The 144,179-nt window shown below is 41.0% G+C and overlaps 1 protein-coding gene across 10 annotated transcripts; it reads right to left on the reverse strand.

Moving 5' to 3' along the window:
• Positions 1–2,647: 2,647 nt before the first annotated feature.
• FAM110B (family with sequence similarity 110 member B) lies at positions 2,648–103,271 on the reverse strand. Of its 10 annotated transcripts, none has more exons than XM_044424213.1 (3): positions 103,063–103,271; positions 75,132–75,283; positions 2,648–5,557 (listed from the first exon to the last, which is right to left on the reverse strand). In XM_044424213.1, exon 3 carries the CDS (start codon positions 5,223–5,225, stop codon positions 4,113–4,115), a length of 1,113 nt encoding a protein of 370 aa, XP_044280148.1. In that variant the 5' UTR covers positions 5,226–5,557; positions 75,132–75,283; positions 103,063–103,271; the 3' UTR covers positions 2,648–4,112. The 10 variants fall into 10 exon arrangements, 7 of the variants coding, with proteins under 7 accessions (XP_044280148.1, XP_044280144.1, XP_044280147.1 ...); XM_044424209.1 differs by lacking the exon at positions 103,063–103,271 and adding an exon at positions 84,630–84,828; XM_044424212.1 differs by lacking the exon at positions 103,063–103,271 and adding an exon at positions 83,531–83,583.
• Between the last annotated feature and the right edge of the window lie 40,908 nt (positions 103,272–144,179).

Consider the following 144,179-nt stretch of genomic DNA (forward strand, 5'->3'; position numbering starts at 1 on the left):
CTACAGATACAATGGGCATTCTGGCTCAGGTGCATTTCCTTCATGAATACAGGATATGTTGCCCAGGACCTAGCACAGGATGCAAATGTTGTTGAGCCAATGGGGAACAGTGACCACAGTGCTATTGGCTATATTTTAGTGTAAAATTACCAAGGAAATCCAGTACAGTCACACCTGACTTCAAAGGAGAAACTTTTCTAAAATATTGGAAATGGTAAAAAGGAAGTTGGGAAGGAGAAAGTATGCAGAGAATAAATCCCTTCAAAATGCTTGGAGGTTACTCAAAACCACCAAAATAAAAGCTCTACTAGAATGTATGCACAGATTAGCCATGGTAGCACCAATTCCAAGAGGTCACCACCCTGGTTAACAAGCAGTGTCAAGGAAACTATTAGACAAAAGAAAATTTCCTCCAGAAAATGGAAATCTTGCCTAAATGAAGAAAATGAAAGGGAGTGCAAGCTTGTGTAAAGGAGGGATGAGCAAACAATAAGAGATCCAAAAAGGGGAAAATCATTTTGAGGAGCATATTGCTAACAAAATCAAGGGCAATAATCAATAATTGTTTATATCTGAAGAAAGAAACCAGTTAGGCAGGCAGTGGGATCATTGGACAAAAATGGAACTAAGGTACATTAAAAGAGGATGGCATTTATTTATTTATTTTCTATGCCAAAGCTCTATGTGAGGTTCATAAAATATAAAAGAATAAAATAAAATGAAATAACATGACATGACCCGAAGATCTCAAAGAGATGAATGAAACATTTTCATCTGCCTTCACTGCAGAAAATATAGGACAGATACCTATGCCTGAACTAAAGTCTTCAGAAAGGGAGTCTGAGAAACGGAAGCAAAGTAGTGGTGTCAAAAGAAAGTTCTTGCCCTTACTGACAAATTGAAAGTTAATAAATCACTGGGCCCAGGTGTATTCCAGAGTGCTAAAAGAACTCAAAAATGAAATAGCTGACCTTCTTATACAAAACATCAACCTCGCTACCAGACAATAGGAGAATGATCAATGTAAAACCATTTAAAACAAAGAACTCTAGAAAATTACAGGCCAGTTAGCTTAAAGTGTGTTCTGAGTGAAATGTTGGAAAACATTATTATAGTCATTTAGAATTCAGAAATTCAATATATACATTGGCAGGGGTACTTGAGTAGACTTTATTTACTTGGATTTCCAAAAGGCTTTTAGCAAAAATCCTCACCAAAGACTTCTTGGAAAACTTAGCACTCAGGGACAAAAAAGAAAGATTCTCACAAGGCTCAGTAACTGGTTAATGATCAGAAAGCAGAGGGTAGGAATAGATGATAAATAGCCCAGTGGAGGAGTGTGAAAACTGTATTGGGATGCTTTTCAACTTACCTATAAATGATCTGGAATTAGAACTGAACAGCAAAGTGGCCAAGTCTATTACTGAGAACAAATTACTTAAAATGGATTGTGGGTAGCTCCAAAAGGATCTCTCCATACTGAGACAACAGATACCAAAACATAAACAATTGTAAAGTGATGCACTTTGGGTCACAGCATACCTAGTACAGTATAAGGTAACAGGATCTGTGCTAGCAGTGCTGACAGAAAGAGAGAGACAGTAATCTTGGGATTGTGGTAGAAAGCCTGATGAAAATGGCTACCCAATGTGTCTACAGTGAAAGAGGGAACTCAGTGATAAGCATAATTAGGAAAGGAATTGCAAATCAAACTGCCAATATCATACTAGCCTTATACAAATCTATGGTGGAACCAAACTTGCAATATTGTGTAAAGTAGTGGTTACTGCACCTAAAAGAGATAATGTAGAGTTGCCAAAAAGGACTGAAAAGGCAAAGTAAAATGATTAAGCTGCTGCAGTATCTCTCCTTTGAAAATAGGTTACAACACCTGGGATTGTTTTGCTTAGAAAAACAGTAAGGAGAGATATACACAAAATTATGCATAGAGTAGAAGAAGTGCATTGGAAAAAAAATTATCTCTTCCCATAAGACTAGAACCCAGAGTCATTTGATGAAAATGATTTGTGGAGATTCGGGGCAGATATAAGGAAGAACTTCTTTACCCAGAACATAGTTACACTAAGGAATTTGCTTTCTGGAGAAGTAGTGATGGCCATCAATTTAGCTGGCTTTAAAAGAGCACTGAACAAATACATGAAGGAGAAAGCTATCAATGCATCCTAGTTCTGTCCATACTGCCTCCATTATCAGAGGTATTATACTTATGTCCTCCTTGCTGGGGAATGTGGGCAGCAGGATGATGTTCACTCAGGTCCTGCTTGTGGTTTCCCACAGCAACTTGTTGGCCACTGTGTGAAAGAATGATGGATTAGATGGACTTGGTTCTGATGCAGCTGGACTCTTCGTACATTGTGGAGCTTAGGGAGGGGGCATTTTTCTTGGAAGTGCAGCAGTCAAAAGGGTTTGTTCCCTTCACTCTGTGCCACTCTTTTGCTGTGCAGCTACTATTTAATTCCCCTTTCCTCAAACTGGCATCTTCCTAGTGTTGAACTACAATTTCCACATGTTGGCAGTTTAGTACAACATGAGTTTGCCAGGTTGGGAAATTCTGTTGGTGTTTCCATTAAAAAATGGTCTCTTAGTCATTAGATAGAATTTTTCTCCTATGTCCATTTTAGTGCAACAAATTAAGAATACAAATATATAAACACATAAGCAGTAGCTGCACCAAGAGCTATTTATTAGCATAACACTTTTTTTAAAGATCTCATAAGAACTGAAATATGTACAAAGTCTTACAGCATTTATACAATAAAAAGTTTCATATTAGCTGATGAAGTGTAAGATAGTGCTGCAAAGTACTTCAAAGCATGAATAATAATAATTGTAATAATGAAGCAGACCACTGCACTTTTGACTTCTTTGCTACGCACCACAACTGTCACTTTGGCATGACAGTTAAACCATTGGGAAGACACAAGATTATTTAAAAAAAAGTGTAACAGATTGACGTGCAGCACTAAACGTTGTAGGGCAAGGGGGAGAAGAGGGGAAGGGGAAAAAAAGCTACATACTGTCATGTTTCTACAGTTTTCTAGAGCTGTAACAAGCTTCCACAGCCTTTAAATATAACATATTTAAGACAACATAATCACAATTCCTCAGATATAGTTCAGCTATATTGGGTGCGTTTGACTTATGAGTAAGAGGCTCTTATACTGATATGGCTGTGTACCTCCATTTTCTGTTCATGAACTGCTCAAACAGATCTACAAAAAATGTAGTTAGCAGCAGGCGCTTGTAATCATGATGTGCTTTGTCTAGTTAAAGGCATTCAAGATCAGCACACAGGATCTAACAATTCCTGTCAAAAGTTTAAGACAAGGAATCTTCCTTTAAAATGCTACTCTTCATTTTCATTTGTCACCTTGTCAGCCTCTTTCAAAAATACTTCTCGGTTAGTAAAAACTAAGCCATGACACTTACCAAACACCCGTAAAGGTAGTTTATAAAATTTGAGAGGGCTTTGTAGACTACTTTCACAGTTTGTAAAAAAGCCATGTAGAGAATGCAGGGGTAGGGGCCTTCAGTGAGAACACTGAAACGGAAAACAATTTCCAATACCCAGCTTCATTACACATGGTAGTTTATAGATAGTTCATTTGTCGTCAGACTACTACACTGCTCTAGGTAAGGTTTTATTTTGGCATTTTCTCCTCTTCTTAAAACTTAAGTTGAAAAGATACCTGTGTCTTAACTATAATTGTGCATAGCACACAAAAAACTTAGAAGGTGTATATATAAAAAAACCTCAACCACAATGAAAGGGGCTACAGTACTATTAAAAATAAGCCATGTAACCATTTAATGTAAACAATTTATTCAAAAACAAAGCCCTATTTAGATTCTGGTCTTAAACTTTTGGCAGATAAAGTGTGTATGCTTAGCCAGGCTCTGTAGATAGTTATTGTTCAAGTGGAAGCCAGGTCAGTTCACATGTTGACAGGCATGCAACTTGAAAACATTGCACAACAAGCAACACAAAAAGAGATCTGAGAAGTGTATTAAGACTTCAAGTAGACTTCACAACCCTTCACAACTGAATATTCACAAAGATACAGTCTCTCATTGTCCCCCTGAAGATTCACTCACACATGGGACACTTTCTGTGACTCTCTGGCTTGCTTGATGCTGTATAACCACTTGATGATTCTGGCATTTCTTTCAATGGCAGAAATACCATATGGCACGCGGTCATTGGCACTGTCATCATTTCTAAGGTCACTGTTGCTGTCCTGAGACTGTTCACAGTCTGAACTTATCATACTTGCACTGCGAAAGTTGAGAGAGATAATGTCTGAGTTAGCCCTTGCAAAATTTTCCATCCCAAGGTTTTCAAGCTCTTCAGGATCCAGTCCACAATAGTTAAAGAACCTTTCAACATCAGCATCAACTCGAAAGTATCTGTCACTTAAGTCTGACTTTGATCGTTGTAAGGAAGGTCGCCTGCTGACTCCACAACTGGATTCTACTGTGTCCATCTCTGGAGATTTCAGTGTGGTGATGGCAGCAATTTTGGGTTTGGGAGGCAGAGGGGGAGCTGAACTACTGCATGGTATTGCTTTTAAAGGTTTGCCACTAGATACTTTTCTAATGTCTGAGGAGCTATGAGAAACATGTAAGAATGACTCTGGTGACTGTTCCAGTAGCCTTCTACTCACGCTGGAGTTGCTTTCTTGAGGACTGCTACGGCCTTGGGTGGAGTAAACCTTTAAGGATTCTGCAAACGAATGTCGGTGTAGGTCTCCAGAATCAGATTTGTGGGGAGGCCAATTTCGTGAACTGTGTTTGTGCCCTGAGCCTGAACTGGAGCCCTCTGAACTATTGATTATATTTTTTAAAATCTCGAGCTTTAGGGTCTCCCTTTGGACACCACTTTCAGTCTTTACATTGTTGCTGAACACTTTCAAGGTAGGGCTGCCCAAAGCCCGCTTAGCTGCAGGGCACACTGGAGGCTTGGGGAGCACAGCTGGCTTCACTGGTTCTTGTTTGGCATTGATGACCTCTTGGCTCTTTACATATTTTGCCTTATCGGCCTCCAGCCTCTCCACAGCACTGAGTCTTTTTGGATTAGGCTCCGCCTGCCTGCGAAAATAGTCAGGTCCTTTGTTCAAAATGCGGAGGGGTACAGCTGAGGTGAAAGTGATGGCAGGACTGACAGGTTTGACCATGCTACCTGTCTGTAGTGTTTCTGTAGGCATGTTTGGTGGCCTTTCCCCGGCAGCCGTTTTGAATTCCTTTCTGGGATCTAAATGCACGGTGCAGAAACATGTATATTAAGCACAGTGAATAGCAGCTGAATCTTCGAATCTGAGGGTTAGCAGGAGGAGCAGCACCAGCAGCAATGCTTCATTTCACGGCTCATTAAATATCACGGTGTTTCTTTCTTTCCTGCCCCTCTTCGAAGGCAGCCTTTGTGCAAAAAGGCCACCAGAAACAAGTCTGTATTAATCCTGCTCTGCTGGGTTCTTTCTTCTCTCTGAAGGATGTGGAAATCTCTGCGGTTTCTTTGTGCTCAACTACAAGCAGTGATCTGAAACGCAAAATAACCAACCACATGTTAGTTATAGTGTATGATATCACAGCTATAGCAACAGAGAGCTCTCCTTCCACACCCTTTCATCTGTTGGCTGAGCTACAGTTGTGGGCTGTACATTCCACAATACCTTGGTGTGTGCCTTATTAAGAAAGTAAGCAGCATGGGAAGAATCTCTCCTCATCTATACATTTTATATTAATGCTTTTTTAATTAAGAAGTTTGTTATTCCTGGCCTAAGTCTGGGTTAAAATGATGTAAAAACCACAGTGACGAAGCCTCAGTGGGTTCTAAGCTAATTCTTGCTTATGCATCTTCTGTGGCCTATTGCTTCCTCATGGCTGTGGCTGCATTTCAGGTAATTACTGAAATACACTAAGCAGGCGGAATGAAAAGTACATTTTTGTTGGGGGGAAAAAATCCCACGCTGTAACAATAGCATAAAAGAAAACCAAACTGTAGCTAAGGGTGTTTTGGCTTGGTGCTCTCTATTTATTAGGTTTTATTTGGAATCCAGTTTCTATGAAATTGCAAACAGCTATGTGTTCTTTTCATGTGTCTTTGTATTACATATATTGAAGATGACCATAAAACCAGAACTAGATGTCTATTACATGGGTCTCTTTGCCCTCAAAGCAATTATGAGAATACATTAAGGGCCATTTTGTGGGGGGGAGGGGCTGGGGATGTTTCTGCCTGGACATGCATAGGACTGCACTGCAAAAAACTTTATGCTCCGTCCCCTTTACTTGTTCTCCTGCTGCCTAGACCCAGTCTCCTGTGATGTCTTGAAGTGGAAGTACTTTCAACAAAAGGGTAAAGAAAGTAGATGTTGTGGTAGCTTTGGTGGCCAGAGAGGAGTTAATGCAGCCTGTCACTGAAGCTGCTTCTACTTACCCAAGGTTAAATGATAAATTGTATGGCTGAATAAACAACCCAAGAAATTATGAAACAATGCTGGGGAAGAAACATAACAAATTGCCTGATCTGAAAGTAGAGCAGTCTGTATCTACAGGGTACCTAGTAAAGATTAGCTATTCCTACACTCAGGTACCATGCACCTGCAATTATCTGATGCAGGAGGAAAACAGGACAAACCTATGGGAATTGCACCTAGGGAGAGAGTTTACTTGAGGTAAATGGGTGGCAGTGGTCAGCAGCCAGAACACGGATTTCACTCAGTGTAGCAATTCCTGTATTACTGTATAATTGCTTTGATGCAGCTAATACATAAACCACAAGTTCTCATCTGCTTTTACTATGTAGCTATTTTGTCATTTAAACAGGACAAAGGTAAATAGTGAAGATAAATTGCATCATGCTGCAAATCTGTCACTTAAGTTTGTCAACAGTAATCTGGATTGCTAATTTCAGAGATGGAGTTTAAGACATGGTATTTAAGAGAATATTACAAGAGATTCCTGAGGGAAATTTAAGAATCTCATTTCAAAACAAATGGATCTCATTTATCATATTTTTATCTCATTACATGGGAGTCTACTTTCAAAATATCCAATTTCAGTTATGAATTAAATAAGAGCACTGACAATGTCATGATCACCCAGGAAAATGGGCAACTAGTTCATTACTATTAACATATCTTCACATGTTACGCACTTGACAAGTCACACAAAGTCAAACAGCAGCCTTTTTACATGTGTAATCATCTTTTCCCTGCTTTATTTCTGACCAGTTCAAAAAGGCCACTTTTAGTGAAAAGCTGCATAAATGCCATTCAGCCTTTTCCTTATGACTTAGTATCTGACTTTCTGCAAAGTTCAGCTGCACATGGATTCTGTGAAGACCCACTCTGAAGTAAAATTAAATCAAGTGAACAGAAGGAATACAGATGCCCAAGTGCTGTAAGCTAAGAGGTGCCCTTGGAGTGGAAGGTCAAGATATTCAGGACTCTGTTGCTCAGTATATATAGCATGGATCAGTCATCTCCAGCCTGTAAACATGAACTGCCTTCTCCCTTCCCATGGGTCAGTCAAAGTTGGCAAAGCTTCTTTAAAAGACCACAAGTGCAAACAGAAAAAGAACTTAGACACCATAATTATTTGCAGAAGTGAGAATGGCCCTCTTAGAAGGCACTGAAGCTTATTGGTGGAGCAAGTACTTTGCATGCAGAAGGTCTCATGTGTGGCCTCTAAATTTTCTCCTCTTAAAAGAAACAGGCAGCAATTGAAATGAGGAAGCATCATGACCAAATTCAAAGAATGATGTAAGATGGACAAAGGGTTTCATCTGTTATAAGGCAACTTTTTATATTCCTTCCTTGGAAGAAAAACTTCCCTTTTAGTAAGCTAAAAAATTTACCAGCATGGGTATTTAAAGGTATAATTTTATAAGTTTATAAAATGCTTCTGGCAAATGCTGCATACTGAATTGCAAGTTATTATTTGCTTTCTTTTAAGGGGCATTATATGTGTGTAAAGTATTAAAATAGTTATTTCTTCCTACAAAATTAAAAAGACAGTAATTCATATCTATTATAAATTCTTAAGACTTCCTTGATATAATCTAATTAACATTGAACACAAAAATGGTCATTATATAACACTTCTTATGCAAAGACATATTTTTGGCACTTTATAAGTAACTGCTGAAATGAATACTGGGATTAAACCAGGATTAAACATCATTTGCTGATGTTAAGAATATCGAACTCTTTAATGGTTAATATTAGGCAGATAATGAAGCAGTAACGTTGCAAAATTTTATGCAACAAAAATGTACTAAATAAAAACTGGAAAATGATCATACAGCTGCAGAATTTGTTTGCAAAATGTAGTATATGAGTTTCCCAGCTGCAGAAATATTGTGTGTAACTTTTATATTATTTCTTTTTGAGAATCCAGGTTTTGTAAGTACAAAGCTGTTATAATACGGTACTGCCATTGTATTGATGTTGTATAGTACTGTAATACTGTAATAGAGCTGCTATAATACATAATTACCTACTACTAACCTGCCATTTATATCAGAGGAAGATTACATTCTCTTTGTACACATGCTAGCTCTTATGGGCCATCTGTAGGTACTTACTGCAATCTGACGGTTCCTACATGTGGATGTGTGCTTTTTACACATGTGCCTTAGGCCAGTCAAACGTGATCTGATGACTGGAAACAGATTTCCTCAATGAGAGCATAAAAGAGTGCTGCAGGAGACCCTGTACCCAGAAGTCTACAAGCACTGAAAACCATGCAAACACCTCCCTGCCCTAGCTCAGGTACCCATTTCCCCCTCTCACCACCACATCCTGATCAAACAAGTACTGATCATTAATGTTTACCGAGGAAAGGAAAGGTATCCATGCAGCAAAGTCACAAAGATCTGTTGGTCAGAGAGAGTGTTGTTAAGTCACCATAGCACAAACAAGTTTTCCATCAGGTATGTTTTCCCCACCTTCTAGTTCCCCTTGCAGTCTTTGGTAGCACCTCCAAAATCTCCAGTGTCCCTAACACAGGGCACAGGGGCAGAGGAGGGGGAGATGGGAAATTCTTTCAGCCAGTGGTTTCTGTTGCACTGGTACAAGGGGATGGTTAGAGTAAAACCATTATCAATAAATACATGTATAAAAGATACTTCAGATGATATATTCCTATCATCCTAAAAACTGGTGAGGCATAGTAGTGAAAAAGATAGCTCAGAACAATGCTAAATGGTTGTTCCATTTATTTATAACACAAAATATACAGGGCAATTTATAGATTAAATCTCATGGTCTGCTACTACAAGCTATGCTTGTTAATTTCATTTTTTACATTAGTTATTTCCAGCCTTGGCTAAAGAGACAGATGTTGTTGTTTAAAAAATAATTTAAAAACTTTTCACATAAACAACAGATACCAGTAAATTTAAAAAACAAACACAATTCTCTTTACGATACATTTCTTTTCTTTTATAGCTTTTGGTAGCTGTGTATCTAAGTTTATTAGGTGCTAAAGAACAGGCAATTAAAGATAGCAAGTGGGCAAGTGCCATATTTAAAATGTGCAATACATGGGTTTCCTTTGAACTGAATTAGCCCATTGGTCCATGACCTAGCTCAGTACAGGGCGCCTTTACTAGCCACAGCTCTGTGGGCTCTGAGTTGCCTTTTCTTAAAACTGCAGGTTCCAGAGACTGATCCCAGGACCTTCTGTATATTAGACACCTGCATTATCACTGAGATCACTGGGCCCTTGCTAAAGGGAAGGGAGCCAAAGGAGTGCTCTATGTTTTAAAGCAACACTCAAACTGAATTTCTTTGGCTGTCTCTTGTTTGTACTTATGATTTTTAAAAAATCAAACAAATTAGAACTGGGCCAAGCAAATGTGTGTTCAACTGAAGTATGACACCCTTATCCATTTTGTAAAAAAGATCTCTTTGAAGCAATTGATAGTTCTTCCAAGGGCCAGAAGACATCAGTATATCGTGTCAAGTCTATAGTAATACAAGTAATGCATGTCTCAAGTCCACAGAGCTAAACTGTGTACTTCCAAATTTGAGTTTGCATAGTTTCTAATGTTGTCCAAGAGTTCAGAACACCCTGTTGAAAGTATCATTAAGTTTTCTGAATAGTTATCTATAAAAAGTTTATAGGACAGAACCTTCAACCTTCTGATTGTTTCTTGGATAACAGCCTTCTTTACACTTAAAAAATGCCATTTCTTAACTTCTTCCTTCCTTCCCTCTTGTACTTTATAACTAATTTAAACTCTTAGGAACTTTCCTCTAAGGGTACCTACTAAGTTTTTCATTAGGGTTACCATTATAGAATTCTGAAACTGTCATGAAAGAACAGGAATACTTTTAATACAATCTTATACTATATTACCAACAAATGTAAACAGAGCAAATAAGAACTTATTTCATATGATGATTCTTTCCAGTTAGATCCCTACTTTCAAACTGTGCATGTTACTAAATATTGAAGAGGTAAAATTCTGGCCAGATTGAACTTTTTTCCATCCCAAATTCTTTGGGGAGACTTTGCAGGCAACTCTCTTTCTTCAAGGGTATAAGCTTGTAATTATCAGGAGACAGAACATGTCCTTCTGTTCTGTAATTTCTATGCTAGAGCAAGGCAGCAAATGATTGGCTCTATATTGACCAAACTTCCAGGAAGGTCAATCCCTGATAGGAGAAAAAATCCCAACAGTGTCAATGCAGTGTCAATTTCTACCTGTAGCAATGAAAAACAGGAGAAGAATTCATAATATCTGAAACTGGAAGGATCATATTTAAGGAGCAAGTTGTGCTTCCTGGAATATTATATAACTGTGTTTATATGTTGATTCTGCATGCTTTAAGATTCTGGTGTACTGTTTTATTTATTTGTAGTTCTATGGATTTGATCAACTGATTACAAATTTGATAAATTTGATCAACTGATTACAAATTTTTACAACTATTACAACATATGCATATGATATGAGCACTTAAAACCTAGCTTAATGCTCTGTGAGTATAGAAACATAGAAACAGAGTGAGTAAGAAGGGGTCTCCCAGGCCATCTACTCTGACCCCGGCTCCAGCTGGCTCTGCTCACGACATGCCCACTATGTGCATGTCTAGCCTATCTTTATGGTATCTTCTTCCATAGTCTTTTGCTCAGTCTGGACAAGAAAAAGTTATTTGAGATAACATATAAAGTGAGCAGCAATAGCAATGGTTTTGCAAGAGTTACAGATAATTTAGGATGAAGGAAATCCTACTAGGATGTAATGACCTATGTTGAACATTGAATATCTTATAGGTGGAATAGAGAACCATTTCTTAAGATAACACTAAGTTATCTATGAACAAGGCAACGGAAGGCTTCTTGGATCCTCTTGAGACTGCAAATTCATGAGAATTTAGAGGAAAATTTAGAACAACCCAAATAGGCTGGGAGTTTCTGAAGCTATAAAGTACTAGCCACAGTCGACTAGGAGGACTGATGCAGTCCAATGTCTTTTTCTAAAGAATATAATAAAATATATCACAAATCGTTGTAAAACACATCAAAAGTAAAAATTTGACCATTTCATAAATCTATATATAATATAGAAAATCAAGTATGTTAAAGAATACAGATATTGGTAGTTTCTGTTCAAAGTAATTATAACTACTTGGCCTGCAGCACATTAACATCCAACTAGGGTCAGCTGAGGGCCTGCAGGTGAAAATCCATTTATTTTAATTTCTTATTTTCTCTTCCTTTAGTACTTATATCTTTTTTTCTCAAATCAAAAAGCATACATGAAGTGGCACACCATATTTAATTAGCATATAGTTTAGCACATTTAAAATACAAATTCAATTATAACCAATAAAATAAAAATTAAAATTAAAATAGGGTCATGTGAAACAAGACAGTTGAAAGACTTCTTAAACAGGAGGCTTCATGAAAATCATGAAGGAGGAAGAAGAGGCTTTGGCAGTGAATTCCACTGTCAAGAGTCACCAGTGGAAATTGAGAAATTTCCAACTAGATTTCAGGTAATGGCATTTATAATACTATTTCTTGGGCATCATAGGGTTTATTCTGTAGAGAAAAATGGTGTGGTGGCTGAATGCTGGACTGGGACTTGGAAGATACGGGTTCTAATCTCTGCTTTGCTATGAGGCTCAGTGGGTGATCTTAGGCCAGTCAATGTCCTGGTCCCTATGACCATAGCTTACCTAATTAACTGCTTGGATGCAGCTTATTGTTGTACAAACCCAGGCAGCAAGGTTATTTCAGGAAGAAAACAACCAAAGATAGCCCAACAAAAGGCCACATTGTTTAGGCAATTAGAAAAAAGGTGTATGGCATATACTACAGTTTTAAAAAGTCACTATGGCTTGTTTTAGCCACGGAAATACTCAAACAAGGCCAATGACTCCACGTAAGCTGCCTTGGGTTCCTTGCAATAGGAGTAACATAGAAACATAGAAACAGAGCGAATCAGAAGGGGTCTGCCAGGCCATCTAGTCTGACCTCCGGCACCAGCTGGCTCCGCTCACGACATGCCCATCATGTGGACTTCCAGCCTATCCTTGAACATCCACACCGATGGGGCCTCAACGACCTCTCATGGAAGCCCATTCCACACCCTTGGGGCCCTAACTGTCAGGAAATGCTTCCTGGCATCCAAATGGAACCTTGGCTCCCTGAGCTTTGCTCCATTGGAGTGCGTTCTGCCTTCCTCTGCAGGGGAGAACAGGTCTCTACCCATCTCCGTGTGACATCCCCTTACATACATGTATGTCGCCAACATATCCCCTCTGAGTCTCCTCTTCTCCAGGCTGAAGAGACCCAGTTCCCTCAGTCTCGCCTCATACGGCATCCCCTGCAAGCCGGCCACCAAACTTGTGGCCCTACGCTGCACTGACTCCAACCTGGCTATATCCTTTCTGTAATGAGGGGCCCAAAACTGAACACAATACTCCAGTTGCAGGCACACCAGAGTCATATAGAGTGGTAGTAATACCTCTCTTGATCTAGAAACCACACTTCTGGCTATGCAGCCAAGGGTGGCGTTCGCCCTCTTGACCACTGCATCACACTGCTGATTCATGTTTAGCCTGCAGTCAACCCCGAGGTCCCTTTCACAAGTGCTGCTTTCCAGCCACTTGCCACCTAACCTGTACTTATGACACCTATTCCAATGCCCCAAGCGCGAGACCTTGCACTTATCCACATTGAACACCATCCTGTTGTCTCCTGCCCACTTCCATAGTCTGTCCAGATCCTTTTGGATCTGAATTACCTGCTCCTCAGTTGTGGCCACTGCTCCAGTTTTAGTGTCATCTGCGAATTTGATCAGCAGACTGTTCACCCCTTCTTCCATGTCATTAATGAAAAGATTAAACAGGATTGGCCCCAGGACAGAGCCCTGGGGGACTCTGCTTGTCACTGGCCACCATCGCGATGATTCCCCACTAATGGTTACCTTCTGCTTTCGGTCAGTCAACCATGCCCTAATCCACCGGACAGTGCTTTGAGTAAGAGCAGGATATAATTTAGCCACTTAGCTCTTGAGGAGAAAACACAGAGTATCTTCCCCAACAGACAGTGTGCCTTATGGTGGGTTGGGGGAGAGAGTTTAAAAAGGTTAAAAGCAGATTCTGGGCAGTATGCCAGCTTCCAACTGTGTTTTGCCCTGCTAATCTGTACCTAGATTTTTGCAAGCCAAATATATCGCAGCTGCATAAGGGTTCTTAGAGTACCAGAAACAATTCATTGTCTGCATATAGTCTGGAATCAGCTAAGAGTGTTGAGTGAAAGGACAGCCTCACTGTGGAATAATCAGCAGAGACATTTAGATCATTTGGATGCCAGATCTATCATCATACTGCTACATGGAAGCAGGCGATGATTCAGACACCTTAGATAAGCCAGGAGCATCCCCCACAGATATTAAGTACTGAAAGATAGCAGGTACAGATGAAAGACAAAATCAAGGCAAACAGAAGGAAGGGATAAGATGGATGTCTGCAGTTTGAGGCCAATGCTCAAGAAATGTACTGTCCCTCCCAGAGCTGGCCACATTAATTATTTGAGAATGCTGAAGAATTATGGGGATTTTAGAAGGAAGCAAGAGCTCTGTTTCAGAGAAAAAGCTAAATTATGAAAGAACATTTTAATGCTAATCTATTTTAGTATCACACACATACACAGAGTACACAAGCATACATACATGTGTGCATGCATTCACATACACTTATACATACACAATACATAAACTAATGCCAAATTTAGATACTAAGCTATGAATGCTTTGCAGCTGAAATGGGACTACTGAAAAACAAAAGGAAGATACCAGCATGACAGGTGAATCTCAATATTTGCAGAAGCAGAAAAAGTCATTCAGAACAGAAAAAAAGAAAACAAAAACCAAAACAAAACAAAACAAAAACACAACCTTGCCAACCTTTTTAAGGGTCACCTTGATGGCACATCACCACCACCACCAGCACCACCTTTCTGAACCTCTAGGCATGTTTGGGAATTTCAGAAAAGGCTGTAAAAGCCACCAAAAAAATGAATCCCACAGAGGATGTGACTGAGATGTGATGAGATCCTGTGTGGTGTAGTGGCTAAGAGTGCAAGACTGGGTCTCAGGCAATCTGGGTTCTACTCTCCACTCGGCCACGGTGCCAGCTGGATGACTTTGGGCCAGTCACAGATGTTCAGTCCAACCTTGCTTCACAGAGGGGTTTTTGTTTTCGGTTTTTTTTTGTTTTTTTTTTGTGGGGATAGGACTGAGAGCAGGGGGAGAAGAGTGATGCAGGCTGCTTTGAGTTTGATATAAGAAAAAGTGCAACAAAAATCTAATACATAAATAGTAATATAGTGGCTTGCATGGAAGTTTGATGAACCAAGAAAGGGTAGGGAAAAACAGTGACACTGTGGGGCAGGGAAATAGAACCAATTCCTAGACCACCCAATCTTCTTCCAGTCACACAGACCCTTTCCCTTTCCCTTATCCTTTGGTCTCTCCTTCTCCTTACTCACAGATGCCAACTTGGCAATTTCTTTCCCTCAGTCTATTTGTCTCCTCAGACCTCTTCATTATTTCCCCTCACCTCCTAGCCTCTAGCTTCTGTTTTTCTCTTCCCTTTACACTCTTGATTGGCTTTCCCTTCCTGTCCACTGATCAGATGAAGTCTCAAGAACAGGATGAACTGGTGTTACTCTTCCAACTGCACATCTTCATCAGGAGTTGTAGCATAACACATGTGTGTCAAACAACATTCTATCATAATAGGCAAAACCTGAATTAGCTTCAATTAGACAGACAAATTGGGAGGCTGGTGAAATCCCAGTTAGTTTTTGGCCTATTAGCACCAGCTCTGCCCACTTCTGGCATGTAGCCCCTGGAAGTTTGCCTTGATCTCAACAACAGTGTAAACAACAACAGAATAATTATTCCAGCAAAATGTTGTAGCAAATCTCAAAGGTGTGGTGAACAAGTGCACTAAACTTCAAATGATTGGACTGAGGAATATCTAACTGTTAACTCCCTTAGTTAACTTGACATGGCAATACTTGTCTGAATGTAAAGGAAATGTCCTGAATGTCAGGAAAAAAGAAATGGAAGTGTCTCAAGCAACAATACAAAACAGATGCACTAACTTGTTGCTCCAGATTTCAAGTCCCACATTTCAAGTGGAGTATAATAGGCACTGTACAGTTGGAAGAACTTACCTATTCAATCAGCTTCTGTGACCAAATGGTATTCAGCAGAGAATGAGAACAGTGATGGGAGGGAGTTGGGGATTCAATTTCATTTACAAAATGTTTGGAATAACCAAACTTCATCGGCAGTAGCATAAGCAGGTCACCTTTGTTTTTTAATTTGGCTTCCATAAACTTTCTGGGTCAAATTGCTTCTTCACTATGGAAACTTGGCATCGCAAGCTTGGCATGACTTTCAGATCAAGGCACTCTACAAGAAAATTCCTTTCATAAAGCAAGGCAGTGTTTACAAATTACAGGGAGAGATTCTGCATACAAGGTTGACCTAGTGCAAGCTAATGTGTTGCTGTTAGCCATTTATCAAATGCAGATAAAATGCAAATTCTTTATGCTGATGGTAAAAAATAAAGGAAGACAGACTTCTGTACTCCCTTAACAATACCAAATTTGTTAGTACGGGATGCATCCATCCAGTTTATTTCTTTTATCAACATTGATGATTCAGGGATTAAAAATACACATGAGCACATATCACAAATATGGTAATAGTTATCTCCAAAAAAGAGACTAGAGGCTCATCCATTGATTTCATTTCCTTGTAATTGCTTTGTCAGTGAATTTAAGGGAAAATGCACTCAATCATGTGCAGTTAATTTTCTTCTCATTTAAAAATTGGAGAACAATCCCAAGTCTCAGAAGCCCTACTGAAAGAGGGCTCTGATCTCAGAAGTCTGGGCTGGCCTGGCTCTTGCCACCAGGGAGAGAGGGATGGTAAAAGCATTTTTCCGTCTGTGATGGGGTATAAAGGTAAAGGTTTCCCCTTGACATTATGTCCAGTCATTCCTGACTCTAGGGGGCGGCGCTCATCTCCATTTCCTAGCTGAGGGAGCCAGCATTTGTCTGCAGACAGTCTCCGTGGTCATGTGGCTGGCATGACTAAACACCGAAGTGCACGGAATGCTGTTACCTGCACACCAAAGTGGTACCTTTTTATCTACTTGCATTTGTATGCTTTTGAACTACAAGGTTGGCAGGAGCTGGGATGGAGCAACAGGAACTCACCCCGTTGTGCAGATTTGAACTGGTGACCTTTCAGTCACCCAGCCCAGCAGCACAGCAGTTTAAACCACTGTGCCACCTGCATCCACTTGATGGGGTATACTTGGGAGCTATGAGGGTGTGGGATGACTTGATTCCTTGGCCACTCCTCCACTGGCACACTCCTGACACTCCCAATTTCTTTCCCCATAGGAGCTGGAGTTCTAACTTCACAAAGGAAGCCATTGTGGAAACCTCTGCAGTGGCTATGAGGAGCCATGGAGGAAGGTTCTGCCTTTGGGAAAACATCCTTTAATGTCAGAGCTCTGTCTAAAACCTTGGAGAAGTGCTTAAGACAATTACATAGCTCCAAGATGTTGCCTAAGGATTACAGGATTGCTTTGTCAGTTGATCAAGACATCATGTTAAACATTTTATGACATCTATAATAAAACACATTTATAAGGTTATCTTTATGTTCCAATATTGGAATTTTAATGTAAAATGATTGTAGAGAATCAAGTGTGCAAACATTTAACCATACTTTTAAAACAGCTTTCATTTTTCATTTTGGATATCCCAAGACACTTGGACTGAAATCATCTGATTTCAGCCAGTGTGGTTAAAGTGTTGCGGACTGGGTACCTGAAGGATCTGGGTTCTAATCCCCACTTAGCCATGAGTCTCACTGTCTGACCTTGAGGCAGCCACTGTCTCTCAGCCTACCTTCCTCACAACTGTTGTTGTGAAGATAAAATTGAGCTATGTAAGCAGCCTTGGTTTCCTCACAACAGGAAAAAAGGGGAGATATACATGCAATAAAACAATATTAAGTCTTAAGTAAGTAAAATTGTTCATTAACTAGTGAAACCTTGGGAAGGGTAAACTGTGCCATATTCAGCTGCTCCATGGTGCCATATGGAGAACAATAATCACAATAACTTCTCAAAATCCAGTAAGTTTGGCACAGCCCATCTAGTTACACTAAATGCCTTGGTTTCTTCTCAAGTGCTGTTCAAACTGCTTTTCCTTCTTTGTGACTGAATGCTTGGGCAAAATTCAGGATGAATTATGGTCTCTTTCATTCTGCCTTGTCTTTCCACTAGTACAGTATTTAAAATATTACAGGAAAGCCTGGTTATAATAAATGCAAAAAATTAACCCTTTCTGAGTACAGATGTCCTCATGTAATGCAAAACCTAATTTCATTCAAGGTTCTTCCTCATTCACATAAAGGTGCGAGTTAGGTTAGGCTGAGAAATAGTGAAGGGTGCAAAGTAAGATAGTGAAAGTGTGCTATGTACAAGAGAACAAGGAGGAACTGTCACAATGAAAACAAGAAATCTGATGAAAACAAGTACTCAGGTAAAAATGGTTAAGAGTACGGGACTGGGACTCAGACGATCTGGGTTCTAGTTCCTGCTCAGCCATGGAGCCAACTGGATGACTTTGGGTCAGTCATAGACTCTCAGCCCAACCTACCTCACAAGGTTGTTGTTGTGGGGATGAGACTGAGAACAGGAGAATGATGTAAGCCACTATGAGTTTTTCAAAAGAGAGAAAAATCAAAAAAAGTAAGGGTCCTGCAGCTCTATTTCCTGTGGAGTTGCCTTTTAAGAAGAAAGCTTGTCTTCCAAAGGGGAAAAGTGCTCCCCTGCCCCGCCACCAAAAAATAGAGGGAGGAGGGAATCCATCTAATAATAGAGAAACCTTATTGATATCATAGAGTAAGCTTGTTAGGGAGCTTTCAAATTCCCATATAGTTTTTAAATATTAGTTAAGAAACACAAATGAAAATAAAGACAATACTGCTTACAAAATATGTATCATTTTTGATAATATAATTCTACCATCATAGAACACCTAATGTTTATGTTTCCATTTTCAGGTTTTGCAGAGCAATTCCAGTTATCTCTTTTGTTCCATTTCAATAGAAGCTGAGCCACCGGCTTTAATGCAACAAATTAAGCATAGACTAAATACTTCAAATGCTATAGTGTAATCTCCTCCAAAAGAATTTGCTATTTTATATAGCACATTAACATTAGATATATTGTTGAAAAATCTGTTTTCAACAAAAAGTTAGTTGGATAAATAAGTGAGTAGCTGACTTTGTACTGAAATTACACTGTATTAATTTTGACACTCATTATTTTTGTTTTTCAGAAGCTTAAGTAGTGCTCTTAGTTGACACAGATGTGCTAGGAAACAGTGAAAATTACAAGTTAGTGTTCCAGTAATTTTAGTCCTTCAAGGAATAACTGTAGGCAGAAATAAATCAACACATTTCCCTCACTAACTAAATAGCTGTCATTTTAGAGGCCAGCTATATTTTGTGACTATTTTTACAGTCTAGCATCAGGAACTTTCCATAGGCCAAATTTAGATTCTATACACAAAATTAAAACTCATTTTATGAAGAGACCTAACCTAACTCTATTAATACCATAACAAATATTGACCCTTAAAACAAAACAAGGAAGATAATTCTGACTTTAGAAGGATTTGGTTCCTAATGAAATGGCTAAGGCACATCATCTGTACTGCAGGATGATGTCTTTTGGCCATTTTTTCCAGGTGGTCGCTTCTGGAAAAAGCCCAATCTGTCCTTAATTTGAGGGGTTTTTTTCACAGTAATGACTTATGATGTGACAAGTTTGCAGGTTGTGTATTTTTGGGAAACTACACAGAATTGAACCTTACAAAGGAAGATGCTGCAGTTAGCAGTGAGGATCCCTCCAAGGGGGAGTGGTCGGGAGCCCAGACCTGAGCTCTGGAGGAAATGAGACAAGCTCAGATGTAGAAACAGGTTTTGCTGGATTAGACCTGCGAGCAAGAGGTTACACACCCTTGCTTTATGAAATTGACTTTTATAAAGTGGAGAAGAGGGAAACTGAATTAAAATGCTAGCTGCCTATAAACATGAAGTGTTCAAAATGTTGAATTTCATAATATGATGCTGGCTTACAGATGAAATATATTACAATCAAGGCATTCAAACTTGTACACTAGAGGTGTTCTAAGAGTAATCAGAACTACACCACACAGTTATATCAACAATTCACACCAACAGTCCTGGAAGGTAAAAACACTTTCTGTACAAGAAGGATCAACATGTACCTACAAACCCACCTGTTCTTCCAGGGCTGTCAACAGTTCAAAAAACAAAAAAAAACAAAACAAAACACCAGCTGCTTTCATACCATTCACTGAACAAATAAGCAGTAAATATATATTTTTCCTCCAAATACATAATCTTAGCCAATCAGATATTTTAATAAGCACAATGATGGCACTAAAAATATAACCCCCTTTGTCTATGTGAAGAAACAATCAAATCCATTCAAAGAGAGAATAATGTTCCATGCTGTCTTTGAATGGACAAATATTTTCACACCGGTTCACAGCTTCCACAACTGTAATTTGTTGCAAACACATGAAAGATTTTGTGAAAAGCTCTGAGTTGTTTGACTGAGCATTAATTCTCACACATGGGATATAAAGTCATTGCCAAAGAGACCGTCAAATACAATCCCCTCATTTCTAGCCTTCCTTACCTCTTTTTGACCATGCAATCCACAAGCTCTGAACACGGGGCTATAAAGGTCCAGGACCCATGTGTGTGATGTATAGAGCCCACACAAAAGAAATCACAGTGCATAGAAAGATGGGCAGTTTTTCACCTGAGCTTCAAGACCAAAATGAAAAACTAACAATGCAGAGCACAAACTACATCCAGATGTTCACCAAAATATAATGTGTGACTCTCTCGGTTTGAATTTTCCTGTCATCAAACATCATGTTCCCTGGAGTCCTGTACCTAATACTGCTGGGCTTTAAAAATGTAGGCAAAAATATGAAACTGCATTTAAGAAAGCAGACAAATTGCATGGAGTGCTGCTCATGAGAGGTGTGGAGGGTTCATATCTGGGTCAACCAGCTCAAGATACATCCATGAGCCAGTAGGATAGTTAGAAGAGCTACTGCAGACTTCCAGCTAAGAAGTCCTGATCAACAAGGCATCTACAGAGTGATCTAAGGTATTATCTAAGATAATATCACAACATTTTAAGAAGGGAGAAACAGAAAGAAGGGGTAAAGGTGAAATAATAAATTTATTTTGGTGCTAGAACAGTTTAAGTGACGTTTCCCATCTAAGTTAAACTAGTATGTATGTAATGTGCATATGCTCTCAGGAAGACAGGAGAAAAAGGACACCAAATGGAGAAGTGGGGATGGGAATACAATGGAAGCAGAAGATTACAAATTAAAATGGAACCCTATGTTACAGATTAGAGTTACAAAATTCCAGTTCTGAATTTTGATTCTCAAAGAACAGTGTAGGCAAAAGGGTATCTGGAGCAGCTCAGATGTTAAAGAGGAGAAGAAGAAGGGCTGAAGAAAGTTTGACAAGCAATAGCAGAAGCCTACACCAGAGACCTGAAGCTAAGGCCTGAGAAGAGGACAAGAGGCACAGCCTAGAACAATGAGGGAACACAGCGCCAGCAAGCAGAAGATGAAAAAGGAGAGAGAAAATGAGCAAAGTGTTAGATACCCAAAACTGAGCAAAGCAGAGTGGAATATACATATTAATTAGTGCAAGCAGAAAAAATATTTGCTTGTTCTTCCCAGTTAATCACATAAAACATGGGCATCTATGGGATGAACATAACATGTTTTGCACTGGATTCTCACAGTCAAACCACGTATTTTAGATAGTTGTGTAGTGTGCTGCTGAGCTTGATAGGTTTTTTACTTTAGTGTTGTGTGCACAACATGCACCAGGATGGGAGAATTAAACTTTCCTCCACCAACCTCAAATCCTCTAGAGTTTCATCTTGCTGCTGGTGCAGAGGGAGAGGTGGAAGCAAGGAAGGAAGGACGGATGGACGGACGGACAGAAGGAAACCTCTTCTTGTGTTAATGGATTTTTTTCCCTTTTAAAATTATCCTGGGATTTGTGGAATTTTGGGGAAAGGTGAGTGTGTGTGTGGGGTGGCAGTGGTTGAACATTTCTTCTTGCTATGCCCTGCTAATCCTGATATGATCTGCTATCTACTATACAAACAACACAGAGTTTGGGCCTCATGGAACAGGAGGAAGGAAGCTACGTATGTTGGATTCTGATCAGGTACCATTTTTTTTTTTTTTGCTCCAGTCATTGAACTTGTGCCGCTAGAGTTGCCAGCATTGATGATGTATTACAGCTTTCCTCAGCCTGGTGTTCTCTACATGATTTGGACTTCTATTCTCTCATCAGGCCAGCATGGCCAATGATCAGGAATTCTGCAAGCTGTAATCCAAAACTTGTAGAGAACACTAGGCTGAGGAACAGTGACATGCACAATACAGCATCAAAACAGTTTTTTATTGTGGTGTGTGTATAAGCCAAGTAGCCTTAATATACAAATAAGTGTGAGCAGTTTTATTATTCAGGAACTGTAAAAAGATTGACAATAATAACTGCAAGGACTACAACTGAGTCAATAATAACTGTGTAATAATAACTACAACTGTGTCAATAACTGCAAGGACTACAATTGTGTCAATAATCGACAATAATAACTGCAAGGACTACAACATGTGCTTATCTGAACACTGTGTGAAGACCCAGTAATGTGACTGGGAAAGTGCATGGTTACATGGATCAAGTCTATCACATAAATACATGCATACATAAACTTGCTCTTGCTGTTCTCCAAACTCCCCTCCCCCCCTTATCCCTTTAGCTGTATTTTAGTTACCCCCACCCCTGCATGTTATCCTTTTAATAAAGCTATTTTCCTCCGATGCTTGGGTCTGTTGTGTGCTGAACAGACCCAAGATCCAGTATCTGGTCCAAGGCTCTGGAACCAGGGAGATTCTGGGTCAGAGTTCAGCCCAGGTAGCTGCAGGAGTGGGAATCCTGGTCAACCTTCTGCTACAGTACTTAGCACCTATGGATACTGATTATCTGACCAGGCCCACAGCTTCAATATGAACTATTCACAGGTCAGAAGTAGACTGAACTGCATCTCCTCCTCTACTTGACTATCTGAAGTCCATCACTTGTCATTGTGTAACCATCTGCTTTCTTCCAGTACTGGGTATTGCTAGGTAACTACAATGATGAAGGGCAGAGATCATTTTTTTCCTGTTATCGCTAAACTAAAATCACTTTTCATTTAGTGTCCAGAGACCTTAAATTTCTACTTTTAGTGGACACTTTCCTTAAAACAACTCATTAGCTGAAAATCTAGCCACACCTTTAATGGAATCCATGTGTACTGCAAGAAATGCTGGGCACTTTCTGTTCATGAGGGACATTGGCCAAATTTGTTTAGGTCACTGTGTACTAAGAATGCATTCTGGAGCATATCCCTGAACATACTGCTTGTTTGGTTCCACCTTCTCCATCTTTCATGGTAATTTGCGCACTGCAATTGATCTTCTCATGGAAATATTAGAGTACCTTGGAACATAATTTGAAAGCTAATGAATTAAATTATCTTCACAGGATATCTGATTCACTTGATTAAATAGTTCTCTGTGGCAAACAAAACTTTCATTCACTTTATTTCAACTGTCTCTCTTCAGAAGCATTGTGCACAACTGCAATTAGAAAGGTAAAAAATGCAAGAAACATAGCATCCATCAGACAAATGTGAATTCAGTAAGAACAAATGAGACTGCATTTTCAGTGTGGATTTCTCCTATTCTCCAGCCAGCTACATACTTTTCCAGAATACTTCATTCCATTGTCCTTCTATCTAAGTTTTGAAATCCAAATAGGATTGTCACACAGCTTTAACAATAAGCAAACATCAGATCATCCAAGCTTTAACTATTTTAAAACTTTCCCTTAACATATAGTTGCCCATAAATCTTCCATAACTGTATCTAAAGTACTAAAATAGACAGTTAGTAGTAAATGGCAAGTAGCAGATGAAGAATGTACTGGAAATGTTTTGGAACTTTCATGTATAGTTCCAAATATTAGGACTAGAGAAATGAATGCGGCTCATGGTAGACTTCAAGAAATATCTGGAACTGGTGAAATAAACACAGCAATATAAATAATAATGTTAGTAGCTATAGGATTTTCATCTGTTCATATAAGAGAATAAGTAAAATTAGCAAAGTACAAACTAATTCTGCATTTGATGAATGTGCAGAAGTGACAAAGCCTACCTTCCTTTATGCTTCCTAACATTCCACTTTAGTCAAGCATCTCTAGCTAAGATGCTGCACAATTAAGGATATTCTATACAACCAAATGCTAAGCAAAACTAATGTCTGAAATAAGGAGGGTAGGTTGCTATGTATTTATGCAACAAATCAAACAGCTTCCAACCAACTGCTTCCAGTCATGGCCTCTAAAACCAAAATTATATGCACATAACAAAACAAGATGTTCCTGCAGATTAGCATCATGTTGGCATATTGCTGGATATGTTCAATCAGTGTATAATATGAAAAGATAAATTGCTTTGTACACGAATGTCACAATCTATAAACCCTCACTGAGTTGACCATCTCCTGCTTTTATGATGAATCCAGTGATGGAAATCAAAACTGTACACTGCACATATGGACCCCAAACATCACCTTTGAGTGCTACCAACCAAAACACATTGTATAGATGTTATGCTGTATTTTTCCTCTTTGGAAGTGTTGCATGACTTTAAAAAAAGGTAGCAGAAGTAGTAGGAAAACATGGAAGAGTGAAACATGACAATGTCTGGACAAACCACCATGGTAAAATTCTATAAATGAGGCAGGCCAAGTGAATAATAACCTCATTAAAAACACTTCCATGTCTAATAAACTTATGATCGGCAAATACTTCAATGATTAGTAAAAGAAAACAAGTGGGAAATTCACAAAAGCACTTAGTCATGGTATGTTTGGCTTGCCCAGTATTTCAGAGAAACTTCTTCATGGGTTACCTGAACTACTTGAATCTGCTTGAACAACTCAACTTAAATCTGCCCCTGAAAATTGAGAACCTTTTCCAAAACATTGGATGGGCCAAGCCTATAATAGGCACCACTGGTGCTCTCTCCTTGTTTTTCTTTTCCTGATTGGAATACCTCCCTGCTGTTTTCTAGTCTTACATTTGGAAATGAGAAATGGAAGTTAAAGAAACCTTTCCATAAAACTCTTTGTTTGCTTCAACCAATGGAATCTAGGAAAATAAATATCAACATTCACCCTGCTTCACAAACTCTAAATTGAACCTTGATAAATTAACACATGCAGGCAAGAAGAATAGAAAGGCAAGAAAAAAATTTTTTAGGGTTAATTAAAGGAATAATATTTAAGGACATAAATATGACAAATGCTGATATGTATTGCCAAGTACTAAAATAATTATGAAGATTATAGGAACCATTTGTATTCATTGATATTAAGATCAAGTATACTTTACAGTAAATCTGAGACTATGCATTAAGTGATCAATAAGCAGTAAAGGTAGTTCAGCAAGGACAGAACTGAGCAGGAAACACTATCTTTCCTCTGAAGACAGCAGAATCAACATGCCCACATGAATTCCAATGGGTAATGGATTTTATTGATTCTTTTGAAAGGCTAAATTGATTAAAACTCTTTTAATATCTCAGAGTAATGCATAATTGGGGTATTTTAAAAATACATGTGGTGTAGGGCTGTTCATTTACCATAACAGATCTTGAAAAAGCAGGTTGCTTACCTGTAACTGATGTTCTTCAAGTGGCCATCTGTGCAGTCACACATATGGGTACTGTGCCTGCACAGTGCCTTTGGCCGGAAGATTGATAGCTAACGATTTGGCAGGAAAACTCCGCTCCCCTCCCCCCTAACAGTATATATGGAGCAGAGTGTCCGCCATTTTCCAGTCTTTGACAGACCGGACGTTCGCTCTCTAAAGAATAAATTGTAACTAGGTAAAGGGGAAAAAAAAAGTTTCTTCGATATTGATGGCAAGAAGAAAAAATATTGTGTAGGTACCGAGGACAAAAATAGCACGGTACCGAAACAATACCACACAATGACACTAAGCAGGGCTGGCGAGTGGGTTGTGTGACTGCACAGATGGCCACTGGAAGAACATTAGTTACAGGTAAGCAACCTGCTTTTCTTCGTCGTGGCCTCTGTGCATCACACACATGGGTAGATTAGCAAGCTTACCCTGACTGGAGGAGGGAGGTGTCATCAACGAAGAATAGTTGAAAGAACAGCTCTGCCAAAGGAACAGTCCTGTCTAGCACGGACATCCAGTCTATAATGCCTAGCGAATGTACATGGAGTGACCCAGGTGGCAACTCTGCAGACAACATCAATTGGGGCTCCTGACGCAAAGGCTGAAGAAGCAGCTACAGCTCTAGTGGAATGACCCCTTGGAATTGTAGGTAAGTCTATCTTAGCCAACTGATAGGAGAGAATAACAGTGTGGACTATCCACTTGGAAAGTCTCTGAGGGGTAACTGGAAAACCTTGATTTTGCTCAGAGTACTTAACAAAGAGCTTACTGGAATGTTGAATAGACTCAGTCCTTGATCTATAGAAGGCTAGGCAATGCCGTACGTCGAGAATGTGTAAGGATCTCTCAATCGAATTTGAAGGAGATGGAAAAAAGGCAGGTAAGACAATCTCCTGGCCCATGTGAAAGGAGGTAGCCACTTTTGGAAGAAAGGGCGGATCCATTCATAGAACTACTTTCTCCCTATGGAAGTTCAAATATGGAGGGTCTACCCTGAGGGCACAGAGCTCACTAGCTCTCCGGGCTGATGTAACTGCTACAAGGAATGCAGTTTTCCAAGAAACAAGGCGTAAATCGATTGTTGCCAAGGGTTCGAAAGGAGGTCTTGTTAACGCTTGTAGCACCACTGAAAGACTCCACGTAGGCATAAGCGGTCTGACCGTCGGATGGAGGGTATGGAGTCCTTTAAGAAATCTCTTTATCAGAGGCTGAGAAAAAATGGAGGAACCTTGAACTGTACCGCGATAATAGGAAATTGCTGCCGTGTACACTCTTATGGAGGATGGCTTAAGTCCGGAACGGTGGAGTTCTAAGAGGAACTGGAGAATATGATCTACGGATGCAGTGTGGTGGAAAGGAGCAAGATTCAGCGAAGACAGAGAATCGATACCACTTAGCCATGTATGATTTTCGAGTGGACGGTCTTACAGCAGAATCGAGAATGCGTTGGATGTCCAGGTGAAAAACTGGCGGATCCGACGGAACATTTGTCGGATCCGAAGACGTAGAGAAGGTAGGTGGATTCGAAGCATGGAATAGTGTGCAGGATCCGGGGACAGGATCTGTAGAAAATGCAGGTGACATCGGTACCGCGTCAACGCTGACTGCTATCGAATTCGCCAGGCTGTCAATTTCAGTGATGCTAGATCCGGGTGGCGAAATGTGCCTTCGTGCTGGGTTATGAAATAAGGAATGGATGGAAGTTGAAAGTATTCCTCTTGAGAAATGTGAAGAAGTATCGAAAACCATGCTTGACGTGACCACCATGGAGTTATCAGCAGTCGTCATGGATTATCTTCAATATTACTCTCATAATGAGGGGAATCGGGGGGAAAGCGTAGAAGATCATATTGTTCCAAGGGATCATAAAGGCATTCCCGGATGACCCCTGTCCAATTCCCGCTCTCGAGCAAAAAGTCTCGCATACCCTGTTTTGCTGGGTGGCGAATAAGTCTATATTGGGAGACCCCATCACTGGAATAGCTGGTCACATGTCCGGTGATCCAGTTCCCATTCGTCAGATGTGAACATGTGTCTGCTTAAGAGATAGGCTTCCACATTGTCCGTTCCGGCTAGGTGTACTGCTATCAAGGTAATGTCTCTCGGGATGCACCACTCCCAGATCTGCATCGATAGCCGGGCTAACATTGGTGACTTCGTCCCTCCTTGTTTGTTCAGGTAAAAGACTTTAGCAATGTTGTCCGAGGTTATCTGAACGACTTGATGGCGAAGAATGTCCTCGAATGATTGTAGAGCTTTGGATACTGCTAGAAGTTCCAGGAAATTGATATGATTCCTGGACTCCTGTCGATTGCAAACACCTTGAGTGCATAGGCCAGAGCACAGTGCTCCCCATCTGAGCAGAGAGGCACCGGTACCGAGAGTCACGGTAGGGCACCGAGGTCGGAACGGGACTCCGATGTTTAAGTTGTCTGATACCGTCCACCATAGCAGGGATTGTAGAACGGAGGACAGTAGTCGAATCAACTTCGTTGGCAAATCCGTTTGTGGCCAGAACATCTTGTTGAAGAACAGCTGAAGGGGGCGAAGCCGAAGCTTGGCATGTGGAACTACGGCAATGGATACTGCCATGTGCCCCAAGAGTCTTTGAACAGATCGGGCAGAAACAGTTCTGTCTCGTTGAATTCGATGGATGTGTCGAGTAAGAGTGCATTGTCTGTCTTGAGGGAGAAATGCCTTCACCACTATTGAATCCAGACGGGAATCCAGAAGTTGATCATCTGCGCAGGAACAAGAGAGGATTTCTCGCGGTTAAAGCAAAGTCCAAGATCCTGCAATAAGGAGCAGGCCATGTTCACAGAGGAACAAAGTCCTTCTCTGGTCTGGGAAACCAACAACCAGTCATCGAGGTAGGGGTATATTTGAACTCTGCATAGTCAGAGGTATGCGCAGACAGGAGCCATGCACTTTGTGAAGACCCTCGGGGCAGTGGCCAGTCCAAACGGGAGCACCATGAATTCGTAGATTTCAGAAGCAACAGCAAAACGGAGGAAATGCCTATGACACAGATGGATCGAGATATGAAAATAGGCATCCCTCAAGTCCAATAAGGTGAACCAGTCCTCTCTCCTCAGCAACGGCAGGATATTTTGAAGGGTGGTCATCTGAAACTTCTTCAGTGTTATAAATTTATTAAGAGCTCTTAGGTCCAATATTGGCCGAAGACCTCCATCCCCTTTCAGGACCGTAAAGTATCTAGGATAGAATCCGTGGAGTCCTTCCGATAGAGATAAGCGATGAATGGCTCCTTTAGAAAGGAGCTGATGAACCACTTCTAACAACACCGGCGAGCATGGAGTAAACTGGATGGGACTCGATGATGGAACGATGTCCAATTCTATTCGATATCCGTGCTGAATGATGGATAACACCCACCAATCAGATGTAATGGACTCCCAAATGGGGAGTCGGCCTTTCAGCCAGTCCCCAAATGAGAGGGGGAAGGGTGGGGTTGGGAGGAGAGGAAAGGTTCACCCGTCCCATCAGTGCTGGCATTTGTCCCCGTCAAAGCGGTGGCGGCCTTGCTGGAATCGTTGGGGCGGTTGCTATCTGCGGCGTTGTTGGCAGTGCTGTGGCTGTTGTCGGGGTGGATATTGCTGCCAATATTGTGGATGGGTCCACGACCACTTAGTCAGGGCTGAGGTTGTAACTCCATACGCCGGGCCGTCATCCTCGACTCGTGGATTTTCTTCAACTTGTGGTCGGTCTTTGCGTTGAAGAGGCCGGATCCATCAAAGGGCATCTCCTCGATCCTCCTCTTCATCTCCTCCGGAAAGTTGCAATTACACAACCAAGCGTGCCTCCGGAGGGAGATGGCGCCAAAGAGAGCCCTTGAGTCCGTGTCCACATGATGTCTGGCTGTGGATAGCTGTTGCACCGCGACCTGCATGGCCTCTTTTATGAACACCCGTGCCAGGTCGCCTTGGTTATCTGGGAGAGCAGCAATGATGTTGTCCAGGCGCTGCATTATAAAATATTGATAGCACGGCAACGTTGCCTCATAGTTTGATATTCGCAAGCCAAGTCCAGAGGCCGCATAGATTCAGCATGCAAGGGAGTCGATCTTCCTCCCCTCCTTGTTGCGGGGCGCAGTGTGACCTCGTGCCTCCCGGCCCTGGGAAGACTCCACCACCACCGAGTTCAGTTTGGGGTGACGAAGGAGGAATGGAATGTCCCCCTCCCAAATCCAGTACCTGGCTTCATATCTTCTTGAAGTCTGTTGTGGGTGAGCCGGGAGGTCCCATGGCTGAATCATCGCTTGTCGCAGAGATGTGATGAATGGCAAAGCTATGGAGGTCGATTGTTCACCCCGTACATCATAGAAGTGATTGGTGCTGGGACCAGGCTGTTGGTTGGCCTCGATTTCCAGCAACCTCACTAGCCTGGACATCAGTTCAGCGAAAGAGATGTGCAGCTCTTCTGGTGATGCGGGGCCTTGCGAGGTGACTGCAGCATCAGGCGAAGTCGAGTCGACCTCGGACTCATCCGAGTCCACTCAATAGGGAGCTGGGATGCTGGAGGAGGAATCTCCTGGAGAGGCTGATTTACCGCTCTCCCTAGACGGTGCCCGCAGGGCATCTCTCGGGGCTGTAGGATGGAAATGATCCCGAGGAGCTGGTGGAGAAGATCAATCTCTAGCAGCCGGGTAGTAGCCGATGGATTGGTAGTCACCCCATCTTGGAGTGGAAGAATACCGGGAGTGGTACCAGTCATTGGATCGGGCGTCGGAAGACCGACTTCTACGACTTCTCGGAGGAGACATTCCAGTCTCGGTATAGGGCTGAACAGGAGGCATAGGCATTGGGGACCAAGCCCTCAGAGGAGAATCTTGTATTTCGCCATCGGAAATTGAACCGCGAGGTAGATCCTGGTGAAGTTCAGATCCTGTACAGCTGCGCCCGGAGGAGTAACCCTCATTGCCGCCTGAATGGTCGGACCCGAGGGTGTTGGTACCGTGACTGCAGTCGAGACCAAGGAAGTCGCCAAACCTGAGTGTCGATGATTAGAGTGCTCAGGTTTCTTCAGTTTCTTAACCGGCTTTTCGGCCTCATCTCTTTTGGCCTTCTTATGCACAGATGGCTTTTCAGGGCTGCTGTGTTTCCTCTTTTCCTGCTGTTTCTTTGGTGGGGAAACAGGCTGATCACCCATGGTGGGAGCACCTTTGTCCGAAGGGCATGAGGGCGGAGCAGTAGAGGAAGAGGCCAGACGCTGCAGGGGATCGGTTGAAGTCAGACGGCGGTCAGGTGCAGCCGAAGTTGTAGCAGGCTTAGCCACCAGCCGGTCCAATTGTAGGAGAGCCTGGTCCCACAGGAGTTTACGCAGGCAGTTCTCCCTATTCTTCCTCGCCTGCTCAGAGAAGGCCAGGCAATGGCCACATTTGTCCTTCCTGTGGCCTTCCCCTAAACAGAGGAGGCACAGGTCATGTGGGCCCCCAGCGGGCATCTTAGAGTCACACTCTCTGCACTTGCGGAACGCCGCTCATTGTGCCATCGCAGAAAATAGGAAAAAAGAAGATAGTATAGAGGGAGCAGATAATATATATTTTTTTATAGGAACAAGAAAAAGAGGAAAAACGAAGAGACTAACTGGAACACTAAAGAGCAGTATGAAAGAGGGAATACTAACTTGGAAGAGAGAAAGAGAACTCGACAAAGCGAAGGGAAAAACGAATAATGATCTAAGCGAAGCAGCACGAGGCACAACGAACGGTGGTCGCAAAGACTGGAAAATGGTGGACACTCCACACCATATATACTGTTAGGGGGGAGGGGAGTGGAGTTTTCCCACCAAACCGTTAGCTATCAATCTTCCGGCCAAAGGCACTGCGCAGGCGCAGTACCCATATTTGTGATGCACAGAGGCCACGATGAAGAATACGAGTTTTAAAAACTGGGATGTAGGAAACTTATGAAAACATTTGGACAAACCCTGTTTTTTTATCATTGATCAAACACCTACTCTATGAAAAAGGCATCATATGTGCATGCGTAAATACTTATAAACATTAACATATAGTAGGTCTAGAAAGGATAGCTATGCTATGAATGATATACTAAACTCTTATGAGGTCAGCACCAAAAATACAAGTTTTCAAAGTAAGAGAAGAACAACAAAAATTGAAAGAATAGTTTTATAGCAGGTGAATGGTAGAATACATGAGTCCAATCCTATCCCCGCCTGTCATTGTCTGGAGACGACACAGGCTTATTTAGAGTTGTAGTTCTGAGGTCCTGTGAACTCAGACCTTAGACCCTGAACACAAGCCCTTGCCTTGTGCCCCAAATAGCTAGTGCAAAAAGAACCACAGCAGTTGCCTCTTTGAGTTTGGAACTGGCCTTGGAGAAGACTAAAGGAGTGTCAGATGCCCCAACTTCCTTTCCTTCCTCCTCTTCTACAGTCTATCATCTAGATGGCTGAAGATGCCCATCTAGATTAAAAGTCAGAATGGAAATTTGTGAAATTCACTGTTGTCGCGCTTAATGTACATAAGTCTATATCTCTGGATGCTTACATGTATGGAGGTCAGAAGCCATGGAACTGTACCCCAACTTGAATTAACAGACATTTTATATGTGTTTTTATAGGTAGACTTGTCTCGACTAAGGATGCATAGACATGGAAAAATGCAGCCCATTTGAGTGCAACAAATTTTCAGTGTCTTTCTGACCTAATGATCCTAAGAGTAGGGCCAAAGAAGTGGCACAATGGGAACTGCGCCCATATATGCCCTCCCGCCCCTTGAGATCAGCAACGAATGCCCTTCTCTGGGAACCCTCTGTGAATGATATTAGGAGGGTGAGTACCCGGAGGAGGGCTTTCTCTGCGGTGGTGCCCCATCTATGGAATGCGTTCCCCAGAGAGGTCCGCCTGGCACCATTGTTATTTGTTTTTCGGCGCCAGGCTAAGACCTTTTTATTTAAAACTTATTTTAATGGCTAAATTATTGTATTAATTAGGATTTTAAAATTTTTAGCTGAGAATGCACTGGGGGTTTTTAAAATGTTATTTTTCTTCTTTTAATTGTTATATTATTATTATTTTCGTATGTTTTATGTATTCTTTGTGAGCCGCCCCAAGGCTTTGTTGCGATGGGGGCGGCATAGAAATGTTTTAAATAAATAAATAAATAAATAAATAAATAAAATAACTGAGAATTTCTTTGCATCTAATGAGCCATTAGGGAACCTCTGCTAAAGTTATGTTAATCCACCACATCAAACTGAGGGAAATCATTCCTCTGGATTTTTACTATTATCCCAAAGAAAGCTCCTTTTGCTATTTCTGCCACTATATATAGGAGGTATTTAGACCAATTGTAACATTACATGTCTATATGATGCATTTCAGAGTCTGTGTGGGTGAGTTGACAGAATGGTTGATGGATGGGAGCCATATTTTGCATGGGAGTTGCTTTGAGGTAAGTAACTCAATCCTGTGCAAGGGAGAATCATTCCTTGGCATTTGTCTGTGTAGCATCTCAACTCTCTCTTCAGAGCAGGATTTGTCCTTTGATACGCTCAAGTGAAGGGCATAGCACTGGGGACAAGTCAGCCAGAAAGAGATGAACCAGTGCAGAGGGAGAGGAGAGGGAAGTGAGATGAAGAGGGAGAGTGCACTGGCGCGCGTGTGTGTGTGTGTGTGTGTAGGAGGGCTTGCCTCTTGTTGGATGCCTCCTCTGATGTAAACCTCGGTTCTCTCTACAAGTACTATTCCCATGTAGGGATGTGCAAGGCTGAAAAACTAATTTCCTTTGAGCTCCAAGAACGTTCACTGCCTTTCCCACTTCCCCTCCACACTTGTTTTAGCTGAGTTCACTGCCCCTTCCTCCCACTTTCTGGGCTTTGCAATGTTTGCATAATCTGATATAATCAGTTTTGCCATGCTTATCTTAGAGATAAAGGAATACGAAATAGACCAAAAATATTTGTTATCTGTTTGGCATTTCTGAGTGGGCTCTTGGTGATAAACACCTGACTTAATTTGATCAGTCAGAAAAATAAACAAGCACATATCGAGAACCTCATTTTAGATTTCATTTCAAATTCTTCACATATTGGATTGTTTCCTATCACCCATTACTACATTGTGAGCCAAGGTAAATAACATACACATCCTGGGATAAGATTTTGAGTGAAGCTGTGTAGACTCCAAACCAAGCCCACAATAATAAATCTCTGAAACTTTTTTTAAATTCTGGGAATGGGGTTGCCAACTAACCAGGGAAAATAACTGTCCTGTTATTTAACAGCAGCTTGACATAAAGAAATCAGCAAGTGATTTTTCCCCCTCCAAGTAGAGGGATAAGTATCACACACACACATATATCTACCACTGATGTATTGGATGGGAGGTATTAACTTCTAAGGTTTCACCAGAGCCAGTGTGGTGTAGTGGTTAAGAGCATGGGACTGGAACTCAGACGCTCTGGCTTCTAGTCCCTGCTCAGCCATGGAGCCAGCTGGGTGACTTTGGGCCAGTCGCAGAAGTCACAACAACTCACAGGGTTGTTGTTGTGAGGATAAGATGGAGGAGGAGATGTAAGCTGCCTTGAACCCTTTGTAGGAAAAAGGCAAGATATAAATCAATCAATCCATCAATCAGGTTTGCAACAGCAGAAAAACACATTATAGCAACTGTCTACCCTAAACAACCACATAAAGGCTGGGCCTGCTTTATTGACACAGAACTCTCAAGGGCACAATCCTATGTACTCTTAGACAGGAACCCCCCTCCAACTCACAGCATAACCAGTGAGCCCTAGAGGGGAACATGGAGTGGAATCACTTGGTAAAGGGCATGGCTGGCTAGAACTCTGAATGTGGCGTCCCACACTGCAACAGTTTGCTAAAGAGCCTCAGTTGTCACTTGTTTATATATCTACACAAAGCTGTTGTTGAAGGTACAGATGCAATAATCAGTACAGAAGCTGGCAACACCATGTAGTTAATGAAAAAGAAAGTGGGGGACAGGAGAACAAGAGTGATTCATCCCTAGAGGCTTTTTTCTTTTCTGCCCATACACCTTGCTTATTTCCAGTAACAAACCAACTACTGTGAGCAGAGTTCAGTAAATATGAAAGACAGTGGGTTGCTGAGAATCCCCTTGAAGTAAGAAACCATGTACTACATGGAAAGTTGCTGTATATGACCAGCTTGGACTACAGGAACTATTTGACCGAGTCTTGTCTTCCATTCCAGACTGAGCAGCTTTTTTTGTTTGTTTTTGAACCCAGGATTTTTTTTTTTTTGTATGCATGCCAGAAAATGCTCTGTGCCTGAGCCAAATTCTTCAGCCTTTTTTTGTTGCTGCTAAATATTAACATTTTGTTCCCCAAGGTGAAAGGGAAGGTGAAACTGAATCTTTCAGAAACCTGGCAACCTGTCCAGCACTAGCCTGAATTTTAATATACACTCTTGAGCTTCTTTGCTCCCTAATTCCTGATATTCATCAATGGGAGGGTACAATAGAGTTTGGGTGATAAAGGACCTGAGGCAACTCAGGAATTTCACTCTCCCTTACATGTCTCTTATCTGTGTAACATGTAGATCTGACAAACCATTTTTGGGAAAGCAAAAAAATGGAAGAAGGAAAGCGCATGGAATGCATAGAAAAACCATTGAATCAATCAGCATTACACAGTCCAAATGCACAGTATAGTCAGGTAAACCCATTCCTTTGGCTCCCTCTGTACACACAAACATGATGTATGAGTGTAGAAAGGATTCAGATCTGTATAGATGGTTAACACAGTTTGATTAACACCGAGTATGAAGCAGTTTGACTCTGTGCATTTGATATATGATTGCAGGAGTATATGAGGTGTCCAAGCACTGATGCATTTTGCACTCATGCTCTATCAAAACCACCCAGATACACTTCCTGCAGTTTTTCTGAAACACACTCCCCAGTGAAAATGAGCATTCTTTATTCCTCGGAGAGCTGGGAAATGGGGCGAAGAATGGTCCATTTCCTTTCCCCTCTTGGGGCTTTCTGAATGAATAAAACAAAATCCTAAAAGAATTTTCTGTCCACTAGAAAAAGGGAGAGAGAAAGCATGTTTCCCTTTTCCTTTGGCTTTTGCAGGAGGCAAAAGCACTAAACTGCTCTCAGCTTCTGCAATGACTTACTCAAGTGCAACTCTTGCTTCCTCTTCTCTGTAAATGTCATGGGGTTATGTGAGAGGGGTCCATGGTTTGGCTAATAAACCATTTCAAAACTAGTTGACAACTGAGAAAAACCTGTCATGCATTTTAAATGGGGAACAGGTCTCTTACCCAATTGTGCTTGTTTGGGAGCTTATACAAAGAAATGACCCACTATCTGATATGGATGTGCAGCTTCAGTGAACTCAGAGGTAACGGAGTGTTTTTGAATAAGCACCTTTTCCAGTATTGGTGTTTGGCAACAGTAAGTTCAAGGCAGAAGCATTTTCCCCAAAGCTGGTGTTGATCAGCAGCCATTTTGGGTGCAGTTGTCACAATGGGCCCTGCATAACCATCTCTTTCAGATGACTGTAAGGCAACAGCTGCCCTGTGAAAGACAAAACTGAATATATTATAAAAGGCACAGCTGACCACTCAGTCCTAAGCCTGGAGTAAGTGGCTCTGGATGAAGCAGACCATTTGCTAGGATAAACAATACTTCTCTTACATATTGTCATTTTAGTCATATTAATGATAATCACCACCATGCTAGGAATTGTATGGTTGTGTATGTGATATTAAGGTCTGAGTGCATTCCTATACTTCAAAAGTTAGATATAGCATAATGGATGATTAGTACATACTTAAGGGCATATATGTTAATTTAAACTATTAAACTATCAGCATTCCTTTGTGGTTTCCATTCTCTGACTCTGAACCCACATATACTAAAACTCAGCTTATGAGCATGTTAGCTGACCTCTAGTTTCTTTGGAGCAGGAATATGAGAAGAGTTTCAGCTCACTGCCAGTTGTGAATGGCTGGGTTCCTTAATTCTAAACCAGACTGGAGTTCCCCCAGGGGAAAAGGAACCATAAGAAACTTAAAAGTGCTGGCCAAGCAGGCTCTGGAGGAAGATGATGAAACATGAAGAAAAAAAAAACACATGCAGTTACTTGCCATTACTTAAAAAGAATGTATGCTCTTGGGCTCAAGGGTTTTCCACACAGAGCTCTGTTTGGCAGTTGACACTATGTGTACTGGATTCTGTTGCTTGCAGTTTTGTAGCCTATGATCCACACCTAGGTTAGGCGTGCTTTGCATCCACCCAAGGAGAGGAGGTCCTTGACAATGCGCTCAGGTGCTCTTTCCTTGTCTCTCTCTCCCTTTGCTTTGAACCCTTCCTCCAGTGCTTCTTGTTCATTGCAGGCATGTAACTGACCTGCACACAACAGTTTTCTTCTTTTTCCTCTTCTTCTTTAAAATAAAAAGGGTGGCATTTCAGAATTCCTTAATTTGGAAGCAGTCCTTTGTCTGGTAACTTCCCGCTCAGTTTGCCAACATGCATGGCTGCTAGAAAGGAAGCCTGCTCACAGGAAAGTAAAAGGGCACTGAGCAGATTCCCTTTCCTTGCCTTGTAGAAAGACAGGCTCTGAGTTGGGCTCCTCCACCCACACAAAAAGATTTCACATATTTATTTATTTAGATTCCTTGCTCTTTTGGAACACACTAATATACATTAATGTTTATTTAAACACACAAGAACCAAGTTCAGGAGGTGACTTCAGTGCTGCATTCTAAGACTAATTCAGCAAAGCAAACAAATTAGTGACTCCTAATGTCACTTTGAAAAACTGAAAGGACACTGCACCAGTTTCATGTTTTAAGGACTAAGCAATTTCCCACCCACCCCAGCAGTACATAGCCACTATGGAAAAAGAAATGCAAGATTTCTCCTACCCCCATCACAACCATGGCAAAGCCATTTCACAAATTTTTAAAACTTTTATTTATAGTCCTTCAGCATGTCCATTCTTTTAGAATATCATAGCACAACAAAACAACCTATAAAGTTAAGTAGGCGATTTCAGTTTTGATGCTAAACATACTGCATTCTGTGAGAAAAGAAGCAGAAGAAACAATTTATTAAGTGGTTGCTAATGCCTTTTTGAAAAGCTGGAAGGAGCTGAAGGATGTGGCCCTAGAAAAGCAGGTTGATTACCTGTAACTGATGTTCTTCGAGTGGTCATCTGTGCATTCCCACATATGGGTGCTGCGCCTGCACAGTGCCTAGGCCGGAAGATTAGAAAGCTAACCGTTTTTGGCGGGAAAACTCCGCTCCCCTCCCCCTTCGTGGTATAAATAGAGCGGATTGTCCGCCATTTTACTCAGTCTTGAAGACGAACGTTCTCCCTCTAGAGGTTAAGAATAAAGTTAATGACAAGCACAATTTTATCCCAACAGTACCGATGCAAATTATAGTATGGTACCGAGAAGCAATATCCACTCAGAAGCAATATCCACTCACCAGCATATCCCAACGGTACCGATGCAAATTATAGTATGGTACTGAGAAACGATATCCACTCATCGACACCGAGTGGGGCTGGCGGGTGGGTTGTGTGAATGCACAGATGGCCACTCAAAGAACATCAGTTACAGGTAAGCAACCTGCTTTTCTTCGTCGTGGCCTCTGTGCATCACACATATGGGTGATTCGCAAGCTTACCAGATTCGGAGGAGGGAGGTGTTGTCAGCGAAGAACGGATGAAAGAACAGCTCTACCGAAAGAGTAGTCTTGCCTAGCACGAACATCAAGCCGGTAATGCTTGGCGAATGTACATGGACCAGCCCATGTCGCAGCTTTGCAGATATCCTGTAGCGGAACCCCTGCGGCAAATGCAGACGAAGTTGCTACTGCTCGTGTGGCGTGACCTCTTGGAAAGACAGGTAAGTCTATTTTCAATAGCTGATAAGCCAGGACAATAGTCTGGACGATCCAATTAGAAAGTCTCTGAGTTGATATCGGTGATCCCTTGTCACGCTCGGAGTACTTAACGAAAAGTCTATTAGTAGTACGGAAAGATTCAGTGCGGGATCTGTAAAAGGCCAAACAACGGCGAACATCAAGCGTGTGTAGAGCACGTTCTATCGGAGTCGAAGGCGATGGAAAGAATGCCAGCAGAACAATGTCCTGACTCAGGTGGAACGGTGTAGCCACTTTAGGTAGAAAGGAGATATCCACCCGAAGAACAACTTTTTCCTTATGGAAATTCAGGAATGGTGGGTCTATGAGAAGAGCAAAATTTCACTGGCTCTCCATGCTGATGTTACTGCTACGAGAAAAGCTGTTTTCCATGACACTAGGCGTAAGTCTACAGTTGCCAAAGGCTCGAAAGGTGGTTTGGTAAGCACTTGGAGCACTACGGAAAGGCTCCACGTTGGCATAGCAGGGCGGATAGATGGATGTAGATTCTGCAATCCCCTAATGAAACGTCGAACCAGCGGTTGAGAGAAGACGGATAAGCCGTGGACCATGCCATGATAATGGGATATGGCGGTGCATAAACTTTGATGGATGATGGTTTGAGTCCTTCATGATGCAATTGCAAGAGAAATTGTACAATATTGTCGATTGAAGCCATTCCGGGAAGAAAAGAATGGCACTCTGCAAAAGAGGAGAATCTTTTCCATTTAGCCACATAGGAACGACGAGTGGATGGTCTTAATGCAGATTTGAGAATCGCCTGAATTTCTTGGTCTGTGGATATCGGTACCGCAGCGAATGCTGTCGAATCCGAGGTAGGGGCCGCATGTACCGCCTGTTGAATAAGGTCCTCCGCAGAGTGAGATGTCGTCGGTACCGATTCAGTGGCGTGTATCAAGTGATCTGCCATGCCGTCAGCTTCAGAGAGGTTATATCCGGATGCCGGATTGCTCCGTCCTGTTGCGTTAACACATGCGGAAGAGTTGGTAGGCGAAGAAACGTTCCTCTGGATAGCAGCAACAGAGTGGCAAACCATGGTTGTCTTGGCCACCACGGAGTTACTAATATCCCTGTGGCATTGTCTTGGGCTATTTTTGCCACCACTCTTGTCAGAAGTGGGATCAGAGGAAACGCATAAAAAGTCATGCTGCTCCACGGGATCGTAAGAGCGTCCCCCATCAATCCCGATCTGATGCCTGCTCTGGAGCAGTATGTTCACAGACTGTTGTCCTGGGTCTGGAGCAGTATGGAGCAGTATGTTCACAGACTGTTGTTCACAGACTGTTGTCCCGGGTGGCGAACAGGTCCACGTCTGGGTAACCCCACAAGCGGAAGAGTTTCTCGCAAATTTGTCTGTCCAACTCCCATTCGTGGGTTGTTGACATCTGTCTGCTTAACATATCTGCTTCGATGTTGTCAGTTCCAGCCAGGTGAACTGCCAGGAGCACAATGTTCCTCAGTATGCACCAGTCCCAAATGTCCATCGATAGGCGTGCTAAGGCTGGAGATTTTGTGCCCCCTTGCTTGTTGATATAGAAAACTGCCGATATGTTGTCTGATGCAATCTGGACAACTTGACGGCATAGCACAGTCTCGAAAGCCTTGAGGGCGTTGAAAATTGCCAGAAGTTCGAGGAAGTTGATGTGTTTCCTTGCTTCTCATCGGTTCCAAGTACCTTGGACCCGAAGTCCTGAACATGCCGCACCCCATCCCAGGAGGGATGCGTCGGTGTACAAAGTTGTCGTTGGCTGAGGTGGTTGAAACGGAGCACCGATAGACAGGTTGCCTGGGATGGTTCACCACGTTAGAGTGCGAAGGATTGCAGGCGGGATCCGAATTGGCTTGGTGGCAGGATCTTGTTGCGGGTGGAACGTGGTGTTGAAAAACAGTTGTATGGGTCGCATATGTAGCCTGGCATACGGGACAATGGCAACTGCAGCAGCCATGTGCCCCAGTAGTCTCTGAATGGATAAGGCTGGGACTGTCCCATGTAGCCGGATCTGTTGAATGTGGCTGCATAAGGCATCCTGACATTCTGGTGGAAGAAAGGCTCTTTCCCATGTCAAGTCGAGTTGTGCCCCAATGAAATCGATGACCTGCGTGGGAATAAGGGACGATTTGTCGCAGTTAATGCACAGACTGAGAGCATCGAGTAGAGCGCAGGTCACTTGTATATCAGACAGAAGACCTTGTTCGGATTGCGAGACGATTAGCCAATCGTCTAAGTAGGGGTATATTTGTACTCCCCGTGTCCTTAAGTGTGCGCACACTTGCGCCATACACATCATGAAAACTCGAGGGGCGGTAGCCAGGCCAAAAGGTAGAACATTGAACTCAAACAGGTCGGACCTGACAGTAAAAAGTATGAAGCGTCTGTGTGAAGGATGGATAGAAACATGAAAATAGGCATCTTTCAAGTCCAGTGAGGCGAACCAATCCTCTCTTTTCAATAATGGAAGGATATTCTGTAACATGGTCATCCAGAACTTCCTTGGTTTGATGTACTTATTAAGAGTTCTTAAGTCCAGAATCGGATGAAGACCACCGTCCCTTTTCGGGACTGTAAAATATCTGGAATAGAATCCATGCAATCCTTCCGAGAAGGACAATTGTCGAATCGCTCCTCTGAGGAGTAACTGGGAGACCTTGTCGCGTAGCACTGATGAAGAAGGTGTAAAGCGGATCGGGCTCGAAGGAGGGATAACATCGAATTCTATCCTGTATCCAAACTGAATGATAGATAACACCCACCTATCAGATGTAGTGGACTCCCAAATCGGGAGTTGGCCCTGGAGCTGGTCCCCAAAAGGGAGAAGGGAAGGTGGTGTTGGAAAAGAGAGAATGGTTAGCCCGGGCCGTCAACACGGGCGCTTATCGGTGTCGAAGCATCGACGGCCTTGGGAAAAACGTTGTTGCGGTTGCTGCCTCCGACGCTGCCGTTGCTGATATTGCTGGCGAGGGTAGTATTGCTGGCAAGGATAGTACTGTTGGTTCCGATAGGAAGACCGAGGCCACTGCCACTTATGCTTCTGCGGGAGCTCCATGCGGCGCGCAGTCAGGCGTGATTCATGAATCACCTTTAACTTGCAGTTGGTCTTCTGATGGAACAGACCGGTACCATCAAATGGCATTTCCTCGATTCTGCGCTTCATCTCTTCAGGGAAATTACAGTTGCACAGCCACGCATGTCGGTGCAACGAGATGGCATTGACGAGGGCCCTCGAGTCGGTGTATATATGCTGTCGAGCAGTAGACAACTGTTGCACCGCCACCTGCATCGCCTCTTTTATGAAAACCCTGGCGAGGTCCGCTTGGTGGTCTGGAAGGGAGGAAGCGACGTTATCCAGCTTCTGCATGATAAAGTACTGGTAACGTGTCAGTATTGCTTCGTAGTTTGATATGCGCACGCCGAGCCCAGAGGCCGCATAAACTCGGCACACAAGCATATCGATTTTCCTCCCTTCCTTGTCCCGAAGGGCAGTATGTCCCCTGAACTTCCTGCCCTGGGAGGATTCAACCACAAGAGAGTTCGGTTTTGGGTGACGGAGCAAGAAGGGAATGTTGTCGTCACGAACTCTATACATGGCCTCATACTGGTGGGAGGTAGCTTGTGGTTGAGCCGGTTGGTCCCAGGGCTGGACCATAGCCTGGCGAAGTGTGGTTATAAGCGGCAGGGCTATGGATGAGGACTGCTCCCCCCGAATGACATCATAAAATCGATCTGTGGAAAGGCCTGGCTGCTGATGAGCTTCAATTTCAAGAGATTGAATGAGGCGGGACATGAGCTCTGTGAAAGAGACATGCGGTTTGTCAGGTGAAGCGGGCCCTTGGTATGCAACAGCCACATCGGGGGATGTCGAGTCGACCTCCGACTCCTCGGATTCTTCAACGTAGCGAGGACGGTTGCTTGAGGAGGAGGTTTCAGGAGAAGTTGAGCGCCCCATCTCCATACGTCTCGAGGTGGATGGTGTGTCCCTCAGGACCGATGGTGATCTACGATCCTGAGGAAAGTAGGGATATGGTTGATAACCACCCCAGCTGGGGGGAGCACTATATCCAAGCATCAACCAATCCTCATCCCGATGTTCGGATGAAAGGCTGCGACACCTGGGAGGTAACGGCAAAGCCACATGAGGTTCAGTTGTGGGCATAGGTGTAGGCGAGTGGTCCCTCAGTGGGGAGTCTCTGATCTCGCTGTCAGAGATGGACTCCCGAAGCGGCTCCTCCTGTTGTTGAGGCGGCACACTCTCAGGCCAAGTAATTGCAGGGCCGGTCGGTACCGAGAAGCTTGATGAGCCTGAGTTCCGGTGTTTTGGGCGGTCAGGTTCTTGCTCTTGCGAGCGGGCTTGTCTGCCTTCTCCTTCCTCAACTTCTTATGGGTGGAAGGTTTATCCAGACCAGTATGCTTGTGTTTCTCCCGTTTCTTAGCCAGGGGAGAAGGCAGCAACTGAGCCTCCATGGGAGCGGCGCCTTCATCCGAAGGACGCTACGGAGGGTCGGCGGAAGTCGAAGTGGGACGCTTCGCCAGAGCGCTCATGGTGGAGGAGGAGCGCTGAGGAGGCGTGGTTGAGGAGGAACCAGGCAGCAAGAGCAGTTGGTCAGACTGCATTAATGCCTGGTCCCATAGGAGTTTCCTAATACGATTCTCCCTGTTTTTCCTTGCTTGCTTGGTAAACGCCAAGCAATGACCGCATTTGTCAGTTCTATGCCCCTCGCCGAGGAAGAGGAGACATAGATCATGTGGATCGGCCGGCGACATTTTGGATCCACATTCAATGCATTTGCGGAATGCTGCTCGCTGCGCCATCGCGGAAAAAAAAGAAAAGAGGACAGTGTAGAGGGTAGGATAATATTTTTTTTAATAGAAATAGGAGGATTTATAGAAGGAACTAGGAAGAAGAACAAACAAGAGAAGAAAGATTTAGGAGATAATTTAGCAAAAACAAAAAAAACGGAGAAGGAGGACAGATTTATACGAGAGACGAACAGGCATGAGGCACAGTGAACGGCGGTCGCAAAAACTGAGTAAAATGGCGGACACTCTGCTCTATTTATACCGCGAAGGGGAAGGGGAGCGGAGCTTTCCCGCCAAAAACCGTTAGCTTTCTAATCTTCCGGCCTAGGCACTGCGCAGGCACAGCACCCATATCTGTGATGCACAGAGCCACGACGAAGAACAAGAAGGAAACAATCAGGAAAGGAAGGACATCTCTAACACATCAGGGAACTACCCAGGGAAAACTCCCACCCTGCCTCCATTCCACATTTTCCTGTCCACACCATCAAAGAAAATATGAGGCTCTCTTGCTCCTTCACTCTTTAACCGTTTCTCTGCATTAATCAATTATCAGGAGAATTGATGGGAAAACACAGGAGCATTACAGAAGGCTGCACTGTCTGGATCATCTTTGAAATGCAAGTGAGGAAGACATGGTGATTCCTCCATAAATCCTCAGTCAGAAATGTCCTCAGAGTGCAGGACTTGAAGTATTGTAACAGCAGTGCAGGAATGAAGGCAGGGAAGGGCAACCTCTGACCTGCAGAGCAGTCTCAATGCGCCCCAGGCATAGACTAGAATTCTTACCAGAGTGTGAAAACTACCCTCCTCTGCACCACTTGCATTTCTGCACCCTAAACTCCAAGGAGTCCCCACAAAATGATCTTGCTATGATAAATGAAGCTGGTCTTCATCTAGAATCCTAGCTTTGAGCATTCTTTTTCTATTCTCTAGCACAGACCTGGGCATTGTACGGCCCGTGGGCCACTTCCGGCCTGATGGCTGACCCTGACTGGCCCGCATGAGGTCACTGGCAAATTAAAAGTCAATGCAAATATATATCGTCGTAATATAGATGCAAGCAATACAACTGTACTGCTTTCATTTTGAAGGATCTGCTAAATTGAATTGAATTTATTGCTTTTCATGTAATGTTAATGTTTTTGTGAATATTCATTAAATAGTGTTGTTCTGTGCTCCACATTTTCATTGTATCATTGTAATGTTTCATTTACTGTTTTTATAGAGATATATATTGAGCAAAGCTGTAAGTTTATTGGTCTGGCCCTTAACAACTGTCAAAGATTCTCATGTGGCCCCATAGGAAAATTAATTGCCCACCCTGCTCTAGCAGTTACTGCCTGGTGCTTCTGAAGAAAGTCTACTTACTTTTTCCTTGAGATTTAACCTGACTCTAAAGTTCCTAGTGCCTCCTTGCAGTGTTAGGAGTTAGTGACCCTCCTAAGCATGTTCTCCAGCACCTGGTGTACACAGACACACTGTCTCTGATACTAGAAATGCCATATAGCGAGCAGGACTAGCAGTCACTGATAGTGTTCTCCATGGGTTTGCAAAGCTGTCCAAATTGGTGGTCTTCACCCATTAGAAGGGTGTTCCATAATTTAATTATGCCTTTCATGAACAAGCACTTTGTTTTATCTGTCCTGAATTTTTCACCATTGAGTCAATGGGATGACCTCACTGTGCTCTAGAATTATGAGAGGGGAGAAAAAAGTCTCCCTGTCCACTTTCTTTACACAATGCATTACTTTGTTCACCTGTATCATTTCTTCCTTCTTTTCCAGACAAGTTTTGACAAAATAATTCTAAATTACACATTCTGAAGTTTTTTGGTATTCCAGTAAAGGACTACCTTCTGGGCTAGCTCTGTTAGATAGAAAGCAGCTCATACTCCAACAGAATAGAGCCATGTTGATAGTGGGAAATGGTTCCCTAGCATATCTGAGCAAAAATGCTCTCAAATCATTCATGTTCTGGGAATTCTTATTCCCTGAACATGAACTAGTGGTCTATTTTGAGAGAGAGAGCAAGCACATTAACACAGGGTAAGATCTTGTAAATATTACATGCCAAGATGGCAATGCTTGCTTGCTTGCTACAAGAAGGCTAGTTTCAGTAGCTTCTGCTGGCAAGTATAACATCTGCATCAGACCTACAGTTGTGAGATTAGAAACAGAATCAAGATGCTTAATTTAAACATTATTGTGCTCCTTTGAAACTGATCAGTCATAGGCCAACATAGAGTCCCTTTTTCTTTGCCCCTCAAGAATTATAAAATAATCTCATCTATGTCAGTGATATGGCTTTCTCAGATACTGCTGAACTGGAATATTTTTCTGGCAAATACACTTTTTATAAACTCTTATTCATCCTAATACAGGTATTAGACTAATATGGATTTTGGGCTGAATCTACTAGGAACTGAATTAGCATATTTGAGACTGCAAAAAGAAAGCTAAAATAAAGTAAGCCAAATGAGTCTTACTTGCCATATAAATAATCTTCCCTAAGAGCCTAGTTGAACTGAAAGGTGATGGGGGGATGAAAAACAAACTTAGATTGCAATCCAATATCCATAAGCCTGGGGTAATGCCCTGCAGAATTCATAGGACTGACTTCTGAATAAACATGTATAAGTTTAAATTATTACTGTAGTTTAAATATATGTAAACACAAAGTCAAAGTTTACTTGATTATTGGAAAAACTTGTAAACAAGACATGACATATCTTTCCTTCCATTGTTTACATTTTCAATGGAAAAAACAAAGGCCCTGAAAGTATTAATATACTAATTCTAGAATGCTATATGTGCTGTGTGTATGCACATGCATAGACATCCTAGTGAAATACACCTGAAAACTGGAATTACAACTTTGATTAATTAGGCTTATACCATATGAATTAATTCTAGCATATGGTGCATTTCTAGAAATACTTTTTTTTCTGGCAGAAGCATTAGAAGAATCGGTGTGGTACAGTGCTGCAGTGTTGAACCAAAATTCAGGAGAACCCACATCTAGTCCCTATTCACCCAAGAGGTTCACTGATCCCATGCCTAAACAGTCTCACAGGGTTGTTGTGAGGATAAAATGGAGCAAAGGATCATATATGTCACCTGCAGAGAATGTAAACTGATAAAAATAGTAGTGGGGAAAATTCTGCTTTACATCACTGGTCAAAATAATGATATTTGTAAAAATTGTAGAGTAGTGCTAAATTTTGAAGTGCAGGCACTCATCATGACAGCCCCCACAGCCATAACCCCAAATATTCAGGCAGCTGTGTTTAATCTACATCAGCGAACCAGTTCTGATGGTTTTCATCTCCAGGTCTTTTGTAAAACTAACGGGTTTCAATTGCCCATTCATAGACAAAACAGAACATACCTTCCATTGCAGCAGGAAGTAATACCCTGCTGGAAAACTCAGCTCAGCTTAGAGGAAACATGGTATTCTAATGGGGATAGATAATAATATCAACATCCCTAGTTATCAAAAAGCTGTGGAGCTGTATCTTTATGAGCCCTGCCTCTACTGTACCATTCTTTTCATCTCTTGTGGTTACATTCCTTCTAAGTTTTTTTTTTTTTTGCTGTAACAAGTAGTTTTTTTAAAAAAGAAACACCGAAACTTTCAGAATTATGAAAGACCCTTTGCAAAGGAGTGTCACTAATTGGTTAGCTTATATGATTATCTTGTATTCTACACTGCTACATTTAAAATAATATGATGCTGTATGGCCTTCATGCCTTGAACAAATAAATTTGCTTGAATAAATGTATGAGGGACTCATCACCTCAGTGGCTGTGGACATTTCACCCTGTAAATTCAGGGTACATTCTGCTTATTACAGATCCATCAGTTGGTAGCACAGTTAACTAGAGATACTAAGGTTTTGGAAGAGCTTTGAAATGATAACATCAGTTCCGGTCAGAGGTCCAAGGCTTGCTTGGTCTGCTCTGCCATTTTTGTTAGCAATGATGGAGAATCCTGAGATTATCTCCCAGTTCCCTGTCTGAACAAAATCCCATGCCAAAGGAATAAGCAAGAAAGACTTTCTCAGGATTGAAATGGTTCTATCAGCATTCTTCCCCCCCCCCCCCCGCACCACCTTTTTTATCTTTTAAAGCTGCTCCTAGTAGAGATGTGGCCTTCCACCCCACTTCGTCTTTCAGCTACTTTCTCTTCTGCCTCCACAGTCCCTTCTCCATGCCAGAAGTAGTGGGCATGCACTTAGAAAGCAGACTGGGGCTGAGGAGGCAGTGGCAGTAAGCAGGGCGGAAGACAGAAAAAGCAATGAAGAAAATGTGGACTAAGTGTGTGGGCAATCAAACCCTTATGAAAGCGTGGATAACTTCATGATGTAGAAGATACACAAGTGCATGCAGTTTTGTTTTCATAGAGAATGCATTAGAACTATTTTAAATGCAAATTATTGGCTCTGAAAGATAATATGCACTAGCATTTTTTGAAAATTAATGCTGTCAGCAAGTGATTTTAATACTGTAAGATAATACAGGCACCATTTCATGCAAGTTTGCATTTTCTCTCAGAAGTGTAGGATTCATAGCTTCCTAGGAGGCTTGCCAGTGGGTGAGCTGCTGTACCAATTGAGCTTATTCAACACACGGGCACGTAACTTTTTGGGCAGATCAAAATATTGAGAGTGCCATGAAAACTCCAAAATGGCTGTCAGGATGGGGTGAGGGTCCATTCATAAAACGGCCATCACAAAAGGCAACTGATGAGACTAAAAGCAGCTTGCTCAAGAATCAAAGTACAGGACACAGTTAGGGTCTGTGCTCCAAAAGGCAAAGCCATGCTTTTTAAAAATCCAAATAAGGACACTGGAGATCTACACTTCACTTTATAGCATGCCAAATGCATAGTTACTTTTTAAAATAATAAATTAAAAAGTTAATACTTTTCAACCCAGGAAAGCACAGTCAGGGATGCTTGTCCTCCCTGAGTGAACACATTATTTAATATACTGTACATTGCCCTAAACTCAATTTATTATGATTAAAACTATCCATGAAGGATTTTTCCTCTTTTTTTCTTTAGCATCTTTGTTGCCAGTTTGATTGCCTGCCTGCCTTAAAACGTTAAAATTTTACAGCACATTTTAAGTGCCTGTCAGAAGACATTCTCTTTTCAAAGGCAATATTTATATATCCAAGAAAAATCAGATTTCTCTGGCAAAAGTAGGCATTATGGATTTTTTACAAGAAGGTATTATGAAGTACATTTCTTTCAATGAGAAGGGGGAAGAAACATACTCTATAGCTTTTGGCCAAAAGATCACTTCACTGCCATAACACTCAACTCCATATCTGCTTCTCATTTAGCACCAAGATTAAAAGGGGGAGAGGGAGAGACAGACTCTGAGACTCCATCTTGGATTATCTTGTTGCATTTATAACCCATTTTCTTCCCTCCTCCAAAGGAGCTCAGAGACGTATGTTGTTCTCCCCTCTCTCATTTTATCTTCAGAACGACACAGTGAGGTGGGCTTGACAATGTAATTTAGACTTCCATATAGCGTTAATGGCATTTCCAAGCAGAGGTATCTTTAAGCCACACAGCTTTTTGCACTCCTGATTATGTCCTAAAGTAAGAACTGGGAACAAAGAGAGCTTGCCATCCAAAGGAACCCCCCCCCCCCCACACACACACACACAAACTCACAGAAGGAATCTTGAGCTGGCAAGTAATTTTCAAAATGAAGATAAGGCTTACTCAGTGGCTCCAATTTAACTTCCTGCTCTCCAAAGTTGCCTAAGTGGGAGAAAACCTTGGAGAGGAGAGTGTTGGCAGGGTTTTTTTTTAAAGCCTGAATTCTATTCCATGACTGGTTTGAGAGAACTCTGCCAGGACTTCTAGTGGTTGTCCTTAATGCACCTCAGCTTAAAACCATTTGACCAGGCCCTGAAAGCAGAAAATGAAGTCTACAATGTCACAATACTCCTGGGGCAAGCAACAGCAAAGCCTCACCGCACTCCTGCATTCCCCCTTGTAAATACAGCTTCAAGCATCCTCTCTGCAACACACATACCATGCATGACTAATATGAATATGCATGAAAAAGAAGCTGTTACTCGGATCTAAAAAGGGGTACCCAAACATGTTTCATTGTGTCCAGTAACCTCTCCTTACAAGCGAGGCATGAAGTCTGAAGTGTTCAAAGGCCATGCTAAACCATAGACTTGGTGAAGAAAAAAAAAAAAACAACAACAAAGCTCAATCTCCCAGTGTAAGTAAGTGGTTGTTTGGATTTTGTAGCAAAACTGCCATTACCTGAAGTTTTTCCAAGCAATAGTTTTGTTTGCTTATATTGTAACATTATTTCTGAAATTAATAGTAAGTACTTAGCTTCCAATCTAATGGAGAAGGACCGGAAGGAAATTGTTAAGAATCTTAGCACAAGTCCAGTCTTAAAAAAAAAAAAAACACACAACACACACACACAACCTCACTGCTGCTCCTGCTGCTACTTCGAGGTTGTGCACAACATTATTCATTGTTCTGACATGAACACATAGATATCAAAAACAATTATTTTGCTTTATACTTAACCATGAATCACTTGTCTTGAACACCTGTTTCTAAGGAACCTAGTCAAACTGGAAATATGTAGCCCATAAATACTGGTTCCAAACATTTGGGAAACCATATCTGTAGTGGCATAATCCATTAGGGATGAATGGAAGCTGCAGAAGAAATAATAATTCTTCTCCACAATTTCCACAGTTATTCAATAGAGCATTGTAGGAGAAATTCTAGTAGACTATACTGATATATAAGTAGAACCCACTAGCCCTAAAGAACTTCATAGCAATTTAGGTATACTTCAGTGCAAAAAAAGAAATAAATTACTTAAACTCTATAAAATTAACAATCTGCCTCTAGCTATCCTGGATAAGTCTGCCGAGAAGCATGGATCATGGGGACCCTGCATGGGTACCTCTCTACTTCCTGAAGCACTCTCTCTCCCTCTTGCCTGAACTTCTTGTTTTATTTGTGGACTTGACTCATGTGGACTTGACTCATGTCCTCATTACTTGACCCTTGTCTCACCTGGAACTATGGCTGAGAAATGAAGCAAGGGCTGGCAGGTTTGTACTGTGCACTGTCATCTTAAATGCCCCCTTGCTTGGGCTTACTGTGACCCTTGGTCTTTGCTCTGCCTTGACAATTCTAACAGAGAAACTATTGCTGGACTGATCTCTGCTTGTGTCTATAAATTCTAGTTCTAGAACTTTTTCTTGCAAGAAGTTTCCTTGACTAATATTCTGAATCACAGAGATTCCTACTTAGAAACTTTTGTTGGACTAATTTCCACCATGGTTATAGTTATTAGACTTGAACTAAGCCATGTGTCAATAGTTTTTGCTTTAGCTAGATGATCTGTAAGGAATTGTACTGTTAAGTTTTTGCTGTGAAATTGGCTACAGTAAGAAGTTCCATTAATTTAGATGTTGTGTGCCAGACAATGGGCCATGACATTGATGTACATACAAATGGTTGAAGTAGTGTGTATAAAAAGAATGAGGTCAGGGAAATGAAATCAACAAAATACAGTATTTCTTTAGTTAATGAAAGTAGGTCATGACTGTTCTAGTCATTTTTATTGGAAGTAGTTTCTATTTCACATATGCAATTGACTTTGTATTCTATTTTAAGTTGTCCTAAAAGTATGATGAAGGGTGGGATATAAACTGTTACATAATAAAATAAAATCCCATCATTACAAAGCCTAAATGTTCTACTCTATTACAGCAGAAAATGCTTTGCCATTATCCAAAAATTGTCTCAAAGTGTCTATATGGCATGTCTTGGCCAAATGTTATACAGATACAAGGAGAAATGGCCTGGATAAAACAGTTCTTGATGTACATGGATGGACCTCTGACTGGATTTTGTGCAAAAGCAGTGGAGATTTATTTCTGTTTCCCATACCTAAGGCACAGTTTCTTAAATTACAAGTATCTTGTATATGAATATATCTTTAAACATCAACTCTAGTTTTAAGTGAAAGGTCTTCTTAAAGCTAATGCACCATAATATATATTAAAGCACTTTTTCATTTTTCCCTGTGTGTGTGTGTGTGTGTGTGTGCATGAGAGAGAGAGAGGGAGGGAGGGAGGGAGAGAGGGAGGGAGGAAGAGAAAAAAAATCCCAAGTATATTCTTTAGTCCATTTACATACATCCCCTGTTCCCATCAAAAGGAGTAAAAAAGAGATAATGATTGTTGCAGATGTGCAGTAAATACATCTTGGATGGGAGGGAAGTCATATTCTATTTAAATGTCATCTTTTCTTGGATATTGCAAAATCTAAAATTTCTGATGTCCATTAAAATCAGATTACTATTGAAAATAGATAAGTATTGGTTTAGTTAAACTTTTTATTTTATTTCTTTTTAAAAAGTAAAAAACACAGTACATTACAAGGGCTTCCAGGACGATATACTTAACATTTTAAAAAAGTCAATAATAAACTATAAAACTGGATAATAAAAGGCACGACTGTTCAACCAGAAACTGAAGAACAGTACACTTTTTAAAAATACATTAACTTTATTCATTTTTTAATTCTGAAAGGTTAAAATGCCTGGACAAACAGGAATGTGGAAATGGAAACAAAATTGGTGCTAACTGTATCTCCTCTGGGAGGTAATTCCTAAGTGGGCATCACCACAGAGAAGCTTCTCTCCTCTCTAAAAGAACAGTATATTTCTTCTACTGATTGATTTTTTGCAGTAGGGCCTCATGTGAGGGTCTTAATGAACAGGAAACAATACTACGAGAGAAGACAATCCTTCAGGTGTTTAGGTACTGAACTTCAGGGCTTTAACAGCAAAATCCTTTATTCTTCTAGTTAGAATATAGTTCCATTGAATTCAGTTGGGCCTATTTGCAGAAGAACTTGCACAGTGCTTCAGCCTAAAGAATCTCACATAATTCACCTTGAATTATGCTTGGTAGCAAATACAAAGCCAATATAAGAAACAATGGGTGCAATACATTTTCATCAAGATTCTGGCCAGAGTTTTGTACAAGTTGAAGCTTCCAAAAAGCCCCACATATATTACATGTTCGACTGGTTTCAAAACCACGGGAAGTTCCAACCAGTTTCAAACAAAAGTTATGTATATGACAACTGTATGTTAAGATAACTGTTTCAAAGTATTTATTATGCTCAGTTTTAGAAAGAGCATTGCTACAGATGCTCCTGCAAGATTATTATGATTTATGGATAAAAACATAAATGTAAACAATTACAATTTTATATTTGTACAACCCTTTTGCAGTAAGGAGGGAGAGTCAGCAATTTGTGATCCTAAATTGTTTTGCCCTATAATTCCTGTGTTTCCTTGTCCCAGGCTAGGATGGATGGGAGTTGTAAGTTAAGCCTGTAAGGCAAGCTCTCAAGCCCTACACAGTCAACGTAGGCTGGCATGATGCAAATCTCACTTCCCTTTTTCCCTTTCCACTTGTAGACCTTGCAGCAGGTAACCCTGCTGCCCTTGCTTCCACTTCTTGAGCCGGACCTTGGATGACGACGAACTCTTCCATATCTCGTCTAGTTTCCTGTTGCTGTTTATCCAGCCCTGAGAATATTAATGTACTTTGAGCTCTCTCTACAAAATCTAAAAAGCATATGCACACATGCACGAAAGCACAAAGATACAGTATGAAGCTTTCCAATACATATGGCAGTATGTTCTGGTTCAATATTCAGTTTAATAAAATGTACAGCAATTTTCACTTTGCACTCAAAACCAATGACCATGGATAAGTTTCTGTGTAAATTAGTAACATTAGGGAAATCTACACTTTGCAAGAGGAGGAGGAGGAGGAATAGATAAAAGTCCAGCTTCTTTGATAGCAATATCAAAATCCAGGTGGTTTATGTTAGTTATATGGCCACACTCACACTTATGCTTAGAAGGTATCCTAACAGGAAAGAGGGGCATGTGAGGATAACTTTCCACCAGTTACTGTATACATCACCAGGCTGATTTTGACATTATTTCCTACTTGCTTCCATACATGCTTTTTGAATTAGAGGAAGGAAAAGCAAACATGTATCTTTGCAATGTTGCCAGGTAAAGAATCAAAAATAAGCACCCTGGCAATATTCCTGGGGCCTATTGAGAGAAATTATCTATCAGATTTATGGTACCTATATTGCCATGGTAAATAAATGAATCCTACCACTAACTCTTAAATTCCTGTCTCTTTCTAGTGTAAGCATGCTTGCAAGGTACAGGTGAGCAGTTACAGCAACAGAAAACAGATCTTAGTACAAAAGAGTACTACACACAAGACTCTTAAAAAGGATGGGCTTACATCATGCCATAAGGTAGGGATCGAGAAATCTAGAAAGGATCGCATGCAGCTTTGTTATCTAAAAGACAGGTAATTCCCACTGTGAATTAAAACGGTCTAAAGCTCTCACATGAGCCACCATCAACACCTGCTTGGCACTGGCAGTGTCAAGTATCACACATACACAGGCTGCAGCATTTATTATTTTCTGCCCACATGAATTATTACAGGAGGCAGTAGGTAGGCCTATTCTGAAAAAGAAAGCGTAAGGCAACTATCACTTGCTAGTGGATGGTAGCATGTAAAATGACCTTTTTTAATCTATGCTGGGTGGGGTTATAGGAGCTGTAATAGTGCACATCTGGAGGGCCCAGCTTGGCAAAAGCTCTACATGACTGTGACTATGCAGCAAGATTCATGGTTATAATCTCAGGCACACTTATATGTGCCAGTGCTGTAATGCACAGGGTAATGGCTCTTAAAGGAAAAAGAAGGGCAGGAGAAAGAAAGTATGGACATATGTGGTTCATGTGATGCAGCTGGGGTAGAAATCTGTGGCCCTGCAGATGTTGCTGGCTCCAAGTTCCATCAGGCCTAACTAGCACGGCCAATAATCAGGGCAATGTGACCTGGAGTCTAACAACATACAGAAGGCCACAGGTTGCCCCTCCCTTCCTTAAGACAATAAACACAGAGATACACTATGTCTACAGTGTTCAAAGCACTTTGCACACGTTTCAGTAGATGTTCCAACAATTTTATAAGAAGACTCCATATTATTAAAGCTGAAGGTAAGAGGCTAAGGCTGGCAAAAGCTGACTTCACAGCTGGGAAGTGACTCGAGTGTGAATGTCAGATTTTAATCTTTATACCACACTACTCTTGTTGTGCAAGCAAAGCACAGTATTACACGATCAAACAATAATCCAGACTGAGGGTAGGAATTGGTAAACAAATGGATGAGCAGCTGCTCTTGCTACTTTCTGTTTTCTATATAGTTGTACTGAAAATGTACAAAGTTGACAAACAAATAAGCAAAGCATTTTTACGGATTAAAAGCCAGTCACTATGATACAACTGATTTTGCTCTGGTACAATATAAAACACCACCAAAGGGGAGAGTGAACAGCAGTGATTGGAAGTAAAGATAAGAAGTGAAAGCAAAGCAGCTAAAATTCATAGCCTGTGCTATTTCTCAATTTCCTGTTACCCAGACGCATGGTGGCTAAGCGCCAGCTGGACAATTGGTGACCTAATGCACAGTTATGTGGCCATCCGCACTGAAAACATTCCAAGGGAGCAACCTGAAGGAACCCCTCCTGCAAAAAGGAAACTGGAACAAACATCAGCATGTGCTAGTTTCCCTGCATGTCAATGCAATTACCATAGAACAAGTTAGGAGGGCATTGTTAACAGAGGTACTCTTTGTAAGAAGTGGGACTACAGATCTCTTTTGCAGAGCTACTTCTGCTCTTTTAGCAATCAAACAAGAAGTACCTTCTCAATTAGCACAATTCTGAATAAGTTTGGTTTGGACACTGGGGAAAACCCCTCAACAATCTCCAATGTAAGAAAAGCTACATGCAAGGATCTAATTTTGTAAATGTATTTTGGTTCTAGAACAGTACCCTGCCCCCTGCCAAGCTTGTCAAAGATATCACTGCACCATACAGACAGTCCTTGCTCCTTTCACTATAATGCAGGGCAAGGTCTTTAAAAATGCAAGCACAAAAAGAAGCTAGAACCTAGTATTTGGCCTTTAGGAACAATGAGTGATAACAGATTTACTATACTATAAGATGAGGGGTTTGTGACTGCTTTTAAAAGGCTACTAATTTAAAAAATCAAACAAAGACTCCATCCAAATGCTAGACAGACAATGGAACATATTAATCAATTTTCTCTCTTTCTCTTTGCATAAGAAGCCATACAGTTATTGTCCCAATCAAATTAAAGAATATCTCCCAGAATTATCTCCTGCTAACTATTCATTATGTAGAAATATTTCTGTGAGAAGGAAAGTCATATGTGCTCTCATTCAATTGTTCAGCAAAGATAAAACAAACCCAAACAAATGACAACACTGCTTGATACACAACCGAAAAGGTACATGAGACGCTCCAGATTTTATATAAGAGCAATCTTTTCATGCAAGACACATTTCCTTGCTAAATCTAATGATCTGTTTTGTAATGTGATGACCATCCCACTGGAGTACACATGATAATAATGAAAGCAAGTGCAAATTATACAGATGACATGATTAACTGTATTCATTTCATGCATGGATGTGTTTTATGGGAGGAAATAAAGACCTGAAAGTAATTACCATGAACTGAGACTCCTTCACTGACCTCTGCTTGAAGCTAGCAGTTGTTAAATGCTGAAGGGTTTATAACAAAGAGCAATGCCTCCCTCCTCTGTAGGCTTTTCTTTTATGCTACACAAGAAGAGGCAGAGTTCCATCCACCGTTGCATGAACATTGTACCTCTGTATCTATGTCTCTAATGCAGCATAAAGATTACTGTGGAAACCTATCAAATTGGCAAGCAGCAAACGTCAACAGCCAATAGGAGAAAGGCACATGCAGAATCTAGCACATGCTCTCTGAGGCTTGGATACTGTCACTGCTGTTTAGCAGGCTGCTAATCTAATTATAGCAGTTTGCTAGCACAGTAGTATGAAAGCAGGGCATATGACCAAAAAAATCAACCTCCCCCAGCCCCCCAAAGATAAGTATACTAGGAAAGATGAGAACAAGCACGAGAGTGAGAGTGCAGTCACACACAATGTCTTCATGTGGAAGAATTTCAGTTCACACAATTTCAACATTGCTTCATGGTTTCTGAAGCCATGGTCAGCATTTACCTTGTCATAAGTTATACTTGCCAGAATATAACATTTCATTCTTTATGCATTTATACAAAGCAAGATCATTTTTATTTTGCACATCATAGATAACATTATAGAGGACTAGATCATTTCAATCTGAGTCCAGTGCTCTTACACAATATATATACATATGCTTGTACTGAAGCACTAGCCTGGTAGCAACAGGTGACCAGGAACTGCATGCAGGCAAGTGATCTAGACAGTGGAGGAGAGAAGTATTCATCTTGCCTCTATACCAGCATTCAAATCAAACTGGCGGCTGCACATGGCGGTCAATTTTCTCCACTCTCCCAGCACAGATGTGCAGCTTTCTATCTTTCCTTTGACAGTCCCCAGCAACCTAGATGCTGGTGGTGATTGTTTCTGGCAAGCTAGTAGCTTCTGGAGGTTTATTTACAGAACTGCTACGGCTACTCCAAGTGAAGTTATAATGGAGCTCCTGAGGCTTGCACAGTTTAAAAGGGGCTAAATATATACATATCAGAAACTTCAAACCCAGTTTTTGTTAACGTCAAAGTTCTACAGGTCAGAAACAAGTATTCCTCCAGTGAACAGTTCTGCATAATGATCTCCTTCCACAAGTTCTCTGCACAAGGCAGGAAACAATGAAAGGCACCCGCTGTTGAGTGGAAAAGGCTAAACCGATTCCCTTCCAAATCCTCTGTTGTATACAAAGATGCAAGGGAAGATACAACATTGGCCTCTCTTCCTTTGTGTGGTCTTGGGGAACAGAAGGAGAATATACAACAGTTTGGAACTACTGGGTAGCTTTAGAAATAGGAGAGTTGACACTGAATCTCGGTTGCTGCTAATATTCTTCTCTAGTTGGCTCCTTCAACTGTCTTGGCTTGATCTATCTTCCTGAATGCCAAACTTCCACAACCTGGTGACTTCCAGATGCTCTGGACTTTCACTTCCATCAGTCTCAGACAGCATAGCCAATGAGTAGGATTGTTGCCGTCTAAACTCTCATTTGATCGTTACTTTTCCAGGTATTAACACATTAACCTGGATATTAAGAAAGTCTAACTCTTTGCTCTCTTTTGCAGGGTTTATATTGACCCTCTCTTCTAAGAATGCTCCCATGTAAAGGAAACAAAATCAAACTCCTCCCCATCAATCCTTTATTCCATATAACAGTATCCCATGTGCAAAGAACCAATGTAAATTAGAAATAATGGTCAATCAGTGAGAAAAGTTAAATTTCATAAGCTTTTGCATTTACTTCATGGAGTATCTGGCAACAAATTGAGGTCAAATGATAAATAATTGACTTGTCAATCAACAACACTGGAAAGTTAGCTGGCCAATAGTATAACCCTGATATGGACCCCAGGTTATCATGTTGTCTGAATCCACTCAAGGTAGCAAACCATGGTGAACAACTCATAATTCACAACCCAACAACAAACCATGGGTTTTTCTTCTTTGGTTGTTCATGATTAACAAGCCACAGCTTGTTAGTGAAGCTGGGTTCAGACAGCATAATAATCCATGTTTTACCAGCAACTCAGACTTAACCCATTCCCAACCCCTGACACATTGATATGTACATTGTCTTATCAAATTACTGTTCCTAGATGTTTCTCCCAATGCATCCATTAATCAATGGCCTTCGTCATTAAACACAAAAGAGTTAAGTTTTAGCATGGTGACCTGAATGTTTAATATGCTAACATGAATTTAAGACCCGGCCATTGTGTGCCTAATTACAATTCTATACACATTTACCTGGGAGTACAACCCACTTCTAAGTAGGGGCGTACATCTATATAGACATATATAGGGCCTCTCTCTGTGCCCCTTTTCTGCATGCACCACCACCCCACTGGCAGTAGTGAGCAGGGGAAAAGCTGGTCAGCAGGAATGGAGCTGGTGCGCCACCTCACAGTTCCTTTTACTCAAAGAGCTGCTCCTGACTGAGAATGTTGCTGCTTGCGCAACCAGGTGTCTGTGAGAATTCATGGGCTTCCTAAGTTGGCTTTACAGGAGTGGGCTGAGCATGAGAGAGGATTGATTCCAAAAGCACTTGACCTAAACCTAGTGTTAGTGACTTATTTGTTAGATAAAAAGTAAAATGCTGAAGATGCAGGACTGACATGTTACTAAAGTAATATAATTCAGTGAAGATATTCTCAAACTGGACATGTGACTAGACATTTATTTGGAAAGTTAAAAAATGGGATGTCTCTTTGCCCAAATCCACACTTTGCAAAATGCACTTAAAATTTAATATGAAAGTAAAGCAAAGCCATGTATGTTCATGGATATGAGAAAGTCAAGTAATAAAAAGTACAGCCAGTGTGATTAGTTTCAATTCATAATTTAATTCACCAACATTTTTAAATCCTTTTTTTTCTGGATTAGAACTACAGCTGAAAGTCTAAGCAACAAGCTTTGAGCTTTCTGTTGCCACAGACCATACACACCATGTTGGTACAAGTTATAGTTAGCCCAGGAAACACATTCCACTGAAGCCAACAGCAAGCTTCACCCAAGCTTAATATCTGTGTGCTTACTAATTTGGGAGGATGGGCCATAGTTGGAGCAGGTCAATCCTCCCATTTAAATAAATAAATAAATAAATAAATAAATAAATAAGTAAGTAAGTAAGTCTCCAGTTGAGACTTCTTCCCATTCCACAGTAAAGCAACTGAGCTTGGGGGAAAATGCAGTGCTGTTTCCCAATGCTAATCACAATGAGGGGGGCATTTTTGAAGGAGAGTCATGATGGAGAGTGAAGGCTTGCTTTTCCTTTTCCAGCACACCATGTACATGCCGATTAGCCTTGTAAAAAAGTTTCCACTGGCACTAAAGTGAAAGAGAGGGAAGCGAAAGGTGCCACTAGATTTCCCCTTTGCAGCTAATGTCGTATTCTGTACAGCCTTCTAAGATTCCTAAATATATACCTCAAGAACATTTTAGAATCTCATTCAGTCTCTGTTCAGATACTTTTCCAATTCTGTCTCAGATAAATCTTAGAGCACACTGCAGACTGCTTTCTCCCAAGGAGTCAAGCTACTATAGTATACCAGTCCCAAAAGGAGCTTTTGGTCCTGACATACCTATATTGCAATGATTAGAAGAAAGAACTGCCAGGAAGTAGAAGGAAGAGCAATACTCCCACAAGTATGTCACTGAGAGCAAGGCTACAGTGTACTGCTTCAAAAAGCATGCACACTAATCTTCCTCTCTATCACAAACTTATATATACTGAGACAAAGACACACTCTTACTTGCTAGGAGCCCATGAATACTGACAGTTCTAAAATACTTGCAGAAATATACACAGATGTAATGGTTGGGAAGTGAATGCCTGAGGAGTGCGGTGAAATGCTGTGTTGTATGGAGGGGAAAGTTGGGCACCTTTGCTAACAGAACAGTTAATGAACACATTTCCCTCCAGTTATTTCCCAGCCATTACATTTATGCAAAATCTCCCACCATTTACTTCCTAGTCACTAAAATTCACAAATATTCCTGAGAGTTTAAAACAGAAGCAAACAAAACCCCTTAGAGGGGGCAGAATGGCACAGAACAGATAAAGCTCCAACTCTAGCAGTACTGACTGCTCACGTCCAATGGGGTCCCTTTTATTCTGTCCCATTCAGCCTCCTTCTCAGGACTTTTTTTTTTGTGGGGGGGATTACTAGATGCTGTAAGTGCTCCAAATAGGATGCCCAAAAAGGGTCCATGTGGAAACTACTATCTCACCAATCTTGGGGTAGCAGGGAACTTGGGAAAGTGCTGAAAAGGAGGAAGACATGGAGAAGTATCATTCAACATTTAAACTGACAGGATCACTCTAACAAGGGAAAGATCTTGTTCCACTTCACTTTGAGTGCAGATCTTTTTTTCGCTTTCTCCCTTCACTCATGTTTTGCAACTAACTGCCAAGGAATTGCTCCCTGACAACTATGCATAAATATTCCTATATGTAGTCTCGCCTTGTCAATCTGTTTCCTACTCCACTTAGCACTGCCTTTGTTAGCTGAAGCATATAAGAATTCACATACCAGACAGGTTTGCTCCCTGTAATTGCAAAAAAATCAACAAACTATAAATAATTAAATCATGCAATTTCTTGGTCCAAATCTATACGTATTTTTTAAAGAGTGGTGAATTAGTGCTTCAACATGCTGCTTAGGCACTGGGGAGAAACTGTCACCAGTAGTGGCATGGGCAGCAGCATGGAGAGTGGTATGGGCTTGTGCTGATCTTCTCATGTGGCCAGTCCCCACAAACTATGATAAAATTGATCTCCTGGGTTAGAACAGTGAGAGCCAGTGTGATGTACTGGTTAAAAGTACAAGACTAGCCTCTACTCAGCTATTGAGCTAACTGGGTGACTTTGGGTCAGTTACAGACTCTCAGCAACAGCAACAACCCTGTGAGGAAAAATTGAGAAGAGAAGGAGACTTATGTAAACTGCCTTAAATTCCTTCAATGGAACAAAAAGGTAGCATATCAGTCAATCAATTAATCAGATGATAACTCGTCATGGGTTAAGCAACAATATGGGTTGTCAGAACAGCCTCTTGCCCCAAATAAACCACCCTATGGGAAGCACTCTGGGTTCACACAACATGACAACCCATTTGGGCGAGTTACACATGACTGAATTATCACGTTGTATGAATCAGGTCACTGTAGTATCAGCCAAGCAAGTTTTAACTGATGATGCTCCATTTACTTAATTTTACTGAACACAGTGGGAGCCGTTAAAGGAAGTAATTACTTTACAGGCATTGGCATAGTCTTGCTAGGTCACATTCAAGCTTACCTCATGTCTGCCTACCCCAATATGTTGTTAGCCAAATGTTTTAGACCACAACCACAAGTATTTCTGACAACTTAACATGCTGAGTGGGGGTGATGGCAGCTGAAGTCCCAAACACCTGGAAAGAGCCAGGTTGGGGAACACTGCTTTATGCATTCGCTGTACAAAAGACCAGTGTACACAACTATTTCCTGCAACTGTAATTACGACACAGTCCTCAAGTGCCTCAAGAAGCAATACCAATATTTATTTATTTAAAACATTTCTATGCCACCCCCATCGCAACAAAGCCTCGGGGCGGCTCACAACATAATTGAAATATATAAATAACAATTAGTACAATTAATTAAAAGCTTGGTAACATCTCGGCATAAAATTTAAAATCCTAAAAATACATAATAAATTAACAATTAAGCTTTAAATAAAATGGTCTTAGCCTGGCGCCGAAAAACAAATAACGACGGCGCCAGGCAGACCTCTCAGGGGAGCGCATTCCATAGGTGGGGCACCACAGCAGAGAAGGCCCTCCTCTGGGTACTCACCCTCCTAATATCATTCAGATCAACTAATTAGATTTTTACTGAAAAGTTTCAGAGAATTGTAGCACTTTTCCTACCAAACTAAAAATTTATTCTGGCCTCAGCTGAAAATTCTAGGGTAGCGATTGTAAGCACTATGCAATATCATAATTAGGAAAGGAACCCCAAAAGCAATGCTTTAATTTTAAAGCAAGATATTTATAAACAAATGAAGGATAACAGACTTCATAAAAAGCATCATAAAAAGCAAAAAGAAAAAAAATAAAATTAATGGTCACAGCACATAGAGCATTAAAAAAATAATCCAAGATGACATTGTGTGTTTTTATATACAAAGTGTGCTGACTTAAAGAAAAAACAAGCTTTTTATTTCACAAGTGACCTGAAGATCCTGGAAATTAATATGGAAATATGACTGTGTAAATGCTTATATACCAGGTCAAATTTTTAATATTGCCACATATTGTTTATGTATTTAATTAATTAAAATATTTTACATTGCCTGGAATGTAAAATATTTTACATTGCCTGGAAATTTACAGGAACACTATAAAAATACAAAAGTTGAAATTACAGTAAAATTACATAGTAAATTACAGTTTGTCAAAACAGCGTATTTAGAAACCTGGAAAATACAAATGTATCCTCCTCAAATGTGCTGAAAACATAGAAATATGGGCAGCTGGCAAATCTCTGTTGAGCAGAAATTCCATAAATGCAGGTGGGGTCATGACCAAGAACATAATCTTTTAGGTCATAGCATTTCATCTGGAACAGCATCTATCCAGTCATTCTGCAGAATGTAATGAAGGTAACAGGGTAACTTCAATTTCCTAGTAAAGGTTTTAAGCAATGGAGGCTGATGGCTCCAGTGTGCCCTCTCCAGGCTGTTGTTGAAACTTTTAAGGAGCTATCCATGGTACTAAACCCATTTTTTAAGATAGGGGCTTCAGTACCATGGACAGTCCCTTCAAAGAACAGACTAAAAGGTTGGGCTCAGAGTGTAACCACTCTGTCATCTCAGCCACCAGTCACCAATGAGTATAAGGAATTCAATTTGTTTATACCTTTATTAATGAAGTTTAAGGTATAATAAGGTTTAAGATATCCTGAATTTTAGGTATAAACAAATTAAATGTGAGCACCTTAACTCAAAATCACATCTACACAAGCTACACATAACACAACCTGCCTCCTTCCAAAGTTCTATCCCATTACAATTGCCTGCTCTAAACCCAGACCTCTCCCAAAGGTTCTTAAAACCACAGGAGAGAATTCTGGGGGCTAAGCATGTATATGGAGTTGCAATGCGAGGTTTAAGATATGGAATCCATTGTTATGTGCCCTGAACTCACAATGCACTGGATTCAATCACTTTCCCCCCACCTTTGCAAAACAAGGGGCCACAACACCTCAATTTTCTATCATAATGTGGCTATACAGTTGGGAAGATGTGAATGCAACAAGAAAATAGATGTGTCATCCATCAGACACAAGCTTCAGAAAGAAACTCATGTGTCTTTAAAAAGGAGTGACGCATAAGAATAAGATGTGATCCTAGCGAAAAAAACAAATAATGTTAATGTTATAATGTGCACAGTACTACAATCTTTTAGTACTTGATATTAAGGAACAATGATAAATTTTCGATAAATGCTTCATTTTGATCTCAAGGTTAACTTGGAGGTGTTAGTGCCTTCAGAAGTTTATATGGCTACATTTATTACCCTTCCTGTAAGATAATTTTTGAACTGATGGTTCCTTCTGCACCCTCACTGAAGCTATATTACTCTTAGATCTAGCTAGCTAGAAGCACTGATTCTAGTGTTAATCGGTTTAAGTTTTAAAAGGAAGTTCTGACCAGATACAATGAGCAGCTTTAAGTAAATCTGATATATCTCTTTATTAGTAATATTTCTTAATAAAATTAGAGTAAAGGCACATTTGCAAACATGCGTATAGAAAAGTAAAACAGGAGATCTCTGTTAGAATACAAATGGCAAAAACTGTGTAAATGGAATTATTTTAAGCCTTAAAGTGATGTAACATGTCTTCAGTTGTATACAGTCTACAGCAATTATTTTTCCTTCTTATATTTCAAAATGTGCTATTCTACTAGTATACAGAAACATATCCATCTGCTTAAAACTTTCAAGTATATTGATTCAATATGGGTTTTGAAAATTAATTACAGGCTGGCATTCCCTTTAGAACACAATTGTCTGGAAACACGCCCCCTCCACTACAACTGTAATATATAACAATTAACCCTGAGAAGCTGAGTTATATATAAAGCTTAATGTATTAGCTTCTTCTGAAAAACAGAACAAACTTTCATCAAGTGTTGAACACTTGCAACCCATGCATTGTGCAGAAGCATCAGCTACCTCAAAGCCAAGGCCAGGCTGCTTTACTTCACTGACGTCATCACCTCTTGCTTCATTCTAATATCTGAGTGAGAGGAATTCTAGTACTTGATGGTTAATTTGCCAATTAGAAAGAAGCAACTGGAATCTGACCTGCTCAGCATAACCTGTAGAATTCAGTCTTGTTTCGTCTGGATCAAAGCAAGCAGTATGATAAATTACTCTGGAATGTGGTGGCGGGAATCCCTGGAATTGTGAGAAGTCAGTCAAACTACAGGTTACAAATTACGAAGTTCTGTTAGGATCAGGGATAAGTAATCAAATAATTAAATGCAACTGTTCACTTTCAATGAGTGAAACCCTATCCATATTTAGTTAAAAAACCTACAATGCCCAGCATTCTGCACACTGTATGATTTTATCCCTTATCTAATCAGCTTGGTTTGTGCTTTAAACAGCTGAAACTAGAAAGTGAAATTTGACGGGTAATTGCAAGGATGGTGTTCAGCAAATAACAAGTTTCTTTGAACTAAGGATCTGGAAGAGACCCCTGGAATATAGCTATTAATTACCAATTAACATGTGAAATTAAAGTGAGAAAAGGGCATGTGAAGAAAACTAAGTTTAATGATACTTGGGATGTATTTACTGAGTAGGATTCTAGCCTTCGAAAGAATCATTGGAAGGGTGAATGTCCTGAAATGTTTGAATGTAACATGGTCCTGGTGGTGGGGGGCAGTGTATTGTAAAAGTTATTTTAATTGTCTGTTTAATTTTATTTGTTTCTAACCTGGATGTAAAGGTGTTTTTTGTCTTTGTTTTTTTGCGGGGGAGGTTGTAGTTAAGATTTAAAAATTAACAAATTATTTTTTAAAAGATCTAGAAGAGGTCTCAAAAGTCTTCCCACCAAGGCCAGTGCACAAATTCCATGTAATAACTATTCTGTAAGGAAGAAACCCCATTTTATTTTACCAGAATCAGGGGAGTAAATTGACCCAGGAAATATAAGGGTCAATAAGTTTTTTTGAAAAGCATTTTGGTGATTGCATGTTTACAACATACACATACACATAGACCATTAATATTTTTCAAAAACCCAACAAGGCGGAAGTGTGAACTGTGATAGATCTACTTTTTACACCTTGGAGACAGTAGTAAATTGAGAGGGGTTGTAGTGTGTATATCCTGAAGATGCTTGAGATGTGACGTTTGGCCCATCCTTTTCATCCTTAGAGAAATATGAATGATAGTACTCTGGGGAAAAAATTGCACTGGAATTTTTTTCTGGAAAAAGGTTTTAAGAGCTTATCCACTTCATTTTTCTGAAATCAGATAAGCCAAGTGATATCTGTGATATCAGGTTGGCTACCACAGCAAAAATGGAGCTCCAAATTGACGCAGAAGTTCAATCAAATCATAAAAGAGACCTCATACTACCACAATGAACAGTGAGTGACAACCTAACAAAGTAGAGGGCAAATAACATCAGGAGGCCCTTATATAATCAATCTTACCTTGAAAAAACAAAGAATTCAAAGAGCCAACATAATGGGCCAGCTTTTTCATTGGCTATTACATCATCTACAGTATATCTTTCTCAAGTTACATGGCTTTGCCAGAACTTTCTACTCTTTTTCATTTGAGCAAATTTGTACTTCATAAATGAAGTTTTGTTTACTTTTATGGGCTTGACTGTGCTTGTTAATCACATGAGAATTCTCTTGGAACTTGTTTACATCTTTCCAAATTGTGGCATATGTGCTTAGGTTTTATTAACTTTCTTTTGAATAACGTACACAAGTATCCTGAAGAGCTTCCATCTTTACTCTTTTATTTAGTTAAAACCTTTTTATCCCATCCTTTACAACAAACCTCAGGACAGCTTACAAAAGGTTAAAATAGTAATATAAAATACAATTAAAACATTTGATAGTAACAACAGTTCAAAACTAAAAGAAAGGGAGGAAAGAAAGAAAAGGAAAGAAGAGAAAGAAAATGTGACTGTGTAATTTTATATTATTATGTTTGTATCTCAATGTATTTTTTGTATTTATTGGTAATTTATTATGTTCTATTGTATTTCAATGTATTTTATTGTGTTGTAAGCCGCCCCGAGGCTTTGGCAAGGGGCGGCATAGAAATGTTATAATAATAATAATAATAATAATAATAATAATAACAACAACAACAACAACAATAATAATCAATTATTATTAAAATTATTAATTTTAATTATTAAAATGATGGCTAAATAAAAAGGTCTTTCCTAGCACCAGAAAGACTAGAGAGTTGGCACTAGGCAGACCTCTCTGGGGAGCGCATTCCATAGTCTGGGCACCACCACAGAGAAGGCCCTCCTCCAGATAGATACCCTCCGTACCTCCTTCAAAGAGGGTTTCCGAAGCAAGGCCTCCCCTGCTGATCTTAAGGGGTGTGAGAGCATGTAGGGAAGGAGATATTCCTTCAGATATCCTGGTCCCAAGCCATTTAGGGCTTTGTAGGTTTGTATCAGCACTTTGAATTAGGCCTGGACTTCAACTGGGAGCCAGTGTAGCTGATAAAGGACCGGCGTTATATGAGAATAACGGCCAGCCCCTATCAGCAAACTGGCAGCTCTATTTTGTACCAATTGAAGTATCTGGACCATTTTCAGGGGCAGCCCCACATAGAGCACATTGCAATAATCCAACTGGGAAGTTACCAATGCATGTGTCACCATCACTAGGCAGTGCTCGACAAAGTAAGGATGCAGCTGTTGGATCAGCCAAAGCTGAAGGAAGGCACTCCTTGCCACCACCATTACCCGGGCCTCCAGGGACAGCTCTGGGCTGAGGAGCACTCCTAGGCCATGGACCCTGTCCTTTAGAGGGAGTGCAACTGCATCCAGGACAGGACCAAAATCACTTACCTGAAAACCCGAACCGCCTGCTAAAAAGACACCCGTCTTATCTGGATTGAGTCTCAGTTTGTTGGCCCTCATCCAGTCTGTTACCTTGGCGAGGCACCGGTTCAGGACAGTCACTGCCTCACCCGGATTAGTTGAAAAGGAGAGGTAGAGCTGGGTGTCATCAGAGTACTGATGAGTCCACAGTCCAAACCTCATGACCTCTCACAGCAGTTTCATGTCGATGTTAAAGAGCATGGGGACAAAATAGAACCCTGTGGTACTCCATGGCAAAGCTGCCATGGTGCTATAGCCCCCAGCACCACCTTCTGGAATTGACCGGTCAGATAGGAGCAGAACCACTGCCATACAGAGCCTCCAACTCCCAACCCGGCCAGCCTATCCAGAAGGATACCATGGTCAATGGTATTGAAAACTGCTGAGAGGTCCAGGAGAACCAACAGGGACCCACTCTCCCTGTCCCTCTCCCTGCACAGATCATCATACAGGGCGACCAAGGCAGATTCAGTACTGTAACCAGGTCTGAAGCCGGATTGAAATGGGTCCAGATAATCTGTTTCATCCAAGAGTGCTTGGAGTTGTCCCGCCACCACCCACTCCAACACGTTGCTCCAAAACGGGATGTTGGCCACCAGTCTATAATTGGCAGTCACCTCTGTATCCAGGGACACCTTCTTCAGAACAGGTCTGATCACTGCCTCCTTTAAAGGGGCAGGGACCCAGGCCTCCTTCAGTGAGGCATTAATAACTTCCTGGACCCAGGGACCAATCCTGTGTCTGGCTTTCATAAGTAGCCAGGAAGGGCAAGGGTCAAGTAAAGAGGTGGTTGGGCATACCAGCCCAAGCATCTTGTCCACTTCCTCAGGCCACAATAACTGAAACTCATCCAACAATGATGGACCAGATGGTGCTCTAGATGCCTCCCATTCTGGAATCAGATCAACTGTGGAGTCCAGCTCGTGGCAAATCTGAGCAGTTTACTTCTTGAAGCGTTGGGCAAAGTTGTCACAGCAGGCTGCTGAGAGTGTCACCACATCTTTATTTTGGCCAGCGTGTGTAAGGCCATGCACCACTCGAGAAAGCTCCACTGGATGGTACTGTGAGGAGGCAATGGAAGTGGAGAAGAATTGTCTCTTCATTGCCCTCACCATCACAGCATAGGCTCGATAATGAGCACGGACAAGTGTGTTTAGTCAGATTCGTCCCGTGATTTTCTCCACCTGCGCTCTAATCATCTCCCAGTCTGCTTCACTGCCCGCAATTCAGGCATATACCATGGTGCAGAGCGGGCTGTGCTGGATGGAAGAGGACGCTTAGGAGCAATCATGTCGATTGCCCTGGTCGTTACCTCAGCTTTTTAAAAATGAAACCCTTAAATGTTCAGTTAGTTTCTTCTTTTTAAATGATATATAACCAAGGAAGACATTCTCAGCAATTCTTTAACTGGCATCATACAAGATCCTGGACCACGAAGAACAATAATTCTGTGCCAATTACAACAGATCAAAATGTCCTTCATTCACTCTCAAAGATCAATACCAGAAAAGATTGCTACTTTTCTAATGGTGAATTGTGGGATACTGTAGGTCAGGAATGGTACCAACAAGTTCAAGAGGTCATCAGCAAAGTTAAGAAACTGTGTAATGAAAACTGCTAGAAAAACATGAGCATCTTTTATAAAAAGTCAGTTGGCCCAAGTGAGAATAAAAAGGAAGAGAAATTTGTAACCCCCAAAATGCAGGATTATAAAGGATACAAAAAGGTTTTAAAGGAGTATCTTGCTAGTAATGTAAAGACCAACATTTTTTAAAAAATTAATACATCCAAAACAATAAACCAGCAAGGGATCTGTTTGGACATTAGATGACAGGGAGATTAACAATACTAAAGTGAATCAAGAAAATGCAGAAAAGCTGAATGAACTATCTTAAGTATGTCTTCATTACATAATCTGTTCAGGCAGATACCCATTCCAGAATTGAATATTTGCTGGAAGGAAGTATGAAGAACTGAGGCAAATCATGTTCAGGACAGCTGAAGTTCTAAACCTTATTGATGAACTGGATGGCATCCAAATGAATTCCTAAAGAATCTGAACCCAACATTGCTTATCTTCTTACATCATACTGTTAGATATCCTTAGAATCAGCCTCTGTGAAAAGTGGCCAAAATAATGGCAATGTTTTAAAGTATTTCAGTGGAATTTGTGAAATGTGTTAGAGAAAATTAACAATCCTATAGAGGGGTGAGTGTTACTGTAAGGAAATCAGCATGACTTCTGCCACACTAGTCCTTTCATGAGTTTTTGAGAATTTCAACAAGCATGTGGATTGGACACTCTTTAATTGGACTTTCAAAAGCGTGTTGACAAAGTCCTTAAGAATCACTGCTGAGCAAACTTAGCAAACATGAGATTAGATCAGGGGTCCTTTCATGGATCGCTCACTGATGAAAGAATACGAAGCAGTGAGAATAAATAGTTACTTCTTAAAATGAAGATATTAATAGTAGGAATCCTCAGGAATCTGAATTGCGATTGGTGCTTTGTAACTTATTAGTAAGTTATCCAGAAATAGCAGTAAAGGATGACGTGCCCAAGTTTACATGTGAACATTATTCATGGTGTTAAACAAAGTGTAATAGTACAGTGTTCTAAAAACATCTCTCTACATGGAACAGGTATTAAAATAGCAAATTATTATTATTATTATTATTACATTTCTATGCCGCCCCTTGCCGAAGCCTCGGGGCGGCTTACAACACAATAAAATACATTGAAATACAATAGAACATAATAAATTACCATTAAATACAAAAATAACAAAAAATACACTGAGTCTCAAACATAATAATATAAAATTAAAAATAACAGTATAAAATAAGTAAATAAATAATATAGGAGGAGAAAAGAGAAGAAAGAAGAAGTTGCCCCGGCCAGATCATATATTTTAACAATTAAAATGATGTTTAAATAAAAAGGTCTTTACCTGGCGCCGAAAAACCAGTAACGACAGTGCCAGGCGGACCTCTTTGGGGAGTGAATTCCATAGGTTGGGTGCCACCGCAGAGAAAGCCCTCCTCCGAGTACTTACTCTCCTAATTTCTTTCATGGAGGGTTCCCGGAGAAGGGACTCTCCCGCAGATCTCAAAGGGCGGTCGGGCACTTTAAGCAAATGAAAAGTGATTAACATTGGAGCAAGCTCCTACCTTTATTTACATGCTAAAAGGCTCTGAGCTTCCAGTGACAGAGCATGAAAGGGATTTTAGGGTTGCAACTGCAATGTCTGCCCAGGATTGCTGTGAATATTTTAGTACATATTTTCAAGTAACTATGAGAAAACCCAAGAACTATAGCTGCAATTGTTTTCAAATATGTAAAATCAATTGATTCCCCAAAATGGAGCTGGAGGTAGTTTACAACTGCCAATGGTTCTCTAGCAATGTAGACAGACTTTATGGTTAAGTACATTTAATTTACATAATCTTGAAGGCAGCCATATGGAAAAACTGCATTGATTTCTTGACTGAATCCTTTCATAGCCTGTGGCTAAATTTGGCGATGAGGTTTTTCGTTTGTTTCTTTTGTTGAACATCCAAGTCATAACTGCATTTACTCCTAACTATAGGGAAAAAACACCTAATCTAGATCAAGAGTAAAGATATCAGTTTACTCTTTTTGCATAAGAAAAATGGTTCAAATTTTCCAATATTGTATAAAATTATTCAGCTTGCTTGCAAGCCCAGAAAACTGTGAGGTATTTATCTAGTCAAAAAAATATAAACTCTCTATGGTTTATCTCTGCCAGAAGTGACGAAGTGTCAAAATAGATGTTAGGCTCTAAATGCAGGTGTGATGACATCAAATTCAGATTTCATTTTAAATTTGGGTTGTTTTTATCTTAAATAGTCACATTATAAATAGATTTTTAAATTTAAATTTTAAAAAACATTTTAAATCAAAAGCCAGTTAAAAGTGTGTCTTATGACAAGTAAATGACATGTAGGTGAAATACTGATGAGTTGTTAGAAAACACAGTAATGCTATAAATGAAGAACAATGTCACCTGGGCACCACATAAAATTCTACAAATGAGGCAACTGGCACTTCAAATCTCTCCTGTGAGAAGAGTTTTTTTTGCATGGAAAGTTTCTTTAGGTTTTTTTGTAGTTTCAGATTATTATACAAGTCCACAGATGTGTAAATATCTATTCCTAGCCTATATAAATTCTGTTCCAGCCCTCTGTTCTTCCAGTCACTGCTTTTTATATGGTTCATTCTATGAGTGGTTAGGGATCATCTAAGAATTTGTACCTTGAGAGGGCCTTTGCCGAAATAACTATGCACCATGTCAGTCTGTCTGTATTGTATCAGAAATGCAAAGGAGGAGGAGAATTATTTCATTACTATACCGCCCCGTAGCCAAAGCTTGCTGGCTTAAAGTGTTATGACAAAGGAAATTAAAATCTAATTGCTGTCAGCAATCTGGTGGTAAGTTTACAAGAGGACTTGCTGATGACACCAATATACATACCACTGTGGTATTCCGTATGGGGAAAGGCTGCTTACTGTAATCTATGAAACGAAACTGTTTTATTTCAGCAGCTGCTCAAATATTCACAGTACCCATAATGATCAGAACTCTCTAAAGCTATAAAAGGTAACTCCATTTCCACGAGCTCCTCTAAATAGCTACCTTCTTCCACAACACACTTCTGAGTCCTTACAAAACCACAATACATCAGGGCTAGTATGAAGAGCCACGTGTTTTTTAGAGCATCACTCTTTTTTTGCTGAATTTGCTAAAGTTTCAGTAAGTCCCTAATAGAAACAAAGCAGTCAATTAAAATTCACCCTATAATGTCTCCAGGCTAAAGTGCTGACTAAAAAAACAACAACCAAGAGTCATTACTTTGGGTTTGTGGTACAGAAGTTTATATTTGAACACAGCTGAATCTCAGTCAGCCGGTTCCCATGACAGCCCATCCAAGCTGTATTGATTTCTAGAGGAAAAGGCACCATAAATCTACTTTAGCTGAATTGCCTCATTTTTGAGGTTGGCTCTAAAAGGCAAATTAAATGTCTTCCACTGGTAACAGTAAAACAGATATGTGCAACCTTGTTTTCATTTCTTTTGGAGTCTCCTGTTACAGAACATTATATGGCAAACCCTTCATCTTTAATATTTGTTAAGGGAGCAAATCCAGGCTTACAAGAAAACATCTCTTCATGCTACTGCATTCCCAGGACTGGATTTTTTAATTAATATTTTCACTAGTTAAATAGTGACGTTGATTTTTGATGTTTTCATTTAAGCCATGAAGGAAATTGGAGCAAAGGCCAGGACCCCCCTGGGGAATCACAAACATGTGAACAGGGTTGAGCTACAACAAAGAGGGAAGCAGAGCTCTGAGCAACCAGCCAGCAGAATATCACTTCAAGTAACAAGGAAGCTACAATTGATCAATTATTCATACAATCTACAGCAACAGTTAAACTTGAAAGAAACTAGGACAAGCGTTACTTCGGCATCTTTAAAGAGAACCTTCTGTTTTTCTTAAACATCTGGCAATTGCTCTATTCTGAATATTTCTTATTAGGCCCTTGTACCACCCATATTCAAAGGAAAAGAGAAGCAGCACATTCATTTGCTGAAATGCAGAATGTTCTTAGTCAGGTCCCTCCTCCTATGAACCTATCATGGTATCCTGAAGTACCCTGAAGCACTCTAGTTCAGTCGTGGCTTAACATGACAATCTTAAGCATGCTTCTAGGGAGTTTATTCCCACTGACCTGAGCATGCAAATTGAGTGCACTGAAAGTAGTTTTTAATTTTCCATGTGAAAAACATGATTTCAGTCAATTTATGATGTTCTATTTCTGTAATCTAGTTTCAAAACAACATGCATAGCAAACATATTTTCTATTACACCCTGCTGGGGATATAGTTATTAGACAGTCCACTGATGTTATTAAACAGGTCACCACATTTTTCTGCCCTTTACTAGAATGTTCATTCCTAACAGCAAAGTCTCAACACAAATCTAGAAAGACATCTGGCAGAGTAAAAGATAAGAATGCAGAACTATTATGATGAATGCTGCCCCCCACTCTCTTGATCAAGAGAGATTTCTTACAGTTCTCTTACAAGAGTATCAATTACATTTCTTGTTAACAGAAACTTAGTTCTGAATACCTTTCACCCTGAAAGATAAACATCTTGTAGCTTTAAGAATAAGCACAAAGATATTTTCATTATTCAGAAGTTATTTTTAAACTGATATTTCTTTGAAATGGCTCCACTCGGAAGAGTTAATTTATGCATTCAATTATTCATTTTCTAAGTGCTAAGTTGGCAACATCTTTTTAAAATAGCCCACATTCAACTTTGATGAACTGTGTTACTGCAGGTCACTCCAATTGCTCCCCATGCCAGTCAAATAAATGTGCCAGGCTGCAAGCCAAATGGTTACAATGCTGGCTTTGATAAAACTGCCTCCCTCTCAATATGTTGGTAGATGACTCACCCAGGGCCAATATGCAGAAGACTGCTACATTCTACCACAGCAGATGCCTTGCTAAGGGTCAAACTGCAGTGCCCCAGGTTGGATCAGGAAGGAAGGAAGAAATCTCCCTTACTCCTCCCTCACCCCACACACTGTGGTTTCTTTTTTAAAAAAGAAAATGTGCATTGCTACCAACTGAAGACTTAAAAAAAACCCTGTGTAGGTGAGAGGTCGAATATTACCGGAAGGCTGAAGGGCCTTTACCAGTTTATGCACTGGCTTCACACTGTTGCAGTGAGGTCCCCTTTCAAGGAAATGGAATGGACATGGCAGAGACCATGAGCTAAAAATGCTGGAGAACATGCCTTCATTCAGAAGTTGGCACAATCTATCTAAATCAGTCACCTGTGTACATCTTCTTAAAGGATATGCTTTATCACACTAAGCGCTATTCCAACCTCTGTGGAAGCAGATCAGTTTCCTAGTTTTATATAAAGTGCAGTACACCCCACCCTCCAATTGGTTGTATACAGTTTAATAACAGCACACACTCCACACATCTTGAAGCTCTGTTTGCAGCTAGAAGAGAACCGATGTGATTTAATTGCAAATAGGCAGAAATATGGATGAGAAAGCCCCCAGTTGGGCTATGTAAACTAAGCTATGAAGGTATTACTTGGCTTTAGGTGAGCTGCTCTCTCATAGCCTCAGAACTTCACCTGCTACACAGAGATAATGATGCTGATGTAATGATTCTGATGTGTGAGACAGCTGTGAGAGTTGTGAGATGATACGTGTTGAACAATCAGAATGTCTTAACCAATCATATAAATTAAGCAATATCATTCCCAAGCCATGAATTCCTGCTGACAGATTAGACAAGCACCACAATCTCTCTAAAGTAGAGGTGAGGAACCTTTGTCTCCTACGAAGCGCTCCTGACCATGGAAAAAAGTCAGTCAGTGGCAACAGGTTATGCTGGTAGTCCTAGACCTAAGGTTACCCAGTCTCCTTTCCCTTCCTGCCTTCCACTACTTCCATGCATGCAAAGCAGAAATGAGCTTCCCAGAAGAGTACACAGAGGCCGTGTGGGCCTGCAGCATCTGGAGAACTGGGTAATGGTGAAGATTCCTCATCCTGGTCCTAGAGAATATAACCACAGAAGATGTTGCCAGCTCCAAATGTAAACCTCACTTTCAGTTGCACTTTTAGTTTTGCTGCACTACCATTTACACCCTGGCAGCCTGGCTTATCTCTCTGATGCAGTAAACCTATGGCTCAAACCTGTAAGACAGAGATTATATGATCAAAAGCAAAAATTTAAATTTAAAAAAATCCCATGCACACAGGAAAATAATTCAGGAAGACTGGTTCTACTGTGACCTTTATCTTAACACAGTAATTTCCCATATGCAAGAATGCTTTTATGCCATCCCTAACTTCAAGACTGCAGTAGTACAATCAAGACAGATTACTGCTTCGGCAATAACTAAGCAAACAACAACAACAAAACAAAAAGCAAAATCAAAAGCCAGCAAAACTTCTCTGCACAACCATATATGATATTTTGTTTAAAAATACTGAATAGCATAGAAAGTATCTCACCAGCTGCCGTGCTTTCCAGTCTCTTTTGTGCCAGTCTATACAGCAAGCAGTTTCTCAACACAAGGTGATGCTCTGAATTTGAAAGATGTTTCCTATGAAGACACTCAGGCAGCACTCCTTAGCAGGCATTATTGGGATTTTTCCTGTTGTGCCTAGAGCAAGTAGTAGCAGAAGATGAAGACAGTCGGATAAACAGGACCACAATCTTCGAACCTATTATTTCTGTAAATGGTATAACATTTATCACAGCTCTCATCAAAACTATTTGCTTCAGTAACAATAGATATCTTAGACATCTTGTGAATACATGGGTAGAACTTGAAGTATGAAGGTATTCTTATTTGGGCTGTTTTTCATTAAACATGAATTGGCCATTAAAGAAAAGGAAGCTTCTCATTTAGTTTAGTCATTTCTGAAAAATCGCTTTGATGCTTTTTAATTAAGCCCAGCCAAATAAAAATCTATATCATGCATGTAAGCATTTTTATATACCAGTTCAGCTCGTTACCTTTCAACAGTACTGATTAGATAGGTGGACAACAGTCCCTCAAAAGGAGAAGAAAGATTATTACTTCCAAAAGCTCCTATATTCAGCTGATATAAAGGCACTGAGAAACACGACAATAAATGAGCAGATCATGTTTGGTTTTTTAAAATGCAATCAAATCATTTGGTCCAAGCATTCCAAATGCGGTACAAAAATCTCTTTTCATAGGCAAAACAGCAAGTGCTGTATAAGCCACTGAAAGCTTACGACAGGCTTGTGACAAGAAATGGAGCTGCTGGTGGATATGTGATTTAATCCCAAAATGCGAACGCCAGCTGCTGTGTGAAGACCTCTGAGGTAAGGCCCATACCTGCTTCAAGCTACAATGGTAGCTTTAATGCACGGTCTGATAATAGTTGCAGCCACAAAGAGCACATCTTCCTAATAATGTTTCTCATTCTGAAGACTGTAAAAGAATCTTTGTAAATGTGGTTTAGTTTGCTCAGATTCTTTTCGGCTAGTAGAATATGTCACAGAAAGAAATTTCCTGGCAGATAACATGGGCATCTTAATTTTTGCATTCATACAAAGAAAATGTTAGAATTTTCTTGACATACTTCAAATGGCTGTGCATTTTACTTTTGTACTGTTCACACATAATTCATGTGACATACTTTGGCCAACTGAAGGCCAGACTGGGGAAAGTCTCCTGGGATAGGTTACTGGAAGGTAAGCGAGTTGAGGAGGGGTAGATAGCACTCAAAAGGGAGGTTTTGGAGGCGCACGCCTTGACGATACCTCTAGTCAGTAAGGTGGGGAGGCGGAGGAGAGTGCCACCATGGATGCGAAAGGAGGTGGTTAGAGGGATTAGATGAAAAAGGAACCTCCGTAGGAAATGGGTACTGGGGGAAATAGACAAAAGGGTATACCAGGAGGAGGAGGCCCGTTGCAGAAGGATTCTTCGCAAGGCTAAGGCGGATTACGAGCTGAGACTTGCCAAGAATATCCAGAGCAACAAAAAGGGCTTCTTTCAGCATATAAATAGGAAAAGGAAGGGGAGACAAGTTGTGGGACTACTAAATAAGGAGGAAGGAGATCCAGTGACTGATATGAGGGAACAGGCACAGATGCTAAATGACTATTTTGCCTCTGTGTTCTCCCCAAAGCAGGACGGGGGATATCTGCATAGGAGATTAGATGAGGCTGGGGACTTAGAGTCACCCCCCTTGGTCGAGGGGCTCCTCAGGGCACTGGACATTACAAAGGCGCCAGGCCCTGACAGGTTACACCCAAGAATACTTAGAGAGTTGGCAGGGGTTCTCTCACGCCCGCTGGCCTCCATTTTTGAGGCCTCGTGGAGAACGGGTGAAGTTCCAGAGGACTGGAGGGTGGCATCAGTGGTCCCAATTTTCAAAAAGGGTAGTAGAAAGGACATGGGGAATTATAGACCGGTTAGCCTTACATCCATTGTAGGAAAAACAATGGAAAGGCTCATAATAGAGAGAGATCTAGTGATGCTAGATAGGGAAGGGAGGCTGACAGCCACACAACACGGCTTCTGCAAAAACAGGTCCTGCCAGACAAACCTTGTGGAATTCTATGACAAGGTTTCGAGATGGCTAGATGGAGGGGATGCAGTGGATGTGGTATACCTGGATTTCAGCAAGGCCTTTGACAAAGTGCCCCATGATATCCTGATGGAGAAACTGAGGAGTTTTGGGATACACCAAAGCACTGTCTGGTGGATTAGGGCATGGCTGACTGACCGAAAGCAGAAGGTAACCATTAGCGGGGAATCATCAGGATGGTGGCCAGTAACAAGCGGGGTCCCCCAGGGCTCTGTCCTGGGGCCGATCCTGTTTAATCTTTTCATTAATGACATGGAAGAAGGGGTGAACAGTCTGCTGATCAAATTCGCAGATGACACTAAAACTGGAGCAGTGGCCACAACTGAGGAGCAGGTACTCCAGATCCAAAAGGATCTGGACAGACTATGGAAGTGGGCAGGAGACAACAGGATGGCGTTCAATGTGGATAAGTGCAAGGTCTCGCGCTTGGGGCATTGGAATAGGTGTCATAAGTACAGGTTAGGTGACAAGTGGCTGGAGAGCAGCATTTGTGAAAGGGACCTCAGGGTACTGGTTGACTGCAGGCTAAACATGAGTCAGCAGTGTGATGCAGTGGTCAAGAGGGTGAACGCCACCCTTGGTTGCATAGCCAGAAGTGTGGCTTCTAGATCAAGAGAGGTATTACTACCACTCTACATGACTCTGGTGCGCCCGCAACTGGAGTATTGTGTTCAGTTTTGGGCCCCTCATTACAGAAAGGATATAGCCAGGTTGGAGTCAGTGCAGCATAGGGCCACAAGGTTGGTGGCTGGCTTGCAGGAGATGCAGTATGAGGCGAGACTGGGTCTCTTCAGCCTGGAGAAGAGGAGACTCAGAGGGGATATGTTGGCGACATACAAGTATGTGAGGGGATGTCACATGGAGATGGGTAGAGACCTTTTCTCCCCTGCAGAGTAAGGCAGGACATGCTCCAATGCAGCAAAGCTCAGGGAGCCAAGGTTCCATTTGGATGCCAGGAAGCACTTCCTGACAGTCAGGACCCCGAGGGTGTGGAATGGGCTTCTATGGGAGGTGGTTGAGGCCCCAGCAGTGCGGGTGTTCAAGGATAGGTTGGACGTCCACATGGTGGTCATGTCGTGAGCGGAGCCAGCTGGTGCCGGAGGTCAGACTAGATGGCCCGGGAGACCCCTTCTGACTCGCTCTGTTTCTATGTTTCTACTTTTGTTCCCAGCCAATCCTTTTCAAAGGTTCCTAAAGAAAGAAGAAACTCTGTTATGACACCCATGGTTGTTCAGTGGGGAAGGGGGAATAACTCAGTGACAGGACTTGTGCATTGCATGAAGATCCTATATTTAATTAAGAGGTGCTGACAAAGGAAAGAAGACTGGAATGATACATCGGGCTGTATCCAGAGTTACTCTAATTTAAGTCAATTTCATTTCATTGGCTCTATTTAAGTAGGGTCAACACTTTCTACAATCCATTGTTGTATACTGCAAGTTGATGAATGGAATATATAAATATACATACATTTTATATATAAGTTTCCAAGTTCAATCTGCAACAACTTTAGTTGTCTATCCTAGCAGTGATAGGAAATACTTCTGTCTGATGGGACTGGCTAAAGCACTGAAGGAGCCTCTGACTGGAGAATTCAGTGGAAGAGCAAACATAGAAACAAAGAAACATAGAAACAGAGCGAGTCAGAAGGGGTCTCCCGGGCCATCTAGTCTGACCTCCGGCACCAGTTGGCTCCGCTCACGACATGCCCACCATGTGCATGTCCTAGCATATACTTTGCATACAGAAGGTCCCAGATTTGATGCCTGGCATCTCCAGGTGGGACTGCAAAAGTTTCTACCTGAAACATCACAATACCATTCTTAGTCCTTATTGACAATACTGGACTAGATGTACCAATGGACCAGCATAAGGCACTTTGCTATGTCCCTATATCTGTTCAATCTACATCTTGTGTGCTGCAGGTGGCACTACAAGCACATGGCGCTCCTGTGATGGTTGGGTGTAAATCTCCTAACCAAATAACCTCACTATTGGCTACCCAGACCAAGGCTGAAGGTAGCTGAAGGCCAAAAAAGCTGAAGGATCACAAGTTGTCCAGTTTAAGGTATGCAGTGATAATCCCATGCTTTTCTTGCATACCTTTGGACTACCAACTGTTCCATCTTTAACTCTGGAATTTCAATAATCCCAAACTCTGGGAAGCCCATCATCCTAATCTTGCTATTTGAGAACATCAGTTCTGTTTGCTTTAGCTAGTTTGCTCATCTGACATCACCTGACCTCTCTTTACTTTGTTGTATACATTTTAGCACCTGTGAAAGTGTTCAGTGCTAAGTTCTCAAAACAACTCAAGGTTAGTTTGGGACAAATTTATGAGGCTAGATTGATTTCTTATCCTAAGGAGAAACTACAGAAAAGGTTTATAATTCACTGTTCAGCCTTACAGATAAGCACTAATACTGATTTAATAATTAACAGGAACATACAGAAGCTACTGATAGAGTACTTTTATATGATAAATAGAATTAGCATACTAATAAAAGATAGAGAAATATTGTAAAATTCAACTGTGACTAGACAGCTACAGGGCTCTTTAACCATCCAGTGGAAGTCTGACAGTTTGTTCTAAAATGGATCTGAACAGCTCCTGCTCTGCAACTGAACCAGGAGAGAGATTGCTATTCTTGGAAGAAATGAAGTAATTTGACAAAACAGAAAAGGTGTGGGAGATGCTGGCCTTGCATCTCTTTGGAAACAGAAGCTCTTTGCCAGTGGACATTATGACAAAGAGGATCAGCAAATAGAAAATACACTGTCAGTTCAGGGAGACAGGCAGGCTGAGTCACTATTCTTTTTAAGTATACATGCTACTGTTATACAGATAGAACTGAAATGAACAGTGAACTTAGACTTAAATACATCCCATATTACATCATAAATGCATTTATAGTTACCTATCTCTATTCAAGTAAATAGAATTATATGAATCCCACTGTGTGTTTAACTCACGAAGCCTACTCAGTTGCCACTCCTACACCAAACTGACAACATAAATCAACGAGAACTCTCACAAATGTCAACACAGAAGTCAAAATATGCAATGAATATGTTTCTTATAACAGCCCTCAAGTTGCCCTGACTACATATAATTAATGATGTACCATATAGTGAATTTAAGGCTTTCTATGTTGTTAACGTGGGACTGCAGGTGGCGCAGCGGTTTAAACCACTGTGCTGCTGGGCTGGTTGATCGAAAGATCGGCGGTTTGAATCTGCACAATGGGTGAGTTCCCGTTGCTCCGTCCCAGCTCCTGCCAACCTTGCAGTTCAAAAGCATGCAAATGCAAGTAGATAAAAAGGTACCACTTCAGTGGGCAGGTAACAGTGTTCCGTGCACTTTGGTGTTTAGTCATGCCGGCCACATGACCAGGGAGACTGTCTGCGGACAAACGCTGGCTCTCTTGGCTAGGAAACGGAGATGAGCACTGCCCCCTAGAGTCAGGCATGACTGGACGTAACATCAAGCGGAAACCTTTACCTTTACATGTTGTTAACATATGCTTTACATGTATGGTCAACTTACTACTCCTGTAGAAATCTTTGCCTCTGAATTCTGTATGGTGGAAAACCCTACTACAGTTTATCCAATATAAGGAATCTGTATGGTGCACATTTTCTAAAACTGCATTCTCCAGTGAAAGGGCACGATACTGGGAGGCAGGGCAGGGCAGGGCATGAAGTAAACATATTTCCATTACCTATGAAAATCAAGTCAAAAATCTTGAACTGACAGTGTATTTCTACAGGCTGACTTGTCTGGCCGCAGTATAGTTAATAGGACAGACTTATTCCTAGCTATTCCATTAAGGGAGACCCCAAACCCTAACAAATGTAGGCAAAAAGTTTTTTAAATTTATTTATTTATGTATTTGGAATTTTTGTATGCCGTCCCATTCGCATAAGCCTCAGGACAGCTTCCAACATTATAAACAAATACATATATATAAATACATACATATATAAAATCTAGAAACATCCTGGCACAAAATTATAAAACCAATAAATAAAATCAGTGATTGTTAAAATTTCGTTTAAATAAAAAGGTCTTGGCCTGGTGCCGAAAAACAAATAATGAAGGCGTCAGGCGGACCTCCCTGGGGAGTGCATTGCATAAGTGGGACGCCACCGCAGAAAAAGCCCTCCTCTGGGTATTCACCCTCCTAATAACTTTCACGAAGGGTTCCTGGAGAAGGGCCTCTGTCGCCGATCTCAAAGGGTGGGAGGGCAAATATGGATGCAGGCGTTCTTTAGATATCCAGGTCCCAAGCCGTTAAGGGCTTTATAGGTGATAACCAGCACCCTGAATTGGGCCCAGACTTCAATGGGGAGCCAGTGAAGCTGAGAGAGGACTGAGGTTATATGAGAACAATGTCCAGTCCCCGTCAGCAACCTGGCTGCTCTATTTTGCACCAATTGAAGTATCGGGACTGTCTTCAAGGGCAGCCCCACGTAGAGTGCTTTACAGAAGTCCATTCAGGAAGTAACCAATGCGTGTGTCACTGTCACCAGGCAATCGTCCTCCAGGTAGGGAGGCAGCTGATGGATCAGCCAAAGCTGAAGGAGAGCATTTCTCGCCAACGCAGTCACTTGAGCTTCCAAAGATAGCTCTGGGTCGAGGAGCACTCCCAAGCTACGGACCCTGTCCTTTAGAGGGAGTGCAACCCCATTCAGGACAAGGTCCAAGTCACCTACCCCGGAGCCCGAACCACCCACCAATAGGACCTCTGTCTTGTCTGGATTGAGCTTCAGGTTATTAGCCCTCATCCAGCCCATTACCTCAGACAGGCACCAGTTCAGTACAGCCACTGCCTCACTTGGATCGGGTGAAAAAGAGAGGTAGAGCTGGATATCATCAGCGTACTGATGATTCCGCAGCCCACACCTCCTGATGACCTCTCGCAGAAGTTTCATGTAGATGTTAAATAGCAAGGGGGACAAGATGGAACCCTGCAGAACTCCATGGCATAGCTGCCATGGCACAGAGCCATAGTCCCCCAGCACCATCTTCAGGAATTGGTCATTGAGATAGGAGCAGAACCACTGCAAAGCAGTGCTTCCTACTCCCAATCCTGCCAGCCTATCCAGAAGGATACCATGGTCAATGGTATCGAAAGCCGCTGAGACGTCCAGGAGGACCAACAGGGATGCACTCCCCCTGTCTCTCTCCCTGCACAGGTCATCATACAGGGCGACCAAGGCAGATTCAGTACCATACCCGGGTCTGAAGCCGGACTGAAATGGGTCCAGATAATCAGTCTCTGGAGTGTTTGGAGTTGTCCTACCACCACCCGCTCTAACACCTTGCCCAGAAATGGGATATTGGCCACCGGTCTATAATTGGTGGCCATCTCTGGATCCAGGGAAGCCTTCTTTAGGACTGGCCGGACTACCGCCTCCTTTAGAGGCGCAGGTACCCGGGGGTCCCTCAGAATGGCATTGAGAACCTCCAGGATCCAGGTCCCAATCCTGTGTTTGGCTTTGTTAAGTAGCCAAGACAGGAAAGGGTCCAGTAAACAGGTGGTGGGACGTACTTGTCGAAGCATCCTGTCCACATCATCAGGCCGCAATAACTGGAACTCATCCAATAATGTTGGACCAGACGGCAACATTGGCACCTCCCCTGAGGGCTCTGAATCACTAGTGGAGTCCAGCTCGTGACGAATCTGAGTGATTTTCTCCTTAAAATGCTTGGCAAAGTCATCACAGCGGGCCATCGAGGGTGGTACGGGATCTTTCTTAGGGCCTGGATGTACCAGCCCCTGTACCACCCAAAAGAGCTCCGCTGGATGGCATTGTGAGGAGGCAATGGAAGCGAAGAAGATTTTCTTTTTTGCCGCCCTTACCGCCACAGCATAGGCTTGATAGTGAGCTCTCAAGTGTGTTTGGTCAGATTCATCCCGTGATTTCCTCCATCTGCGCTCTAGACATCTCCCAACCCGCTTCATCGCCTGTAGTTCAGGTGCATACCAGGGGGATGAACGGGCTCTGCCAGGTGGGAGAGGATGCTTAGGAGCGATCGTGTCAATAGCCCTGGTCATTTCTCCATTCCACAGTTCGACCAGAGCATCAACAGGATCACCAGCCTTGTCAACCAGAAACTCCCCCAGAGCCTTCAGGAATCCATCCGCACCCATCCGGCTCCAGGGGCGGACCAACACAATCGGGTCCACACCCTTACAAAGGGAAAGGCCGCTCTCGAGCTCAAACCTCACGAGGAAGTGATCTGACCATGACAGGGGAGTCAAACACAAATTCCTCACCCTCAGATCCCCCTCTTCCTGCCCCGTCGAGAAAACTAGGTCCAGCGTGTGTCCATGTTCATGGGTTGGGCCAATGACATGTTGAGACAGCCCCATGGTCGTCATGGAGGCCATGAAGTCCTGAGCCGCCCTGGTCAGAACAGTCTCGGCATGGAGACTGAAGTCCCCCAGGACCAGCATCCTGGGATTCTTCAACACCAGGTCCAAGACGATCTTCGTGAGCTCAGGCAAGACGTCTGTTGGGCAGAAGGGTGCACGGTACACAAACAGAATCCCCAATCTGTCTCGGTCGCCCAACACCAAATAGAGGCACTCTAGACCCGGCCTCGAGAGAACGGGAAGCCCTGTGAGGGAGATGGAAGCTCGGTAAACTAAAGCAACCCCCCTCCCCTCCAGGTGTGGTCAGTGCTGAACCAGATACCCAAGCGGGCATAGTTGAGAGAGGGAGACATCCCCCCCTCCCCCCCAGGTCTCTGTTATGCAAGCCAGGTCGGCCCCCTCATCCACAATCAAGTCATGGATGAGGGATGATTTATTATGGGCCAACCTGGCATTAAGCAACAGCACCGACAGGCCAGGGGGGCAGTTGATAAGCCTACCTGGAACCCTCCAGCTGAGGGAATAACCAGAAGGAGGAACAGGTGTTAACCATCTTTCCCTCCTTCTTCTACGCCAACTTGTTAAACCCCCAACACCATAACGACCATTGCCCGTGACCACCCCAATGGCAGCGCCCACGCACTCCCCAGGCAACCTCATAGCATTGGCCAGGAATGAATCCATTAAAAAGTTAAGTTAAAATACAAATTAAAATTGCACTAAAACCCTTAAAAACTCCCCACCAACCACCCAATACAAATCCCAACCAACTAGCAAAGTCTCTGGCCAGCCCAGCCCCTGCACAGCCCCAATCAGCGACAATGCCCTTAGGCCGTTGCCCCTTGGCCACCGACCTGAGGCTGCCAGCCTGAGGCTGCCAGCTCCAGCTGCATCCGGCGAGTTATGCTGGTGGCTCGTCCCCGCGCCCTGTCCCCAATCTGGTGCAGCTGCCACCCATGCCGGCGGGATAGGGGGGCAAGGGTGGCCACGGAGAACTCACCGGCAAAATGGTGCCGGCGGGTGTTGTTTGATCCGCAGTACGGCTGCGGCATCCTCCGGCCCCAGGTCCCACGATGGCCACTGTCGGCAGCATCAGCAGAGCCCCGGTCCAGTCCAGCAGTCAGCCTTGCGGTGGTCGGCGGCGGCAGGTGGTGATGGAGGGGGGTCCAGTTCCAGCTCCAGCTGTTAACAGCATTAACAGCTGTTAATGCTGCTAGTTGACTAGTCAGGGTTGACTGTGAATGCACAATATCATGCACATTCTGCTCCAACTAGTCCCAGCTAGAAACTACGCACACCATCTAGAGCTAGCTTGGAAGTGTTGGAAGGGAAAGAAAGCACTGGTGCATGGAAGAAGGACAGAAGATATTTACCAAGTTGTCTGTGATTCCATCTCCCATCCCTATTGAGTAAGGGCAAAAAATAGGATTGACTGGCTGAAATCACTGCTAAAACTCCCCTGGCAGTTGAGAATATAATACCTAGCAACAGGTAAGGGAAACCACAACTGTAAAAGACTGTGCAAAACTATGGAAAATGAAGTCTGTTATGTGAAACCTTCTCTCATATACCATACAGTCTTACTAAACTTACAAAACTTTTCTTACCACTTGCTAAATATCTGATAATCACAATACAATCTGATAAAGAGTATTATAGTTCATAGAATTGCAACTCACCTGGATTTAAACCCCTTGAAGGGACTTATCCAACCAAAATATCTCATTCTACTCTAATTTATTACTGGAGAATCTGCATACATGTCTGGCAATTTCATTTTTTAAAATATAAACCATATAACAAACTAAGCAAGGATGGATGAGCCAGAAATACACTCCACCCACTGACTCACTCCACATATTCCAAGATATAGGCAAAAGGATTCCTTAAGCCCAAGCTGCAGATGCTTTGGCAGAGTGCCTGCTTTCTGCACCTCCACTGTTCACTCCCCATTTGCATGTTTCTTGGCTTGAACACAGGAGTTAGCAGCTGTGATGCACAAGGTGAAACCTCCAGCAACACATCTGTTATATTTCACATGGGAAAGTTAGGGTTGAGGAATCTTTCACATGCAACTCAGTTTGCATGGAGGCTCATGAGGCTACAGATAACAATGCTAGAGGGAAAGCTAAATCCTTAGGCTTCAAAATCCTCATTTCTAATCTATTGGTATTTTATCCATGCCAACATTGTAATAAAGTGCTACTAGCAAACATAGCAGCAAGTTAGTAAAAACGTTTTAATATAAAAGAATGCCACTGCTTCGTAAAAATCAAAACAAAAAGAGGATTCCCAACTTAAAGATTTATTGTCACCTCACAATCCCCACTTTTTAATTCTTACTTCTTTTTAAACATTTTACCCACTTAAAATTTGGATAAATTATTTCCAATTATTAAAATAGTTTTGATATCATCACAAACCTGAAACAATCCTTTCATTTTTCTCTACATTTTCACAGTTGACATCAGAGAAGGCATCCTGGTATAAATATAGTGGAGGTGACCAATAAACAAAGAGAACAGCACAGAAATCTATCTGAATAAGTGTAGGGGGGAAATCCAGACTATGCCAATAGTGCAGATGCTACGTGCAGCTAGATTGTTCCTTAAAACATTATTGCCCTAAACACACATGAGAACTGGGATGCAGTCAGCAGTCATAATCCCATTCCTTTCCCTACATATTTTCAGTCAAATGTATGACAGCAATACAATGTACCAACATAACAATAATACAAATGCATCTGCAGCATAGGCATTCTATTAAATAGGGTACTATAAAGATGGTTACTCAAACTCACATAACTTGATGGAAGCCACTAGGGCTTGCACTGTTATCTATCCTTGATTCACCCCACTTTTTTAAATCTCACAGTTGCCATTCCCCTCTGTATTTCGCAATAATGTTGGTAACAGTATGAGCGCTATAATGCTATAGTAACAGTATAATTAAGACTGCCCACTAATCAAGTAAATTACGTAGAATTCCACTCTGAGCAGAAGCCCATCTTCTGGAATGCATACACTAGTATAAAGACATGTGTTTCTATTCTTCAAAGTTCCTGACCAATCTTCCCTTCTTTTATTTTTCCCCCAAAAGTGAAAACTACCATGTGATGGGCTTTCCTTGCTTTCTAATGTCACATCCTCATTCAGTGGGTCAGAAATCAGTGAAAGCATACTGAGAAACACTGGAATTAGACAAGTGCCATGTGATCTTTCCCTTTCATTAACCAACATTGCTCTTCTAGTCGAAAAGATCCCCTCTTGGATACACACCTTAATGTGGTAAGGGGAAAGACCAAATTTGAGAAGAATTGAATCCATAAAGGAAGCTACAGCCCTGCACTTGGAAGAGCTGAATAGAGCTGTCATGGACCAGACATTTTGGAGGGCTTTCATTCAAAGGGTTGCCTTAAGTTGGAAACAAATTGACTGCACATACCAACAGTAGAAAAGGAACCATGATGGGCACATAGGATTTCTAGTACACCTATAACATTTTCAAGGTCAAAATTTGGCTTTCAAAAGATGCACAAAAAAGCCTATTGAAAAGCTCCCTTTTTTTGCTGATAGTAGCCCTAATTTATCAGTAATTTGTGCCATTTTAGTGGGGAGAAGACAAAATGGAAGCAAGCAGGTGGATGTACCTTGCCTTATCACAAGATACTGATTCCAATTCCTGAAGCACTGTCTAGCAATCTTTTGCCCTGACCTAATTCTGGTTTCACAAAGTTCACTGTAGCACATTGTGGCAGGAAATGTTTAGGCATGCATAGTCCAATGTCCATCCCACTGAAAGCAATGCAATGCAGATGGGCATCCCATCCTACTAGGTACCTTCATCCATAATGTATCACTTTCCAAAAAAGGTGCATCCACATTCATCTTATGCTGTAACTAATCCATCATAAGGTACTATCAGCCCACATTTGCCTTATCAGTGCTGAACGTCATCATGTCCTATAGCTTTTTGAAAGCCTTGAAGTATTATAATAGAAGGTAATGACATTTGTACAGAAAATGCACACATCACATGTTTAGTCACCTTGTAGTCATTATTCCAGTTTAGCATTTTTGTACCCCTTGCGTATGAATGTGTATTTGACATCCAGCTCTCTTGGAACATGCTTGTGTCTTCTACAGTTTCACTTAATATGAAACAGGTTTTATGTAACTAAGTTCTACAACAGCAGATGGAGAAAGTTTTCCCATCACTCTCCCACATACTGCAGAAACCACAAGGATGTTATTTAGTGCTTCTATACAGATCTTGCTAAGAAAAAGAAAATACTAACACAAAGTGGGAACAAGCAATAGTTAAGCAAAAAGTATAAATGAAAATTTAACCATCAGTAAACAAAAATATTGTATCTATAACGCAAACAGAAGAAGCGTAGGGCCACAAGGTTGGTGGCCAGTTTGCAGGGGATGGGGTATGAGGCAAGACTGAGGAAACTGGGTCTCTTCAGCCTAAAGAAGAGGAGACTCAGAGGGGATATGTTGGCGACATACAGGTATGTGAGGGGATGTCACATGGAAGTGGTTAGAGACCTGTTCTCCCCTGCAGAGGAAGGCAGGACGTGCTCCAATGGAGCAAAGCTCAGGGAGCCAAGGTTCCATTTGGATGCCAGGAAGCACTTCCTGACAGTCAGGACCCCGAGGGTGTGGAATGGGCTTCCACGAGAGGTCGTTGAGGCCCCATCGGTGTGGATGTTCAAGGATAGGCTAGACATGCACATGTTGAGCATGTCATGAGCAGATCCAGCTGGAGTTGGGGGCAAACTAGATGGCCTGGGAGATCCCTTCTGACTCGCTCTGTTTCTATGTTTCTATCTCAATATAAATAAAAATACATGATTCTTTATAATACATTCAGACACCACTGAAAATAACTATTCTCTAATTACTTCTAGTATTAATATTAACTTCATAGAAACATTTCACATGTCTTTGTAGACTCTATAAAGATACCTAAAATGTTATTACAAGGTTACTTTAGAGGCTTCAGACACTGAAGACCTGCAGTTTTCTTTCTTTCCTAACAGCAGATAGACTATCTGTACATCCAGTGGTGGTACTCTGGTACCAGGCTCAGTTTCCAAAGCAGATATGGTTGGCCACCAGTAGGACAATATGTCTGACTATCTAATGTATTTTCTGCTGTTGGGTGTGTGTATGGGGGAATTGGCAATTGCACAAACTCTTGGAGAAGTGGGAAAACAGAAGATGAATGCACACAGAAACACAGAATGTCTGTCAGTACTCGATAACTTGCAGTGCAACGTGTGTATTCGAATACAGAACTAGTCAAGATGCATACATTAGACTGCCACATGTCATCAGTCCGTGCAATTGCTTTTTCAGGGAGAGGGAGAAATGATAGAACCCACATGTGCAGTTGTTTGGAAAAACAAGGATATCTGAAACACATTGTAGACTTTCCATGGAAATCTGAGAGTACAGGAAGGCAAAGTGGAAAATTCCATTGAAACTGAAGGGGCAGGTTGCACAGAGCCCTAGACAGACTGAATTAACACAGTAAAGTGTGTCTATACACAATGATTTTCAGAACTCTAGAAGGAAACCTAGAAAATATGAGAATGTAATTACTGTTACTAAGGAGAAGGCAAGGGAAGAAAATGAAGTTTAAATACTAAAATGTCACCCACCAAAAAGTGCTAGAAAATAGAACGTGGGCCTAAGCGAAAAGTCAGGTTGCTGAGCTGTAACTGTTGTTCTTCAACTGTTGTGCATTGCTTCTAATTTCTTGTGGTTTATACACTGTCCTAGGGAGTGGGTGATATGCGCAGAGTGCAACAGTTCTGTCTTGGACAGTGCAATGAGGAGCTAGTTGTCACAGTATCATCAGTCCTGTACAGGGCAGGGCAGGGCAGGGCAGGTGCGAGCAGACTACCATCATACATTTAGCGAAGACCCTGGGGGTCATTAAGAGACTTAATGAAAGTACTGAGAACTGGAACGTCTCTTCTCTGATTTGAAGGCATAAGAAATGTTTATAGTTATGGTAACTTGACATCTTTTTGGCCAGCTGAGGCAAACCAGTCTCTTTCCTGCTGAAGGGGTAGGATATTCTGAAGGGTGACCATCCTGAACTTCTTTGGTATGATGCTTCTGAGATTTAGGATTGGTCTGTGCATTAAAAAGACCTTCCCTTTTGAAGGAAAAGTCCTCAATGCAGGAGTGGGTTTCCTGTGGTAGTCCCAAAGAGCACAACCAGGCATGCCTACAAATGGCTGCAGAAATATCATGGCCTTGGTGCCACAGTCCATGTGGTACCATGATGCAGCAGTCTCCTAATAGGCAATCTTGGAGACCTCCACTGGGAACACCCAGACCAGTTTGCAGTAGACCTCAAGGAGATGCTCGCAAAAGAACACCTAGTATCAAGCCATGGTGCCCTCATAGTTGGCAACCCTAGGCCCAAGTCCTGAAGCCATACAGATGTGCCACACCATCCTGTCCAGGCGGCAGCCCATCCAGTCTACCAGCACAAGTGTTCCCACTGGGATCAGCCCTGGACAGTCTCTATAGTGAAAGAGTTTGTCCCTTTACTATCTCCCTCTCTGTTCACATCTGTGTTTGACAACAGTAACCAAATATGCAACTGGACAAGACACAGATACCAGTTCTGTCCATGCAGATCACAGGAGATAGACTCTAAATCCTAAATTTCTTGATGTTTTAATTTTCCCTTTTAATCTCTAACTCTTTTCCCCCATCCCTTTGTGCAGAAAATGTGAGGGAGTCAGAAGCTAGAATAAACAAACTTGACAGAAAATTTATTTATTATGTTTCATGGTGATGCCTCTGATATACTAATGATTCCCCAGTGTTCAAGAAATCCTACTTATGCCCAGGGAAATGCATAATCTAAAGGAGAGTCGTGCAAGCAAACTAAAGTTCGTGGGGGGAGGCAGGCGGGAGAAGAGTTCTATTTTACATAGCTCTACATGCTCTGGAGGCACTAAGAAGCAGTGCATTTTTAAAAGAGAAATATGGAAGGAAAAGAGTTATCAGACACAGATGGCGGAAAACAGTCACACACAGTCTGTTAGAGGTATTTCCTGGTTGGTGCAGGCACAAGTTTGCTGGAGGGTAGGACTCTACTAATGCAAGCAGAGGGGCTAGACAACAACGAATCCAACTGACAGGAAAAGGCAGAATCTGAGCGACTGGAGCATGTTTATATCTGGGTCAGGGAAGGCACCATGACTGCACCATTACCACTAGCCCATCCAAAAATAAGAGAGAGCAACAAAAGCTCATTCTAATTTGTGGGATGATTTGCTGTGTTAGACAGTGCTTCTCCACCCAGAGATGGGAACTTTGAGGCCTGGGGCTCAAATCCAGCCCTCCTCACTTTCCAGAAGATGCTGCCCTTTTCTCCCGAATTACCCATCACTGGGCCATCTCTTCATTCTGTAGGTTTGAAATGTCTCTCCCAGGGCATAGTTACTCTCAGTACCAGTTTGAACCTGTAATACTAGTGTTTTTGTACTTGTGGCCCCTTCCCTCTTTCCCTTGGGCTGCAAGAGGTTCCCATCCCTGCTGATGAATATTGTGTTACTACATATAACATTGCCATGAAGTGCCAAAACCTATCACACCCAATACAAACACCATTCACTGTTGACAAATGAAAGAATATAAATATACACAAAGTTTGCTTGTTTGTTTATGGGCTTGTACTTCAACAGTATGAAAATCTTGTTATCCTTAAGGATAATCAATCTGCCAATGAAAAACAAACAAGAACAGAATTATGCAGGTGATATAGTTTGGGGTGTTAGCAGTCACTGAGGAAAAATTAGTTTTTAACCATGACATATATTTTAAGTGCTTTCTGTAAGTAGCTAATCAGAGTAAATTTTAATTGCTCTGAATGTTTGGGGGGAAACAATTTTCATGACTGAAGCCAAAATGTTTACCTGGAACACAACATTATGTTTGTGTATAATGAGAAGACATCCTTAATTTGTTTGACAACTTCCTTTTCCATAACCTTCATAAGCTGAAGGGCTTGCTAACTCCAGCATAAGAAATAACTTCTTATTTTACAACAAGGCCTGAATGAGGTTGGTATCTAACAAAATACTAAACATTTCAGAAGTGCACAATTCTTCTAACCAAGACCTCTGAATTTGTGGTGCTGTTGTCTTCCCGCAGATCTTCCACCTGCCCCTGGTCTGGTTCCAGATTACATTGGCAACTTCCCTTGCAGAAAATGCCTGAAATTCTCAAAACTGAAGTCCTATCACTACTTATGTAACATATTCTACCTTTTTCTGGAGGGTGTGATACAAGATCTGGTCATTCCAAAGATGAATGCTCTAATTGCCAATGTAACATCTAAGGCATGCTTATTTTCTGAGTCTGAGAAGCTACAAGACAGCCAACTTAATAGAAGAGGGTAAGATCATTTCACTGGGTTTTGATGCCTTTGTGGTGGTTGAATCCTCCTTTGAGGATCCTTCATGTGGATCGGTTTCAGCCAAGACTGGTTTGTGTTGAGGAGGTGCCTAATTAGCATCACCCAGGGCATTCCTCATGGGTTCCCCCCCACCCCACGGTTTCTGCAAAATGGGGTAACACCAGGGTGAATTTAATGTAGATTGCATCTATTTAAACTATTTAAATTACTACTCAGCAAGATCGGATTTAAATCTGGGTTTTCTACATAATTTGCATGCATGCATGCCTTACCGGCAGGTAGAGAAACGTCATTAAAATATTCCTAAATTAGGTCTGCTTTATGGCCTACTACCATTATCGGTTTTTTCCTCCAGGGAAAAAAAATAATATGATAAACCTCAGCCTATACACACACACACAAAAAGATTTCATTTTTATTTTAACCAGGGTGGATAAAATCAATGATTTTTTAAAAACTTTTTTCCCAAAAAAAAGTACTTTATTAAAAATTCAATTTAAATCAAAACTATTTTTAATCATTGCTTTTTTATCCACCCTAGGAAAAATATTTCCTTACCTTTAGAATCTTATCATTTTGGTCAGCAATGGGCTGACCGTAGATATGCAGATGCCTGGGCTTTACTACTGGAAGTCCCTGCCAACATGGCCAGGAACAAATTCTAAAATAACTGGAGACCTACTTTATACCCATCCCTGATATAAAGCATTTCCAATTGAAATTTTCACTTCCTACCTCCACACACTATCTCCACTGTGGTCCCTGGCTCTTTTACTTATTTTCTTTATTTGTATATGGGCAGGTCCTGGAGGAGCTGGAGTCTCAGTAACAATTCTGCACTGTAGCAGAATTTAAGTGATGAGAAGACATTTATCTTTTTAACAAACTTGGAGGAAACATGCTAACTCCATAGCAAAGGTTCAGGTGGTCAGTCTTGTGCACAGTCACAATATTCATGTGTGTCCCAGCAGTGTAATGTCACATAGCATGTCACAGTAGTTCCCACGATTTTTCTCTTTTAAACTAAAACACTGGTTGGCTTTGTCCACTAAACCATACTGGGGAATATTTTCTATTAGATCAAAAGAAGCTTAAACAGACTGAGCCAAGAAGAAAATCCAGAGAAATTACACACAGATAGGGACACATGTATTGGGAGGCGGGGGGAGACCGACAGACAGACACACAGACAGGCAGACCTTAGCTGTAAGAAACTTAAGGTGTTCATCCCTTGCTAACTTGTTACTAACATTTCTGCAGCATATGTCTTCTCTCACACTAGTGCTGCTTCCTAGTTTCCCATGGAGTGCCCAAAGACAAGCATAGAGGGGGTGGACCTGGCTCAAGTCCATGCCAGAGAAAGAAAGCACATCTGGAGAAAGTTATATAAATGTGGTTTCTTTTCCCCTCACGTGGATTACATTTTAACTGAACTGGTTTATAATGTAAATGTTAGGACCAATGAAAGAAGTGAATCCATAGTCCAGTTGCTCCCCCATGAGCCCCGAAGTGCCACCCACCTCCTCTTTGCTCAACCCACTATCAGAAAGTTTATGCTGGAGTAATGATATTGACTGAGGAAGAGGAGATCTTACTGCTGGCAAACTAAAATAACACAAGAACATGCAATTCCCAGCACCTTGAGCAATAGCGAACATAAACAAATAAAGAATACACTTTTCTACTAAATACTTTAGAATTTCTCACAGATGGACCTTATTATCCCTTTAAGATCTTTTTTGGTGGAAAGGGGGAGTTAACCGGCTCTGGTTATAGTTCTGTAAACTATAAGGCAATTTTTCATCTTAGTAATAGACTAGAAAGCTGCCTCATACAGAAGCAGATCACTGGTCTATCTAGCTCAACATTTCTTACACTGACTTGCAGCAGCTTTCCAAGAAAGGAGTGATGTGCTGTACTGCTACATTACAGACCCTAGATCAGTGGCAGCGGGCACAAAGAGCCCTCTCTGTCAGCACGCGAGCCAAGTTGCCCCAGCATTGCCCCAGCAGTCGAGCACTGGAAAACAATGCAGATAGAGGCCATGTGCATGGTCAGAAAGGAGTAGCGGCGCCAGGTGATGATGTCATGAGCCACGACTCATTAGCCGCGACTCGTCTGAGCTTTTGGATTGCCAGTCAGTACACTGCCAAGGATATTTGCTTGGGCTGGCTGTGAGTTGTTTTTTTCTAAACTAAAACTTCAGTATTCAGGTTTTATTGCAGTGTTGGCACTTTGCGATAAATAAGCAGATTTGGGGTTGCAGTTTGGGCACTCAGTCTCTAAAAGGTTCGCCATCACTGCCCTAGATTGTCTCCTTACTAAGGGAGTGAAGGAGGAAGAAGCAGCAACACTTGCTTTAATAGCCCAATTTCAATGAACTGTTGTTGCTTTTCACTGTCACTCCCAATAAATTATACCTAGCATTTTCACAATTTACATACTGATGCAATATGATGTATCTGTAAAGATCATTAATGCAGCATATCCCTTTCCCTCTAGAAGCCAGTGCTTGTCAATTGAGTGGCATTTTTATTTACATGCACATAGCAGTTTCCTATCACAATTGCTATACTGAAAATTTGCTTATTGTTTAGAGTACTACTATAATTCATTTACTGTACACTTTATACTGTTATTGTAATACATGAGCAATGATTGTGAGTCCATAAGTATAAGTATATCAGAAGGGCTTAGTGGGAGTCTTACTGGAATCAGAAAGAACTGTGAGAAAGGTAGCAGCCTTGAACTGGGTTCATACATCACAACAAGCAACCCTGCATGGTGGCCACAGTGCATACTTTTTGCTTAGATACCTGGCAGATGATTAAGTGGCTTCTACCCTAGTATGGTTTCCACCCTCCTCACTCAGTCCTGGCACTGTTGGCACATACCCCATCTGCCAGCATGCCTGAAATTACATCTCATGATGGACAGCAGGAGCATCATGGCCATTGAGCCACCTAAAGGATCATTCTAAAGATCTGCACATACTGGTACTGCTTCACATGGCTCTTCTGCCCATGGCAGCATCAATGGGTCATCAGTTTAAGTGATGGTTTTCACACTTATAGGTAGTCAGAGAAACAGTTAGAACCTTTGCAAGAAAAAACACTGTAATTCAATGGAATGTCCCCAATTAAAAACTGCCTATTTGAAATGAATTATACAATTAGACTGCAACTAGGTACATACTTGCCACATCAGAATGAAAAAGGAGTTTTAAAGCTATGAAGCTAGTAATTCAACTGTATTTCTAAACTCAAAGAGTGACTTCCAGTTTCCTTATACGTAACTCTTTGATCTTCAAATTTCACACTAAGCTCTATGTTGATTAAAAGTGAAACAAAAACATTGTTTTATCCAATTTCTACAAAGCTTAAATTGGAATTCACTGAACTGGAGAAAATATATCATACACAAAGTAAGATTACACAACAAATGCTGTGTTACCAGTTATTAATTTTGTCACTTTTGGCCTCAAACGGAACAGTCTCTTCCTGAAAGGAAAGATTGCTCCCAAAGGAGTTATGCAATTTCATAGATCAAACATAAAAACAAAAACAGTTCTGTTAAGGCATTACAGGTAAAGTTTTGCTGTGAGGAGCAGGAAAGAGAAGAAATTATATTTATTGCATTAGTAAATTTTAGATAAAGAAGGCAACAAAAGATCCACAAATAGGCTTTCTTAACAATGTACCATAAATATAATCATTATTTTCTAAGTCTTTGTGCGGATGCACAAAGACTTAGAATCTTACTTCCTTACTAACCATTCATGTACCATATAAGTAATTTGATCACTGGTAAGCACTGGCAAAGCTGTTTTTGATTGAACTATTACATGATATTGAGAGCAAATGCAGGCAAGCAAAGGGGAAAGTGTGCATCTATAGATGCATGCATGCAGTTGGTCCCAACAGAACGGGGTGAGTTTGGAGATATTACTGATAATTACACAAAACTCAAATTTCATGATTTTTATTTAAATGCTCATTGTTTCAGTTTAAATGGAACATAAAATGGCAAAAAAGTTCATGTGGGACCCTCCAAGCCACAAAAATAGCAGGCACTTCTGCACCAAAGAACAATGGTCTTAAATCAGCTACTGCACATCTAGATTAGTTTTACATAATACTCTGAAGTTTGAAACTAAAGCTACTCCTTTATGATTAGTTATTCATGCACATTCTTAAATTCACATCCACTCATCCACACAAACCTTCCCATTGATTTTACATGAAAGGACTTAAATTAGCATCCAGTGGAAGTAGATTTATAAAGAAAAAGAAAAATTATACAGAAGTGTGAATGAACTCACGTACTAATACAACCTAGCCTAAAGAATTCCCATGCTTTTATGACATCAGCAATTCAGAATTGATGTATTAAAAAACCACTTTGCTACTGTAATCCAAAGTTAATTGACACTGTGTAGAAAACAACCCAGCACAGATTTGCTGACTCTGGGATCTTCAACTAAAGATGCAAAGGACCACCTATGTATGCCCTATAAATGCACAAGGAGTTACTCTGAAATCCAGCCAGGAAGTAATGTGAAGTGGAGCGATAACTTGCTGTCCTACAATGAATGTTCCTTAATAATGCAACCTGAAAAATCAGAAATGATATGACACTCCAGAAATATGCTGTTTTGCAAAAGAAACTAGCTGATTCAAATTCCTGCATCACTCCACCCAAACTGCTTCTTTCTAAGTGCAGTGATAGAAAGGCTTAGCATTGCACTAAGCCTTTAGCTACTTGTGGGCACCCAAACTCTTTAACTGCAGACACTCAACTGTTTACCCATGAGAACATGCAAGTTATTCATAGGTCACAAAGCTAGGCTTAACTTAGGGAGCTTGTTTATGCCTAGCCACTATTATATCTGTACCTTGTCAAGAAGCTTGAATTCATTGCTGCATAAAAAAAGAAAAGGTATTTTGCCTTATTTCTGAAGTAAGCTCTTTGTAAGCTACTCTGAGAGCCTTATTGGATGAAGATTGAGAGGGAAATGCTTTAAACAAAATAAAATGTAGATTTTTTTTTTGTTCTCCACGCTAATACATTGCAATAAGTTAAAATCAGTATACAAAATACACATATGCAAGCACTTTCCTTTCTCTTTCATAGCATGCATCAAAAAGGGTTTTAAAATAAGTGAGATTTAGCAGCATACTGGAATCTCCAGTGGAATGTCACAGCTCCTGGAGTGTGATGAAAAACATAATCAGCAATCTTACAGTACAAAAGATTACCAGTGGCACTGAGTTACAGGTTTACAAGCCTGCCATCTACTGAAAAATCATTTTGCCAATTGCAGTTATGGTGTAAAAAAAAAATCTTACTGATCACTAAGGCTTTTGACCTATCCTTTAGGAAAGTTGAAATCCATGTCAGCATAAGGTTAAGAATGCAGAACAGGTTAAGACAATCTTCCCCAACCTGATGCTCTTCAGATATACTGCACTGCAATTCCCAGCTGTAGGAGTTGAAGCCCATAACATCTGGTAGTCACCAGGTTAAGGACATTAATACAACAGCCCACACCTTATTTAAAGCTTCATCCCAACAGGGACTGCATTACTTATTCCAGTTTAGTGTAATCACTGAAGTGGAATATAATTAGAGTGATTAAAGTAAACCTTGTTACTAGGTCCTTCTCATGGAAAAATTATGAATTATGAAAAATTCTTCCTTAATAAACATTACCCTTTCATCATGTACAACCTTAGGTATATCATAGAAAACAGTCTGTAATTCTCCAGCAACTTCCATATGGGAAAGCCATAATTATTTGAGCACTGATGCAAAAACATAGTAAATAAAATGATGAGAAAAGAGCAATAAACTGAAAGTGCATAAAGAGCTACAGTCCTCGGGAAGCATCATCTAGTCTCTTTAAAAAGAAAGCAATTTCATATAAATATTTAATTTGAATAAACTTTATGCTATAAAACTATACTTTCAGTTTCATATTATACCTGAATGATGGTGGTTTTTTAAACTTCTTCACAGATTAACTTATGACAATATCCTGTATACCAAGTACTATGAAACCCCACTTAAAATCAGAATCTAAAGTATTAAGACTTTCTGTGCTTGTAGTGACTGGACTGAAAAGAGTGTGCTAACTTTTCAGTTATTATGAAGGACTTAGTCACATGGACCAAAGTGCTAAAATCATACTTCACACCACTTTAGCAACTATGCTTTACTTTTGCTTGTACTATTATTTCTTAAATTGCCACAAGTTTTTGGTCATTTTTACCCTCTAAAAGTTTACAGTATCCAGAATGAGGTTATATATAAAGATTATGGATGCTTTCCATATTAATAGTGGCTGAGTATGGAGGAAACCTATTCATGTACCTCTTATGCAGAAGAGTCATGATGCAATATCAGAGTCCGGCTGTCATCTCCAAAAGGAGATTTTTGAATACATGACCTATATTCTTCAGTAGTCAGTACTGGTTAAAACCAGTAACACCCCACCACAGACATGAATATTATTCAGAAAGGTGGTAAAAAATATATTTCTATTTTTTTTTTGGGGGGGGAGGCACATTTTATCCCTCTTGACAGACAGACAGACAGACAGACAGATAGACAAACGCTTCCAATTAATATTTGGCTAGTTAAAGACCTGTTCAAAAAGTTAGTATCACAGAAGCCTAATTTCACTGTTGTGCTTGCTGTGAATCAGATTCCCATGCCTGAAGGAAGGAGCCTTCCATTATTCCTCTTTCATAAGATGATTAGAACTTTAGACATCCTAAATATTAGAAATATGTAATCTTTCCAGGCTGTTAGCTTTTAAATATAATTTTATAGTATGCTACTTTAAATCTATGTTTTGTTAGCTACCTTATCAAACAGAACATCAGAAAATAAGCCTTTTCATTTAAAAAAAACCATTTGTAAATATTTACTCCTTAACAAACCCTGACTATACAAAGTGACAAATTGCTTCAGCTATGCAAGATAAATAAACACTCAAAATAAACACATGCTGGTGAAGAATAACTAAGTCTGCACTCACTCAAGGGTAAAGGTGCAAAAGGGTTCTTATTCATAGCCCGTCCAAAAATCAAATGTTTAATGCCAGGGTCTCTGCCTTATACTGTGCAACTGCTCATGAGAAATCTGAAAAACAGTCAAGATAGTTTTGCTTTACACAGAACTTTTTAGAAGTAATTCTAAAAAGGCCAATTCAAGTGTAATAGCCCCCTGTGGAGGAAAATGAAAAACATACAGTATCTCCATGTAGGGTGGCTCACAAAGAAGGCAGCATGGAAATTCAATCACATCAGTGGTTTTCAAACTTCCTATCTTCAGATAGAGTCCTTTTCTGTACCAGTTTACTTTTATGGAAGCTCTCAATTTCTATTACAGAACACTAGCACACTGCAACAGGTTCTCAGCATATGTGATTTCTAGATGTGTTGGACTGCCATTCCTAGAATCCTGTAGGCAGTAGGATTCAGCAGTAATACACATTTGGAGAGTACCAGGCTGGGGTATTAACGGATCTTATGGAGGCATTTGTCATGCCTGTTGGATCTTTTTATCACCCCATGGGAATTAAATGAGTACTTTATAACACATCCAACATTTGCTTGTAAATCTACACTGTAAAACACGATCAAGAATTGGAAGCAAGTTGTACATCAGAGAAGCTTAAATACCTGTTACTGACTTTCTCACTGAGGATCATGGGGCAGAAAAATGCCCTTAAAGCATATGATCCAGCAGAAAAGTTTCAAACTCTGGCACATACAAGTAAAAAGCTTTAACCTATTGCATGAAGCACCACCACATGAAAGCATTTTTCCATAGGCTCTTGATGAAAACCTGTTAATATTCCAGCTGCAAATATTAATATTTGCAGCTTTTCCTATATTTTTAACAAAATGTTTGAGCTGGAACGGTCCTTGTCCTCCAACTAAAGCAGGAGAGGGAAATCTCAGGCCTGGAACACCAAATCTAGCATCTCAATGGGGACACCTGGAGTTCTCTAGATCAGTGGTTTTTAACCTTCCCACAGCTGGGGACTGGTGAAAACAGGAAAACCATCCCAGGGTCCACTGAGGCACAAACAAAAGCAACATACACATAATACAGTATTCTCTGCATTAGTTTCCAAATACAATACCAAAAAAGGTAAGACAATTCTCCAAAACACCCAGAAACTGAGCAACAAAAAATGCCAACAAAGGAGCAAAATACCAAAACCGGCACAGTGTGGCTCCCACTGAGCCCTCTCCCCCATCCCTGGCTCCCCCTGTGGCACCAGTGCATCCCCTCCAAATGTGATGTCAATCAAGGAAGAGGTGGTGGAGCACAGCCAGCCCCAAAACCAATTCGTGGTGCTGCCCTCCTCTAGGCCTGCTCCAATTTGTGTACATCATTTGTACTGGGTGGTTCCCAGAAACAGACACAGTATTCCAGATGAGATCTGACAAATGCAGAATATAGTATAATTATTACTTCCAATGACTTGAAAATTATGGTTCTATTAAAGCAGCCTAAAACAGCATTAGCTTTTTTTTCTCTTTTGCCAGCCACATCACACCAATGACTCATCTTAAGTCCTAATACTCTTTTCTCATGTACTATTGCTTAGTAGGTATCAATATTATTGTTAATATCCCTTCCTATACTTGTGCTTTTTAAGCTTATGTGTATTTGTCTCTGTTGAATTACATTTGATTAATTTGATCTGGTTGTCCATTCTATGAAACTGATTTTGAATATTATTCCTGTCTTCTAAGATCTTGACTATGCCAGTTTTGTTATTATATGAAAATAAGATTCCATCCAACCCATCATCAATGTCATTGAAAAAATGTGGAAGAGTACCAGAAATTGTACCAAGTCATGTGGCATGCCACTCAAAACCTCCATCAGATTTGATTAGGAACTACTGAGGAGCAGTATCTGACCTCAGTTACCCAGCTAGCTGTGAAATAACCTGACAGTGCAGTTATCTATTCTGATTTAACCACTTACTAACCCACATATAATGAGATCTAAATGTCACTATAATAAATCTGTGAAGTAGGACATAATTCCATGTCCATATTGTACTGAAGACAAGAGCAAGTATCTTTTCCAAGTTTCCAACCATTCTGACATTTGAACTAGGAACTCCCCAGATTATACATTATACACTCTTGATCACTGTGGTGTATGGAACATAACAAATAATGTAGCACTTATTTATTCATCCATTCATTTTCTGTAATACCCAATATCCACAACTATTACAATACACTTGCAACAAGAAGAAAGAATTACAAGAATTCAAGAAGTTAGACAGGCATCTATGGGCAATATTTGCAATATAAGTCAGTCTCTGTCAGACATTTTGACTTAGATCCTTTTCTAAATTCATGTTAAACTGTTATTCTATTATGCTACCTAAACATGATATTATAAAGTTGCAACTGTTTCACCAGTTCTATAACAGGTATACATCAAATACAAAATTGCAGTTTTATTCCAACAATGCATTCATGTTCATGTTTACTTGGAAGCAACTCTCAATATGTTTAACAGGACTTATTTCTAGTTAGTTTGCATCCTAAAATAGTCAAGAGCTACTGAAAAAGAGATAATACTTACAAAAGATAAGCACCATTGAACAAAGTGGGACTTTCTTTTAAGTAAATGCAAACAGAGGTTGCCCGGGACGATGCCAAAGAAGTCCACATGAACAGCGCAGAAGCAATACAGCCTGCCTATGCATGCATGTATTCAAAAGTAAACCCCATGGAGCTGAATACAGACCAGCATCCTCAAGTGTGGTACTATCTAACATGCAGTAACTGTGTTTCAAGATAGAAATGTATTCACAGCACTTCCACCACAACCAGGGTGGCTTCGCACCTGTCTTCACTCCAACCTCTGTAGATCCCCACAAAGGACTGCAGCCTTAAGATGTGAAGTTTCTGGCAGCAGCATCTATGAAATAGACATCAGGATCCCAATTTCCATTCTCCAATTTCACAGCAGAACAAACAGCGACCTCTACAAAGGGCTGCCGTCCTGGCTGTCTTTTTGCTTTCTCTCCTGCAGAGGTACTTCCACCTCTAAAGACTGAGACAAAACAAGCCTCCCTCCCTGGGTATAACAAAGAGTCTTGGGGCACCTTAAAGGCTGGCAACTTGATTCTACCATCAGCTTTCATGTACACTGTCTTGTCCATCACACGCATTTAGTGTTAACTGCACACTGGCAGATTTCAGGTTAATACATCGCGCCTCCGATGACACGGTTTGTATCCACGAAAGATATGCCAGAATAAATGTGTCAGTCCTTCAGGTGCACAAAGCAGTTGCTGTCTTTGTTGCAACAGACTAACGTGGCTACCCCTCTTTAGATCGTCTACAGAGAGAGGGCGGGCCCTGTGTGTGTTTGTGTGTGCACACACAGACAACGAACGAGAGAGAAACAGACAGAGTGACCCATCCTTCTCCTACTCTTTGCAGTATAAACCGAGTTTTCTGTTTCCCCAGCAAGCTCAGGGAGAACTTCCCCCTTCTGCTTCTACGGCTATCCAAGTGCCTCCCTCGCTGAGCAACTAGCAGAGCCAACAAAACAACCCCCCTTCTTCCTTATGGGAAGGGGCACAGCCCAGGTGGGGACAACTAGAGCATGCACAATACAACGCCCCCAGGCTCCGCAACGGAGTCTTATCCACTTGGTGGCTGAAAAGCAACAGCGGGGCTTGCTCGGGCGCCTGTACTTATGCCTCCTGCTACAAAGCAGACACTCCATCAGCGGTTGCAAAAAGAGAAGGCGACGGGGCGGGGGGGGGGGCATGGCTGAGCCGGAACTGTAGTAGATGCTTCAGACAAGGAGAGCGACGACAGACACCCGCGCCCCCTCCCCCACCGCCCGGTGCGTGAGCGGTCTGCAGCCACCACGAGCCGCCCGGGGGCAGTTGACGGCTCCCCCCTCCGCAGCCTTACCTGCCCCGCTCCCGTCTTCTCAAAATCCACCAAGCCCGCGGCAAGCAGACGCCAGCTTGCCACGGAGGGACGACAGGGGAGGGCCAGGCTCAGATGGCGCGGAGCAGGCAAGGGAGCTGCTGCACGGCTCGCTACGCTGCCCCGGCCGCACGCGCGCAGCAGGGCTCCCCGCACGCATTGAATGAAGCTCTCCCACGATCGCGCCGCCGCCGCTATTCCCACTGCCGCAGCTGCCACAGCCGCTAGCGGCGCCGAGCTCCGTCTTTCCCACTGCCTCGCCAACGCAGAGGGGAGTTGGAGGAAGGCGGCCGCTTTGCGTCGCGGCTGCCGCGTGTCTGCGGACTGCCTTCCGGGCTAGCCCGGGAGGCAGCAAGAACGCCGGTTCTGGCCTTGGTCTCCAGCTCTGGGCAGACCGCCGCTTGGCCAGGGGGATTTAGTGTCCCGGGCCTCTTCTCACTGCGTTTGGCCCCCTCGCCTTGGGATGGTTTGGTCCATGCTGAAATAGGGAAGGGGCGGGGCGGGAGATGCTGCTGCTGCTGCTGCTCTCGCTCTCGGCTTGAACCGGCCTCCCTGATGTAACGGAGGAGTCGCAACTGAGAAAGCTGCGCTTGGTCCCCTCCCCGCTTTTAAAGGCAGTGAATTGGGTTTGGACTAACACATGTGAAAAGAGAGCAGCCAGCAAAGCAGGCAGCCTAAGGAGGGGGAAAATTGAAAACAAAAAGAGCTCTGAAAATGTAGATGGGATGATGTGCAATGATTCAACCTACCACGGTACGTCTTGTTTCAGCAGCACAGAAGCTGTGCAAAGTGGAAAAGGAAGCTGCCCAAACCCAGTACAAAAGTGCAATTTCTATTGCTTTCTTTTTCTTTTCTTTCTTTTTCTTTTTTGCTATCTTATTGTAACAATTTCTTGTTGTTACTTCTGATGAGAAGTAATTGCTATCGATTTCTTTGATGACTACCCTACTGTTTAAAAAATGCATAGGACTGCAGATTTCCCCTTTCCCCACTGCATACCATGATGAGCAGCTTTAACCCATTTTCATCTTCCATATGATGACACTACTTTGAAAAGTGATGAGGCTAATGCTGGTTTTAACATTTCTATAAATAAACAAACTGATTTGGTCTCTTAAGAATATTTGGCAAACAATCTTGTTTGTTAAATAAAGAATGAATGAAATGCTTTCCTGAGAAGCATGTCATTTTGATCAGATATTCTTAACAGATAACAGATATTAGATCAGATCAGTATAAATAAATTAATAACACCTACAGTTGATATATATGTCTTATCAGAATGAAATCCCATTGAGTTCAGTGGACTTACTCCCAGGTAAGTGGAGATAGGTGAGCAGTAGGTCCCGCTATAATTAAATAGAGACTCTCCAATGACCTGCCATGTTTCAATTTGTACGTTGTTCATTACTTTCCCTGAAATAAATGTCTCCTTCAAGAAGAAAAAAAGGTGGGTGAGTGATTGAGAGTGCTTTCCTTTTCAATTACAGAATTTTTAAAGGCTTCATCCAATGTTCTGGGCTGCAGAAATAAAATATATACACAGCACAAAGGTAGCAGATGGCTAAAGGATAAAGATGTGCATACACAACACAAACAAAGAATTGAATCTTGTTTTCAGTGCTAATACAGAATCAGGACCATTGGTGTTGTTTTTCTGTGGAACAGGTAAAAAGACCTCACACCTCAGCAAAAGCACAATTTCTTCCCTTTAAAACAAACAGACAGACAAACATTGTAACATCCAATTCAAAAGCTTTTTCAAAGGTCACATCAGGCATCCTTCTCTGACTGGCATGGTTCCCTTTGGATATTCTATATTCTGGTTTTAGTTGGCCACTGCATCTAAAACATTTGATGACAAAATCCAGATACCACTTCCAGAAGGCAGACATTCCCAAGACATCAGATCTTGTCACAAACAGCCATGCCAGCTTTATTCTTTCATCTTGCTTGGCAAGAGTTTTGCGCAGGTTACTAAGACTCATCTGCACAACTTCTAACATCATATACTGGCACCTGAGAGCTGTTCTTTTTTGGCATTCACAGAGGCCAAGATGACACTGTCTTCATCAAGTTATGTGATTTTATGTTAGGAAGACCATGTGGTTCCAAAAAGCTTGTCACTATCCATTGACATCACTGGCTGGATTAATTATTAAGCTCCAAATGAGCAAGATTCAGTTTAGGATACTGCTGTGGTATTATGACCTTGGCTGACCTGGGGGAAGTCACCTTTTTGAGCCCCCAGACTGCAGTATGGGAATAGAGACAGTGAACCACCCTACACAGTTGCTTCAAGAATGACTGAAATAATGAAAGTCAAGTGCCTGGAATACCCCAATGCCATACGATGTTAATGTGGTGCATTCCTGATTCTTATCAATCTATTCCCATTACTGTAGCTGTCATCTTGATAATTTGTGGTTTTATCCACTGTGCCCTGAACCACTATTTGTGTATTTGCATCTTTTAACATTTATTACATCTGATGAAATAGGCATTGGGTTAGAAAGTTCATCCTGGAAAGTATAAGTAAGAGCGTAACCATAGTGCAACAATATTGTTACCAAGAAAAGATTAGTATGTAACAGAAGATGCCTTTCACCATGGCCCTGCCCTTTCAGAGGGCAAAAAATTATTGCTGGTGGTGTTCCCATCAGCATTAGCTGGCATAAAGTCCTAAATTGGGGTATGGCTGGGACAGGAAAACTCCCTGTGGATTCAGTGGATCCAAAGCCACTCCATTCCCCCTAAAGGAACCTAATCCTAGATTTCCCTGGGTTAAAGAGGGGTTAACATGTCTCTGGAATGCAATCCTAGACTAAAAGGGAATTAGACACATTCATAGAGAATAAGGTTATCAATGCCAGCTAGTTCAGAAAATGATGACTGTTTGCTACCTTCTGTATCATGAACAGTATGCCTTTGCACCCCATTTGCTGGGCTGGTACTAAAAGGCTCATATGCTATGGTAGGTTTCCCACCAGCAGCTGGCTGGCCACTGTGCAAACAGAATATTGGACTAATGAATCCTTGGTCAGATGTAGCAGGACTCTTGTTTGTTTTTAGAGACATACGTAGAAACAGAGCTACTCAGAAGGGGTCTCCTGGGCCATCTAGTCTGACCCCCACCTCCAGCCGGCTCCACTCATGACATGCCTACCATGTGCATGTCCAGCCTGTCCTTGAACACCCTCACTGATGGGGCTTCAACCATCTCCCATGGAAGCCCATTCCGTACCCTAGGGGTTCTAACTGTCAGGGAGTACTTCCTGTCATCCAAACTGAACCTTGGTTCCCTGAGCTTTGCTCCATTGGAACGCATCCTGCCCTCCTCTCCAGGGGAAAACAGTTCTCTACCCACCTCCTGATTTAGCTCACAAATTTAGTGTGAAAAACTGGCAAAACTGTCCCCACTCCTTCCTTCTCCTTCCTCTCCAGGTGGGGCTGCTTAACTTTCCCCCCAGCTGCACCTAGGGGTTGCTCTGCCCATCTTTAAAGTATTTCAGAAATGTATGATTTGAATCCAAAGGATGAGGCAGGAGATGTCCTATTTGCACAATGATGTTTAAAAAAAAATCCCCCTGTCCTACTGCAACCCCTTTCTTCCATACTTTTCTAAAAGCTCTAATCAGAAAAGGGAAAACTGGCTTGGGAAGGGGTGTACCTACAAATATGCCATCTTAGTTCTTAGCATTTTTTTTTCAAAATCCTTCAGTTCTGTTTCCCAGACATCAGATAGAATGCTTGCAAAATCCAGATAGTTTGGGAATAGTTCACAATTTCTAATTCATTGGTTTTCTTTTAAGAATATAACAACATAAGGAAAGCCATGCTGGTTCAGAGCAAAGGTCCATCTTGTCCAGCACTCTGTACACATGGTGGCAAACAGCCACAGGTTCCCTCAAGCATCAAGGGTGCAAGATCTTTTCCTGCCCAAGCTCCACAGCATGCATGCTTCCTCTGATAAAACAGAGAGCACATGGCCAGCAAGGTTAGTGACCATGGCTAGCCTCCTCCCTCAAGAATCTGTCCAATCCCTTTTCAAAGCCATTCAGATTAGTGGATTTCACCATTTCCCATGGCACTGAATTCCATAGTTGAATTGCACGCTGTGTGAAGAAGTACTTCCTTTTCTCTGACCTAGACCTCCCACCAATCAGGTCCATGTGTTCTGGGAGAGGGAGGTAAATGTCATATGCCCACACGATGGATTCCCAAAGGGCCTTGGCAGTCTGTGCCACCTTCTGCTGTTTCTGAGTGCTGCAAGTGCCTGAAACTGCCAGGTGAGGAACAGTTCCTAGCATGGACTGAACAGTGCTGAGCTTCCACTTCTCAGACTTTCTCGAGCAGCCCAACAGAGCAGCTGATTTGTTCACCTTTATCCCACTTTCCAAGTCAGGCAATCAAAGGCAAGATCTCCAGACTAAAAATATTTTCTCTTTGGAAAAGGAAAATGAACATTACAGCATTTTACTTTCAAGGAGATGGGGCAAGTGTTGAACATTGTGGGTGGAGAATAACAGAGAAAAACCCTGCAACCGTTAACATTGGGTTTTATTCCTTTCATCTTTGTTGTTTACCCTTACAGAAACTATATATATGGGGAATAGTATGTAAATGTAAAGAAATTAATCTAATACATATGAATGAGGCTGGGAACTGGTCTCCACTCCCCGATCATTTTCTTCTCCTGAGGACCTGTACCTGTTACTTATCCACTCCGCCACTTTTTACTACATTCCTCCCTCTCTGACTGCTGCACATCTTTAGTGTCTCATATTTGCACACACAGTTTCAGTTTTTGCTGCAAATGTTCTTTTTCCTCCTTGCAATGCTGGGAAGGGCACACCCCAGGTTGCCTCTCCACTGGTTCCAGTGTTGTTGATGTCTACAGAGCCTAAAAAGGAAATACTCTTAATATACATAGAGGACCTTTCTTCTGGCAAATGAGAAGCCCTTACAATTTATTCCACTTCTCACCTACCACAGTTCTGGAATAAGCCATAATGTTTCCCATGTTGCATTTGATGCTCAATCAAAAACAAATGAAGCAAGCAAATGTGATATTTGGCTTCTAGTACTGTTCTGAAGATTGAGGAATCACTGGGGGTACGTGAAGGATTTAGAAAATGGTGGGGTAAGTTATTATAGTCTACTGTGGAAAATTGCTCTTGTTGTGAATCAAATGTTCTTATGTAGTTTCACTATGATTATGTGCCTATGTTTTCCATTGTATAGATACAGTGATGGCTGTGATATAGAGTTAATTTTGATCAATTAAGAAGCCTTTCTTCAGCTGCTTTGTGATGGCTAGACAAAACAGAATAGTAAGAAATCTGACTGTTTGTTACTACATGCCCTCAGAGGTAAAAGCTGTCCATTTCTGTACTATAGCACAAGTGGGAACCGTTCACAAGAAAATGTGGTTATAAATAGTTATCCTTCCAGGCATCATAAACTTTATATCAAAGCATCAATTCCCCTGATGTATTCAAGCAACATTTTTGCCATATGGTAATCTTGATGGCTGAACAGTTTCAGACTTCAAAGTATTGCAGAGCATGAGAAGAAGAAAGGTGGTTTCTCATCTTCTTAGAGTATAATTTTGTGCATACTTTCCAGTGACTAAGCCCTATTGAAGTCAGTGAAACATACATCTAATAGACATGAATGGGATTGGACTCCTAGGGCAAGCTCTGAGGCTTATCGGCAACCTATACATTCTTCTTCTCCCCATTCTTCCTGCTCTGCATTTCTGCTAGATGGCCATGTAGCTGGGATCCTCCAGAGGAAGAGGGGCTCTGCAGTCATACTCTAGCTTTTTCAGTCTCCTTCCCACTTTAAACTCTCTTCAAGCAAGCATTTCCATCCTTAGAGGGACAATTGGTGTGGTTCTTTCTGTTGCTAGTCAGCGATTTTCCTCACTTGAATCTAGGAATCTGAAACATCCTAGTGCTCTTTGGATGCTGTCAAGGGACCATAGGATTGCTCCCTCTATCATCCGTATGATAAATGAACCATTTAGGCATTATTTTTGACTAATAAGCCAAATAATGTCTTTTGATGGAAATGGTATGCATTTTTAAAAAATACCTTGAATTATATATATTCATCACTTGAAGTTCCTTTTAATATACAAACTATAAAAAGTGTTTTAGATGTGAGGGTTATTCAAGCAGAAAATACATTTGATCCAAATGGTTCATGGATTTATTTTAGTTTATTTGTTAAAGTGTAGAAGTTCGTCATTCTCAAATAAAACAGAGATAAAGATATTTTAAGATCTGCTCACAGTGATTATGTAGTACCTTTTCCTGGGTACCTTTTCCTGGATCTTTTGTGTGTAGCAATATATAGAAACAGATTACTATTATTAAAACCCAGGCTCAGAAGACAATGAGTAAGATCCATTATCTGTGATCTTTTGTGGAGATTCTGAAATAAAGGAGAGTAAAGCTACCACTAGGAAGAGAATATAGCAATGTTCATGTGTTGTTTACAGAAAAACACTAGATCACATGTTTAATTTTTGTCACAGGGTTTAAAAGGCTAAAATCCTGAGCACATTCACCTGGAAATAAACGCTACTGAGGGATTGTAGGGATTGTTTTGTTTTGTTTTTTGACAATACACATTGTGCTACCTGCATAGTATATGTATAGATAGATAATCTAACGTTCTAATTTTTGAAAATGTAATTGAAACAATGTTAAATTTTCTAAGAGGCCAGCCCTTTATTTTCACAGGTCTCTGACAATCAAGATTGTTGTTACTGTTAGACTTTCTGCATTGATGATGCATAGAATCTAGACTTAGTCTGATATGATGTTCATCCATCATTTTCGATGAGGACCTTGACATCTAATGGGTTGTGAGTTGTCAGGCAGACATGTGTGGGCACCACTGTTGCAACATTTGCAACTCTGGCTTTATGGAGTGCCCGCTTCTCTTGTGCTATGGTTGTCCTTCTGGCTTCAGAAGTTTGGCAGCCTTGGTGGATCAGCGTCCACCAGGGTCTCCCAGGAGGTGGTATCAATAACCAGGGACTTGAGAGAGGCTTTCAGCATGTCTTTGTATCACTTCTTTTGTCCCCTGTGCGATCGCTTTCCTTGAGACAGCTCACCATAGAAGAGCTGTTTGGGGATGCGGTGGTCTGGCATCCTTGCAACATGGCCTGCCCAGCATGCCTGGCCTTCCATCAGCAGGGTGTGAACTGATGGCAGGCCTGCTCTGGAGAGGACTTCTGTGTCTGGCACCTTGTCCTGCCACTGGATCCTTAACAGTCTGCAGAGGCAAGTCGTGTGGAAGTGGTTCAGTTGCCTAGCGTGCCTCCTGTATACTTTCTAAGTCTCACTGGCATACATCAGGGTAGTTAGCACTACTGTTCGGTAGACTTTAAGCTTTGTAGCAAGCCTTATTCCACAGCGGTCCCACACTTTGGTCAGCAGTCTGCCGAATGCAGAGCTTGTCTTGGCGATTCTGCAGTTGACCTCGATGTCAATTGTCACTGCGCGGGAAAGGGTGCTGCCAAGGTATGTAAATTGGTCCACTGCTTGCAGCTTTTGTCCCTTCTCTGTGATGGTGGGCTCTTGGTGTTGGGCTTTCAGAGCTGGTTGATGCATCACTTTGGTTTTCTCTGTGTTGATGAGGAGGCCGAAGTTGTCACATGCTACTGCAAATTTGTCCATGCTGGCTTGCATTTCCTGCTCTGATTCAGCATTCAGGACACTGTTGTCAGCAAAAAGGAGGTCTTGTAGCACAGTCTCCTTTATCTTGGTGACAGCCTGGGGTCTTTGCAGGTTGAACAGTTTCCCATTGGTCCTGTATTTCAGGCTGAATCCCAAGGAGTTGTTCTGAAAGGCATCTGAAACATTATGCTGAACAGAAATGGCTGAAAACATTATGCTGAACAGGGTCGGTGTCAGCACGCACCCTTGCTTGATGTCATTTGTGACGGGAAAGGCCTCTGAAGTTTCTCCGTCATTCAAAACATGAGCTGTCATGCTGTCATGGAACTGACGTACCATCAGGATGAATCTGTCAGGGCACCCAAACTTCGACATGGTGCACCACAGACCTTCATGACTCACAGTGTCAAGGCGACCACCAGTGTCAAGGTGGTCAGTCAGGCGATTCAGCAACACACGTGCAAGGATCTTGCCTGTGATGGAGAGCAGTGATATTCCTCTTATAATTATCACAGACTTGTTGATTTCCTTTCCTCTTGTAGAGGTGTATGATGGATGCGTCTTTCAGTTCCTGAGGAATGGATCCTTGATTCCAGAAGGACTGGAACAGCTGAGTGAGTTTGTTGACAAGCACTGCACCACCTTCCTTATAGACTTCCACTGGGATCGTGTCAGATCCTGGGGCCTTGCCACTGGACAGCTGGATGATGACCTGTAGGGTTTCAAGCTTTGATGGAGGGGTGTCCAGGCTGTGGTTGATATTCGCCTGGGGCATTCTGTCAATTGCCTCATTATTGATGGAAGATGGACAGTTCAGTATGGATTGGAAGTGCTCAGCCCAACGCTGTAGAATCAGAGTCTTCTCAGTAATGAGAGTTGCACCATCTGAGTCCAGTAGAGGGGGAGCTCCTTGAGGGCTGAGGTCCATGCAAGGATCTGAGGGCTTTGTAGAACCGTTTGGCATTGCTTCTATCAGCAAACTTCTGGATTTCATCTGCTTTGGCACTCAACCAGGCGTCCTGCATCTTGCGAAGCTTGCTCTGTACAGTCCTGCGAGCATTGTTGAAGACATTTTTCTTAGTTGTTGACAATGGGTCATTCTGATGAGCATGGTGAAGGTGGTGCTTTTCAGCAAGTAAGGCCTTGATCTCTTCATTGTTTTCATCAAACCAATCCTATTGTTTCCTGTGCGAGGGTCCAAGAACCTTTAGTGCATAAGAGTGCACAATATCCCGGAAGCATTTCCAGTCCTTCTTAGCATTTCCCTCTAATTGCAGCTCTGAGAGTTGGTTGTCAAGATCTTCTGCTAGTGAAGCTGCTGTGTTGGGGTTCCTCAGTTTACTGACATTGATCTTTTTCATCACAGCTTTGTTTCCCTGCAGACGTCTCTTTGGCTTGATGCGAAGGCTTAATTTGGAGATGATGGGTCTGTGGTCAGTCCAACAGTCAGCACTCGGCATGGCCTTGGTCACCCTTACATCCTGTCTGTCTTTCCTCCACACGATGACATAATCAATGAGATGCCAGTACTTGGAGCATGAGTGCATCCAGGATGTCTTTTTGCGAGTGGGCAGGCGGAAGATGATATTAGTGATGATCAGATCATGAGCTGCACATGTCTTCAGTAGTAGTAGGCCATTGCTGTTACATTTGCCGATTCCATTTTTTCCAATGACGCCATCCCAGGCAGAGTGATTGGATCCTACTCTCGCATTGAAATTGCCAAGTAGAATCAGCCTGTCGGTGCGCTTCAAGGAAGAGAGTAGGGCATCGAGATCTTCATAAAACTTGCCCTTTACTTCATCTGGATTCGTTGTAGCGGGTGCATAGGTGCTGATCAGTGTGGCTTGCTTTCCTCTCAGTAGTGGGAGATGCATTGTCATGAGTTGGTCGTTCACGCCCTTGGGATGACTGGCAAGTATGGGGACAAGATGATTCTTAACTGCAAAGCTAACTCCAGATTCATGACGCTCGTCACTGCTACGTCCACACCAGAAGAATGTGTAACCGCCTCCTGTTTCTGTGAGCTGACCCTCGTTGGCTAGGCGAGTTTCACACAGGGTCGCAATATCGATGTTAAATCTTGCGAGCTCTCTGGTGACCAGGGCTGTTCTTCTTTCTGGTCGATCTGCTGAGGGGTTGTCTTGAAGTGTGCGTACATTCCATGTGCCAATAGTCAGTGGTGTTACCTTGCATTTGTGTTTTGTTTGCAGTTTTGTTGTTTGACCGCATGAGATGGGATCCCCTCCAACTGGCCAGGGTTCTGTGAAGCAAACAATGTTTAGGGCACCTTTTCTAGCCCCTTCCTCTTGCTACAGAGGTGAGCAGTGTGGTCCTAAAGAGGGCTGCTCAGTTACTTAGGTAGATGCCGAATCCAGCTGTTGCTTCAGTCAGCAAGAAGACGACCATTAGACCTGAGTCGCCTGCGTGCAGGTCCACGGCTAAAGCTCCCAGTGTATCCACACCTGCTGCTTTGTCACTTGCCCATCGCCACAGGACTTTGAGGTTGAACTGAGGATGTCAAGACTTGTGGGTGGATTGGATTAAAGTGAGGGAGAGGTGCGCATAGTCAGCCTCACTCTCTCTTCCCAGAATCCATCTTGCTCCAGTGGCAGGACAAGAGTCGAGATGGTTGGAGATGGGCTGGGTGCAGTGGTTGACCAGGGCCTCTTCATGTCTTGCCATGCTCTTAGCGTACCACAACGCTTGCAGAAACCGCCTTCATGACCATTGGTCCTATTCTAGTAGGTCTCATCCGCTCAATCTGCCAGAGTCTGTCTTCACATGCTTGGGACAGACAAATCCCTATCTCACCGAAGCTCTTGACCCAACGGCTACCCTCCACCTGGTTTGGCCAGCCTGTCGAAGCTGTTGCCCAGGGTGTGGCTGCTGCGCATGCTACAGCTATTGGGAGCCACAGGTGAGAGCTGGGTGACAAGTGGGGATCAATGGTGGACGAGCTGCCCTAAGAGGACACGACATGCCCCTACACCAGAGGTGCTACCCCTCCCTGATCACCCCATACACCTCCGACTTAGTCTTAGACTTAGTCTACTTAGAAATTATCTACTTAAAATCTGCAGAAAATATCAATTCCTTAAATGCTGATATTCTCATTTGGTTCCAACACAAAATAAAATCATTTTATGCCATGATCTACTTAGTTTAATATGGATAGCTATCTAAATGTAAACAGATAAAGCTTTTAGTCAAATAAGTGTACATACTATTTTAAAGCTATAGATAGCCCATTTCTATATGTTTTCTTGGAAGTAAGTTCCATTTCCACTGACCTCTCTGAAGGTTATTTTTAAAAGTGTGTATAAGGATCAAAGTGAGTAGGATTTTGACCAATAACTATAGGTAAAGTGTATAAAATAAAATACAAGAATAGACTGCATCACCAGCCTGTGTTAGAACTAGCATAAAAGAATATTGCTTATAGTGAAAATAAAAATTGACATTAGCATTGCAAATAGAATACAGACGTCCTGAAACTTGGAGTTCATTTTCATGATAATTTGTATTTTGTTTTACAAAATTTTTCCGTTTGAAAACATTGAAAAAATATTGTATCCCTGAACTGTCCCTTCCCAAGTTGAAACTTATATAAATGTGGCAAACGTTAGTACGCCCAAAACTGGGGGTTTAGGATTCTGTTTGCTTACTTTTCATAATGTACCTATTTCTACTGTGCATTTCAAACTTGAAAATAAATATTAGAGAGTGTCTCTAGTGACTAGTAGCGAAGTGAACAGATAAAGAGCCACTGTCTGTCCAAATCCTAATTCACAGAGTTTTAACTGTGTCCAACACTTCATGTGGGCTTCCTTTGTGCAACAAGCGAAAGAAGCAAACAGTGCTGAACAGGAGGCTGCACTGCTGACTTTGAGAAAAGGCTGGTTCTCAGCAAGACTTTTAACTAGTTTTAAATGCTGTACAATACCCCCTCCCCCAAGAATGCAGTGTGGTCATAAAGTCAGTACTCTTAAACCATGGTTATTAAATTCAACTTGCCTATTGGGCTCCAAGGCACATATAGAACACCACAGAAGTAGAATGACCAAATGAATCGCTCAAAAGGAAGAAATGCATCATCATCATAGTAATAATAATAATAAGGGTACCAATTTGCATCACATTTGTAATTTGTATGTAGAAATGTAAATTTAAAATAATTATTATCATTTAAATTGAAATGCAATACATCTCAATATAGTATAGACCTGTGTACCTGCTTGTTATGTTTGTCACCAGATGTCAAATGTTGATGGCAAAATTCTTGATGCTTCTTTATCTTTAAACTAGAACTGAACAGGACAGCCATACAAAACTGCAAGCCTTCAAACAGAGACTGGTTCTTTTACAATGCTTCCAATAGAGGACCGCCATATGTAAAAGAGGACTCAGAATACCTTAAGAATGCACCTTAAGAAGACTGATGTGAATAAGACAACCCTTGCTTGACTAGAGCTCTGTTCATTGGCGCTTCTGCAAAAACATGTGATGGCCATGACCCATTGCATCCACCTTTAGGCAAAGTGTTGTGTTTCTCAACCCCTGTATTCTGGCTTGGACTGAATAAAGGGCATAGTTTCGCTTAAAACTCTTACCTAAGCCTTTCCACCTTTCATAAAAAGGGAAAACTTAACAAAAGCCAGGGAATTACCAAATAGCTAGAGGAAAGTATTGTCTCTCTGGAGAACTCTGAAGAACTGGTTTTGGACTACAAGCAAGCAAAATTTGCCTCTAGACCTAAGTTTCTGCCTCTAGTTCTAACTTTCTCTTTTAGAATGTGGAGGTCTTGTACCCATCCAGTCTGAGAGATCCCATGGGCAGCCAGTTTGCTACCATGTGTACGGAGTGCTGGATAGATGGACCCTTGTCCATGTGGTCTGATCCAGCATGGCTTTTCTAATGTTCATATCTAATGCAGAATGGGAGGAATTTTTGCCTCCTTGTCCTCCTGTCCTGATTTTTTTACTAGCTGGGGCAGTCCTGAGGTGGAGACAAGGAAGCCGGAGTGGTGTCAGGATACCTTGTAAGTTGAGTCTCCAGTCTCCAACCCTCCCTGAGTTCTGAACTGCCCCATTTACCCTCTCTTCAAGATTGTTTCCAGCCTACATGAGATGGTGTGACTTCTTCCTTCCTGGCCACAAGGTGTGGGACAGGGGGTCAGAACTCTGATTTCTAGCTCAGAGGTAGAAGCACTGTCTTTTGCAAGTGGAAATCTTAGCTATCCTATGGCAGTCCTCAAACAATGTCCAGGGGATTGCTCTTTCCAGATTTTATTTTTATTTTTAAGTGCTATATACCATCTTGCTAGGTTTTGTTGAAAATGGCTGTAGACAAATGTGTGTTTATATGTCGCATTTCCCTGTATTTGGTATAAATAGGCACACTTGAAGAAATACATCACTTTTATGACTAGTAGTCATTGATGGCGTTATGCTCCATGATACCTTTGGGTGGACAACTGGGGAACAGCAAATACTTCCAAGTAGCGCAAATGTTGTACCTTTGTTTGCTGATCCTTCTCCCAAACATTGTCCTGCCTTAAAATATTATCCTGATATATTCACAATTAATAGGAAATACCACTACAGTGAATGTCGCAGTGTTTAGATCCTTCTCTTCTTTGATAACTTTGTATCAAATATTTTAAATAAAACATATTCTTCTGGAGTTTAATTAGTAAATTATGTTCTTTGATTGGAAATGGACTTAACTGTGTGAATGAATAGACTACATATATGGGACTGCAGGTGGCACAGTGGCTTAAACTTCTGTGCTGCTGGGCTGGTAGATCGAAAGGTCGCTGGTTCGAGTCTGCACAATGGGGTGAGTTCCCATTGCTCCGTCCCAGCTCCTGTCAACCTTGCAGTTTGAAAGCATGCAAATGCAAGTAGACAAAAAGGTACCACTTCGGTGGGCAGGTAACAGCGTTCTGTGCACTTCGGTGTTTAGTCATGCCAGCCACATGACCATGGAGACTGTCTGGGGACAAACGCTGGCTCTCTTGGCTAGGAAACGGAGATGAGCACTGCCCCCTACAGTCAGGCATGACTGGACTTAACATCAAGGGGAAACCTTTACCTTTTTATTTACTATATATTTAAGCAACCTGAGAAGTGAATCTCAATAGTCACATTAGAACAAATGCTCCGTGGCATTGGGTTTATCAGTTATATGCAAAATAGGCAATACAAAATTACATTACATAGCAGCACCTTGATAAAATGTTTAGTTGTTGTTGTTGTTAGTTGCGAAGTTGTGTCTGACCCATCGCGACCCCATGGACAACATTCCTCCAGGCCTTCTTGTCCTCCACCATCTCCCAGAGTCCACCCAAGCTCACACCAACTGCTTCAGTGACTCCATCTAGCCACCTCATCCTCTGTCGTCCCCTTCTTCTTTTGCCATCTATTGTTCCCAGCATTAGGCTCTTCTCCAGGGAGTCCTTCCTTCTCATTAGGTGGTCAAAGTGTTTGAGTTTCATCTTCACTATCTGGCCTTCCAAGGAGCAGTCAGGGTTAATCTCCTCTAGGACTGACCGGTTTGATCACCTTGCAGTCCAAGGGACTCGCAGAAGTCTTCTCCAGCACCACAATTCAAAGGCCTCAATTCTTTTGCACTCAGCCTTCCTTATGGTCCAGCTTTCACAGCCATACATTGCAACTGGGAAAACCATAGCCTTGACTATATGCACTTTTGTTGGCAGGGTGATGTCTCTGCTTTTTAGTATGCTGTCTAGATTTGCCATAGCTGTCCTCCCCAGGAGCAAGCCTCTTCTAATTTTTGGCTGCAGTCCCCATCTGCGGTGATCTTGGAGCCCAGGAAAATGAAATCTGTCACTACCTCCATTTCTTCCCCATCTATTTGCCAGGAAGTGAGAGGACCGGAAGCCATGATCTTAGTATTCTTAATGTTGAGTTTCAAGCTAACTTTTGCACTCTCCTCCTTCGACCACATCAAGAGGATCTTTAGTTCCTCTTCACTTTCTGCCATGAGAGTGGTATCATCTGCATATCTGAGATTGTTGATATTTCTCCCAGCAATCTTAATTCCAACTGGTGATTCATCTAGCCCCGCCTTTCTCATGATGTGCTCTGCATATAAGTTAAATAGGCAGGGCAACAGTATACAGCCTTGCCAAATTCCTTTCTCAATTTTGAACCAATCAGTGGTTCTGTGTCCAGTTCTCACTGTTGCTTCTTGACCCGCATATAGGTTTCTCAAGAGACAAATAAGATGGTCTGGTACTCCCATCTCTTTAAGAACTTGCCACAATTTGTTGTGATCCACACAATCAAAGGCTTTAGCATAGTCCATGAAGCAGAAGCAGATGTTTTCCTGGAACTTCCTAACTTTCTCCATGATCCAGCGTATGTTGGCAATTTGATCTCTAGTTTCTCTCCCTCTTCAAAATCCTGCCTGTACTTTTGGTAGTTCTTGGTCCACATACTGCTGGAGTCTAGCTTGTAGAATTTTGAGCATAACTTTGCTAGCATGTGAAATGAGTGCAATGGTGCGGTAGTTTGGACAGTCTTTGGCATTGCCCTTCTTTGGGATCGGAATGTAAACTGACCTTTTCCAATCCTGTGGCCACTGCTGAGTTTTCCAGATTTGCTGGCATACTAAGTGTAGCACTTTTACTGCATCGTCTTTTAGGATTTTGAATAGCTCAACTGGAATACTGTCACCTCCACTAGCTTTGTTGTTGCTCAGACTTCCTAAGGCCCATTTGACTTCACATTCCAGGATGTCTGGCTCGAGGTCAGTGACGACCCCATCGTGGTTCTCAGGGATGTTAAGCTCTTTCTTGTATAGTTCTTCTGTATAATCTTGCCACCTCTTCTTAATCTCTTCTGCCTCTGTTAGGTCCCTGCCATTTTGGTCCTTTATCATGCCCATCTTTGCATGAAATGTTCCCTTCATATCTCCAATTTTCTTGAAGAGATCTCTGGTCCTCCCTATTCTATTGTTTTCTTCTATTTCTTTGCACTGTTCATTTAAGAAGGCATTCTTATCTCTTCTAGCTGTTCTCTGGAATTCTGCATTCAATTGTTTGTATCTTTTTCTTTCCCCCTTGCCGTTCACTTCCCTTCTTTCCTCAGCTATTTGTAAAGCTTCCTCAGACAGCCATTTTGCTTTCTTGCATTTCTGTTTTTTTGGGGGGGGATGGTTTTAGTTGCTGCCTCTTGTACAATGTTGCGAACCGCTGTCCATAGTTCTTCAGACACTCTATCAGATCTAATCCCTTAAATCTATTTGTCACCTCTACTGTATATTCATTAGGGATATGATTTAAGTCATATCTGAGTGGCCTAGTGCTTTTCCCTACTTTCTTCAACTTAAGCCTAAATTTTGCAACCAGAAGCTCATGATCTGAGCCACAGTCAGCTCCTGGTCTCATTTTTACTGACTGTATAGAGCTTCTCCATCTTTGACTGCAGAGCACATAGTCAATCTGATTTCTGTGTTGACCGTCTGGTGATGTCCATGTGTAGAGTTGTCTCTTGGGTTGTCGGAAAAGAGTGTTTGCTATGACCATTGTATTCTCTTGACAAAATTCTACCAGCCTGTGCCCTGCTTCATTTTGTACTCCAAGGCCAAACTTGCCTGTTATTCCAGTTATCTTTTGGCTTCCTACTTTAGCATTCCAATCCCCCATGATGATGAGGACATCAGTTTTTGGAGTTAATTTTAGGTGCTGTAGGCCTTCATAGAACTGGTCAGCTTCAGCCTCTTCAGCACCAGTGGTTGGGGCATAGACTTGGACTATTGTGATGTTGAATGGTTTGCCTTGGATTCAAACTGAGATCATTCTGTCATTTTGGAGATTGTATCCCAGTACTGCTTTTCCTGCTCTTTTATTGACTATGAAGGCTACTCCATTTCTTCTGAGTGATTCTTGCCCGCAGTAGTATACCTGATGGTCATCTAAATTAAATTCACCCATTCCTGTCCATTTTAGTTCACTGATTCCTAAGATGTCGACATTCATTCTTGTCATCTCTTGTTTGACCACATCCAGCTTGCCTTGATTCATGGATCTTACATTCCAGGTTCCTATGGAGTATAGATCTTTGCAGCAAATTCACCCATTCCTGTCCATTTTAGTTCACTGATTCCTAAGATGTTGATGTTTAGTTAAAGCATGTTTAATTTGACCTACTAGTCCATAGCCAATTTTCCCTGCCATGAAGCAGTTGGGGAGCATGTGTGAAAATTGAGGTTAGAATGCTTATTGCTGTTCTTAAGTCTACTCCAAACTCTTTAAATTAGGGCTCTGTCCAAAATCTCAGAATAAATCTTCAATAAAAAGAAGCAAAATGAACTAATTTTGGTGTGCCCAGGGGCTTGAACATGCAAGTGTAGTTTCTTTAACCTAAGCCCTATTATAAACTACTTTTATTTATTCTTCTTAATTTCAGAAGTGGGCTGGCATATGGCATGAGAAGAATATATTAGAGAGTTGCAAGACCAAAGCTCCCTTGGGCACAACTGAGTTAGTCGCACAAGTATCTGAACTGAGACCATTATATCCCTGTAGCCTGTTTTGTTTTTTTTTTTGGAATGCAGTAGGGATGGGCAATCTCTCATTACACATAACATTTCACAGCACAATCCTGTATATAGCTACTCAAAATGTTCAATGGGGCTAACCTTTGAATAGACATTCATAGGATTGCTCTATTGAACACACACTGAATTCTGAACCAAGAATGAGATGAATAACATGCAATTTTAGAACTACTTAGAATTGTAGAATAGTTGGGTTGGAAAGGGCCAGGAAGGCCATCGAATCCAACCCCCTGCTGCTGCAGGATGCGAGTTACACCATCCCACTCAGATAACTCTCTATATTTTCTTGAATGACTCTAGTGTGGAAAGGCACACAACTACTCTTGGAAGGTGGTTCCACTGTACTACTCTCACAGTCAGGAAATTCTTCCTTGTATCCAGCCTGTACCTGTAGTTTAAGTTGATTGCTTAATTTCCTACAATCAGGGATGACTGATAATAGATCTTTTCTTTCTTTGTGACAGCCTTTGAGCTTCCTGTAGAGTGCTATCATGTCACCTTATAGTCTTCTTTTCTCAAGGCTGAATAGGCCCAGTTCTTTTAATCTTTCATTTGCAGACCCTGTATAATCTTTGTTGCTCTCCTCTAAACCCTCTCCAGGTTATCAGCATCCTTTTTAAACCCAGGCAATGTATTCCAGGTGAGGTCTGATGAATGCGAAGTAGAGAGGAATAAGTACTTCTGTATTTCTGGAACTGATACTTCTATTTATGCATCCCAAAATAGTGTTTGCCATTTTTGTGGCTTCATCACACTGCTAGCTCATATTTAGCTTGTTGTCTACAACAACATCAAGGTACCTTTCTCAGTGCCATTGAGCCAAGAATTCCCCATGTTGTATCAATGCAGCTGATTTTTTTTTTTTTTTGCCTAGATAGAGGCAATTTTTCTATTGATCTTAGGTTGCCATCCTTCCCTTTCAGTTTGCATTTGTGATAATGAAAAAAATAAAAAAAAATCCCCACCTGAGTATATTTTTTATTTCTCCAGAGTGATTAGCTCAACAGTGATGTCAGTCTGCTCTTTTTCTCATTAGCTGAGGGCAAGACAATTAGAACACTCTGAACTATCAATGAATTATTGTGCAATTAAAAAAACTCAACATAGTGCAATGTACTGCACTATAGAAAGAATATACATGAGAATAAATACATTTTTAAGTACCAGGCACTATCCGTAAAGCTGTGCTTACATGTGCAGAATCTTCTGATGTTAAATGTAGGTCCATTACTCTGTACTTCCTTCATATTCATTTCCCACATGCAATATCACAGATACAATTGTATTGATTAACAGTAATTGGGCTACTTTGCAGCTCCATTTTTCATAGGAGGTGATATGCATGAAGCAACTCTGAGTGATTCAAGTGGGTTGAACTGTACTGATTCAATTGCTCTTAGTATTTTGTAGGGTGTTATATTTATGTAGGTTAAAAAAGGCACAACTGGCCAATTTTGGGAAATAGTTACTGACATAGAATGGTGCCTAGAAAGGTAGTTGCCTCACTCATATGTAACCTAGACATGTCTGCATAAAATCATTGGTAACCATACCAGATATCTAAATCTGAAATCCATGTTATGAATGAAATACAGATAGCCCAAGCATTTTCCTATGTTAAAAAAAGATGTGCCATGTGTGGATATGCTGGGTACATCTTGACATTTGTAGGTGGATGGACCCACACAGGCATGCAGAGATTATTAAGAAGATTCCCTCATTCCCTCCAAAATGTAAGGCTAAAGGGAAACACCCAGACTCATTCCCTCACTTTCCTGCTGCTTATGAAATTGTAGAGGGTAGAAAACATTGTCCACCAAGGCCAATTCGTAGTCTCTTAGGATCTTTTAAGTTGTGGGGGAGACATGGGCTCTGGGAACTGCAGGTTTCCTGTTGAGGATGGAAGTCTGGTGGCATCTTTTAATAGCCAGGCACTTCTGTTTGGGGGAGACATGAAGGTGGATGGAAGTAAGAGTTTTGTTGAGAATGGGGAAGCAAACGGGGTAACAGTGTGGGAGATGCAAACAGGTAACTGAAGAAATGTTTACTTGAGGAGCTGATGGAAAGAGGGAATAAGCTGACCGTACCTTCTGTACTGATGCCATCATGGGTGACTGAATGCTTTCGGTTATAGGAATGAACATAACTTCCCTTGAACCCTAAAAAAGCTCCAGAAAAGCCTTGGTGAGCACAAACTTGCATGAACACCCTTCAACCCACAGGTTTGCCACTTCTGGAGTCCTTATGTTTGAGGAAAGAAAGGAAACATAGATTTGAAAAGTGTAGAAAGAAGATTCTTGTTGTCAAGATAGGTAGTTTACTGGTTCATTCAGAACTATTTGAAGGTGTTTTGGGGGCAGAACTCATTCATAAACTCATTTGGAAAAATTGAAGATTTTAATGTAGCTGAGAACAAGACAGAGAAATATCCTTATCTTCCCAAAGGGAAAAGGATTAAAATGGAAAAAGAAGTAGGAGTAGCTGGAACTTGGAATAAAAGCACTTTGAACTGCAACATTGTGTCCTTGCCCTTAAAATTTTGGCTTGTTTGGAAAATCCAAAATGCACATATTTTGTTTAAAAACAACAAAGTTGCACTCAACAGGAAATTGCAGCTAATCACAGTTCTTCCACAGATAAACCTGTAAAATAGGTTTGCAAACATATCTTTCTTTTTTACATAATACTTTGTATATTTAGGTGTGTATGTACACCATAAATAAATTGCCCTTGATCTGGAACCCTGCTTTCTATTCCTTCGTGCTTGAAAACAAAGATCCATACAAGGTCTATTTTGTTTTAGCTTTGAGTGTTCTTTTTGTTCAAGACATTAAAGCATTCACTGCATCATTCATGGAAAAAAATGTTCAGTTTGAGAGGCCCAGGTTCAATTAAATATTCAGTGTTGTTTACTGCTTAACCAAGGAGCTTTAAACATTTACATCAAATGCTAAAAATAGCACAACACAATTCAGGATAAAACAATATTAAATACTTGTACAGATAACTAGTTTCACAACTGAACTTCTTTAAATTTTTATTTCTTTAGTACAAATAACAGGTCTAGTTCTTCTAAATGAAGGATTGGATCCAGATTGCTCACTCCATGAATGGAGGGGCTCATTCCTTTCCTAGAAGACACAGGGGTCCAACAAAGACTCTCTACTAGATTTCCTGGGCAGCCCATTATGTCATCTCTAATGCTGCTCCAACACCCAAGAAACCTACTCTACCATATTCTCAGATACAAAATCCACTAAGTGATGCTCTGGATCTAACCACTCATAAATGTATTGGAGTCTGGAAATAAGAACATAACTATAGCAGTTATCACCATTTCTCCTGATCTCAATTAACACATCTACAAACAAACCCATGTGTGCTTATTAAATCACAGTTCTTGCCTTCAAAATAACTCATGCTGAGCCAAGTTCCTCTCTTAATATATTTTACATGGAAAAGACAAGACTTACTTTATAGATGAAAATTGAAAGTAGTCATCTTGACTAAGGAAAAAAAGTTAAAATCCATAGTGCAATATGTTTACTTGCCAACTCAAAGGGCACAAAATACTGTACAAGCTTTCAAGTTCTTTACAACTCTTCATTAGGCAAGTGGGTGAACAAGGCTTTAAAAAGTGCATGTAAATAGGGGGAGTGCCTGATTTTTAACCTACATTAAAAACCTACGTTTTAACCTATTTGGTTATGGGCTTAAGTAGAGGGAGCTACAAACATTCACATTTGGTTTTACCAAGCTGTCTGATGTTTTTTACATATGCCTGGAACCCTCCCAAGGGATGCTGGGAAGAACAAAGAAACAAACAAAACTAGAACCCCCAATTTTAATTATAAAATCCAGATGGCTCCTCAAAATTGGAAGATATATAGGTGACTGTCCTTAAAATGAGCACTATGTTTATATATTCTGTATTTGGTATTTCATAATATTGTAATGTCTTCTGTGTGGGGTTTCTTGTGAAGAAGACCATGTAGGAACTTCAGCTGGTACAGAAAGTGGTCCTTAATGTGTTTGTTATGACCTGAAAGTAAAAAATGACGGAACTTTGATTCTGTACCAAATAGAGTGGCCACTGGAGAATCACCAAAAACAAGATCCAAATAAGAGACCAATTTGGACATTTAGACATTATTATACTTTAAATAAAATATTGTATATCTCAGCACTGTGTGGAAGACTCATAAAATGACCTTCTGTGTGACTTGTTCAGTCCGCTGTACAGGTGCTGTTCATGGGCATCTTCAAGGCTCAGCTTTTTCTTTAGATGGTTGTTCATCTTGGACTGGATAACCCCTTTAAATAGACAACACTTTAAAAATAGAGGGCAGTTATGACTCTTCAAACAGAGGATTGTCTCCTGTAAAATACACATGGCCAGGTGCATTAATTACTGGCCTTATTTTCAGGCCAAACTGAAAGTGCTGCTTTTGACTTTTAAAGCCCTAAACGGTCTGGGACTAGATCATCTAAGGACCACCTGTCCTCATAAGACCAAATGCCTGTATCCTAAAGTTAATGTTGGAGTACCTACTAGTTTGTCTGCCTTTGATATCAGCTAGATGGGCTGGTATTAGGAACAGGGTCTTCTCAGTGGCCTGTGCCACATGGAATTTCCTCCTAAGGGACATGCAGTTATGCTTCCCCCTGCTGTGTTCAAAACAGACTCTGAAAATTGGTCTGTCCAAATAGGTTTTAATTGATGTGTGTTGTTGATGTTTTCTTGCTCTGGTTTTGGATTAAAAAACCAAACTGGATATATTATATTACTGAATTTCTATTTTGACATTTTTTCACCACGTTGTATGGACAAAGGCAGCACCAAAATATTTAAATAATTGCAAATCGATCCAGCATCAAAATAGATTTAAGGAAGCTTGCAAATATTTAAATTAAACATTTACTCACACACAATAATAGGAAATCAATTTTCTTTTAGAAATACTTCTTGCTTTATTAAAAAGGTAGCTTTTCTTCCTTCTTGTTATCTGAGTATTTAATATGTACTTTTAATTTTATATACATTTATGTGGGATTTAAACCCCACTGAACTCAATGAAATTCATATCTGAGCAACCAAGTACAGGACTGCACTGTTAATGGATATGTAGTCATTACCTGTGACCAGGTTTAGGAGAGAAATCATTTGAGAAGAACTTGAGAATGACCTTGGTACAGACAACAGGAATAAATACATAACTGGGATCAGATAGAACAACAATAATAGAAACTTGCTATCATAGAAATGAAATGCCATTCTGCATACAAGCAGAATTCAGCTTTCTTATTCATTGCTCTGATTTAGGCCAATATTCACAAGGCTATAAATGTGATTGAAAGTGGGAAGACAAGGTTACCCTCTGCCTGCACAGTGATATACATAATGACACATCTACTGAAGTGACAAACTTCTGTGTGGAAATGATTCTTAATTTGTTGGCTTAGGATAACAGTGATGTTGCAGAGGAACGAATGAAACAATTTGACATTTGGAGGTTATTCTGAATATGACTCCTAAGCTAAGCATGTTATATAGATGGACTTTGTTCCTACTTTTTGAGAACAGAGACTGTAATGTGTTGTACTAGTAGTACTTGGTGCACGTTTTTAAAAATTCCACTTCTCAGTTAATTTTTTCTGTACTGTATTTCCAGATGATTTTGAAAAGGAAGAGAATGCAACTCCACACTTTACTTAAATGGGACAAGTTTTGCCATGGTGTCTTTCACAGGATCATGTAGAACCCTTGCGTTCTCTTGCTAACACTAACAAAGCTATGGACTGAGAGCTACTCTTCCTGGTGACCAAGCCAAACATCAGGAGGATTTCATTTTATTTTTCTATCTTGTGTGTTACAGGGAATTGCATTGAAAATAAGGTCATGAAGGTTATGCAAGCGAAGGATCTGAACAAAGGAAGGTAGTCTATGATGGAGTCATCAAACAAGGAGAAATGGGAAAGACTCAAGACAAACTGCGAGACAAAAAGAGGAATCGTAAAGGCAAATGATGCAGGGGTCCATATCTGTATTATAGCAAATTACCACCCCAAGCCCAGCTTTCAAGCAACCCAGTCTGGAAGGGAAGGAAAGTACTTGAAGATATATAGTGTGGAGAACTAAGGCAGAAGATTCTGTTCTCCCTTTTGATGTAAAAATTACACCACCCATTCCTGCTATATCAGTGCATGGGACAAACAAACATATACACAAAGTTCAAGGCTGGATCCACATATTGAAGGGCATTTTTTACTTGTGGAGGAAGGTACTGAGGTTTGTTGGAGGCTCCTGCCAGAGAGAGAAGGTAATATTTGTCAATTCCCAACTTCCCTGGCACTCCACCCACCTTCCAAGCTGTTCCAGAGGGTTTCCCCTCTAGGCATAGTTGGGCCCCTGCTGAGGGCCCACCCCAGCAGGGGCCCACTGACAAAAGTCCCATGGACTTTCTCCTTCACTTCGTATGAGTAATTTTAGCCTGCTCATCACCTGCCTCTTGCTCTAGCCCAGTCACCAGTGCTCATGGGAAACAGTAGATACTGCTGCCTCCTTGTTCACTGTCTCCAAGCCTGTCAGGCAGGCGAGACAATGATCAATCAATCCACATCACAGATCCTTCAGGTAGCAATAATGAGAAGCAGTGAAAAGCAGCAAGGAGAAGGTAGACATTTTAATGGATTGGTTGAGAATATCCTACAAAAGTTCCTTCAAAAACCTGGTGCTGGAGCTCTCTGGAGTAGGTTCTGAGACAGCACATTGGCTACAGGGATCAGGAAAAAAGACTTCCATATTTCTCTGACAGGACTATGTTGTGGAACTCAGGATCTATCCCATTTGGAACCTAAACAAGCACCTCAAGCTGGTGGGAAAAGGGGTGGTGCTGTTAGCATTTTAAAATACATGAATCACAATTTCCTTTTAGCTTGCTGATCCCTCAGTGCCCTGTGACTGAATAAGAAAATTCTGTTGGACTAAGCCCTTGTGAATGCATTAGAAAGATCTGTAAGAATGACTGCACTGCTCTTAAAGAAGTGTTTGAGATAATCATCTGCCATCTGTCTTTATCTTGCCAAGCCACTCAACTAAAGACCATATTTACAAAGTAACAACAACACTTATTACAAGGAACTTCTGGAATAGCAGTGGAAAATCATTATCTTAAACATTCTTACAAGGGAGGAACTTCCATTATACATACTGTGATTTAGTTTCACTATTGCATTCCTAATCAATGTGCATGTGGGTGGAAGCTGATGGGTGGACAGAAAACTGATGCATTCAAAACATGCTGCTGGATGAGAGCTACAAACAGATAATAAAAACACACAATAACAAGAGATAATTGGGGGTGGGGAGCAAAAGAGAGAGAGATGCTGCAAAATAATTGGTGATCCCCCTCATGCCCCTGAATGCCTGAATAAATCATTAAAAGTCTCAGAAAAGAGGCCTGTGTTAACCTGATGCAAAAAGATGACAGATTTATGCCAGCCAGGCCATGAGTTCTCTGTCTAGGAACTGTAGATCTTCCTTGGTGTAGGATCCTTAAAGAGGGGATTGACGAAGTCCATGTTACATACTACCTTTATGCTCATTCTCACACTGGTGCAAATATGTTAGATAATATTTTCGTGAACACTGTTAGTTTAATGGCTGAAATTGCAGCATCCTTTTAAAATAACATTAACCTCTCTCTATTTGGCAGATATTTAGCATATAGCACTTATTCTGTGACCTAAAGCTTTGAGCATCTCAAGAGAAATTCTGCCAGGTACTATTAACATTGATCATTTGTGCTGATTCTCCTCTTGGCTGTGTCTTTGTCCTCATACAAAGTTTATAATCAGGGATATAATTTCAGAATGTGCATTGTCATTTAAAGGGGAGTGTTGAGAGGAGAAATGTCAATATTTCTTCATGTAGCAATTTGAGAATAAATGACCCAGCTTTCAGAACTTTTTGAATGTGTTCTAAATTTAATGTTGGAGCTACATTGAACCAATGAATTTTCTAAAACTGTAAGTTGGAAATGAGTGATAGGAAAAATCTTAGCCCAGGTGTTTCCAAAAGAATTCACATAACACCACCATTGCTTTATTAATTCAGGAGACTAATGGAGTCACACTTGCTTTGCCAGATATTTTGGCAATAACTGGCAGCTGGTTCTTGTGGGCTCTGTAATCTTTTGTATATAATTAGAGGCAGTTGCTCTGTATCCTGGTGTTTTTAGTGTGTCAGTTTTAATTATAGATGTGTTTTCAATCAGAAACACTCAGAAATGCCAGCAGCCCAGATCAAATACTTCAGAGCAGAATTAAGGTAAATGCAGCCCTGTGCACAGTCTGCCTTGAGCAGTATAAACAGGTCCACATTCATTCTGATCCCATGAACTGCCTTTACCTTCCTGATCAAGTGCCCCAAAGGTCTGACACTTTACCTTGAGGCAGGAGGAAGGCAGAGGCAGCAGAGACAATTTCAGGTAAAAGGCTGCCTTCTCATCAAGAAATTTCATGAATTCTTTTGCTGCTGGGGAACAGACTATGCCCCAAATTCCAGCATTCATAGCAGGAAAATTATGCTTTTGTGCTTTCCCACAGATGGACACAAATGTAGCCTTGTGACTGCTGTGAGATATATGAACAAGAAGAGAATATATGCTTAGGATGCTATAATAGCAGTCTTGGCTAAAGATGGGAAAACTGATCCTTGTAATTCATAATTTTCTCACTGAATTATGACACTAATGTTACTAACATGGATGCAAGTTCAGTGTTAGTCTGAATTTTTAAAGTTACAGTTGATTGTTTGTGTTTGTATTTTACCAAATTGCATAGTGGAAATGTGTTCTTCTCCACCCCGCATGTCACAATGCAACATGTGCAATGGTGTATTCATTTCTGGTTGTCTGTTATCACATGTACTTTGTTTACAACAAGAAGCATGCACGAAGCACATGTGCGAAGAATATAAATTAAATTGTAATCAGTCTTGGTTTGAATTACAAAAAAAAGAAAGAAAGAAAATATATTGGAGTGAAATCAGGGTTTGTTGCACATTCAAAAGTCATAAATCGACTAGATTTGACTTATGCACCAACTAATTTTGAATTTTGCATAATTAATCATGGCAAAAGTCTTGCATTTTGTGTCACAACAGCTACTATAGGATGAAAAAAATGCTTTCTCTTTCAATCAGCTTTTCTATTTTCCAAAGCTGCAATTCTCAACTCCCTGGAATGTGGCCCTCAAACTATATGGCCCCAGGGATGTCCTTAGAGAAACCATAGGATTGTGCCCATTAAAAACTTCATTGTTTACTGACTAAACTAAACTTCCATGTTTTTGCTTCACAACACTTAGTATTTTTGAAGCATTGTAAAGAATGATTTGTGCATGCATGTCTAAAACCATTCAATAAATGTATGCAGTGCACATGGCTAAATGGAGTTTGACAATGTTGCCTCCTCATTATTTTACTGAGAATAATAAAAACTATCCTTTTTATTTGTTTTCTCTAGAACTGAGCCACCTCTTGCGATGTAAAACTTGTTACTTCTAAATTTAGACAGTCACTCATGCAACAAACTTTTGAGAAAAAAAACTTTGTCACATGTCCATAATTTTTTATCTAGAATTTAAACAGAATCTCTTTAGAAAGCAATATATCTGACATATTTTTTTAATAATGTACAAAGAAAAACAGCCCCTAGCTCAATAGATGTTTGCTGCTGCTGTGAGTTCCACTCTGATTTTATTCATGTGGATAATGGGCTTTGACAATTCAGCCTCTTAATACTATTGAAGGTCACATCAGAAGAAACACAGATCTATAGTGTTCTGTCATACTGTTAAACTAAATACTAGGAGTGTGGCCTGGCAACAAGATTTAACTTGGACTTCAGTTTGGGAAATGTCTTGCTCAGACTCAGTTTGTAGTTAGTCTCCTTCAGTTAAGCACCAAACCTGAACTGAAGTTTGGAAAACTGTGGCTTTGTGCCTGCCATTGACTGTCATGGACAGGTTTGTTTGTTTTAAGGCTATAACTTTCTTTTTCTTGTTCAGAATTTAATAACTGTTTCAGGCACAGTAACTCTTTAGGAGGGACTGTCATATTTCAGAAATATAGATGCAAATGTTCTTGTGCCACAGACATTTTTTTAAAAAGAGAACTGCTAATAACCTTTATTTCTTGGCTAAATTAGAAGAAATGTTCAGGGATAATTGTACTTCTGATGCAACTGAGCCTGCCAAATTTTAGGTTAACAGGTGCAGGGATTTTTTCTGCAAAAGCAGCTTTTACAATTTGAAAGTATTACAAAACATTATGCATGTCTCTCTCATGTTCCTTGTGGACCATTCATCTGAAAATGAGAAGCATCATAAAGTTTTTCCTAACTAGAAGAACTGAAAAGTTTCAAAAGATGTATGCCACACTTCAGAGGAAAGGGAAGTCCTCAAATATGAGAAAGGATGAGTGATTCACTTCCCATTCCTGCTCCCTGTCACTTCAGGGGGCATAGTTCATATGTAAATGACAGGTATCATAAAGGTGTCTCCAGACAAGGAATCTGAAAAGCTTTAGAGTCATAGATGTGGAGTTATGATTGAAAACCAGTTTAAACCCATTTTCATAGAGAAGCATGGCAGTGTTTGACAAATAGCCATCTTGCTGTTCCATCCTTCCCTGGCCCTAAGCAGAGTGATTGGACAGCTCCTCATAAGATCTACTCTGTGATTGGAAGGTGGGCTTGTCAGTCACATTCCCACTTCCTTTCTCCTTCCCATCAACATCTAGAGGAGCAAGCAAACAAGCATGCAAGTAAGTGAGCAATAAGTCATACTTTAGGAAACACGCTGACTGCCGTTCTGAAGCCAAATCATGAACAAAGCATTAGGAAGGTCCTCCCAAGTTCTAGTTACCTTCAAGGAAAGTCACTTCTGGAAGCACCAGAAGGCTTGCTTCTGCTTGGCTAAATCCAATACAGAATGTGCACTAAACAAATAACACAAAAGGCCAATGTTTAGTAGAGAAGAGCAATTCTATCAATCTAACTGTATGCTGAATGTTTTAAAATGCCTTCTTTTAACCAAAGGCATTAATAAAATAACAGATTGTAATTTATGGACTTTTCTGCCTGAAGAAATAACTAAAATCAAACGATCTCAAAGTAATTTTGAAAGTATTTCGGATTAATTCTATAACACTGACACAATCTTTTAAAAGTTTGAGATTATCCTTCCTGTGTGATTAGTACATCTTAATGATCTGAATTTGTAAAACTATTCAAATGAGCCCATTTGAATAGTTCTGTCATATTTAATGTCCTTATTGTGCATTGGCTTCATGCCAACAAACACAACTGCCATGAGCAATCTATGTTACAATACATCTTGAAGATGGAGAATCCACATTGCAGTCTGAGAATATTGAATTATTATATGCCCTAAGTATGCATGGCTGTTGTAGATTTTAACTCTCCTTTTAAAATACTACTGAATTATGCTTCCACATTTTCATGAATTGATACTGTAGGACCCAAAAGGAAGAAGGGATAAGATCACAGGAATATAGGATACTTTCCCCAAGCTCCTTAGAAGCTGTTACTTATCTCTCTAAGCTTCATTTATGACACACACACTTGCACTCTATCTCACACACAAACCTGAATGTTCTCAAAAATCAATATTAAAAATTATATGAAGAGTATAAACACTAAAATCAAATCATAAAATGCTCAAACAACACCAAGTTACAAGGCAAGAATAAAAACACATCTGAAACAATAGATATTTGTTGCACTTCAGCAAGCCAAATGCCCTCTGAACGAAAGCCATTTTGGGTCAGCTTTCCTATGGCATAAAAGAAAATGGATCAACAGACATCTCTAGGTAGAGAAATTCATAACTGTGGCACCACTAGATCTTATGATCCAGTCAGCAAGATCATCCAAAAATATCTATCGATTTTCAGATAAGGAACTAGTGAGACGGAGGAGGAGGAGGAGGAGGACTTTCTACAACAATTAAGTAGAGCCCAAACTGTATAGGGCTTTCAATATCAAAACTAGTAACTTGAATTGTGTCAATAAAAATAACAGCTAACCACAACAGATGCATAAGGACAGGGGCAACATGAAAAAGTTTGTATGCTGATTTCTGAAGCAGCTATAATTTCTGAACAAACTTCAAGCACAACTCCCTGTAAACATCATTACAGTAGCCTAATCTGTTTAGTAGTCTAAGAAAGGGGTACAGTGGTATAGTAAGCAACATAATAGAAAAATACAACTGCCACTTGAAAAAGTTGGAATTAGAAACATCCATAATTCAAATGCCATAGAAACCCAGCCAGAGTAGAGCATTCACCTGTTCCTCCTACACCTACACTACCCGCAGACTACCATCAGCTCAATATTATGTGGGACTGAATTTCAGTTTATTGGTCCTTATCTAGTCTGTTCCAATTAGTTTGAGGGAAGAGAGATAATTTGGTGCCAGTTATCAGCATATATAAAGCATTGACATTCAAATCCCACAACTTTCCACAACAATTTCATGTAGATGTTAAAAAGCATAAAGGACAAAACAGATCCTCAGAATGGCATTCCAAAGAACAGCCTCCCTGGATCTGGAATACCCCCAGGTAAAATTTTGGAATCCACCTGACAATTGAAACACTGTAAAACAGTACCCCTAATTCTCATTATTTCCAGTCTTGCTCTGTAGTGGAGGCCTGATATGTGAAGCACATACATCTGACAACACAATCCTGCAAAGCTATTTGGAAGTCCATTACAACAAAAATTGCAAATAAAAATTGCAATTTTTACCCACTCATCAGCTAAAGCAGGAAAGGGGACAGGAACAGAAACAACAACAGAAATAATCCCAGGTACTAGTTACCATAACATTTGCTGGAATGAAAAGAAAAAAAAAATCAGGAAAAGCGTAGCTGAATGTTGGTGCAACGGAGAGATCCTGCTTTCTATAGTTTGCTCTACTACAGCTGGTGAAATGGCTGATGCCAGGTAGCAGTTGATAGAGGAACCATTATCTGAATATATATTAACCTCATGAAAACAGATTTCATGGATGATCTTATGACTTTCAAGGAATTAGAACTCCAAGCAGAGAGCATTCAAAAATATTTCAGTACATATTTGTGATGGGGAGAGGGTTGGCATGCTGCTGATTTCCCTTTCCTTTTGCACCTTTCTAGTCCCATGTAGTAGAAAAAAGCTTAATGCCATCACATGTTAGCATTTCCTTACACCTTCTTCTCTTCATTGGTGACCACTTATGAGGATTAGGAAAATGAATGCAATAATATTTCCTCTTCAACTGCATGTTATTGGGAAAATGTGGAAGACATATGGTTCACCAGTTCCCTGCTTGCAAATCTCATCATATCCTGTTGTTTGGGCATTATTCTTGCAAACAGCTGAGATTTTGCTATGAAGGTATATATGGGAGAAAGAAATCATGAGATAGTAAGTGGCTTTGATTCTGCTGCTGAACTCTGGAGTAGTTTTATTTCTGTACTCTAGTTTCTGTTCAGATCATACAAATCTTTCACCTTTTTTTAAGTCTGTCTAAAGCAACAATCTGTTCTACCCAGAAAGTCACAGGGAGATGATATACCATGTCTCCAACAACTGCGAGGCCCTGCAAGAAAATGGGAACCTCATTTATGCTTTTATTCCATCAAATGGCAGTAGCAAATATTGATCCATCAAGTGGTTACAGATACATTTTTTCTGTATTATCCATAGTACTTTTCTGATGATCCTTTGGAGTTTTCATTTATACGGTTTGTGAGAATGTATCATTCCGTGCTTGCTAAAATTGGCTGCAATATATGTGATTGTATATTACAAGGTGCAAAGCACTGCACATTCCATATCTGAGGGTTCAGTTAATCCCTCAGCACAACAGAATGCTCTCTGTACTGCAGGGGATTTGATAATTGGAGAGATGAAGCATGAAGAAATAAGGCGAGAGTGCAGGTGGCAGATATTCTAATTTAAACTAAGCAACCCCAGCATAAAGAATGGATTCCAGGGCTATAATAGGGCAAAGGAAGGGCTTTTTAGCCACTAGGGCATCAGGTTGCTGTCCTAAAGAAACATTCACCTCACAGGTGATAACTAATAATGTGATTACCATGTCAAAAACCTCATGTGTTATCTACCTCTAATTTTTAATATTATTTCAAAACACTCCCATAAAAAAACCCTTGATATTAGAAACCTTCAACAGTTCTGAGTTCCTTAAGAACAAATATGTCAAACCCAAACATGCTGGAGGAAGCAAGAAACACTGTTCCTCCCCACACTGGATTTTAAGGATTAACTTTATTTCAGAATATAAATACAACAACAGAACTAGCCAAGTTAAGGCCACAGAAGAGAGATTCATTGTTTGTCCATCCATCCATCCTGCACGTTAACTGCTCAAGGTGGAACTTGGCATGAACAGTCCATCCAAAGGACTCTTCTCCAGTTCAAGCCTGTTTTTCCTACTATATTGTACCCCATCCCTCCACTGGCAGTGTCATCTGGAAATCTGTTCATTGATCTCTAACCTTCACAAATGGCAGCAGGACTGGAGCCACTGGAATGCTGAGATTTCTTGCCTCATGCTGTCTCACAATTATATATTCCACTTGTGGTTCAAGAGTTTGCTCTTCTCCATTATCCTTGACCATCTTCTGTGTCTGTAGAAATTCAGCCCAAAACAAATCAGATTAAATGACCCCTAACTCCAGAAGGGAATCATAGGCAAAATGAAAACATGTAGTGTAGCCCATTCAAGATGTTGCATACCATTCCTTACTTGCTTGAATACAGTGTAACCTGCTAAGCTAAAAGGGGTACAGATCTATACTGATTGGGATCTTGTACCTTGCCTTCTGTGCTACACACACTCTGCCTTCAGCACAAACTGGTAGGGAAAGTTTGTGGTACAAGAGTAATGTCTAGTTCACCGAACCCTAGACAGCTCATGATTCAGAGCTTGCCCTTCATCATTGAGAGTGCAGTCCTACATACACTTACCTGAGAGGAAGCCAGCTTAAACACAATAGGCAGGCTCTTCTAAGTGAGCATGCATAGGATTGTGCTGTGCAAATCACAATACATACTTAGTGCCTTGCCCCACCCTCAGCTCTCATGTTCTATGGATTCAACTAATTGTTTGGCTCTGTCTACACCACAGCTGTCTAGGATGAAATCCATCTTTCTTAGACCTGGAACCGTCCACTAGAGATGTTGGCAAAATCTGCAACAAACTGAAAAGTGTTTGGATTCTATAAAACCAATCTGAGAATTCCTCAGGTGTCTGTTTTTTTCCTGAGGTGCATGGATTCCACAGACTTGTGCACCAGGTGTATGCTTTTTAAAATTGGTTCACATTCAAACTGGAGGGATCGCTCAATCAATGTCTTTTCAATTCTTGTCTTAGAAGAATATATGCAAATCTTTGAAGGACTGCTGCATTTAAAAGACATAACTAAAACTTATATCTGAAAGGGATGCTTAAAACAATGAATTTAACCATTATTGTATGTAAAGTCTGTTGTATTGGAGCAATTTTCAATACACATTCTGAAGTAACTGACAAATTTATAACTGACAATTTTGCTCTTGATTGAATTGTATAACATAGGAGCTAAAGATGTTTGAGGAAGCTGATTTTTGTCAATTCTCATATAAGACAATAGGAGAAAAAACTTCTGAATGATTTAGATTTTCCAATCATATTTTCAACGTACCAGATTTTACCAATGTACCAACATACCAGGCAGATTTTCCAAAATTCCTGTGAAACAACAGTTCTGTTCTTGTGGCCAGGGACAGGTGGAAGACCTAACATTTTATGGCTTACATTATCTCTTTTATGACATTATAAGAGACAAGTTGTTGGGTCAGAGATAATTTTCTGATGATGGATGTGTTTCCCTATCTTAATCAAGTCACCATGTTTACCATCTTATCTTTTCAAAAGTTCAAGAATATTTAATCTACTAATTATATTAGACATTTTGCCAAATAACATTTTATGCTGCTGCTATTTTGTTTATCTGTTGGAGTTCTAGTTATTTTAGTGATTTGGTATTGATAGCTTGGTTGAATTTTGCTTGGTTGTTTGGATTTTTAAAAGTATTTTAAATATTTTTATTAATTTTACAATGTAAAATACATTTAAAAGAAAAATGCATTTAAAATAAGAACAGATGACATTAAACATACAATTAAAATAAATAATAAAGGACACTGTGCATCCCACCACCAGGGCCATTGGATAAATTTAAAAACTCTTTCAAAATTCCTTCAAGAAACTACATCCCACTTCCAAAATTGTAATGGTTCCTGTGAAAGTTTGAATCCTTTCCCTTTATTTAACATATAGTAGTTTGGACTTTGATATTTGGTATGATCTGTGGTTACAACAATAAATCTATTACAGTACCTTCTAGATTAATGTGCAGTTATCTATTGGCTTTCCAAAATGCTACAATGCAGTGCACAGCTTAAACAAACAAACAATTGTGTGTGTTTCAATTCCATATTGTTAGATTAAAAATTAATGTGGATCAAATAATCACTTATGTTGAAATTAGAAAGAACACAGTTATGAGTAAAATTAACTGCAATTTTCACTGACCATCAGTCCCAGGAAGTTGTTATATACTTGGTTAAACTATTTATTTTATATAAATAATTTTATTATTATTTCTTTTACATCAAATTATTTACAACAATAAAACATGCATTGAAATCATATCCAAAGATACAACTGTCAAAAACAACAAAACATATACAAATAGCTCAAAACATAGGACTGCAGAATAAGTGCAGAGAAAGCCTGTGCAAAGAGGTGCCTTTTGGAAAACTACCAAAAGTAAACTCTTTGTCTGTCAATCCTGCTTTCTATTTTGACAGCACAACACCTCTGCAGTTTTTTTAGCAAAGGTTGTTCCTTACGCCCTCCCTTCCTGTATCCTGTTTATATTCCACCTTTTTTCCTGTAAGGAGCCCAAAGTAGCTTAATCCACAGCAGCATTTTTGAACATCTGTCTCAACAAGGATGTGGTTTTTGGGAGGAGAAAATGTCAGCTTCAGAAAGAGGGAGTGATGTGACCAAAAAGGTACAAGGCAAAACAATGGGAATCTTCACTGCAGCATAAGGGCAGCTGATTTAGAGCTGCGAATGGCCACCTGAAACAAAGTTCAGCACTAAGGAAGTGAATATCACTTTAGCTGGGTGCATAGACTGTTTCATCCCTCAAAATAATAGGTATTTAGAAGGCAAGTGTACTTAACTTTTCGTATTTTTCCCTCCTTACCTGTTCCAATTTCTCCTCCTTGGTTGCTTTGCGTCGTTCTTTTTGCAGGTGACAATTTATCAGAACAACAGTTTGTGTCTTTTTGTAGAATCACTCAAGATATGCTCTAACTATATCATACTTATGACATTCACATTGATATTTCTACAGCAATACCACAAGCACACCCTCCTGTGTTTTCTTATACCCACAAAAAATCTGTTATGGAGAGAAAGAGAAGATAGCTGTGCAGTGCCTTCTGAGAGGCAGCCCTCCATCTGGAAGCACTCCAAATTACATGAGATGCAGGGACATCACACTTGTCTCAGACTACTCTTAAGGGAGGAACTGAAATTTACTTTTGAGTAAACATGCATAGGATTGCATTTTGCATGTCTTCAAAAAACACACGAGCAAATGAAAACACTTTAAAAATGGGTTGAAAATGGACCAATGTGTTTAAGCTTCTAATGAAAAATGATTGGTAGAGAGAATTCTGTCACTGACTGCTAAGATTTCACAGACTGTATTCAATAGCTCATATTCAGGTAACCTCGGTGCACAGTGCTATTACAATTGCAATGCATAATATTAAGCATATATCGTCTTTTATTGGGTCCAGCTATTATGTTTTGACTACCTGGAAAATATCATGACCTTGAAAAAGAACTAAGCTTTGAAAATATGTACACAATGCTTCTCACTGGTAGTTCAGTTTCAAAAGAATGTCATTTGACCATCTTTCAGTGACCCACTAGATTATCCCTCACCAACTTGGAGCCTTCTAGATGTTTTGGACTTGATTTCTCACCATCATGGGCAATAATTATGATTCTGGGGACATGTCATCCAAAATACACCAGAAGGTTGCACTAGGGGGGTTAGTATTAGTTGGGACAAAAAGTGTTACTATCTCAGCCTTAATTCCTTCCAAAATGTATAAGTCTTTCTGATCTGAAATTCACTTAAATCTGGTTTATGGAATCAAAGAAGTTCCTTCTGTAAAAACAGTCTATAGCATTAGACCTAAAGGGAAGCTGGAACAGTGCCATATCCCATGTTATCTGTTTTGATAGAGAATCTGTTTGGATGGTGGGAGGATAAAAAGGCAGCCAAACTACATAACTAAACAAGTTCATATCTGCCTTTATAATATGACAGCTTTAACAAGGTTCAAAATCCACATATTTCATATCTAGATTGTACCTTCATTGAGAGGAAGTGTGAGCCACTCTTCATATTCCACTTGTGGTCCTTCATAGATTATAGCCTGTAACTGCCATTAGCCCTAGCTAGCAAAGCCAAAGATCAGACATGATGGGAATTGTAGACTGAAACATCTGGAAGGCCATACACTGTCCACCTCTGTTTTGTACTACTTCAAACAGTCCTGCAGGAGCAGGGCTTTGGCCTCATTAGCCCTCATTAGTGGAACTGTGAAGAGCTGTATCCACCTGATGCAGAAGCAAAGGAAACAGGAAACCAGTTTCATAACACATGAGCAGGAGGCAGACAGACACTCAGTGATTATACAGAAATCCAATAACCATTTCCTTTTACTTTGTTGTACAGAAATTCTGTCCAAAGTGCAGAGCTGTTAAATGACCGGACAGATACAAAACATATTCTGCCACAGGCAAAGCTGTCATGAAGAATGCTGTGTCCTAGGAGCATCAAGCTTGTGGCTCAAAGTATTAAGGTCACATTCCATACATTCTGGAAATAGTATGATTCCACAATACTTAAGTGTGATTCCAAACATTTTTGGAAGAGAACTGAGAAGTGTATCTGTGAGTGTGTAGGGGGGAGCGGGGAGAACAAGGTAAGTGCCGACAGTATCTATGTGATTTTAGAGACGCATGGGCTGTGGCAACATAGTTTGTCAAAAACAGGGCCATACTGCTATTGCATTTGTATAATACCATATGAACAGAGATAGCATTTTGCTGAGAGTTTGCAGTGCCTGAGGTATACCTTTGTGAGTAGCCTATTTGTCAGTACTGCAGCTTGCAGCTGGTAAACCACATCCAACATGTATATTTCTTGATGCAAGAGCTCTTAATATTGGCCAGCTTAGGGTGGGCAAAGAAGCAACAGGACATCTAGTTTCAAGTTTCTGAACACCATCAGTTTTTTAAAGCAGAGATCATTCATCTTTCTGCTGCTGGACCCAGGCTGAAGCATGGAAGATCCTTGTTTCAAGGTATTTGGTACATCTTTGTTCTATAGGAAAGGGTACCTCCCCTACTATCATGTAGGAGTTTGGCAAAGTGTGGAAGGATAACCCTTCTGTTGCAATTACTTTAGTAAGGAGCAATCAGTGAATAAGACTGACAATGTGTAATATCTGTTCCTGGAGTGTTGTACTCCCAAATGTTTACCTTCCACTTTTTTGTGTTACCCCCACCCCTTCACTTCCCTTTTGTCCTATCTTTCTGCTCAAAGATTTTGTGCAATGTAAATATTGCTGATTATATATTTATATTTCTGATTAATTTAGTCTGCTTTTCTACAGAAAATAGCCAAGGACATAATAATATGTTTTTAAAATAATAATATAACAGCATTCTAAAACTATGTTTCATTGTGGAAAAGTAAAGAAAACAGAAGCAAATGGAGCAATAAATTAAAAAAAAATCTGACACGTTTAACTTAAAAACTACATTTTTGCTGAAAAGCAACTGTCAATGAAGCTAAATGGTTTTCTTTAGATACTGTCTTGGTGTCAGCAAGTTAAAGGCCCTGAATATAGAAAGCAGACTTTGTAACAGTTTGTGTTCAAGTTGATATCTCTGTTTTAAAACATCGAACTATTGCCAGTGAAAAAGAAGGAGACACTGCCTTCTCATCTAAGACTTTACTGTAATTCTGAAGGATTACTTTCCCAAATTGAATGAATAATAACTTATGATAATATTCATGAGTCATTTTTGTGCTGGACCTATATTGCTCACAGCACTGTCATTCTTTGAATTTGTAAGAACGTTTCATTACGTGGAGTACAGAGTAGAATTACAAGAACTTAGCTCTTACTTAAGACTGTCGTACTGTTCTACAATGCTTACATGACTTTCGTGTGCAATGTTTGGAAATCTGAAACACTTCATTAAAGCTGCAGAAACGTTAGTCCATGCAGATACATAGAGTTCTGAGAAGGTTAATTTTTGCAAGGGAGTTCAGGAGGCTGTTAATTTATTTGGGAGGTAATTTTTTAAAAAGTCCTCAGAGGCAGTATGGAGCAAGGAAGAATTGAGCTTAAAAACAACACCTCAAGCAGACAGAGCAATCTTTTTCTTTGTGAAGCAGCCTGCATTAGAGAATAGTAAAGGGCTATTTCCAGCAATCTTTGTTTTATTGTACTAGCAATAACAGGATATCTCTGTCATTTCAAAGGAGGGAAGGATGCCAAGAGTTCAGCAAAGTTTCTTGCCCTGTAGAGACAGTTTTCATCAAGTTCCTTCAGGCACTAGAAGGCTGCTGACTGGTTAGAGCAAAATATTCCAGCTGCATGGGCTCTTTTATTATGAGTCAGAAGTTTTCTTTCCCTTTGTTTAGGAAAGGAAAATTCATGGTGGGCAGGGAATTTTATTTCCTGATGACATACATAATTATGTCTCAGAGTTGTGACTATTCAAAAGCATACCACAAAAAGAAAATCAGTTCTTTTCTGTGCATCAGCTCTTCTAAAGTCAACCAGCCATCATGAGGTCAGGAAATTTCATCTATTTACAGCATAGTGTACCAAGATGTCCTGCACAACCACTTTGAAATGGACTGGAGCTGTGGGAGATGCTGGGATGTGAATATTCCTTCATAGCTTCAATTCATTACATTGGTGCTTGAAAAGAGCATTTCAGTGTGGATTGTGCCTAAAGAACCTTTGTATAGAATAAACAATTTCTATAGCAGATCTGAGTGTTTGTGTATCATTGTGATCTTACACAAGAAGAACATGTAATTGTTAAAATAGTGCAATGTATTTGCCTGGCAGTGGTAGAAGATTTCATAATCTCCATATGGAAAAGGCAGCCACTGAAATAGATGTTGTTTCCTCTTTTGATTGCTCTCCTGTTGCCTGAATATTCTGTGCTGACAACAAAGGTCACTTGTTTGTTTATTTGTAGGATGATGGAACTGGGATTGGATGCTCTCTTGATGAGTCTATGGTTGTAAGTTTTTGGCCTGGACTCAAAAACCACTGTTGAAATTATTAAATGGTTTGGCCTGTAGTCCAGTGATATGTAGTCATTGGGATGACTATTTACACTTCACCAAAAAAGATGACAGGAGAGGACACAAACTGGCACAATATTTGCATATACAAAGTTATGTGTATATGTAAACATTTAGAAATAAGCAGTACTTTTATTTAAAAAATGCAGTAGTGGACACAATACTGCAATAGCCCACACTACGATCTGGTGATCTAAGGGGCCTGTTCAGTATGCTTTCCAGGTACTGTCTTATAAATTAGCATAGCCAAATATTGTGCAAATCTGTGTTCTTTTTAAATGATGAATTTCTTTTTTCTTGCAAGTGTCTATCCAGTATGTGCTAGAGTGTTTCTTCTGAGCCCTCACCAATGCTAAAGTTAACCTGAATATTTGTAAATAAGCACCAATATTCAGAAAACCTCACATGCCTTGTTAAAGGAACCAAAAGGAACCAAACCTGAGTAAGCACTGTGCCCTGGGAATGTCTCATGGCTCAGAGACCTGGAATGAGTATACTATATTTTAACTAGGCCTTGCCCACAAAAATGTTATTAACTAGATTTTTCCTAGATAAAGACTTTAGTTTCTTTAAGTTGCAAATATACAAAGTGCCAACCAGCAAAGAGCAGCAAAGGAAACCAATAGCTTCATAGGGTCAAAGCAAAGCTTGTCTGTCTGCATTTAGGTTTTGAAAGATTCATGTTATGGTTGCAGCTTTCATACCATATGTCCATCTCAGACACGATAAAGACAATCCTAGCATAGGCAGATCAGTAATGTTTATGCAACCTTCTGGTTGCATCAGTGCCCTATAAATCTTGGATGTATCCTGAAGGGATGGTTATAAAGTTATACAGTGCCAGTGACAGGAGAAGGAGGTCGGTCTGCTCTTTCATGGCATCCATAAGGATTATTGCAATGTCCATGGAGCTTGTATCAATATAGGGCTGTACATTTACTGTTGACTAATACCAGGCTGGTCTGAAATTTTTCACAGGATGAGGGACATTTTAATTGTTCTAAAGCTGCATTCCCAAGATTGTAAGTCAATAGCATCACATAAACTTAAACACAAGAGGAATACTTTACTTCTATAATATTCACACAGAATTTCAGAACTGAGGTACATAATGATGTTCAGAGAAATCATATGAGATACTCCAGAGGGATAACTTATTGGGTCTACCTTTTCCAGCTGAAAGAGCCACATTCTCTTTGACAAACTTTCCAGGGCACCTGGAAAGTGCACATGGATCTTACCCTTTGTAAAATTCCCAGGAAAAAGCATACATAAACAGCATATCAGTTCTTTTGGAGGAGGAATGCATTATCTGCACTACTGTTTTTCTTCAGTTTAACTCTGGAAGTTAAAGTGTGTTAAGGGTTTTAAGTCAACTAACAGCTAGTGTCTGATTCATGTCTATTAAACTTGGGAAATGATTAACTAAGCTATCTCCTTCCTATAAATCAAAGATGTTTATCAGATTCTCAATACATAGGATTTTGTTAAGAAGGATAAACATAAATATTACATAGGGTATAATGTTATGGCTATTAAGAGTTTTTAATGTCACATTCAACCTTGGACCATAAAAGATGTGGCAGGAAGCCATATATATTGATTAACTTTAAGGAGGGGGGAACTGAAATACCACTTATGACATAGTGTCATTAAGGGTATAGGCCTTGGATAAATTATTTACTGTGCTTTTCTTGCCAAGTAAATATTCCATAATACCCACTTTTGAGTCAGATAGAACACTTAAAGAAAAGAAGAATGTTCTGAGAATATATTTCCTAAGGTATGGTAGTGGTTGTGGCAATTGAAACAAAAAACAAAAAGGAACAAAAGCAGGAGTCCATGGAGTCCAAAGAGGCCATTCCTTAGACTTCAGCCCCTTAGGGCAGACAATAACCTATGATGGAGGTGTGAACCAAGTCTCTTGGCCCTTTAAATCCTCAAACACTTTTAGTATAAATATGCAAGAGCCAATACCTGCTGTCTCATTGTCTTCTTTTTAGAAGAACTTGAATCTAAACTCCCTTGAATGCACCATTCTTTAAATCAAAGCTAGGAAATGTGGTGCCAGTGAAGACCATGGTGTTCCTGGAGACCTTTCTTGCTGCCTGCCAGGGTGTCTAACCTCTCCTGCATTTTTTAAAATACAAATTTTCTTACCAACAGCTGTGATTACTATGAAATAGAACTCTGTTGTTACTGAAAACTGTGTGTTGAAGGAAATTGTTGAGTGCTGGTACTCCACCTGT

The sequence above is a fragment of the Varanus komodoensis genome, unplaced genomic scaffold (assembly GCF_004798865.1).
Source record: "Varanus komodoensis strain SLA01 unplaced genomic scaffold, ASM479886v1 scaffold14_1, whole genome shotgun sequence".
Taxonomy (NCBI): Eukaryota; Metazoa; Chordata; class Lepidosauria; order Squamata; family Varanidae; genus Varanus; species Varanus komodoensis.

Coding starts and splice junctions, on each gene's coding strand:
- FAM110B (XM_044424215.1), bottom strand. CDS start 5,225: ATGCCTACAGAAACACTACAGACAGGTAGCATGGTCAAACCTGTCAGT.